The following is a 128,365-nucleotide window of genomic DNA, read 5'->3' as shown; positions in this document are numbered from 1 at the left end:
TTTTGTTCGGGTTTTAGGCAGATACCTCTTACTTGTTTTATTTAATGCAACTATTTGGTTTTTGGAATACGTCATTGTGTTTTTCCGTGAGTGCTTGCCATTTACTGGTGTGATAATCAACAGCCCTGAATAATCTCTTGCACTTAAAACCACACTCCACATCCATTCACTATACATCTTTGAACGGAGGGCGAAAAAGTGGAATACAAAAAAACAAAAGTGTTTTGAAATTGTGAAAGACACTGCATTTGACTCCTGTCCTCTGCAGTGCCAAATGGATTATGGATGTGTGTATGATAAAGACATATGTGCACCATAACCAATGCACTATACAGTATATGCAACTACCATTGGATTTTAGAGTATAATGCTATAATGTCTTAATTGCCAGCAACTGTTTCCTCAAAAGTGTTCTTCTGCTATTGTTTTAGTATTGTTCATTAGAGGGTGTCCTTTTTCCTGTTAAGTAACTGCTTTTTTAAATGTGTTCATTAGCAGGTGTGCTTTGTATGTAGAGAGTAAAAACATGCATCTTTATGTATAAGATAAGACAGTGTTGATTGTTTGTAGTTGTACTCTGTTCTTATCACTTTTGCAGTGGTAAATTAAATGATGTTTGTGTCTGTAGTATGCACCAGTTGTTTTGTAAACACTAATATATTTAATTTGTTATACAGCACATAAACATTAAACTATATTTTTTTTAATTTGGACTGTGTGTCTTTTTTTTTAAAAATGTTGTTTACATTTTCTTTTTTTAATCTAACAATTCAAATATGCACAGCTGTGTAAGTGTTTTGAAAACTAACAACGCTACTGGGAAACTTTCCCTTGTTCACCATTGCACAGAAGTCTACAGCATTCTCAGTTTTGAAATGAGACACCCACCAATAAACTGAAAGAATAGCCTCTTTATAGGATTACTCTTATACTAATAGGCTGGAAATGTGGTCAGACGATAGGGTCTCTCCTCCTGGATTAGCCTGCAGCAAGGTGGAAGCAGGTGGTGGGCTGATGTGTGACTGTGACAGCCAGTAAGTGTAACAGGAGTGTATTCTAGATGATTTTAAGACAATGTAGGTTCTCATTCCAGAAAACCCATTGGCATTTCTCATTAAAATCTGAAATGTTTGATAAAGAAAAAAACAAACAAAATATTACAGTATGCAGTAATCTGTAAAAAAAAAAAAAAAAAAAAGAGGAAGTTTGCCTCAAAACAAAGGCCTTTTTAAGGTAGCTTATAGTGTGCTATTAAATTGAATTACTACAGTACATTTTTAAAGAACCAGGTTTGGAATGATGTGTCAAACCTCTATTTGAAACTCTGCCAAGGCTACCCAGAAAACATGATTATTGTATGCATTCCCCAGCAGATTTATAATCCAAAGGTGATGCTTAGAAACAAAAGACAATTTCTTTAATAGCAACTAGAGCAGGCAGATGTAGTGAGTTTGTGCAGAATTAAGAACAGTTAATATTGTGACAGCAATTAGTAAATGACTTAATAGCCTAATTGTTAAGGAAAAATACATTACTGATAAAGGATTATAAAGGTTAAACAGCTGCATACAAATGCTCTTTTTAAAAGGGGCTATTATTAGGTAGACAGTTGCTCTTCAGTTTACTTGATGCAGAAAAAAATCCTGAGTGACGGAAATGGTAGCCCAAATACATTGCTACTCAGTGGTGAGAGATAAGTCTGTGTTTTTTGTATTTATTGTAAGTAAGAAGTTGACTGCTTGTGGGTATTTCCAACAAGTCAATGAGCAGGCAACCTGGTCTGCACATCTCAGCGTATCAGATGGAGTTGCTTTGTGGTATCAACGGTAACAAACAATTCAGCTTTAGAAGAACATATGATGTGATTTTAATAATGTAAAAATGTTCATAGGACAACCCACTGTTCAGCTGTTTGAAAGAGCCTAGAGCCTCCACTTCTAGATTCTCATGCCTTCATAAATTTTGCAAGATTAATATATATATATATATATATATATATATATATATATATATATATATATATATATATATATATTATATTAAATTTAAATGAAACGTAATATAGATGGTATTTCAAGATATTTAGGACTCTTTTTTTAGGCAGTACTGAGTCGTTGAGTCTGGGAATTCCCTATGTATTATTCTGATAATGTTTCAATGAAAATATGGAATGTTTAGGGTTTTTTTTTTCTCTCGCTGGTGATGACGCTACAGACCAGTTAACATGGGATTATGGACTATCTGCAGCGTGCAAGTTTTCCAGCCAGCTATACTGTGGCAACCCTTTTGCAAATGTATTTATTTAGTCATTCATTTTTTATTTGTACTGTACTTAATCAAACTGCAGCCACATTTCGCTGTCCACCCATACTCCGATCTCTGTAGGAAATGTCCAGTTTTCCATTTAAATATCACAAATGAAAGCCCTTCTTAACCACTGGTGTTGCAGTAAATTTGGATGTCATTTTGACAGAAGTGAGCAACAGCATGACATTCATTTGAGATTTTCTGAGAAGACAGTACGACTGGTGGGCAGTAAAACGACATTGCTGGTAATTACAAAGCTGATTAATGACCCAATGAAATGTTCAAAATTTAAAAATAAGTGTGTGTCTGTTCATTTTTTTTAATTGTTATGACTGGTAACAAAGTAAGAAAAAAAAGCATATCTTTCACCCTGATGTAATTAGGCTTATTTTCAGCCTGCTTTTACTGACTAAGATCTTAGAAAGCGTAGTGGCTACTCATTTCCGCTGTGACCTGCAGGTTTCACTCTGGTTTGCAAGCCACAGCAATAAGAAAGCTCATGTTGGAGTAGCTATTGATCTGCACATGGTTTCCATTTCTGTCTCTTTGTTCATAGCTTCCACCCTGGGTGCCTGCATGTCACATTGTTAACTACAGGATCTTTATTGTATTGATACCCTGGAGGGATGACACTGGCCTATCTAGTACTGCCCCCAGCAGACAGCACCTTTCATTTATATTGATCAAATGATCAAGATTTAATCGCATGTCATGCACTGAAGCATCACTAGATATGTGCAGCAACAGTCCTACAAACTCTATAGCCATGATTTATAATGTTTTTGCTATTTTGTATTTAAGTGTTATCTGTGAAGGTGGTTTTGTGATGCAGAGCGATATGGCTGTTTTTGAACAAGTCCACATGTTGCCTCAGCAGCCATTAATGTTGGTGGAGAAGGTTTTCATTTCTGTGCTTAAAAACAGTGTTACTGTGCAGCAGGGTGTCTGTAAGATATTCTTGGTCTTCCTGATATCACAATGTGGATGCGGCAAAACCAAAGGCACATGAATTCAGATAAGATGTAAGCTTATTTGATACAGTTCTAGTCTCACCCCAGGTCTAGTCATGCCTGATTACTGCAATGCTTCCTTCAATATTTACCACAGCAAGTAAACAGTCCAGGCTGGATGGCTTCACCTTGCTTTCACTGTATTTACTGCATATTTAATATTTTTTTTCTGCATTTTAAAGCAAGATAAGTCTCAAAACATTCACCAAATCTTTTGCAATACAGAAACACCTGTAAATATTTGACCCAATTTACATCTGTAAACTCAATACTTTCTTTATTTGAAAAAAAAAATGCATTTAAAGGCAGGGCAGCATCCTGGTACATCACCTCAGTAAATAAAAAAAGGTTACTTAACAACCACTGACTGGTAGGTCGGGAGATCAGCCAACACACAAACTTTTATTTTTGTCTTATAAAGATAAAAAACATGACAGTATATCAAAAGTTTTGGCAAATTTCTCAAACGACAAATTTAGCTGAACGAAGCAAACCGCCTGTGAACTGGCCTCCTGCGTCGCTGTTCGTTAGCATTTGAATCATATATACACATTCTGAAACTGATTAATGACTCATCCATACGCCATCACAAAAGAAAAAGGGCTCTCTACTGCTTTGTGCTAAACCGCCTGAAAAAGTACCACGGTGAACACCCACATGTACAGGTCCCATTCGAAGATGACTGTCTTCAGGACTGACAGATATGTCACAGTACTTGCGCATTGTGTAGGTTGCAGTTCACTGGTGGGAGAGTGACAGGAACCTTATTGTTGCACAGAGACATTAGCAATGGACAGTGTATGCAGTTCTGAATGAAGCAGCATGAATGCATGTAGGCATTTACATTCATATTGTTGGATAAAGAACTCCACCAAATTTTAATTTTTTAATATTAAATGCTTTTTACCGACTGCAAACTGGTACAATGATGCAGCTTTCCAGCAATGTGCTCATTAGGCTCCGAGTTTGCTGATGTTGCAGGTCCCATAGGGGAATTTTACTGCTTACCTCTTCTGGAAAAGCTTCATATCTATTTCCTGGCCCCTATTTATCAAAGTTTTCTGCTCTGCAATGTGAAAGGAAAAAATGTCATTGTGCAGAAAGTCCAACTGAGTTTGTTTCTTGGCATCACACTGACTTTGCTGTGGAAGCATGTCCTGTGTCCCCTTACAGTATGTAGGCCTATGAGGTTTATCTTCATAAAGTAGGACAACAAAGGGCTTGCTCTGGAAACTACAACAAAAATAACCCTTTTGGATGGAGTGCTTCAGCTGTGTGAAAGCTGTTAAAGCACACAAATTACTAAGAAAAAAATGAAAAAGGAACGGAGTTGTTCTAACAAAAAGTGTTTGTTTGATAAACTACAGTCACAATTGATTTAACCTGTCAACAAAGCGGCTCTTTAAGACAGGTGGCTGCTTTTCCAAGGTGCCTCTGTAACAAAATCTGCTCAGAGCATCAAATTTCTCAAGTGCTCCTTACCTTGCCTCCTGGAAATAATTCTGTATGAAGCGCCGATCTTCTGTCTAATAAAATGCATGCCTTATTGAAATTCTGCATTCCTAAGACATATTGGGTATGCTCACCATTTATTTGCCATAAAGCTCTTTTTTGGTTTGTATGCTTTTAATTACAACATTACATGATTACGTACTGTACAGTATATCCCCCATATACAATGCAGAAAAGGAGTTTCAACCAATTGCTATCTAATCAGACCCATTTTACTATGAAACGTAAAAAAAAAAAACAACAAAAGAAAAAAACATTCTGCTGGGAAAGACAGTGATAACAAAGCACAAAATAAATTGAATGAAGTAAGAAATCAGTTGTGGCATATTATATAAGGGTTCAAATCAATTACTTAATTAATTAATACTGTAGTACAGTGAGGTCCAATCACAGTCCTGGAGGACCATTCCACTCCAGGTTTAACAGGTGAAATTAGATAATGAACTATTTTAGGGTCTGGATCTAGGTTTAACTAAATTGTTTAGAACAGGGTTGGATCAATGACGAGGACTGCAGTAGTATTTTTAAAGTTTAATATTTCCCCCATACAAGTAGATGAAAAGCATTCTAGATTTGCGTGATACAGATTCCCAAAGAGCATGCATTGTCCTACCTGCTGTTGCATTAAAGACTGTTTCTTATAATGGTTGGGTTTGAGTCATACACCTCTTCTGTATTTTTGCATATTGTGTTATATAATCTCAGGGGGCTTTCATTTTAGTATACAAGAAAATGTGTAATGTGTTTCAAAGTTCATCTTCACTTTTTTTTTTTTTTTTTAAACAAATGTTCACTTTTAATAACCAGCACTGTGCTGTTTAAATCAGTGGATCTCAATCTGTGGTGCACTGGTGGTCCTCCAGCTCCTTTCAAGTGGTACCTGGAAATGTTACATAATTACAGAAAGGAAGCAGCAGCATAGTTTATAGATCCCATTGCAAATCCAAAATGTGAGACCTTAAAAACTCAGCTACAGATGCAGGAAGACAATGCATACACAAAAAATATCTCCAAGTTAAAAAAAAACTCTACAGTTATGGAGTGTCTAAAATGTAGGAAGTATTAGGGGGTTTTTGTGTATTGCGCTCACATGGAGCTTGTAAAGTAGCACATGACAGGGCGGCGTGCGGGGCGTGCGCTGCATGCATTGTGTTACATTAACATACATACGGCTGTAGTTGGGTTGGTGCATGAAGCAAAGTACAATATTAGTTGTAAACTGGAGGTTTACAGTGGCTCTCAAAAGTATTCACCCCCCTTGGACTTTTCCACATTTTATTGTGTTACAACATGGAATCAACATGGATTTAATTAGGAGTTTTTGTCACCGATCAACACAAAAAAAGTCCATAATGTCAAAGTGAAAAATAAAATCTACAAATTGTTCTAAATTAATTACAAATGTAAAACAGAAAATAATTGATTGCATAAGTATTCACCCCTTTGCTATGACTCACCTAAATAAGCTCTGGTGCAACCAATTGTCTTTAGAAATCACATAATTAGTTGAATGGAGTCCACCTGTGTGCAATTAAGGTGTTTCACATGATTTCAGGTTAAATACACCTGTCTCTGTGATGTCCCACAGTTGATTAGCACATTTCCTAACAAAAACTACAGCATGAAGACGAAGGAACATTCAAAGCAAATCCAGAATAAGGTTCTTCAAAAAGCACCAATGAGGGGTAGGATATAAGAACACTTCCAAGGCATTGAATATCCCCCTGAGCACAATAAAGTCAATTATTAAGAAATGGAGAGAACATGGCACAACTGTGAATCTGTCTAGAACAGGCCGTCCTGAAAAACTGAGTATCCGGGCGAGAAGAGCACTAGACAAGAAGGCCACCAAGAGGCCTATGGTAACTCTAAAGGAGTTACAGTCTTCCATGGCTGAGCTGGGAGACACTGTGCACACAGCAACAATAGCCCGGGTGCTTCACAAAACTCGCCTTTATGGGAGAGTGGCAAAAAAAAAGCCATTGTTGAAAAAAACTCACATCAAATCTCAGCTAGAGTTTGGCAGGAGGCATGTGGGATACTCTGAGACTAAGTGGAAGAAGAGTCTATGGTCTGATGAGACTAAAATAGAGCTTTTTGGCCTCAACACTAAGCACTATGTTTGGCACAAGCCTAATACTGCACATCATCCTGAGAACACCATCCCTACCGTGAAGCATGGTGGTCGCAGCACCATGCTATGGGGGTGCTTCTCTGCATCAGGGCCTGGAAAGCTTGTAAAGATAGAGGGCAAAATTGATTCAGCAAAGTACAGAGAAATCCTGGAGGAAAACCTGTTAACGTCTACAAGAGACCTGGGACTTGGGAGAAGATTCATCTTCCAGCAGGACAATGACCCCAAACATACAGCCAAAGCCACATTGGAGTGGCTTAAAAACAATGTCCTGGAGTGGCCCAGTCAAAGCCCGAACCTCAATCCAATTGAGAATATGTGGAAAAATTGCTGTTCACCAAAGGTCCCCATCCAACTTGATGGAGCTTGAACAATTTTGCAAAGAAGAATGGGCAAATATTGCAGTGTCCAGATGTGGAAAGTTGGTAGAGATTTATCCAAATAGACTCATGGCTGTAATTGTTGCCAAAGGTGCCTCTACCAAATTTTGACTCAAGGGGGTGAGTACTTATGCAATCAATCTATTTCTGTTTTGTATTTGTAATTAATTTAGTACAATTTGTAGATTTTATTTTTCACTTTGACATTATGGACTTTTTTTGTATTGATCAGTGGCAAAAACTCCTAATTAAATCCATTTTGATTCCATGTTGTAACACAATCAATTGTGGAAAATTCCAAGGGGGGTGAATACTTTTGAAAGCCACTGTATGTCAGCACTGCATACGGTGCGATTGAGACTAACACAGAGGCACATAACACAACTGAGTACTCTTGACCAGCCGAATTACACATTGAAACACATAATTATTGTAGCAGGCTGTTAGATTTTCAAGACAAACTGTTTTTAAGTCGATTACCATTTCTTTTTGTTTCATCAAATCAATAAAAACACCAGCTGCTCAAGCATTTTTGTTTTGTTTATAAAAATGTCACTCATTTTTATAAACAATGTTTATATTTATTGTGAGTTTTATATGTTGTGTATTGCTAATTTACTAATTGAACTGCGCTTTGGCAAAAACGAATTCTCCCAAGCATTGTACTATTTTGTATGGTAATAAAAAAACTCAACAGCCAATCAGCGTGCACCATCCAAACATTCCGTTTTAGATTATAGCTGGACATTTGTAGCTCCGACTGTGCTATTAAATTATGTCATGGATGTACTGTAACTTCACAGATTACTAATTCAAATAAATAAATTTCTGCTTCAATTTAAAAGATAAAACACTCAGTTTATCCCCCCTCTCGGTAAATTGGTGTTAATGAAAAGTAAACTAGAACCGTTCTTTAAACTCCAATTTTAAAATAACTGTTCACAGAAACAGGCCTGCCCATTGCATCGAGAGAGGTAAATCTACGGTTGTTCTTAGTATTATAGTGATTTTTTTTTATGTGCTTATTTTTCAGTCACCAATGCTGTTATTGTGTAGTCTGTATATAGTGATATAGTGAGTATATACTGATATAGTGAATATTCAGTAACCTAATCTTGTACAACAACCTAATTTTAAAATGCATGCACTTCTGTTTTGATGACATTCACCAGAATTATCACTAAGTTGTTTGCTTGTTTTTTATATACATTTTTTTACTTTAATATTCATATTTTCAACCGATTAAGAAGGTTAAACTGCTGCTTCCCTGTACCTTTACTTCATGTGCTTCACTTCCTTTTAGTTTATTTATTATTTTTAATTTAAAGTGCCCAGTTATGTTCTCTCGCAGCAGCAGTTCCCCACACAGCTCAGGAGAACTGATGGTTCAGTGGGCGTCCTCTGATCCCACGACCAAACCAATTTCCTCTTCTACTCAGGAATTCAAGAGAGGATGTCAGTGAACTACTGGCCTCTGGAGGACGTCCTGCAGATGTCAGTTTGCGCTTCCCTGACTATATGACTAATCCTGCACACCATGTTGCTGTGCCTTTACCAGATGAGCCACCAGGGAACCCTGTGTGCTTCACTTCTAAGCCCTGGCCTCTATGGTCTCATCAGTATATTCTAAATGTGAAAATGAGGAAAGATAATGGTTTGGCTATCCTTCTCTAACCTCGTGCATGTCATTTCTACCATGCTACAGCTGTATCTCCAAAGCAAGCCCAGAATGCAGACGCATCACACAGTAAAGCAAGCCACAAACACGAATCACCATTCAAGTGATCCTGCACACTGAACCCACCCTGACTGCCTCTCTACAGTCTTAATGCCAGCTTACATTTCAAGATAACAGGTTACAGGAATTGAAAAGGGGGGGGAATCAAAACACAGATACATTCCAACCATCTGTATTAGTAATTTAAATTATATTCAATCATTAATTTTCCCCACAGCAAGTCACTTAACCTCCTTTTGCTCCATCCTGCAGATGAGATCTTAAATCAATGTCCTATTGTAAGTGACTCTGCATGTAATGCACAGTTCACAGCCTACCTCTGTAAAGCACTTTGTGACGGTAGTCCACTATGAAAGGCGCTATATAAAAATACAGATATTATTATTATTATAAGATGATAAATACAAAATTGGGAGCATGACAAATATTAGACATAGTGGGAGGAAATAATATGAACATGTGCATTATACAATATTAAGTTACAGAGAACATCTCCATACAAAATGAGAGCTATCAGTATCAAGAAAAAGCAGATAACCACTCTATGAATTTGTAGACTGGTGAGTGTGGCATACAGACACATGCATGTACTGTACAGATTCCTTCATACTGTATATACCCAGATTTTGTCTTAACCATGTTCAAATGGAGTTAACCGGTATGTAAAGTGTGTGACATACACGCATACAGATATCTTGGCTCTTACTTCAAATTTTCATTATTTCAAAAAGGAAAATCCAACCAATCCAGTTACCAAACCAGAAACCAGAAAGTTTTTTTTTCTCCTGAACTTCCTACAAGTTGTGGTAAACAGCTTTGAGAATATAGCCCATCATACTTTAAAATGCTTTACCCATTCATTCTGCTAGGAAAAGGAAGCCATTACATTATGGGTTCTCAGTTATTTTTCCAAAACTTGAATATGTAATTGTGGTGTTCAAGAGTAGGCCAGCAGAGGGTGCTGTAACCCAAGAATACAGTCTTTTCAGAATTTTCTAAATTAAAAGTACCAGCAGCTGCTTTACTTTATAACTATGATTCAAAAGGAATTTTCAGATTTTTTTTCAAAGTGGATGCCTAAGTTATTCGTGCAGCAGAGATGGGATATGCAAAAGCAATTTAGCTGAATGAATTCTACTTTTACAGTGAACTCACAAAGACTGCAAAAATATCATATTATGAATTAAAAATATTAAACAGGGATGTATTGCCTAGGTTATATACCCTATATTTATATGAAATGTAACTGCTACAGCAAATTGTTGTGATGACTTTAAGGCGTATGTCTATTTTTTACACCTTAATTTTGTAGTTTTCTCATGCTTTCCACATGGGAATACTATGCATTTAGCATAGTTTATCATAATTTTCCATGTTTTTAACAGTGTCCTTCACCATACCTCTGCGTACCATGCTTTCCCTATGTGTTAACTATGGTTGTGAGACAATGATCCTTACAAAGCTATATAATTAAAAAGTATATTCCAGTTTTTTGTGACAGCTGTTTAATGAGGAGCCTGTGTGGTCCAGCGTTTAAAGAAACAGGCTTGTAACTAGGAGGTCCATGGTTCAAATCTCAGCTCAGCCACTGACTTATTGCGTGTCCGGGAGCAAATCACTCGTGCTCTGTCTTTCGGGTGAGACGTTGTTCGCATAGTTCCCACCCCTTAATCTCATATTTTATAAAGCTGTTTGTGATGGTGGTCCACTATGAAAGGTACTATACAAATTATTATTATTATATATTCTTGAGTCACATGTCCCAGTTCTTTGCTTAAGGCTGCATCTCTAGTTTTACAAATACTTGTTCACCGCTGTTGTTGTTGCCTTGATAGCACACTCACTGTAAATGAGCCCTGCGATGGGAAAAAAATATTTTTGAAAAAAAGAAAATAGGAAAGAGCAGCCGCAAGAGGCAGCAGCAGCAAGCTCTGCAACAGCCCGAATATCCAGCGGCCCTGAAGGAGGAGACAGACGCAGTAGGAGAGTTGGGAGCAACATCACCACACAGCGCCCGTCTCAGCCATGGTAGCCGTAGTAATGAATTGCTTGGCTGCTGAGATAGGGCTGCCACAACAGGCCCGCTTCCGGGCGAGAGGAGCCACGCCCATCTGCATCTTCCTGTGGCTGGAGGATGACTGCCTGCATCTCCCATCTTCACATCCATAAGAAAACTACTTGCAGCTCCCACCTCCCCTGCCAGAGGGAGACTAACTACAACTCCCTCCTCCATCACCAGGGGGAGAAGTGGAGCTCCCGCTGCCGCTTGCTTGGCTGGAGGCTCCCCTCTCGCCATCGCTTCCCGAGGGTCCGCTGCTGCCGTTGTCTGGGTTTGCCTGTCCCACCGAGCCTACAACTCCCAGGGCTGCTGAGCCGCCATCGCCCGGGGATGCCTTGCCTGGCGTCGCCTGCCTGGGGACGTCTGCATGCCACCGCCGGGGGCTGCCGCCTGCGTGCCACTGGCCCATGTTGCCACTGGTGTGCCAGAGGAAACCTCCGTTCCCACCCCAGAACTTTGAAAAAAACTTTTGGGATTTTAAGGGGGAGGTGACAGTGAAGGTCATGTGTGCTGTGAGTGTGATGGGGTGCCCGCCCCTTTTTATGTAGTTGCACTATTTGTATTGTATTAGTATTATTAATATATTATTATTCCCCATCCCTATAAACCTCGTGGACATGTGGCTGAAGCCTTAAAAAAGTAATATTTTGATTATGAGTAATTAAGGCTTCAGCCTCCAGGCTCATTGGGCGAGGAGAGAGAGTCGAGGAGTAGAGAACGGGAACGGAGAGGTAAACGCTAATAGTAGAAAACAAAACAAATGCTGTACGTGCTGGCTCAAAACCAGCATGATACTTCATTTTCTATTATAGTTATTATTTGTCTGTTTTGTTCCTTTTTCTTAGTTTTTGTTTAAATCTTCCATTTATTAAATAAAGGCACAAGCAGCGCGTTTCAATAAGCCAGTACTACTCTCGTGTCTGTATCTTCCGGGTCTGTGACAAGCCCCCAGTCTAATAAATAAATAATTGGTAACCCTTGAAAATAACTTCACTTAACAGCATACCCAGGTCTGGAAGACCACTTCAGCAAGCAGGTATTTCAGCCCTAGGCTTCTGTCAAGGTCAAATCCAAACAGTGCTGTGAATAGGACATTGAACTTTATATTTTAATAGGTTTGGGTACGGTCAGTAGAGTCGGAGTACAATGACTGAAGAGCAGATCACTGCTAGATAATCTTATCAGTACGTTTAAAAAGTTAAAACGGTATGACGGTTGAATTTCTGGATAGGGTTGGGGAAATAATAATGTTTTTTTTTTTTGGTTTGTTTATGTACAGTTACTTGGCAAAGTTTTTACTTTAAAAAAAATACTGAAACTCTTCTGTGCTTCCTGTGAAATATCTTTACTATTAGGCAAACACCATTTAAAAAAAAAAAAAAAAAACGCAATTTCTCGTTAAATTTCTGTTTTCCTTCCTGAGCTGCAGCAGAGTTTGCTTTACTAAACTGACACAATTCATTATTGTGTATTTTAGTGTTAAAGTGAACATGATGTTGGAGCACTGTGCACACCAGGGTACAGTAAGTGTCCATGTCTCATCAGAGGAAATGTTACCTGCCTTCATTTAATGCTTATATGGATGTTTTGGGATTCCAAGAATGCTCCACCACAAGTATTCAATTGTTTCGTTGACGTTCTCCAATCTCACATGGATTGTGCTTGCATTTCCACACGCAAAAACTGGGAAGTGACTCATGCTGAAAAAATCTGGAATTGGGCTTGGTCAGTGAGTACTGTGCTGGCGCTAACTATCCATCACTGTGCAAGGCTTGGAGGGAAACTACAGCTCTCATACATGCAGCAAGAGAACTGAACCAAACAGGCTGCACTTGAAATAAAACCACTTTTTTCAAAAGCACACTCCCTTGAGTGAGGTATGTTAAACAAGAAATAAAAAAATAAATATATATATATATATATATATATATATATATATATATATATATATATATAATATATATATATATATATTTTCGTTTTAAAAGCGCTCCACTGTTCTTTGCCTGTTACACACATTAGCAATGAGGATGTTTATGGCAAATCTCAAATAGACTGCATTACAACCAACATCTACCAGTGACAACATCAGTGATGCAGTATCTTGCATTATGCCATCAGTCCACTATTGATGTCATCAATTTCTCCTTTTACAGATCAAAAAGCTGCTGATGTAATAAAGAGGATCAGGCCATAAAAATAAATGATCTAATAACATATCTCTTGCAGTATTGAAGACACAAGCTGTGCTATACCCTGTTTAATAATAATGCCTAACTGTTGTATGTGCTGTGGAGGGAAAGGAACAGCAGGAGAGGAAAGTACTAGAGAGAGTGTTGGGAGAGGGAGAGAGAGGAAGAGAGGCAGAGGAAGTGGACTCACACTGAGCAACAAAGACAGGGAGAAAAACCAAGGAGATAGACAAAAGAAGGGAAAAGGAGCAACGGATGAAAGAAAAGATAATAGAAGGAAATGGAAGGATAGAACTCAGAAAGAGACGAGGAGAAACTAATACTAGAAGATATGAAGATGGAGGATCTGGAGATGGAAGAGGAGATAAAGAAGCCATCAGGAGGTCAGACCCTCTGTGCCCAGAGCCCATCTCTGCGTGTTTCTCTGACAGCTTTCCGGTCGGAACGTCATTACTGCTCGGCTAACCTGTCGCACAACTATGCAGCCTGATAGGACAGCCCAAGAAGGAAAAGCCTCTCAATTATTTATAAAGACAATGTGATTCCTTCATTAACATTAATATATCTGTTTGAGACTTAAAAACATCAGAAACACGTTGTTTTATTCTATTGCTATTGCCATTAACCTAATACTTGGTATCAAAAAGGTAATCTTCCCAATCACTGCAATACTTAATATTCATGATACTGAACTTGAACTTCCCAATCACTACAACACCTAAACAGTCACTGCAACGCTCAATATTCATGATACTGAATTTGAAAAACAGGTCTATGATGTTCTTTAGAAATGCATTGTTTGTCAAAACATTCCTGTGTTTTGGTCATGTGGCGCCAATTTTCAAAATCACCTGTCAAGACAGTGTATTAGTAAGAAGTTAAATGCAGAGTTATTTGAAAAACTTTCTTTTTTTTTTTTTTTTTTTTTTTTTTTTTTTACGTTCCCGAAGGTTTTTCAGACTCTGCATACTGTTTAAGATTTACAGAGGCCTAGTGAAGCTAAATTTGTTTTTAAGTGTAGTGTATAAGGAGGCCACATTCTGAATTTGAATAAACGACGAGGCCTACTGTTACTTTATAGAAAAACACCCTAAAATTTGTTCTTCTGTTTATTTTCTTCTTTCATGTGTACCTTAGTGCAGGACTCTGGGAGAGGAGGCAGGGTACAAGGGGGCGACCCACAGCTCTGGAGCCCTCTGGAGCAGCCCAAGAAGGAACAAGCTCTTTTAATTATTTGTAAAGACAAAAAACCAAACAAACAACATGATTCTTCCATTAATATTAATAAACCACTTTGAGAAAACATAATGAAGTGGTTATTCTTTTAGGTGTATTCTTTCTTTATGTTAATTCCCAAAACTTGCTTGTGTTTTGAAATGCAACTTACAGGTGCTATGATTTGATAGCTGTGTTACAATGCACACTGAGCTAAAAAAAAAAAATAAAGTGTTATGATATTGTGGTGTGCCAGGATTGTCCACTTCAAAAGATACACAAACCTAACTCATCTGTTCACCTTAAAATACAAGTGGGGATAAAATTTGATCTGGTAAACTCATCAACAAAGTGATGATGTTTGACACTCTTAAGTTAAAGCAGCTAAAGATATCCTGCCTTGTTTATAATGGAGATGTATTTATTAATGCCTGAGATTGCCTATTCATATTCCCACCGTAGCCCCATCATAGCAATTCAACTGATGTTGGTGGTTTCAACATGCTGCAGAACGTTCATTGATCTATTTTGTCTCTAACAGGAATGAATAAGCTAAAATGTAGGATCAAAACATATTAGTATTATGATGGTAAATCTGCCCCAAACAGTCTTAGACAAGATTTATCCATGCCATATTCATGACATGATATGATTAGATTGAATAGCAAGTGCTAGTAATTATGTATGAACTAACAACAGGTTCAACCAATGTGGTGGTACTGTGCACGTCATTCAATTTAGACTCCCAACAAAGTTAAGAAAATCGATATTCATTTCAATCTGCAACAAACCACTGTTTCACCTAATTAGTGAGTCATCATGATAAATCAATAGGTGTGTTTTAGTTTACTAGCCTCAAAGCTCACTCTCTGTGGATTATTAAAGCTGCAGTGTTCCATAATCGCCATTTCACAGTAAACTAAAATTAATTGGTTTCTGTTTACTATTTTACATTCTCCATTAGACTTCTGCACTCTGCTGTATCATGACAAGGGTATCTTTAGTTGAAGGCGCAAAAACCCATACTCTGTGACACAACAAGGAACACTTGCAACCGGCTTCTACTTCTGAAATGACACAGGTCTGTAAGACAGGAAGGTTTCCTACGACAGCCAAAAATGAAATGTTTTACTATGGAAGTTTTTTGACCTTAAATGGAATAACCATAGGGTGTATTTGTAGAAATTAACTTGTCAATTGCCACATTCCTATTGTTTTCATGTATAACAAATTTCATGTATAACAGTTCTATCTCTCTTATCCACCGCCTGGAAATCCCCGCTGGCAAATCGTGTGTGTAGGAAGTGATGCAGACATTAATTTGAGCGATATGTCACCGCCCTAATCAGAACACAGAAATGAGAGAGCCCTCAAATAAGACTACCAATAGGATTTAAATGGGCGTGCAGTCCAAGGATTGCAAGTGGATCGAGATGTTACGAATGAGTCATTTCACAGAAAATAGAACAGAGAGACTGTCGGGGTTGTTTCTTATTTATATTCATTTTAGAATTACAATTATTCAAATAACTGCCGCTCCGAGATTAAAACATGTTACAATTTAGGTCTTCGGCTGTGTTAAAGGAGTTGTTTCAGTTCAGCCTAAAGCGTCCTTTGCCGGTTATTGGTAAAAATAAAACGCTAGCGGTCTGCTACTGCTTTAGTACTGCCTGCCCTGATGTCAAAGTGCTGTCTAAATTCATGTACCACCACGCCGGGCGATACCGATCCTTGCTTCAGCCGTCAGCCTGGAGTAGATCCTTGGGAAACGGTTATGTGGGTTTCTGTACCAAATCGGAAGGTGTGATATCTGCTAATCAACAGCAAAAGCTTGATAATATTAGCAGCAAAGAGGCCGCTTCAGAAAAGTAAGTATTGTACGAGGTGAAATAAAATGTCTTTGCTTAGCACGGTAAAGGGGAATACTTTTTTATTTATTTATTTATTTATTTATTTCTTTTTTACAGTAAAATACGTATGCAATAGTGTAGATATATACAACCTAAAAAGTGGTTGATTCTTTTTCAAACATAAACCAACAAAAACCTGTAAAAATTAAATGGGCTGTAAAGACTTTTGGGTTAAATGTATCGGATTTTACATGTTGACTTCTTTGGTTGGGCGAAGATGTAAAGGTATGGGATATAGCAGGGCAACACCGAAAGCATCAGCTGAAGGTACGGTAAAACGTTATGAAAGGGTCAAGTGGCACAATTGTGAAGAAATATATGGTTGTGTTCAGTGTGTGAAGAAATACTGTATTTGCGTTGACGCACCTTCGCTGCGTAAGGTCAAGGGGTGTGGTGTAGGCCTATCTCTTACACAGCAGTCACACGATGACACTGAGGAATGTAAAACGCGTATCTCCCACCTGCAACATATACACTGTTCGGGTATTTGTGAAAATAATAATATGGAACGTTGAGGACACATTTTTGATCATTTAAAACTGTATTTTTAAAAACAGAATATTACAACGTAGGGTGTTAATAGGTTATCATTTGTAGGTGTGTGCATGTAAACAAAACCGTCCTGCCTCATCAGTCAGCCACGGTAGGGTTGCGGAGTGTAAAGTGAACTGCCATTGACAGCCCTGTAAATACTAGTCAATTTATTTGAATGATCTTACTGGTTATATCAATTATATGCGACTCCTGTACAACACGAAGACAAGGACATATTTACTAAGTTTGCAAACTTGGCCCTGAATGAAGAAAATGTCAAGCCATGCCTGATTAAAGGAGATTCAGAGCTGAATTTAAGTAATGCGTATACTGGCTTAAACCACTGTTCGAGGCATTCCTACAGTATATCTCGTTTTGAAAGTTGAATTTTGGCCAAAGAATACATAATCCGAGAAAGGCTAATGATTTTTACAGTCAGAGGTCGTTCAGAAATCAGATTTTATGGAGCTTTTACAAATTGAACATTCTAGAATAATCTAGAAGCCCATGTGTTCTTCCTGGCACACTGGAGACACACAAGCACATTGAAGAGATTTCTAGAGTAGCTACAACTCTACTGTTTTATATTTACAGGTGTAGGGGACTGATTCCCGAATGTATACTGCTACAGTACTACTGTGTCCCGTTTTGCATTCTGTGTATTGTCTTACAAAAGTAATATTGTAACACCTGCATGTATGAAAAAAGTTATCTCTAGCTCTTAGTCACAAGGCTGAAGCTAACACAGTGACTTTTAAGAGATCAGCTCAGTCAAATGCAGAAACTCTTTGTCCTGCAGTGTGTGTGCTACAATTTCTAATTGTTTAGAATTTTCACATGCTAAATGAAAGTTTGAAAATGGCAAGGTCACTTCTACCGCTGTATTATCTTTCCTTGCTGTAATATGCATAGCATTTCTTAATATTAATAACATGTTTTAGGAATTTTTAAATCAAACCCCTGTACTTATAAAATAGTTAATAAGATTTGGTGTGCCTAATATTTGGTTGTATAAATAGTGAGGTTTAGCTTTGTATTTTGTTTGTATCTTGTAGGTAATTTAGTATTTCCAGTACAGTTGATTTTAAGATTTAGGAAGGGCAAAAGTGTGAAAGAAAAGACACATGTAAACCATAAGAGACTGTGGTAAACTACTAACATATGTATACTGCATTCATGTTTTATAAATCAACTTAAAAAAAGAAGCATGTACTATATAGTCCTACATTCTGTTAAAATTTCACAATATTGCCTCTTATAAAATAGTAAGTGGTAGTCATGGATTTGTTTTCATCTGTTTTTTATGAACAAGATTGAGCTGTGTCAGAACATACTGCACTGTAATCTCTAGGTGCTGCACCGTGGTGTTTTGAGATCAACCAGCTTGACTTTGTTTTGAACCTATTTGTATTTATTTACAAAAAATGTTATCTGTAGTATGATTTAGTCTGATGCTCCACCGCTCCTGTTTGTGTGCTGTCTCCTGTGACTTAAAATCTGCATTATTCCTGTTGAAAAAGAACTGCTCCAATTAAAACTGGTGCAGGATCTATAGAAGTCGTCTGTACACATCAGCAGCAAAGTCAGAAGACACACTTTCTCTTTTGTTTCAGGAACGCATGGGTCTAACTTTAGAAAAAGTATGCATGCTGGCTGACTTAAGTTTCACAATTGCTAACGTTAGGCATACTGGTTACGGTGCTTTTTTCCCCCCATTGTTAAAGAAAGCTATATCTTGGGGAATTTGTTTGGTCAAACATTCAATGGGCACTTGTTACAACAAAAATTGTTTTGTTACAATGGTTATTACAGCCTTTGTGGGGGATACAGTATTGTACATGCATTTTCGTTTTTTTTTTTTTTTTTTTACATAGAAGTGATAAGCATTGGTTTAGCAAGATGTAAATCCCAACACAGTGGCTTATCACTGCTGCTACTGTAACCCATGTATGTCATGCAAGCATAACCGATATCAAGTAGCATCTTGTACCAAATTGATCAGGGGTTGTCAAATATCTTTTGGTACTCTGTTTTCACTTGATAATGTAGAGATACTGCTATCTCTGTATCTTTTGTACAAATATTAGAAACCTACAAAACAAAAAACTGAACAAAACCTTTAGCTTTAGCATAGTGGAATACAAAGTGTTTTTTATTTGAGCCGTGCCACTCGTGCGGTATGTGTTCCACTGAGTAGTGATATCTTACAGTACTAGGGTCAATCCAGAATAAGCCACTAGATATTGTACATGCTGTTATATTTTTAGTATCAGTGCAGTAGATTAAGTGCAGAGCAATTCAGGTACTCATCAGCGATGCAGCCTGTTCTTTTGTTTAAATTGCAGATGATTATTTATTTTTTGTGGTTTGAATTCTGTAATTGTAAGAATCAGCTTACCTAAAATAGGACTATATTGGTTCCAAGAAGTAACCAGTATTAGAATAGCCCATATCATCATTTGTAGGATTAATTTTATGCCTGAAAGTGATGTTTTCACATTCAACATGATATACAGTAAAATTAACTACAGTCGGACAGGTAGAACATTTAAATATTAGTCTACAGTACCATTTGATCAAATGTAACAGTTGTCGTGATGTGACTAATAAATTCCAGCATAAAAATAAATAAATAAAAAAAAAAGGTGCCTTACCTTAACTGTTAAATTTCTACTGGACTATAAGTAGACCAATTAACGTCTTTTTATTTTTTTTAAATTGTTACTGTATATAAAAATCAGTCATGCTTTTTCAAACAGGGAATATTTACTTTTCACTAAGGTTAACTGATACGAGATAAGGACTTACACAAATATTTTGGTTACAATTCATCAGAGAGTATGGATACATAGTATAATATAGTATAGGCCTATTAGAGACATAATGTACTACAGTATAAAGTCTCATGTTTCCCTCATGTCTTAGTTGACACTATAAAAGCAGTCTTAAGCCCCTTTCACAGTGGCACTTCTACCTCGGCTCTGGCTACCTGGGTCACAATCCTGAGTAGTGTGAAACCACTTACCTGGGTTACCGACACACTTTGACCCGTGCTGAGTGAGCCAAAATGCATGACGGCCATTCGTAAGCCATAAAAATAACAAACAGCTATGTCTGCATGAAGGTTTCACTTCCATAAGGAACGTTTCTGTTTAGCCATATTTTTGTTGATTGAAACACACCATGAGACAGATTGCATCAGGAATGAAGAAGCATTTACTCTAATCAAAATTTGGGCCTCAACGGTTTACTCCAGAGAAGCTTGGATGAAAGCGTAGCCGACCCGCATGACACCGGGTCCTGACCTGGGTAGGTTCTGACCCGGGTAGAGAATGCCAGTGTGAAAGGGGCTTAAGTGGGCCGGTAAGTATTGTATAGATAGGTTTTGAAGAAGTGGGTTTGATCGTTTTCTGCAGTTTGACTCTAAAATGAATGTCACATTATGTGTTCTCTACAAACTGCTCCCCTGTATGTAGTATTGGTACCATCCATTGCCATGGATACCATAGTCAGGAGTTGGTGCTATTGCTCCTGCAGAGGAATACACGCACACACGGAGCATCAAATGGAGCTGCAGTAAGCCACTAGCTGAATGGCAATAGATGTGCTGTTCTGTTGTCAGATGATGGATGCCCTTGACAACAATGCTAGATGCATTTCAAGATCACTGGTATATAATACTTATTATTAATATTACTTTTCTGCTTAACTACAGACAGGGGATGTAATAATTTATTTGTTCCCATAGATGTATTAGGTTTACCTTTCGGAGAGTTAGGCTTATATAATGGCATCAGTTAATTGCAACAGAGATCGATGTTCGTTTTGACCATATTCCTACGCCAGCTGGGGCCTGCCCTTTTTTTCTGTGTTAATCATTCTGGCGATTTTTGTCTTCTGTAAACAAATATATATAAACATCAATTAAATTTATTGATGACACACAGTGATATTATATGTTTGTCCTGCTCTACGAAACAATAACTGTGGGTTTAGAACTACCTTTGAATTTTTGCGAACAAACCTTTGAACACAGCCCTACTTGTAACACTTGAGTTCCACTGAGTTATAGGGCCCTTTGACATATAGTTAATTTCAAAACTTGGCACACATTCAAGTCTGCTCAGTTCGTTTACAGATATATGACTAACATCTAAAACAGCTAGATTTTGCCAAATTAGGAGATGGTCTCGGTTTGGTTACAAACGATCCTGGTGTCTACAAGTGGCATTTAGGAGTTTGATCCATTCCAGGCTTCACAAGGCCATTCAGTAACCCAAATGAAATATCTATTTTTTCATCTTGTTGGTAGTGCACCGTGCAATAGCATTCTTGCAATTCACTGGTTCTGTCTCTTGTGCACTAGTATGGTATGTATAGATTCACTGTAATTAAAATTTTTAATGGAATTAATGGGATTTTCTGAAATACTGCTTATTAGATAGGCTTATTAGATGGGGTGGGGGTTGAAAAAGAAACTCCAAGCAATTCAGAATTAATTTTAATGCAGTTGTTTGCATGGATTATTTGTGTTTTTTTTTGTATGTACATTGCTGTGCCAGCAAAAGATACAGTGCCTGGATGCTACGTTATGTTCCTGCGGTAAGGTTCAAGGACAAAGTCCCGCACAAAAGATTAATTCTCAAACTGAACGCAGTTGGGATTCAAGGAAACACATGTACATGGATTAGGGAGTGGTTAACATGTAGAAAACAGAAAGTACTGATTAGAGGAAAAACCTCAGAATGGAGTGTGGTAACCAGCGGTGTACCACAGGGATCAGTATTAGGTCCTCTGCTATTCCTAATCTACATTAATGATTTAGATTCTGGTATAGTAAGCAAACTTGTTAAATTTGCAGACGACACAAAAGTAGGAGGAGTGGCAAACACTGTTGCAGCAGCAAAGGTCATTCAAAATGATCTAGACAAGATTCAGAACTGGGCAGACACATGGCAAATGACATTTAATAGAGAAAAGTGTAAGGTACTGCACGCAGGAAATAAAAATGTACATTATAAATATCATATGGGAGATATTGAAATTGGAGAAGGAATCTATGAAAAAGACCTAGGAGTTTTTGTTGACTCAGAAATGTCTTCATCTAGGCAATGTGGGGAAGCTATAAAAAAGGCTAACAAGATACTCGGATACATTGTGAAAAGTGTTGAATTTAAATCAAGGGAAGTAATGTTAAAACTGTACAATGCACTTGTAAGACCTCATCTTGAATATTGTGTTCAGTTCTGGTCACCTCGCTATAAAAAAAGATATTGCTGCTCTAGAAAGAGTGCAAAGAAGAGCGACCAGAATTATTCCGGGCTTAAAAGGCATGTCATATGCAGACAGGCTAAAAGAATTGAATCTGTTCAGTCTTGAACAAAGAAGACTACGTGGCGACCTAATTCAAGCATTCAAAATTCTAAAAGGTATTGACAGTGTGGAGCAAGGGACTTTTTCAGCCTGAAAAAAGAAACAAGGACCAGGGGTCACAAATGGAGGTTTAGAAAAAGGGGCATTCAGAACAGAAAATAGGAGACACTTTTTTACACAGAGAATTGTGAGGGTCTGGAATCAACTCCCCAGTAATGTTGTTGAAGCTGACACCCTGGGATCCTTCAAGAAGCTGCTTGATGAGATTTTGGGATCAATAAGCTACTAACAACCAAACGAGCAAGATGGGCCGAATGGCCTCCTCTCGTTTGTAAACTTTCTTATGTTCTTCTTAAGGAAAGCACCACTTCACCTAAAGCAACAAAGCTTGATTTGTACTTTTTTCTTTCTTTCTAAAAGCTAATATAAATGCCCCTGTTTTTACATTTGGTCTATTTGCACTGGTTATAATCCGTGAATAATCTAAATATACACACACCTTACAAGCTGTTAATGTTCATCTGCTGGGATCAGATGTCAGTATAATAATTTACTTTTGTCTAAAAAAACAAAATGCTACAGCGGTTCTTCCTGTGTGACTATAGACGTATTTAAACATTGAAACTGCCATCCAGCAGACCTAATACATGGTCACTGTATTTGTGATTTAATTCTGCTAATTGGCCATATGGTATCTATTTAATGCTACATACTGTAGGCCTACTTCTTTGATATGATTGCGTGCCGTTAAATAAAAAAGGGAACGGATCTGTGAAAACTGAAGCGGGAGTTAACCTATAATCATCAGTACTACTAACATTTTCGTCTTTTGGATCATATACCCCATTCACACTTGTGATGTAAGGTGGACCAGGGCTGCTTCAGGGCTTTCTTTTCTCATGTGTGAATGTTCGAAAAAAGAAAAAGCAGCCCAGGGCGGGCCTCGATTTAGGCCGCTGTTTCGATGTAGTCCAGGTCCTGCAATCCCAGACCAGGGCCGGCTGTTACATGTATGAATGCAAAGCAGATTTCGGCTTCCATTTCATATCAGATTACCAGTTAGATTTTCTATGATAACACGGAAAAAGGTGACACTTAAAGTTAATAAAAACAAAAAGTAAACCCCGTCTCGTTTTTTTTGGTAAGTTCCGAAAAAACAAACAAACTATTATTATTGGTTTAGTTTAACCATATATAGGGTGGTGCCAGCAGTTAGATTTCCCATTTAACACTAATCTAATCTAAACTAATCTAATTATATATAATAATATATATATATATATATATATATATATATATATATATATATATATATATATATATATATATATATATATATATATATATATATAATATATAATATATATATATATATATATATTTATATGCTTGGGCCCCTATAGTATTTTTAGGATGCGAACAGTAATATATACTTACATTCTGCGCCCCTCAGTTTGAGAACCACTGTGTTAAACTACAGACCGGAAAGACTCGTCATTCTGCCACAGCTCCTTCGTGTGCTGACCTTCATAAACCCGCAGGAGCCTGAAAAGAGGAACAGTTGAGTCTCATGCCAGTAATTAAAGATGTCCTCTAGGTGTCACATGCAAGATGCATGACATTTCCTGCATTGATAAGCTGGGTTTTCTATTTTTATTTATTTAAGTCTAAGCTGAGAGAGGACTGCCATCTACATCCATCCAAAAAATGTGTAGACGAAATAAACTCATTATTTTAAATGACTACTTTTCAACATTATACACAAGAGTCAGTTTATGTATTTAACGTGTCAATTTGTGGACTCGGAGCATGACAAGCATGTACAAAATTGATGTTTTTGTTTCATTTATCACACATCCCATGGATATTGTGAATTTTTGCTTTTCAGTCTAACTTTTCTAGCCTATTATTATTATTATTATTAATAATAAATGACTATTAGTGTAGCAATCACTGTGTTTGACATGTTTATTCAAATAATCATTACACAGTACTAACAGATGCACGTGACACCATTTGATTTATGACATCTGTTTATGTAAACCTGTGGCACTCATGGGTTTGGGCCTGGTGAGTTTCAGATTAGCAGCACAAAAGGACACACTGTGAATCCACAATATTGTAATGGTATGTGTAAAATGTTTGGAGGTGCTGAGAGTGGGGATGTAGAAAATACATGAATCCCCCCCATTGACATTTTTATTGCCTCCTGTATAGGTTACTTGTGGATGGATTCAGTGACCTTGTAAACTGACCAATGCGCATAGGTTTTCCCAGCATTGTAGGTCTCAATAAATATGTTGTATCGGTGTAAAACAGCAATAACATGCAGTATTTGTTAAAAATCTGAATATAGATATATGTATAACAGCAGTGGACATGTCAGTGTTTGAATGCACTGTAATGTAAGTATGATCTTGTGCATATACAGTAGTTATTGATAGGGGTCTACTTAAATCATGGTAAATTTACTAATTTTTCGCTGGTAAGTTATGGAATAAAATTTACGATTTCGCAGACCTGTTTAAACATTTTATAAACCTAAGTAGACAGTATTTCAGAGCATTGTAAAAACCTAAAATTAGTGGTACTTGCTTCCATACTAAAGTTGAGTGCTGTTATTTGTTAAAGGCAAACATGCTTCATCCCCCCAGCCGTTGCTACCGACATTCTCTGTCAGGTGTGGACTTGCCCATACATTGAGACTGCACGTCTGCATCCACTGAATTGGTTGGAAGTTCCTAAATCAAAACAAGGCAGGTCACAGAAAAGCCAGTAAAGACTCACTGATAGGCTGATTAAATCATCATTGTCATTTAAACAGTAAACAAGAACGTTAACTGCTTTTGGAGAATTTTTTTTGTAATTGTTATTTGTCTAAGGACTTTTTTTTTGTTTGCCTAAGTGTAATGCACACCGGACGAGGAATTAATAAAACAATGCCTACCTACAGAAGGAAGATACGTAGTTTGCGTCGCTTGCATTGTGCAGTAGTTCATTTAAACAAGGCTTTTTTCCCCCTACTTGTCCGGTATGCATTGGCCCCTAAAAGAGATGAATTTCGCGGTGACCCCTCAATTAGCAGATTTCTTTGAAATCGCGATTTAGGTAGACCCCTAGTTATTGCTTAAAAAAAAAAACACCAAACTACTACCTTTGTATGTTAAATAGAAATTGGCTCTTTTTGTTGAGTTTTTTGTATGAAAAACTAAATGTGAAGATTTTTTTTTTGTTAACATTGAGATTTTTTTCATTTAAATTAAACTGTACATAGTGCATCAAGCCATTACACATTTAAAAACGATAGCTGCTATGATAGGCCTAATGGTAATCTTAAATACACATACAATCTGCCTGTGTTTATTTTGCATGTTTTCTCTCTCTCTCTCTTTATCTGCTTACTTTGTGTTTGTGTGTAAGTATATATTTTTATTAGCAAACCCTTATGATTCATGAATTACTGTGCTGCAGTTTATATTGCTGCAGTATCTGAATGTTATGAAATGTTTTATTATTTTTTTAGCTTGCACTCATATGTATGGTTTAGAGGCCTGCAGTATATTAATTATATTACTCTATATAATATTGTAATACATACATTATTTCCTGTATGAGTGAAATCATGTAGGTACAATACATGGTTTTAGATGCCAAAGAAAATGTAGCAAATTTAATTAGCATTGATCAAGTATTTTCAATCAAATTCTGTGCTTATTCAGTTATACTGTAGAGTGCTTCTGCTAAAACAGGCCAATCCAATGGTCTTTTGTTGCTGCTATATACAGCCTAAACTGGACTACCATTGCTTAGCATATTGATCCATGATCCATTCCAGGTTTTACCATAAATATGTTTAAAACAGTTCATAATAAAACCTAGAATTGACAGCTCTCTATGCAATTTAAGTCTCATTTCAGATCTGTTTATGTCCGCTTTGACCTGCCATTGAGCGGTTCTTGTAGCATGTTTGGATGAGTTTATGCTTCTGTACAGTAACTGCCTGTTTTGTTTTTCCCTGTGCTGTGCACTTTAGCAGCTAATTCCACTTGTCTTCAAGGTGGATTTCCGGGCAGCAATTAATGTGTGTTTCTTATTTTTCAGGAGAAGAAAAGCAGGTATTTTGCCCAGCCTAGAGGATCTCCTGTTCTATACAATTGCAGAAGGACAAGAAAGGATCCCTGTTCATAAGTTTATCACTGTGAGTGCTGCTGACAGCTCTAGGTCACTGTGGTTCTGTAGTAGCACCGAGGTAACAGATCAGTCTTGGCATGCATCAGGAAGTAGTCACTCCACTCGACACCAGCCCTGCCTGTCTTTCGGAAATTACTAGAATGATACTGTCAATTTCCATTTCACTCTTGGGCTGGATTGACTTTTTTCTGCCCTTACATAATTTTTGCAGGAAGTTTTAAAACAAAATAGAAAAGGAAGCATTGTTCACCATGTGGTCCTGTTACTACATGAACTGTGCTGCTCCAATTACTGTAGGCCTAATGTAGATTTATGAAACAATTCTTCAGTCAGCTTCAGTCAATGTAATCAGTCAGCTGTTGAGTATTATTAAAATATGTTTTTTAGCCTAACAGTTGATTTAATTAACACAAAAAAATGCTTTGTTTATTTTTGATAAAGGGACAGGGGTTCGTAGACTGAAAAAAATGCTTTGTACTCCTCCATCAACTGTGGCATCCACAGAGTTGACGTTACTTTAGCAAAAGTGACTACTTTTGATCTGTGTCACATTCAAAACACTTGGTAAACTGTTTTCTTTAAGGAAAGCTGCATGGCATGTGTTTCTTTGTTAACTGAGTGTCTAATTTATGTGTATGTCAGAGAACAAATTCTTAGTTAATTTTAGGACCCTTAATTGACAAAGGTTTTGACAAGAAGTATTTCACTGTCTTGGTTACAAGTTAGTACCTCTATGTAGTATGTCTTGCATAACTATAAACACTCAATTATAAATAAAATCTTATTGTATCCTTGGAAAAGTTTTAAAGGTACATAAGATTTTATGCGTCAACATTATGTAATACTATACATATACGTATGCACATATTACTAATATTTAAATATTTCGATCTATACAGGCATTAAAAGCTACAGGATTGAGAACTGGAGACCCAAGGCTGAAGGAATGCATGGATGTGCTGAGACTGACCCTTCAGAACACTTCTGATGGAGTGATGCTTGACAAAGAGCTCTTTAAAAAGTAAGACACAAGTCTACCACAGTGTGTGCTTGATTTGGTTAGTTATAAAGATTTATATATAATCAAGAAGTGAGCATCTGAAAATGTATTCAGCAATGCATAAAGTCGAATATATTATGCTTGCTTCATGCAACAGCATTTGAAGCGCATGAAGTGAAATTGATTTCACAGTGTACAGTACGTCAGGATGCAGGACCTTGTGTGTAAGGATAGGTGGAGAGGAAAAAATTATTTGAATAATGATTGATGTAAGCAGGTGTTACCATACTCTGAAATGTCAATCATCAAAAAACAAACATTAAGCAAGTCTTTTGACAGGTATTTAGCATTATTCTGTGTGGTTTTGAGCAAAGAAACAAAAAGGCTGTGAAACCAAAGGGGGAAAGACAAGCTTAATGCAAAATAAAAACAGACATATGAAATCACATTTAATTTTTATACATACAATACAATGATTAGATAGCGTAAATGTTTTGAAAACTCTTTAAATGAGGGCTAATACTAAATGCATTAAGGCCAGGGTTCGACATTAACCATGGCCCGGTGGCCCGGGGCCGGTAGAGATCGGTAACATTTTTTAACTGTATAATGTATATAGTATAGTGCACATGTTTTATGTTGCGTGTGATGAGTTAATGTTGGTGTACATGTATTGGTGCACGGGATATAATGGGGCTATAGGTGATGAAAGTGTATTTTTGTATTTAGGCACGGGGAAATGCACAATCACTCCACATGCAGATTAAAGTGGGTATTAGTATGAAAGCGCGGGGAACACAATTAGTTCACATGCAGCTGTGCTGAGATTCCAACTGATTAACAATCAAGTCTTGGTACACCTGCATCAAAGATGCAGAGTTTCACTCACTTGGAGGTTGGGTGTTTGAGTGGAGAATGGGAGAGAGAAGGAGAATTAAAATATAAATAACAATTGCTATTTCATACTGGAAGCACCAGCATGGTACTTGTTTGTTGGTGGCACCGTGTTTGTTAGTGTCTGTCTGTTTTGGCCACTGTGCCGGTTTATTTTGTTTAAACCCTTTATTTTTGTTTAATAAAGAAGTGGGCACAGTTGCATCATAGTGTTGGCTTGCAGCTGCTTGTCTATGTGCTTCTGGTCCAGGACTAACGTGGATGCCACAGATGGGTATTATAAAAGTGTATATTAGGGACGATGGCCAAGAAACACTGTCTAGTTACTCATATCACTGCTTTCTGGCTATTTCTAGTGGGAAGATGGCTATTACAAAAGTTTTTATGTTGGAAGATGGTTATTATGTACCAACCAACCTTGTTCATTTACAAACCTTAACTTTAAATGTGGCAATTTCTAATCACACATTTTTTTTTAGGATTTAACACCAACATTATTTTTTGTTTTAGGTAGCAGATGGCCGAAGGCTAAGTCAGGGTCGGGGCATGCAGGGTCATAACAGGAAGTCAGGAACCAGGAGTATCAATAGAATGGGCTAGGGAGAAGAGATGAGTTTTGAGGCAGGAGGGGAAACTACGTAGTGTAGGTGGCTGTTTTATGTCAAGTGGGAGTTTATTCCAATGAAGGGGAGCAAGAAGGGAAAAGGAATGAAAACAGGATTGGACACAGGGCGAGGGTGGGAAAGATCGGGACAATATGGATTGTGAGAGTAAAGAGCATGAGGGAACATAGTAGGTGATCAGTACAACTAGATAAGGTGGGACAAGACCATGGAGAGATTTGTACACAAAGCTAAGGAATTTGAACAGGCAACGACCAGTGTAGCTGGAGAGGAGATGAGGTATGGAAGGAGCTGGTGAAGGCGGGTGAAGATGAGAGAGTGGACCAGAAGATTAATAGCAAAGAAATGATGGGGGGAGTTAAATGAGGAATTAAGAGCTTCAAGGGGTGAGGTGTACAGGTAGACTTGTAGTCCTGGGGAGATCAAATTCAAGTAAGAGCAAAATAAAGAATACAGCAAGTAATTCGATTTAAGAGTGAGTTCGACTAAGAGCAGTTATCTTATAGTAAAAATATTTGCTTATACGAGTAAAGTCCATTAAGAGCACATAGTAAGTACAATAAACAGATAAGAACAATTTCAAATAAGAGCAGATACCAAAAATTTGAATATGGATGTTTCTTTAGGTAGACTCTGTACGCTTCGTTTTCCAAGCTGACTTTGTTATTCACACTTTACACCAAACATAATTATTGGGCCAGTTAAAATTGTATCCGGGCCAGAAAAACACTACCTCAGTGGCCCAAAGGGCCAGTAGTTAAAAATCTAAATGTAGAGCCCTGAAGGCCCTTGGTTGCTTTATGAAGAATGCTTGTCTCATCCCTTGTAGGTTTGTTCCTTTGGAATATATAACAACACTACACTCCACGTACACGGCTTTCAGATTAATGTACAAGCATGTGATGTTTATTTCCACTCTTGCTAAGACACCAGTCAGTGACTAAACAGATCTTGGAAGTGGGCCAAAATGAAGCATTCGGTATCAGCTTAAAGCAACAACAACTTGCAGTTAGCAGCTGTTCTTTATCCAGACCTTATCTAGTGCTTATAGTAGTGGGAATAAATGTTGGCATATTAAAAAAAAAAAAAAAAGATTAGGTTGGTTTCTGTTCTTGCTGCCATGGTATGTGTAATTTACTGCTAGTACTTCACATGCAGCAGAGTGGGAGTGCTTTGTTGCGCAGGAGTAAGCCTATACTTCTAAAACTGCCAACTCTGCTATCTCTCCAAACCTAATTGGTCGTTTTATGCTGCAGTTTAAACAGCGTGTTTCAGCCAGGCATCAAGTACTGCTTATGTAGTGGTGTGTGACTTGGATGACCTGTGTGGCACAGTAGTATAAATCAATAGATTCTGACATGTATTTTTTTGTTGTTGTTGTCATATGACCTTAAATAGAGTTCTCTGGCTGTCTAATGTTGGAAATTGCGGGACCTGGCTTGGTGTTCTGTAATAGCTGCATAGCAATATTGCCATCTGCTTCCTTGCCTTCAGTATATTTCCATATTCCTTGTGAAATTGATATGGTTACGTAATGATAGAGGGTTTAAACCACATTGCAGAAAAAAAAAAAGTATTTACAATTGACTTTTTAATATTTGATGTTGCTACATATAAAGGAATCTATAGTTATTTGACAAAAATAACTAACATCTAATTTAGTAGTAGCAGCAGTAGTCATTACAGTACTATCTGCTTAGAATTATATGTCGTTTTCCCCCAAGCGATAATGGTTGCTAGCAAGTGAAGTGGCACGAGAGGCAGCGCATTTTTACAGTTAAAATTACGGTTGTGTTTGGTGGCTGAGAGGTGCAATGACGTGTTTCTTGAAGCCTCTTGTCGTGCAAACACCGTGCTATTTCAATGTAATTTTTAAAATGTATACATACATATTTTCCGCGATTCCGTCCATATTCTCCACAGCGGCTATTATCATTCTAATATAGAATGTTATGTGGTTTCCAATTTCAGAAAATGTACCTTCAGGTAAGACCCAGTACTTAGTCGGACTTTGCAAAGTGTGTTAAGTGACAGCTCCTTTATTTAACAACAGCAGAACCCTTTTATTGCATGAACTTGCTAATTTTGTTTAGACAGTTTTTATTTCAACATAAAGGCAAGTATTTCTGTAGCAATCATTGGCAGGCTTGCACAAGGAAAACAAAGGGGCGTTACTGTTAAAGGAAATTAACACACACACCTATTGTGAAAATTCTATAAATTGTAGCTCATGTTAAGCTGCAATTGACAGAAGCATGAACTGCAAATTGAATATATTAGTGCCAGTGGTTTTGGTGCTTGGCTATGCGAAATGCCTCCAGCATATCCTTTTTTTATTTTCTCAAAGGACCAAGCTTGTATGTTTTCAAATATTTTGTAAGCCTTGCCCTTGCCCTTTGATTTCTGACCTGACACTATTTGTTTGGCTGCTAAACACATACCCACTGTCATTTTGAAAAGTTGCCAAAGTGGTAACTAGTGTGTTTTATTGCCAGTTTACTGCTGTTATTGGAAATGAGACAAAGTTGTTTGGTACTTGATAGCATAATCAGTAAAATATCTACATGTAAAATGCATGTTTTTTCATTATAGAAACCATTCTTTAGCGCTAAAGTAATATTTCAAGCAGTTTTTTTAAATAGTCACCAACTATTAAATGGTAACATAATACCCAGTACTGTTTTAAAAAAAATGCATTCCTTTACTTGAAGTTTGTGTTGTGTATATTGCAGGGATATATATTTTCAGCATAACCTCTGTATTGATATTTCTATTCACACAGGTCGTAAATCAGCTAGCTAATGCAACCGCCAGCATTTCTTGTGTACTTCAGGACTGAGGACAGTTTGGTGTGTTTGACAGATGCTGAAACAATAAAATAATTTCTCATAAAACTGTTCTACCGTTTTAACCTTGTTGCAGCTACTGAAGTGTATGTTTTGTGTTTTCACTTACAGTATTACCTTTGCTTGCAGGTGTGTACAGAGCAACATTGTGCTTCTGACTCAGGCTTTCAGGAAGAAGTTTGTCATTCCAGATTTCATGTCTTTTACTTCACACATTGATGAACTCTATGAGAGTGCCAAAAAACTGTCTGGAGGGCAGGTAGGTTTCAATGCCAATCACATTTATTTTGAAGTTAAGATGACTTGGAATAAGCACTGCATAGTATGTGATTCTGGGACAGAAGTTACGTGACATAGGCAGTGTCATTGTGACTTCGATAACAAACATCTTGACTGTTGGATAGGATGTGAAGTTGTCATCGAATGGCCACAAACAACCCAGGTTTTGCATCTGTAGACCGCACTGTCTGTGGGAAGTCTGCACTCCCCCCCCCTCCCCCAACAACCTAGTACTTTTGCCTTCTCGGAAGGCAAATATCAACAGTAAATGTGCTGCTCAATTACCTCAATGAGCTGACAAGCATTTGTAAACATAGCTGTGCCCAATTGGAGTGTCTTCTGCCTTGAACTGCATAATGTTTAGTTTTTTTTCTCAGGTGGTATTGCCCCATATGTTGTCCAGTTTAAGCTAGTAAAATGTTACAGATGAAGAACTTCAGTGGATAATAAAACTCTCTGCATTTGAAACTTTTTCTGTGAAAATTGGAAAAAAGCCATGGCTAAAGAAACCATGCATGCATTGGCTTTTGTAATGTGCTTTTGTTGTTATATGAAATGTTCCATTTATTCCTTATTTTGTAGTTTTTATGGCCATTTTAATAAAATACTTTTTCTGAAAATTGTTTTGCAGGTTGCTGATTATATTCCCCAGCTTGCCAAGTTCAGTCCAGATTTGTGGGCAGTTTCTCTTTGCACAGTGGATGGACAAAGGTAACTGACTTTTTTTATTAGGGCAAGCTTCTTACAAATGAAAATATATTCATGATGTGTTTAACCAGTTGAAATAAATACATGTTCCTGAAGCTTGCTCTTGTACCTTTTGTATGCACTCATTTTCTTTGCCAGTTTAGAATATTTTCAAGTAGAAGTGGCAGTAGTAAAGTGTATTTTAATGCCTGTACATTTTTTGTCTTTATGGTTTCAGCAGAAAAGCAGTCATTTATGTTTGCAGTCATGAGTGTTTCACAAACATTATATTAGTTATGTTTCTGGGTCACATTGCTGCAATGAATATCTTCAGTACTTTAAAAGCATTGCCTTGTGATTTGAAATTGGGGCAGATTTGTATGGATTTGTTTAATCCAGGAAATGCTAGTGGAAATGCTTTCCCTTTTTAGCAATGGTGTATTATATTTAATCAGTAATGACTGGGCTATGCTATTTCCAAAGGAGAAGTGTCTAATATTTTAAGAGTGATTTAGTTCCCCCATGAAATAGGATTTTGCACATGTATTTCTTATACATTGATGCATTTTTTTAAATGATTAGTCTGTGAAAACTCAATTCTGGTTGTTTATTTACAGTAGTACTATAGTATCCAGTTGTGCAGTTGACTAAAATGTTGTAATCTGTTGCAAAATAGGTTGTCATCCTTAACCTTCTGATCTTTTTTGAATTATTTACAACATGTTGTGTAAGAGAAGGAGATAAGATTGCTTTATTTGTACTCGCATGATTGTTTTACTACACTACAAGTTATCGTTAATAACAGATGTTGTAATATCTTCTATCATATGTACCGTTGTACAGTAATTGAGATTTTATTCAGATGTTTCGGGAATACTGTACATGTGTAAACAAATAGTGTTAAAATCCAGGATACTTGGGGAAAAGGACACCTTCATTAATGCAGGAGGCTTAATGATAAATTGCTCAGGTTTGGAGCTGTTCTGGTCAGTATGGCTAAGGGAATAGGGTTCCATTCAGTGACTGTGTGATTAAATCATTGAGCTACATGGCTACATTTATCATAGTATAATGGCTAACTTTAGTCTGGCCTTTCTTATGCATATCAGTTATTAACAGAAGCGGTAGTTGGGAAGATTACACTAATTGCAGTCTTGTAAAATGATGCATATTTAACTGAACGGTCAGTTGTATTAAATGTGACATGCGCTGTTCTAGACATTTGTGACAGAATTATCATGTATATCTTTTCCTAACAGGCATTCAGTTGGAGATACGAAGGTCCCATTTTGCCTGCAGTCCTGTGTGAAGCCTCTAAAGTATGCCATTGCTGTGAATGACCTTGGCACGGAGTATGTACACAGATATGTTGGTAAAGAGCCCAGCGGATTACGATTCAACAAACTGTTCCTGAATGAAGATGGTAGGGATCACAACCAGTAATGCAAATCTTTCATTTCCTGTTGGATTCTAATGGTGTACTATGTAGGCATTAGACTATCAACTGTAATGAACAAGAACCTCTTGCTTTTTGCAGATGTTTCATGATTTTGGTGAATTTAAATTGTCTGCATGTGTTTTAGGAATGTAACAAAGGGTACATTTTGACCTTCGGCGGTCCGGATCACATTACTGAAGGAAGGTTAGAACCTTCGATGGTACTAATTTGCATAATTTACTGCTGACGTTGCCATAGCTACTAGTTTTATATTTGATTGAAAATCCTATTTTACAGGTAATCCATATAAATGGAATAAAACATTCACATGTAGTTTAAAAGTAAGTTCTGTAGAACAGTAATCATGTTTTTATAATTGAACTTACATTTGTCAGGTGACCCCCGGAAACTGGTAGTGAATCCATGATGCATAAGAGTCGTTTGCACTGGCGTAATATACGCACGGCAGAGGTGCCATGTAGAGTTTCTACGTATAATGATCTGGTAATAGATTTTAATACAACAACTTATTTGCGCAATATGCATTGTACAAATCAAGACATCGAATGTTGCATGTTAGTGACATTTAATGTGTGATTTATAGTATTCACACATTGTCAATTGGTTTGTGTAAACAGAGAAAAAAAACATTCAGCATGTGAATGCCGCTTGACAAACCTTCAAAGGTTTGAACGCAGCCCAAATATATTTCTTTTATGAGTTAGACATCGTTCATACATTATTTTTTTTTTCCCCTCAAAGAATGGATTTGTTATCGTATTTTTTTTTATTAGTTTATGTACTGCTGATCTGTTTTTGATTCATTGTTCTTTTGAATAGACACATTTAGTTTAGTTCTTGAAATACTAACTACCTTATCATCACAGTGGCTATAAATAAGATGCGCTTTGCAAATTAAATTAGAAAACATACAAAGTTGAAATGCAGGGCTTTGGGTAGTAAAGTAGATTTTATTCGATTTAGGCCCTGACGCACATACAAATTCCCAGTAGATTTTGTCTGATATGATGATGGAAAGTAAGCTGAGATGGCCTTTCCAGACATTGTTGCCATGGTGTTTCAATGAAAATTTTATGAACAAGAACTACAAAAGGAAAGTGGGCAAAGAAAAAAAAAAAAGCTAGAATCAATGGTTTTAATACCAGCGTTGTGCTCCTTTTAAGCGTCAATGTTAAAAAAAAAAAAAAAAAAAAAAAAACCTGCTTAACTGAAAAATCTGGTTATGAGCTAGATCTCACAAGAGGAAAATTACTAAATACTAATTTAACAAAGAATGTTTTTGGTGTTATTTTTTCACTCTGAATCCTGTGATGTCTTCACTGAGCATCGCAATAACAGTTTGTTTCCTTGGGGGATTTGGAGATTAACAGATTGATTTATTTTAAAGGTTAGTCAGTACAAAGTCACTCACACCTTTAGAAAAATCTGTGCCTTGCTGTGGTTCTTTCAGTAATGAGGGTCATGTTTACATGGCTTTCGCAACAATCTTCTGGACTCCATGACATTATAATCTTTTGGATTCTGACTGTAAATCTTGCATAATAAGATTGGGAGAGGAATTGTGGCTATCCTTGAGGGGCCCGTCCCCCATTTTTATGGCCACTAGTTTCTCTAGTTCATCAGCTACTGGTTAAAAACCTTAAAAGATGGTTTCACTTTATTGTGTTATTAATGTAATGGTTTTGAGTGAGTTGGTGTGGCTCTGGTAGGAAAACAAAAGCTCTGACTGGCCTTTTAAGACTGGTAACCTGCTAACATTATACACAATGATACGTGTAGTTTAACAATAAATACAAATAAATGAAGGCATCATTAATCTTTGAGCGGATATTGTTAAAAGTAAAAAAAAAAAAAAAGCTGAAGGTTGCTCCCTGAAGGGCAAAAGGGAAGACACTCGTCTCAACACCCTTAAATCAAAAGCTGCCTGCCCTTTCATATCCAGTATTGAAGACTTCATATTATTGTGTATTATTATTTTATTATTAAAAAAAATGCTGGCATATTATAATTAATTGTATACTAGTAATATACTATAACAACATAGCACTATATTTGTACAGCATTTTTGTGTCTGCTTCTTTTCGTGTATTCATGTCAGCTATGGTAATTTGAAAGGTAGTTCCTTCCTATTTCCAGGAGCATACCTGTTCTGTCTGAACATGATTTAATCAAAACCAAGAACCACCAGCTAGGTACCAGGAAAAAAAAAGCAATTTTGTGTTAATGTAGTTTAATAAAGTATGCAAACGTTTTGCTTTACCTACAATTTTAGGATTGAGACATAATGATGATAATAAAAAAAAAAAAACTATATGAACATAATTTAGATCTTGTATTTAATCGAATGTAATCTTTCATTTAATCAAACATACTACAAAATGATATCGCAAAAGTCTACCTCAGCGTAACTATTCAGCAAGTTTCATTCGACTTCATGAAGCAAGATTTGTTAATTCTATAGGGTTATACAAAACTTTTGGCCATAGCTGTACAATGTTGATTTCATCAATGTGTGTTGAAATTGTGTTTTCTAGACAAGCCTCACAACCCCATGGTGAATGCTGGAGCGATCGTGATAACTTCCTTGATAAAGGTAAAGAAAGCCGTTTTCCTGCCTTTTCTCTTATGGAAATGTTAGCTGGACAGGGATTGTTCTGTAAGTGACAATAGATGCCTCACAGTTAAAGATGTAGGCAAAGACCTTCTTGAATAAACAAAGCTTATCCTCAAAAATGATAGTGCTGAATGATGAGAGTAATGAGGCTTTACTTAATACCAATATGCATGCAGCATGACGTGATGCCATGCATTCACAGTTACAGTACTGAATGTAGTATATATACTTTAATTTAGGTTCATAGAAATTTAAACTTGGAAGTGATTTGGTTGATCTATTAAAACAGAAATAACCCTAACAAGAATTAATGTGAGGTTCTAATTTTAATCTGTGTGGCTGGTAAAAGGCTTGTATTTTTACAAGGCACATCTATCAGCCTACTAGAATTTATACAACGTTATACGATATCTTTACCTTTCCAAAAAAAAAGATTGTTTTTATAAAGAGGGAACTGGATGGAACTCAAAAATAATGAATCTGGAATTTGCACCGCATTACATTTATTAATACACTGTGCTTTAGGCACAGTCCAAATGTAACACGCGAGTCCCATATTTTGAACCTGTCTGTATTTCGCCGTAAATGCCAGACTTACAATTACTCTTACAATAGAGCATGTGGAGTGCAGTACAGTCATCTGTTTACTACTTATGTCAGGTACTGTATATTTACAAAGCATTACCAAAAAATAAGTTTGTCAGTATAATATGTTTTTATTTAGGGCATAACTTCTATCTCGCTTGTACAGTTTTAGGACTGGGAAGTGCAACTGCATTCTATCTGTCTGTGTGTGTGTGTTTATATTATAAATATAATAAATAATATACATGCCCGCCCCTCGTTATATCGCCCCTCTCTATACTGCGGATTCGTATATATCGTGGTCCTGGAGTTGGCTCCCAATTTTTACAGGGTAACTGCGCATGCCTTAGCTGCAATATACATAGACAATTTCACTTAGAATTACTGTCCGTTTTATTTAGTACTGCACATCACAAACTGAAACATACAGGACTATTAAAAACAAAGCATTAATATTGTACTGTTATCACATACAGACGCATTGCACAATAACACAAAACAAATTTTAATATCTAAAGTACCAGGGCAGTAACGTCTGCTCCGTAGCAACAAATGCTGGGAATGTATTCTTTCAGTGCAGCGGTTTGTGCATTTGAGAAAGGCGAGGAAGATTCATGAAATTAATTGGAGACTTAAGTTGATGAGAAGCAATTACCCTCCGCAGTACGAATTAAAATGGTGTGCTGCTTTTTATGAGAAAAAACGGGTTGCGTAGAGGATTTATATTGGACCCTGACGCGCACGATAAAACAAGGGTGTGGTGTACAGTATTTCTTTGTTAGCCTATTAGTTTTTCTGTGGGACTCGCACAATATGGTGGCCCTTGATATATAGCAGATTTGTATTGGACCCCGACACCCGCAATATATCGAGTGGGTGGTGTGTGGGAGGTGCTGTTGGGTTTTATATTGGGTGCATGGGTACAGAGAATAACAAATCCTTGGGGCTTGACTTACAAAGCCTATTGCACCATAACTTACGACATCATTGCCTGGACTACCAGTTGACATTAACAACAGTTGTGCAACAGTGTAGCAGGTCTTTGACTGTGCCAGGCGTTCTTCTGTAATAAATTGAATTCAGTAACATACGGCAGTTTTTAAAAATATGTACATACAAAATAAATAACTGTATTGTATATTGTTCTTTGTCATATTACAGTATGCTAATGTGTTTATGAACATATTAAACATGAATATTTCTGCATGCCAGTTCCATGATGTTCCTTTTATTGGACATGTATTTGATGTCTACGATTGCAGGACCAGGACCAGAAATGGGTCCTCACAGTTTAAGATGTATAGGGAACACCCCTGGGTAAGCCTGCTAACCCTTCGGGGTCTTTGGAAGTCAAGCTCTTAATAGGTACAGTAGTTCCTAGATGACATTGCATCCAAGTAGTATTCTTGTAATCATTTAGCACATGTTAAAGGTTTCCTAATTAAACCTATATTTTCTTATTTTCACCTTTTCTGTATCTGTGTTGCTTAGGAATAGTAAAACTACTAATAATCTTGTTAAAAAGATGAGCTACAGTTTAAAAAAAAAAACAAAAAAACAATGAAAGTCTTCACATGCATGCATTGATTTTTATATATATATAATATTAACACATACAATTAGTGAGATATATACATACATACATACATACATACATACACACACACACACACACACACACACACACACACACACAAGCACCTCCAAAAATACAACCCCTCTAGCACATTTGTACTGTTAATACATTTTATTATTTTTGTGATTTGTAAATGTTGGGATCATCCACGTTTTAGTACAACTGTGCAATTTATGTGTCTCAAACCATCCTTGTATGCGATTACTTTATATTTTAGAGAAGTAGTAAAGGGAGTGAATTACCCAGATCACTCCTTGAGGGCCTATACTATACTGTACCCTAAAAAAATGTGTTCCCACCGTATAAATAGAGAGCCAGAACAATGCATTTAACACTGGACTAAGTTTATATCAAACTAGCAAGAAATGTATGTAAAGCGTATTATATTTATTTGTCTTCTGTTTAGTGTAGAAAATTAAATACAAACTGGTGTTAAATTGGCATGATGGCAAATGTTTTGAGAAAATTGTCTTGTATCAGAAATTGTGAAGAATCTAACCAGTTGCTACTGTGTACAGTTTAATGGCAACCCAGCAGCACATGTTGCTAGACGCATTGTGTTTTAAAGTAATCTGCTCCCTGCACTACAGTACAAGTATTTCAAAAAATAGCTTCCAGCAAAATGATCCTGTCGGAAGAGTTACGGATAAACAGGCACTTTGTCATGTTGTGTGTGGAACTTGATGGCCATATATTTTACATTTAAGATTTACCTTTGTATGACAGGATCATTTTATGATACCCTAACAAATTTGCCTTAGTTTATACTTTTTGTTACCCTTTAAAAATCTTTGTCTGCGTACTCCCCTTTTTTTTTTTCTGAAGCACAAAATGCAATAATAAAATCAAGAATTTAACTCCCTGTTACCCAGTTTATGGCAAAGTATTTTTTTCAAACAAAATGTTGACCTTTTGGATTGAAGACAGTTGGAGAGAAACGCATGATATATGCCGTTTTGTTGTCTGTTTTAAATCTGTAGCCACAGCAAGAGCTGCTGTCCCAGGTTCCCGGAAATTGAATTGCTTAATGTGTATTTGAAGACTTTTATGTGGTTTTAAATGTTGTTACATATTTTACAGCATTAGGATCTGTGGGATATTTTGACTACAGCAACAGTTCAATGACGTTGGTAATTGTTTCTTTCAATTATTTTTCATTCAACAAATTTTGGATTTATTTTCACAGCTCCCATTTAGCTGTATTTTAATTGTAGTTTTGATGGAATTTGGATTAATGTCATGTTAAAGTATACCTAATAAGCTGTTTGGGTTCCAAACCGGGCTTTATGGCACACCAAAAAAAATTTCCTGAATTATTTATTTATTTTTTTCTTTTGGCGGAACTGGCAAAGCTGGTTCTAATACTGTGATGATGCCTTAGCCCACTTCTGGTGCCACATTTTTGGTGCCACACAGAAATTAGATTTGCATCGCTGTCTCATTAAAAAGAAACAACAAAGAAAAAACTACAGGACATTTGATTGACAGAGAGAGTATATTATGTTCAAATCATAGTCCAGATGATCTTTTTTTCCCTTTCAGCCTCGGTGCTGGATGTGCGTGTGATTGCACAGTCTCTTCAGGATCAGGTTGTCAGTGCATAACATGCTAATGAATTTTTATGCGTGGAGCCCTGCAGATTAGTGCATTAACTGTAATCCACATGTAGAGTGTGATTCACTTTTTGTGCTTCTAATTAATTCAATGCTGACCTTCACCCGGTTTGCTTTCTTTTTCTTTTTCATCACTACTAAAATCACCAGATCTGAATGCCGTAACCATGTAAATGTATTAGAAAATATCTGGACTGTAATCAATGCCACATATACTTTGTATATTAAAACATTTGTGGTTTTGAGTGTTGATTTATAAGTAAGGTATAGTAGTATATTAAAAAAAAATTAACTGCAGTTAATAACAAACTGTAACAATGTATTCCTATGAGATTTAGCACCACGAATTCCAACCGTGTGTATATATATATATATATATATATATATATATATATATATATATATATATATATATATATATATATATATATATATATATATAATTTAATTATTAATTAATTAATTATTCAATTAAATTCTTGAAAAAATCCAGCATTTGAATATGCAATATGTGTTTTTTTTTTTATTTTTTTTTTGTATAACGGAAATAAACTAAATATTGTTTGCATACTTTTAATAGCTTTTTATTGTAATGATAGTTTTGTTAAATTAAGTAAATACATACAGTGGAATAGTAGTGTATAAAATATCTCCCTGCTGGCAGTGTATATTGTTGGATATTGAAGTTATAAAAATTTTGTAGACAGTGTTCTATTTTGGGTTTAATTTTCTTTCTTTTTTTTTTTTTTTTTTAAGCACATTCCATGAACAGTAATTGGTCAGAAAAAAAAAAAGTGTGTGTGTGTGTGTATATATATATATATATATATATATATATATATATATATATATATATATATATATATATATATATATATACACACACACACACACTATAGTCCTAACTAAAAGGGTGATGCTTATTTGAATATTTTTGTCTTTCAGCAAGGGGTGAGCAATGCAGAGAAGTTTGACTATGTAAGTAATATATAATATTGTACTTTTTTAAAACAAGTTGTAAAGACACCTTCCAACAGATTTACTCAATAGCATGTTGCTGTTTTACAGGTGATGGATTTTTTAAATAAAATGGCTGGTAATGAGTATGTTGGCTTCAGTAATGCAACGTAAGTAAACTATTTTGCAGTTTTTTTTATTATTATTATTTTAATGAATGAGAAACCAGATTTAGAATAATTCACAATGTGGTGATGCCAGTACACTCAAGTCACATATATAGCCTCTGCTCTTAACTACTGTATAGCACGAGCTATGGACAGTCATCCACATATCTTAAAACTTTGCCTGGGCATTTGCATTGTCAAGCTATTCCACATACTCAGTGTAGGTCACGCGCTCATCTTGAAACCACTTATCCTATTTTTTTAATGTAGCTATTTTTGCTTTGCGATTCTGTTCTATAGCACATGGTGTATGGAGTTTATAGTGACTTGCTGTACTCTCTCTGTACTGGCAGTGTAATATGCCATCTCAGGTGGGGGTTGTGAATGGTAGGGACATACCTTGTGATATGCATCACTGCCAATCCAAACACACCTTTGGGGTAAATGTAATATAAAAAAAATAGGTGCACATGTGTTATTGTAGCGGATATGCATGTGCTACTCAAGGCAGCAATGTCCAATCACAGTCCTGGAGGGCTGTTCCACTCCAGGTTTAACAGGTCAAAGTATATAATTAACTACTTCAGCGTCTGGGTGCAGGTTTAATTGGTTCAATTAAATTTAATTGGAACAAAGACCAGGAGTAGAAAGGCTAACATTGGCTACCCCTGATTTAAGGTAATGATGATTTAGTTTTTTATGTGCTGATCGATTTACCGTATTTTTATTTTCTTTTTAATTCTGATCCAGGTTTCAGTCTGAACGGGAAACTGGAGATAGGAATTTTGCTATAGGCTACTACCTAAAAGAGAAAAAGGTTTGTTTAACTAGTTACATGTATTTTTCTATTTAGCTTTATTAATCTCTCTGTTATTGTTTGTGTTTGCATTTTAAAATGCGTCAGGCTTTCGTGTGGCAGAGCAATTGTCACAGCTTTTAATCACTGGTTACTGTACAGATCTTAGCCGTCACTTATTGTGTTTTGTTAAATGCACATTTTGATTAAAGTGCATGTTAGGTCCTACTGCACAACAAGCAACAATGTGCTTTACATTATATTACTTATTCTAATTTATACCATTTAAAGACATAACCAGAGCACAGGCACAGGAAGAGCTTTATTTAACCTTGTTTCTTTTACAGTGTTTCCCAGAAGGCACAGACATGACTGGAGTGTTGGATTTTTACTTCCAGGTGATTTAAATTTTCAATAAATATTTGTTTACTCTCAAATATGCTAAAAATCAGTTTTTGCAGATTTTAATTTCCCAGGCCAAAATAGCATGTTGTTCCTTTAGCTCCCAAAGGTGCTGTATGCAATGTTTTGGCAGAGAGTAATAATGTGTCTGGGACTAAAATGTCGACAAAACAGATTTGAGAGCCAGAAGGGTCTAAATGAAATTCCAGTAGTTAATGCTGGATATTCTCTTCCCATGGACAAAACTGAAACAATCCTGATATTTTTAATAAGTTCCATGTAAAGCTGTAAATATTTGTGAGCCTTTTGTTATGCGTTTTTTGCAAACACTTTTGGCATGAATGTCAAATTCTACTAACAATACATACTTGTATATATTGCAACAGGTCAGCAACATTTCTGGAGCAAAATAGGTTTTATGGGTGTGATTCACCAAATATTTTGTTGCAGATATTCATGGCTTCACAGTATCGTCTCTCCTGTCCTAATGGAAAAATAAAATATATGTTAAAAAAAATAATAATTTGAAATGTAAATTTTGTGTCCTGTGTTTAAGGTTGTGAAGCAAGGTTATGAAAAGACAAGGCTTTTCTTTGTGCTTCATTTTATTTCTTTGAGCTGTTATTTGATTTTTATGTGATGGAGTGCAGAGTTAGTATAACAACAATACATAAACTGTTCACTTAAGATTTATTACAGTATAAATCAAAACGAAGTACTTTTTGAATTCCTGTTCTTCCATTGTATTTCTCCGTTCTAAGACATTTCCTTTTCCTGGATTCCTATAGCTGTGCTCCCTTGAAGTGACCTCTGAGTCAGCCAGTGTAATGGCAGCGACGTTGGCCAATGGTGGATTCTGTCCAATTACTGGAGAACGAGTGCTGAGCCCTGAGGCTGTCAGGAACACGCTAAGTTTGATGCACTCCTGTGGCATGTATGACTTTTCCGGGCAGTTTGCTTTCTACGTGAGTAGAATCCTTGATGTTAACTTTTAATGCTGAAGGCACAGTCAGAGAAAACTTCCAAAACAAATGGTGTGAATGGATTGACCTTTTATAAATCAAACAAATGTATGTCTGTGGATTTTACACTGGACTGAACTTGAAGAGTTTGTGAAGCTAGTTCAAATGTTATAGTTCATATTTCAGTAGACTGGGAATGATGTGAAAGAATGTATTTATAACAAGCTCCTGAAATATTATTGGCAGTTATTTGCAAATAAATTAAAGTGGCTAATGCTAAAGCAGCACTCAAAAATAAAATATGTTTTTTAATAAATAATAGATGGATACAGTGGTAATGTTTTTCAACGCTTTTGTTCACATAGGTGGGACTTCCAGCTAAGTCTGGTGTTGCTGGTGGTATTCTACTCGTTGTACCCAATGTGATGGGTGTCATGTGCTGGTCTCCTCCACTGGATAAACTTGGCAACAGTGTCAGGGGTATTCAGTTCTGCACAGTAAGTGAAAGTCCAGGCTTTTACACATAACATTTACATACAGTACTTTTGAATGTGAAACGCATTTATCATTAAAGCATTTCACATTATAAACTCTGTCACATGTTGGCAGCAAATGGTCCCGGTAAATTTGTATGAGAAAAAATACTTTTTGCAGCTGTGCTGTCTTCTGTAAAGTGATACTTACTCCAATACAAAAAAAAAAACAGGAAATGCTGATCTTCTAAAGTATTATCCAAATTAACCAAGCATTTGTTTTGTATGACACAAACAAACAAACAAAAAATAATACTATCAACTCCCAGCGCAAACCATTTTCAAATAACTTTTTTATAATAATCAAATTACTCCTGGTGTGATTTGGTTAGTAATTAAACTCATGAGGAATAAATTACTGTTATAAAATGCATCCTTTTGACCTTCTAGTCCAGTGTGAATTGTTTCCTGCATTAGCACAGTTTCCACAGCAAAAAATGTGGGAGTTTAGGTACTACATCATCTTTGGTTATCTCTGCCCGCTAGCTAGAAGCTTTCTTTGTAAGAGATACTTGATGAAGGATGTCCAGATAATAACTGAGCTTGTGATGCTAAGGTCCTCAGCATTTCCAAAAGTAGATCATACTTAGACTGAGGTCTTATGAGTAAACTAGATACCATGTATGGTTGGAATTGTAAAAATAATTGCATATGAATGAAATATTGGCTCTATTGCAAATACTTCTTCATTTATAATAATAATAATCCATTATACATGTATCATTTAGTCAGATAAAGCTGTATTTATGTAACAATAGATGTACAATAACCCTTGAGTCCTTGCGTGGGATGAAGTACATGTATGCACTCATGTTGTACTGTAATTCTGTTGCATTTTACTGTAGGTCACATAAGGAAAGGGAATACATTATTTCAAGGAACTGAACCATGTCTCCTTCGAACTGAAGTTTTATTGTAATGATACACATTTTAATTCAACACACTCAGGACACCGCAGGTCATCAATAGATATCACTGAACTTGATCTTATTTAATAAATTATAGAGGGACATGCCTGTACAAACTGCATTTAAAGATATATGCTAACACTCAGTTATCCAACCATCCTAAGCAACACACAGTCTTTTTGGGTTAGTGAAGTTGCTTTGAATATCCTTACATCATTGTTGTTGTTTTTTTGCTGGTTTGGTACACTTGTATTTCTCTGGAGATGTTCACTTCAAAACAGGGCCCTATTGGCTTTGAACAATATTAGTTACCAAATGACCTCTCTAAACTCGGAGATAAAATAGTGATTTTTAGTGCCTTATGACCAATCGAACAAAACCAAGCAGGTAGAAAAGCCTCATGATATAAACTAGTATTTATGCAGAGTTTGTAACAAGTTTAATCTACAGCAACTTGTTTTATGTTTCAGGATCTGGTGTCGTTGTGCAATTTCCACAATTACGACAATCTGAGGCACTTTGCAAAGAAACTTGACCCCCGCAGGGAGGGTGGGGACCAAAGGGTAAGTCAAACAGAAACTTCAAGTGCTTTCTTTTAGAACTACACTGTCTGTGAGGTCCACCAGGGACTAGTTACTGACATCATGCACATTATGTTAAGAAACCCATTTGGATGATCGATATTGTATCAAGATGTTTTAGTCTGGCCTGCTATACATTTCGGTCATTTGGAGTTACACTAAAGAGGCCAAGGATAAAGAACATGTTTACATTAATTGGGGGGAGTCCAGATGGCCTTTTCAATTGTATTGTTAGCTGGAAATTTGTTTTTTGTAAAATATGAATTCAAGCAACAGCGTGAATCCAGTGTGATTAAATGAACACTTCATTAGCGATTGTATTAATTACACTAACACACATGTATCTCAACAGTTGCACCATTATTGCAATAATTTTATATTTTTTAAAAATATATTTGTCCTTTGGGTAAAACCTTGCAGAATTAATTGACAGTGCTGCGTCAAGACAGTGTCAGGACACACTTACTGTGCTGTCAGGAGACAGGGCCAGACACAAGGTCATTGTGTCTCACATGTATCTCTCAACATCCAATGCACTGATCTTACTTTACTCATTATTTAAACTGTTAAATCGTTAACATTTTTATATACAAAACAAAATTGGTATTTTTGCAGAATATCAATGTCATGCCCATGCATTCAAGAAAACTAATTCACTATTCATGTTGCTTAAAACAGCAGCATCCGAAAGGACCAATGGACTATGAAAGTCTTCAGCAAGAGCTAGCTCTTACAGATACTCTGTGGGGAAAAAAGTGTCGCCTGAGTCCAGTGAGGACACATCTACAAGTGTAGTGTATAGAATGGAGAATGTGGCGACTGCAGTTAATGAGAGGCATATCGTTTCAAAATGCTCTCCGGTTTATCCTCTTCACATCTCTAGTTCATTTAAACCAGTTTTAAAAACTATTTATTCCATTCGGGACTTGGGTCATTGTAATTATTGTATTGCGCAACACTGTGTACACATCTCTTGCCTACTTGCATGTATTATATATGTTTTAATTGTGTAAGTTGTGTAAATACATCTGAATACCAAAGACCGGGAGGAAAGTTGGAGCTTAGAATGTGTGTTATCCCAATTGTACTTTAAGTTATTAAAGTGTGAAAATGGTGTAATTTGTTTACAATTATTTAAGAACACAACCAAAGGAAAGGAAAGCTATATGACGTAAGTGCATTATAGGATAATTCACATTAATCTGGAAACTAGTGTTATTATCTGTAATATTGCACATGTTTGTGGTTTTTTTATTGATTCCATATTTATTTATAAGTTATTTCATGGAGAATGTGGTTACAGCTTTTCAACTACTAGAAAATAGGTCTTAAAGCACAGGGGTGTGCAATTCGTATCGCCCGACACCTGGGATAACAGGTTTTGCAATTATAATTTGCTCGTTTTTATTTATTTTTTCAATGTTCGTTCTGTTGCGAGAAACACTCAGAGGATATTTCTAGAGAACCATGCAAGATTCTCAAAACTGAATTGCAGAGGTCTAGCACGTAAACACAAACGCATTTTTAAAAAAATGTTTGCGTCCCACCCCTATCAATTCTGATTGGCTAGCTGTGGAATAAGCTGATCGCTAGCCTGTGGAATAAGCTGAACCTATGTTACTTTTACAATCGAAACCCAGCAATGGCTGCCAAAGAGGGAGCACCGTTCCGTGCCTGATTAGAAAATTTGATTTAAATAATTAACGTAAATTAACATTATTGTAGTCATTATGACGACTGCTTTTATCTACTTGGTTTGTAAATTTACTTCGTTAATCACTTCAAATATATATTATTATATATAGAGCATCTATATATATATATATATATATATATATATATATATAATATATATATATATATATATATATATTTTATTTTAAGTATCATCGATTCTATACCACCTAATAGTAGCTACAGATATTGGTGGATTAGAAAAATGTATAAAGTTATTTCTGAGTCTCAAGACAAACCTTTCCCTGGCAAAAAATGCGATTTTTTTCGATTTTAGTGTTAATAACCTAGTTTGCCATTTACCATATTTACATGTTTTTTTGATTTAATGCTGTATTAAAAATGTACCTTTTTTTCTTAAGGTTTGAACAGAAGCGATATTAGCTATTTATTGGACATGCAAAATCGATCAATTTTGTGAAACTATTAAAGCATCAAGATTTACAAATATGTTTATAATGATAGAATGAAATGCTTGTACAGATAACCTCATATATAATACTTTATTTTAAAATAAAATAGACTGTAAATGCCATGGCAGTGTGTTTAGATATTAATTCATGTATTTATTTTTCTGTGAGAGTAGTGCAGGGAAAGAATGTTGCCCTCCAAAAAAAAAAAAAAAAAAAAAAAAAAAAGCAGCCATGAGGGTATGAAACCAGGATCACCCTGCTGCAGCAGTGCCACATAGCCATCATTGGACAGGATGTTAGATGAGGAAAAATAGCTGTAAAATCTTATACACGTTTAGAAAAGTAAGTGTATAATAGAAATAAACAAAAGAAATGTATCTTGAAGAATTTAGTGAATAGGTCAAGGTGCAAGCCTAGATCCACCCCTGTTAATCACTATTGATTGATTGACTGTGTTCACTGTTAAATCCTCCAAGTAGATTTTTAAGAAAGATAATGTTTTTCTAGCATTTTTTAAAATAAACAAAGTTTATTTGTTATGTTTATTTTTTTAAATTGCACACCTCCTGAAGCAATTTTCTACTCAAAGGGAAACTCATATTTGATTTGTATAGCATCAGTATTTATTATACCTACTTTAATCTTTTTTTTTTTTTAGTGTGTAAAAGAAGCACAACTAGATTTATTCTTTTTTCAAATGTAGTTGTTTTAATATAGTGGGTCTTTCTGTTACCAGTATAGGAACAGAAAAAAAAAAAAAAAAATTGAAGTCCAAATACCTTATGAATATTGTCTTGAGCTATCACCTTGAGACAAAAACTTGCCGTGAACTGGAAAGATAATGAAGGAATTAGGCCTATATTAAAAAATACAGCGCATAAATCATTTGCTACAGTAGGTTTTTTGCTTGCATTTTCACCAGAATACAGAGATAGCAAGGTTTCATAAGAAATGTTGTGAGTTTGTTTGCATGTTCTAATTACTATGTTGCATATGTAACTTTATTTTTTCATGTTTGAGACAATACTGTCATTTTCGCTTTTGCATATTTTTTTTTTGCACGATTGTTTTGCAGCATGCATATTTTGTATTGTTTTAATAAATTATTTTAAATCCCACTTTCATGTTTTAAATTTTTTTTTAATTCATGTTTTAAAAAATGAATGCTTAATTAGTCGAAGTGATGTGTTTAAGTCTGACTAATTCATGGATGTATTTATAAGCATATCTGTAATTTTGTCCCTTTTAAACTGACCAAAAACCTGGGTTTGAAAACATAAGTTTTGAGGGGGTGAACATGTTTCTCTTCACACTGCATGATGTCCTATGCATCCACAAATGCAACATCATTTAAAAATGGAAAATACTGGTAGAACTTGCATTTTGTCATTGAATATTTCTGACACCAAACAGTGCCAACACCCTATTCTAGGATTCAGTTGTTAGGTGCTACAATCTTATACTTGCCAACATGTGGAAACTGTTCAGCGGGACGCTCGTCTCCAGGTTGGGGGGGTTGGGGTCATACACATGGGAGCAGTCATACGGAAAAAACAGTCATTATCATATCATAGACGTATTCCCCCTCCCCCTGCAAAATCAACATGACACAACCATCATGACAGTAAAAATAGACATAATGAAGCGTTCTTAACTTTGTGTCAGTTAGTGATCAGCAGATGTGTCGGCTGCACGAAGAGCACAGCGTGTGGTTTTCACTAACTCTACTGTGCAGAGATTTTTTATTTTTTTTTTCTATGGGTAAATATTGGGACTTTCTTCCTATGCATCAGGACGCGGGACATTAGCTAGGAAATTGGGTTTTTATAAGCTTTTTAAACACTTAATGCACATCATTGTCACACATGTAAGTGTTTTAATGTGCATAGGTTATTCACGCTTCCTGTTCCTTAATTAATTAGACTGCTGTGCCAAAATGTTCTCAGTTTCCAAATAAATGGAGAGCTTTGAAGTGTAGATTGTTTCCTTTTTGATGTGTACTTTCACTTTGCAGCTCCACAGATTATTGATTCAAGTCAGAAATTGTTAGGATTATGAATTGTTTAACTCCTCAATTGAATATTTCTATATTACTAAGATTTTAAATTATTCAATCAGGTTCTCACAGGAATCAGACATTCAGTTTACCAGACAACAGATACCCGCTTTTATTACTGCCACAGCACAGTTAATATGTATTGAGTTATGTTTCAGCTCATACTGTCATAGATGGACAAAACACTAGAAATCATGAGCTATATTAGGAATGATGCCGAATCAGAACAAAAGTATAATAGCTACACTACTTAATTTTTTGAACATAATTTTCAAGTTGAACCAGGTTGAAAATCAGGTCGAACCCTAATTAAAAAAATAAATAAATAATCATTTTGGTGTTAGAAGTCAGGCCTTATTGTTTTAACCCCTAAATCAGAACATCTGACTAAATTTTAAAATAAAATAACTGGGGGGCTCACTGTAGAAAGAAGTCTTTTAATATAGGCTTAGCTGCATTTAATAATAATACAACTAGGTGAGTTTGGGAAATTGTGTGCTCTGCTTTGCTGAATCAAATGTCCTGTTCCATAAATACAAGCTTAAAAAAATGTTAGGCAAAAGTGATTTTAGTCAATTATTTCCTCTGACAACTATTAGTTTAAGGCATTTTATATTAAGGTGATGATCGCTTTAAATATTAAATAATATATATTAATTATTTTTAACTATTCCAGACTGTTGGTTTTATTTACCAATTTGAGAACATCTTTTGAATACAAAAGTATTTTAATAGCTTATAGTTGCATCTTTCAAATCAGTTATTTAGCTCTAAAGGTTTTAGAATTAACATTCAATTCGTTCATCGGCATTGACATTTGGAGACACTTCCAAGGCCATAGTCTATTTATAGTAAATCTAGTTGTAAATCGCATCTGCAGTTCTGAACCTAAACACTGTTTGACTAGCAGGGTAGTAGTGGTGGTATTATAATACTAAAGGGTGTTCTCTGTTTCCACTGTCATCAGGTTATTAATATTTGTTATGCATCTTCAGTATTGATTTTAAGATGTTTGTCATAAGGATATGTACTCTAAATAATACAGACCTGGATAACAATACTATACAGGGAAAGTACCAAAGTGGTAAAATGATTTGGTAAATATAGCAAATGAACATTGCAGATACCCAAACTTACAGATTGAGAGAGATTTGCTGTAACATCTTCCCCCACAACAACTGGTATCTTCCTAATTAAGAAAAGAAAATACATATCTTCAGAAAAATGGGCCCCCATCTAATGCATGTGCACGAGTCAAATAAACATGTCCCAGTTTACTGCATATTTGTGACCCGTGCAGCATAGTGTTTGTTTTCATGAGACTGTAGTTGTGGATCTCCATGTGACTGGCTCTCTAACAGATTCACATAGTACAAACTGATTTATTGCACTGCTTTTTGAAGCACCAGCAGTCTCTTGAAACCTCGTTCTGGTTTGATGTTATTGCACTGTGAACAGCTTAAACAAGGACACCTACTGCCACCCAGTGGTAGTTTGAAATAAGCACAGTGCAGAATAGAACTGCAACTTAAAATAAAGAAAACAAAGCTGTTTGAAATTTAAAACCAGTATCTCTCTCCTACTTTCACCATTTGTTTTATTTTTCCGTGTCACAAAACGCAAGGCGAGATGCATTCATCAGTATAGTTGTATTTTGTTTCAGCCTATTATTATTATTATTATTATTATTATTATTATTATTATTATTATTATTAATAATAGTAATAATAATATTTTAGTCATTTAGTAGATGCTTTTATCTAAAATGGTTTACAAAATTTTTGGAAATATTTGGAAACAACTGGCCCTGTTCATAGAGTACAGAGTTAAAAAATTAAGATAACTGGCAAACATAGAGCTAAGTTTAAGAGGGCCACACAAAGACAGACTCGAAGGTCAACTTTCCTCTTTTTTTTTTCCCCCTGCAGGTGAAATCAGTCATAAATCTTTTGTTTGCTGCATATACTGGTGACGTGTCTGCTCTCCGGAGGTATGTGACCTCTATGCCTGTGCATGTGTGAGTGGGTGTGTTTGCATATTAATAACATTTTGCAAGGTGTTCCCTTTCATATCCGGAGCCTTTTTTTCTTTATTACCTAATAAATTCATTGATTTGCTCAAACATTTTCAAACCTGTTTTGTTTTATAAAAGTAGAACAAAGTAAGAAATGTAGGAGCTCATTTAAAGAATTGAGTAAAGACTTTGAAAATGTGACCCTGTGTGTGTTTAAAGCAAGCTGTGATGTTTTGCCATTAAACTGTATTTTAATGTTCTGGACATGGCTGTTGAAATTAAATACCAGGATGACTGCCTTGTTAAGTTGACTAAATGCAAATTACACACACACACACACACACACACACACACACACACACACACACACAACACACACACACACACACACACACACACACACACACACACACACACACACACACACACACACACACACACACACACACACACACACACACACACACACACACACACACACGCTTTAAGATATGCTGCTGGTTAGTCCAGGTGTCAGGCATGAACAGATATGTAGCTGCTGTACTGACACCACATCCATGAAATCGTGTTTTTCAGGTTTGCTTTGTCTTCAATGGACATGGAGCAGAGAGACTATGACTCCCGGACTGCCCTACATGTTGCAGCAGCGGAAGGTAATGATGTTTCTTGTGGTCCTTTATTTGGTATTTTGTTGTTGAGAGAGATGGATTGTGATGAGATTTTGCACGATAGGGAATACTAGCATGTCTGGGCAACAGAATGATAAAACCTTAAAGACCACCATTATTTGTTGACTGTCTAAGGACTCTGTTTGTATTTGAACACTGCCCTCATGAACACTACAGAAAACAGAGAGAGGAACTCAACAGTAAATCTTAAGAAAAAAAGGATATAAAGAACAAATTGAGAGAATTGAGAAGAGCTGACAAACTCTATAGGAATGAACTACTTGATTATTAGAAAAGGAAAGAGAGGGTTAAGAGAGTACCATTAATAATTACATATTCTAAATTATTACCCGACTTTTGAAAAATAGCTTGGAAGTATTTCCGTATACTTCATAATTCAGAAAAAATGAAAAAACTATTTCCGAAAGTACCGATCTTTAAGAAGGGATGCAAATTTGGCTGACATTTTAGTCCACAGTAAACATAAAGGGATCATAGCTACATTAAGGGACATTGAAACCTGTACAAGCACATGTAAAGGGTAAACATATATTGGTAAAGATAAAGATGAAATCACAAATAAAGAAAAAAAATATTCAATCTTAAAAAATCTGTCATGCAAGGATAGCAACTACAATAAAATACGTAGGCGAGACAGGTACATCATTCTATAAGAGAATACAGAATCACCTATCAAATATAAGAAATAAAATATTAAATGACAAAAAAATTAAATGAACCAATAGTTCACAAATTTATCAAGTCGTGTTATGTACAGCATAGAAGAATAAAAGAAAATAAATGGATAAATAGACTAGATACCATGATGCCTGAAGGTTTAAATAAAAAGGAACAGTAGATCGTTACATCATTAGCTATATAGTGAATGACATCACAAAGACATTAGATTTAAAGAGAAATAAATGTGTGGTTACCATGGCATCAAAAAGCCTATAAATACCTCCAATGTTTGTTTTCAAATACACTTTACCTTGACCAAGGTATGTTAAACATACTGAAACGTTGGAAAGTTGGCTCAACATTTACTTATATACTTGGCAAAAAATATTATTATTATTATTATTTTTTATTATTATTTTTTTTTTTTAATCTTTAGGCCATTCAGAGGTTGTCCGTTTTTTGCTGGAAGCCTGTAAAGTAAACCCGATTCCAAAGGACAGGTAAGTCTCGTTTTACTTCTGTATTTTTCACACTGATGCAGCCTTTCCCAAAATCGTATTTACACAAACACTAAATAATTTGGTGTCTGGTTACTACATATTTCTGTGTTTCAGCCTTGTGTGTTCACTGCTTACAACCCCCAAAGGTAGATTTATAGCTTTAAGGATATGCTCTTCCCTCCCCATCTATATCGTCTTATCTCTGCACTACGTAATGTCAGCTGCCAAAGACATACTCGTGCTGCTATTAGTAGCAGCTGGACGTTATAAATGGTATCTTCAGAGTACAACCTCCTAGAATTCCAAAACTGTTTTTTAAAAACTTCTCTATTGTATTTTACATAGGTGGGGCAACACCCCCATGGATGAGGCCATCCATTTTGGACACCACGATGTAGTGACTATCCTTCAGGACTACCATAACAAATACAACCCCCAGGACAATCCCAACAATGGAAAGGAAATCCAAACTGCAGAGAAGAACCTGGATGGAATGCTGTAGTCCATGCCACATCATTATTAACAAAACTGCATTTGTACTTGTTGAGACCATGTTGTTGGGTAATGTGAGTGTATGATAGTGCTGTGTTGTGGGAGTGTGTTAAACTGTCACTGCTTTGCTTTTTTGTGTTTGCTGAAATTGCTCAACTGTCTTTGAAACGAACTTCCTTAAGCAGGGTGTTGAATGTAAAGCACTACGTCTTAATGTTTGGTGATTACGTTGTTATTTAAGTAGCATAGTGTTCAATCATATATAAAAAGTGTATATTTATTGTATGCATTATTTGTTTAGTGTAAATAGCACTTGGTAGATACAATTATGGTAAAACTTCTCTAATGTAACCTAACATTTCACAAAGAATGATCAATTAAAATGCTGCAGGCATGGCATGGCTGGTTATTCAATGTTAGGTAAACTGTAGGACCAATTGTGTTTTATCAAAGACAATTTGATTTTAGATTATTTAATATTAATACTGGTGCAGTATATGCTGTGTTTACAATTACTGGCTAGTAAGTCAACTTTACCCTGTCACAAAAAAAGCAGGTTTTAGAAACATCACATAAATGTTATCAAGAAGTTGAGCAGCAACTCAAATTTCTAGTTTTTTCAGCTTAATACATGAACAAAAGTTGATTACTATTACCTGTGTACAGTAAATGTGGCTCTAGATAGCAGATGTTTTCAAAAGTTTTGCATCACCCTACAGAAATAACCAGTTTTGCTTCATAAAGTCAAATGAAATCTGCTGAAAAATGAATGACATACTGCTTAGTAGTTTTCCATATAGAAAAAGAAAAACTGATAAATGAAAAAAAAATCAGTCTTACATGAAGTACTGTACTACTATTATGGCTTCCAGTAGTTTTGCGACACCATTATGTAATCAAAGAATAGTCTTTGCGTTCTTGCTAAAGGTTTTGTTTTATTGCTTCTTATTTGTATAATCTAAGATGCCCAAAGTTTCCAAGCAAAATCAGCCAAAGCTTCTGTGTGTGTATTTGTGTTTTTAATTAAATGAGAGTGAAAGAGAGAGAGAACTTGATTATATTGCAGCTTGTGTGCAACTTTACTTGATGCATCGAAAACTACAGTATTCAAAGTCTGGGAAACATGGTTTGCACTAGCAGGGTCAGTGGTTCTAACTTGAAGCACATATTTATCATGAGATAATATCTGTGGTTGTTATACTGGACATGGAAGACAGCAAATATATACGTATATATTCTGAGTATTACTTGTAACAGTATCCTTTGCTTTTTTTGTATTCCAAGAACAGATCCATTACATGTAAACACTGCACTCTTTCAAATGTATCAGTAATATATGGCAATTACAATAACCCAGCATTTCAATCTTCCCTTTTTTAACCCTTTAGTTCTGGAATTCTATTCCGTGGTATGCTCTTTTAGTTCATGATATTTAATGGATTTACATTTGATCTGACCTGAGGATACAGATGCATTGTTTCAGTTTTTATGTTGTTCAACAGCCTGTGTGCTTTTGGAGTAGGTAGAATTCTGACCATGCTGAATGCACTGAATTGCTGTTTTATATTCCTTTTAAGCATATTTTCAATCTGAACAGTGGAAGGTGTATTCAGTTTAAGTGTTGCAGGCAATGTTTACTTTGATGAACAATGTTAAATAAAGCACCGCTTTAAGGTACAATAAAGAAAAATAGCTTCTGGGTTTCTTTTACATGCATCACAAACATTGATTGTCAGATTTAATTGAAACAATGCAATACATTTTAAATTCCTGAAACAATAATTTATTTTTCTAAAACATTAACATGCACATAGATACAATAAGCCATTTCATAAAAAAGCAACGAGTTGACATTCACATTTAATTTACAACCAGTATGAAGTTGGGCATAAAAAAGCAACTCGTGGGTAAAGTGCTATACAAACAAACTTTGAATGTGTACTTAAATATGTTTTTCTTTTGGTGCCAATTTGGCTATACTTACACTGCATGCATATATGTATAATTTGACTTCAGACATTTTATTTGCCCTTGTATATAGAACACTGTTTCAAAGGGAAGGGGTACTGTTTCTTCAACAAAATATTTTATGAATAGACCTTTTCCTACAGCTCAGTCTACAGCCCAAGCAAAGTGATACTCAACAATTTCAAGGCAGTAATGCAGCGGCCATTTCAAACTTTATGGAATATATAACAAGTAACCCTTTCTAATATATTTAAGGCGAGCAATTTCGAATAGCAGTTTTTAGAAAACAGTATGCTATCACACGGAATATGGTGGTCATTTTGAGAATCCACTGGTAATACAGAGTTTGAACGCTTTGTGATCTTTTATCCAGGTGCACTTCCATACTTAGTTTGGATACGTTGAACACATCTATTAACAAAAAAAGAGATTAAGAATTAGTGTAACAAATCCAGAAAAGATAAACATCTGATTAAAACCTATAACCCACCCTGATACCCTTGTACTGCTTTGATTTACTGTTTTGAAATCCAGTGTATCGTCAGATCTTTTTGTAGATGGTCTACAGTTAACTCGGTGGCAGACAATTTATTAAAAGCTTACCGCTTATATGGAAAAGCATGCCAAAATTACAGTTTCCTGTAATGTATCAATTTTCTCTTTTTCTGTCAACTTACACAACAAAACAACTTAATATAGTTTTAGATATTGGAGTATTTGTTTGCATATGTAATAACAGGACAGTACTAATTTTTAATTTTCAATAGAAATATAAATTGTTAAACATCTGTAGTGACTTGTACTGTTAATAGAAGTGATCTTAACATCCCATTTGTTCATATGCTAATATACCAGTCGTCAATGTACTTTAGCTGACAATTTTCAGATATAACAACCCCTCTTGGGCGTTTTTTGAACCCTGTACTTGGCATACCACAGTGTTAATTTCTGCAGGGTTAATAATCCGCTCAAGTTCACCATATTCGTCTGGGGACATGGGACACAGGTTTTCTGGTGATTGAAGTCTGGAGGGGTGGCTAAAAGAAATAATAAAAAAAAAGTGTAATTCTGTTAAAAAAAAGAATATGTTTATATGTGTGTATGATGGTGACTTAAGAGTCCAAGCTTATAATAATAATAATAATAATAATCATAATAATTTAAAAATCTGCAAACAAAAGTTTAAAATTTTGTGATAATATTTCTGCATAATACTTTGTTGATAATTTTTTGCACTTTGTACATCCCTGGACTCAAAATTCAGAATTATAGTTTAATTATTACTAATATCAAATATGTTATTTGGTTTATCATTTAATGTCAACATACAGTACTGTATATAGTCCTTCAAGTGGCTTAATTCAAATTAGGTTTGTTTATAAACAATGTATGCTAGTGCTAGCCCCTTAAAGCTTTAAAGACCAAGCATTTTTTAGAGGGCTGCTCCCATTGGACCAGGTATTTTTGGCAGCATTTTACTCTCTTACTATAAAAAAAAATATTTTTTACAGTAGTATCTTGGAACTGGTGTCTTTTTTCAGAACACTGGAGAACAGTATAAAAGTACTCGGGGAAACCATTAAAGCATCTCTATTTCTATTCTCTAACACTTAACACTGTGTGTATATATATATATATATATATATATATATATATATATATATATATATATATATATATATAGTATTGTGCTAAGTGTTTTCCAAGAGAGAAATGTATAAAAACTGACCTGAGGGGCCTTACAATACTTCCTAAAAGTTTGGGAAAATTACAAGACGGTGACAGCGTTTACATGGACAAGTCATGACAGTTTTCCTCACAATGTTTTTGCCGTACTTTTCAGGAAATGCGTTGCTATGCTGTTCTGATTTAGGAAAAAAAGTCGGCTGCACCAATGCAGTAATTAGTAATTTAGGGGAGGGGATATTTTAATGTCCATGTCTGCCTAATAATTAGGAAAAGAACGACTCTGAATATCGTGAGGAGAGCTTCATGCGTTGCCATGAAAATTTAAAAAAATTAACAACAGAAAGTAAATCAATTTGTCGCGCACATTCCAAATTATCACACATTACTTGTTTGTGTCTCGTTGCCTTTCCAACACACACACACACAAGTATATAAAATAAAACTTCTACAAAGTACATAGTTTTACTACTTAAAAAAAAGATATGCGTAACATCTAAACGTTTTATTTAGTCTATACATGTACGTGGGAAATGTGGGAATACAGGGGGGAGGTTTACCCCACACTATATTGGTAATAAAAAATGGTATGATCCTTAATCCTATATGAATAGAAGATTGAGAACAGGGGGATATGTAAAATACATATGAGGTTCCTGAGCTACTCCACTACTACTAGTACTACTACTAATAATAATAATAATAATAATAATAATAATAATAATATTAATATGAGGGTAAAGGTTGTGTTAGTTGTTCTTAACAATATGCATTTATACAAACATTAATAAAAGGCTAGAGGTTTACATTTGCCGTGTCTTTTGTGCTCTCTCTCTCGCTTGGTACGGCTTTGCTGAGCAATAACATGAGATTCCGCCAGTTAAACGTCAAACCTAGTGAGCCACAAGCACGATTCCTGCTCCGGTTTACATGGGTTTTTACAGCTATTTTTGACCCTGCCCTTAAAGTCACACCAGAGTGATTTTGTGATAATTTTTTTTTTTTTTTTTTTTTTTTACAAATATTTAGCTCTTTGCCTTTTTATTTTTGAAATGCATCACAATTTTTTTTTTTTAATCGTAGACTTGGTTCAGGACACCAGCAAATAATATACAATAATGCATGAACTAAAACGTAATTTTACGATTTTCCACTCCAATAAAAATATATAAAATAAAAATATATTTTTCAAAAATGTATGTTTCTTTAATTCTTATTCAGTAGATTTTGAGGTTTCAAAGAGATAAAGGTACAAAAACATTGTATTCTATTACCTGAAGGCGCCAAAAACACTTGCTTTCTTCTTTTTTTTTTTAAATATGGACAAAATATAAGACATTCTTTCACCTGAGTGATTTAATGACTTTAAAGCATTTGATTACAAAAAAAACAAAACAAACAAAAAAAACAAAAAAACACAACGCATGGTTTAGAACTGAATGTTTATTTAAAAAATTAATAATACTGAGAACACCTATATTATATAAACGGAATCACTGTCAGAAAATTCTGATTCACCAGAATCAGACGACAGTATTTCTGCCTCTAATCGTCTTGCCATCTTGAAATGAAATTCTGTAGGGTGCAAAAGTCTATATTATTGTGTGCATGTCAATTTCTGTACATGAACAGTAAAAATATACACAGAATATCCTAAAAGTCAAAGCAGTCATTTACAAACCGCAAGAACAACACAATAAATAGTGCTATTATAAGAAACCATAGTAACAGTGAAATGCCATAACAGACCTTTACTCCCAGGATGTTTAGAAGCAGTAATAGACACTACTCTCAATTATTTTCTCAAAATATACATTTATAAATAAAATTCCATTCATTTCATTATTATCAGAAACAAGGGAAAAAATGTAACAGATCAATTTAGTTCCTGAAAAATTATCTTCTTATAACTGCTTGTTTGTTGTTGTTCATGTTGTAAAACATACATAAATGTTCTAATATAATGACGTCAAATGCATCAGATTTACAGCGTTTCCTTCTTATCTCTGAACAACTTCCTGTGATGTTATGTTTTGCGTGCTGCTGTAAACTGTCTCCTCCCTTTAAAAATGAAATGCCCATCTCGGTGACATCACATGAAAAACAAAACTAGCAGGGAGTGAAATTCAATCCCTTCCCTATCCAATGATGTGTGGCTCCACAGTCTTGAAAGGGTTACAATGTTTTCCACGCTATGTAGTACCATAGTAAACAACTAGGCCCCTATTTTATATTTTAGCAGCCAGCCTCAGGAGCGGGGCTCGTCATAATCTACCCACTGCATTATTAAAAAATGTACGAAGACATTCTCCTTCATTTCAATATTTAAAAAATCGGAATTCATTTGACCAGACAAAACCAAAAAAATAATAATCTGGCCCGTATATACAGTCCAATTAGGTCCAGGTTTAAATTGTGTGCAACACAACCAATTCTGCACTGAATTCTGCAAGCATGGAGTTCCCTAGGATGTACAAGATGCATTCCATAAACGCCTACAGCTTTCCAAAGCACTACAGTTTAAAAATGGTAACATTATTTATTTATTTTTTACTTTTGCCACAGTCGTTTAATTACAAAAACAGAAAAAAAATATATATATATATATATATATATATATACTTACACTTCTGATATAGAGATTAATTCAGTTGGTATGTAGCCATTACTTCTTTTATCATTATCCACATCCATAGGTTCTGAGGCTGAAATATCAAAATGTCAAAATATGTCACTCAAGATTCAGCATGCACTTCTCCTCAGTGAAATTCAGTCATTCCTGCTGTTTTTTTTTTTGTTTTTTTTCTAAACAAAGTCTATGCTTATTTGCCTTACACATTATTTGGGAAATCTGTTTCTATTTTATAATTTTCAGTACAAAGATTCTTCTGCAGCTCTTTAATAAGTATTAGGATATTCTGTGTCCCAAAAATTGTTGGAAGATTTTACATATCTTTAAAATGGTACATATGGTACTTTTAGGCCAGCTATTTTACCGTAGTCTGAAACACTTCCAAACAGTCCCATTGTCCCGGTGCTAACTAAGTGAACGCTCGACTTACGCTCTGTTGGTCTAGAGTAGTATTTTCCAAAAGCATTATCCTTGGGAATATTAGGATGAAGGAATCGGAGCGGGTTTTCAGGGATATTCTCAGCAGCCATCACTTTGTAATTTCGGATTATGTCTGGGAATGACACAGCCGACAGCTCCTTCTTGGTGTAGGGCTCCACTGCGTGGAACTGAGGTTCATCTACAAAGAAGCAGACATCTCAAAAGGTGAAACCAACCTTGAAGCGAAAGGTGTTTTCTTACATCCATTTACCTCCATACACATCAGTCTAAGGGGCACATTTTTTTTATTAAAGCATAGTGGTCACATGGGACTTCTCTGCATTACTTAGGCTAGTTCATGAATATGAATATGGTGGTCTAATCAATAGACCTTTACAGCTATGATGTCCTTATCACTCACCATTGTGTGACATTTCCACCCACGTGAAGGTTATGGCCCCCTCTCTGCTGCTTTCACTGAATCTCAGTAGGAACGTGCCAGGACTTTTGTTATTCAGCAAAGCACGTTCCCTCTCCTTACTAACAAACCCCATGATGCATCTAAAAAAGGAAACCACACCATTATATAAAGTTAGAAGACTCCAATTTTTTTTTTTTTTCAGGTCAAAATAGTATTGCTATAATAATATCAATCCTTGTACTGTGGTAGTTTCTCTAAAACTGCTTGTGGTTAAAATACCCCATCTCTGTAATGCTATAATGGTGGAGGTATAATTTTGATTCAATACAAGCCTTACTAAATGGGCTCCTTCTTGATTTAGTTCTGCCTCATATTGAGCCCCCTTCACACTGGCATGCTCTACCCGGTTGGGAACATACCCAGGTCAGGACCTGGTGTCATAATGGTTGGCTATGCAATTTCGCACTGCTTTTGATAACGCAGGGTTGACCTGGTTTACGGATACAAATGCACAACGCGCATATCAGTGCACCGGAAGCAGCTTGTTACTGACGCTTCCATCCAAGCTTCTCTGAATTGAACCGTCGGCCCAAATGTTGATTTGAGCAAATGTTTCTACATCCTTGCTGTAATCTGGCTCATGGTGTGCCTCAATCAACAAAAATATGGTGAAACAGAATAAACAGAATCGTTTCTTGCAGAAGTGAAAACGTCACGCAGGTGTAGCTGTTTGCTATTTTGTTGGCTTACGAATGGCCGTCATGCATTTTGTCTTGCTCAACCCGAGTCAAAGCGTGTCGACCCACATCCTGAGGTGGGTACGACCCAGGTAGATGGTTTCACACTACGCGGGATTGTACGAGTGCCAGTGAGAAAGAAGATTTAGATTCTTACCCATCATTCCACAGTGCTAGAAGGTGCCTTTTAATAAGCTCCAGGATCCCTTCAATCCATAACCAGAAGGATTTTTCATTTATATTCTCCTTAAAAGAAATGTAAAAAAAAAACACTAAAACATGTTCGGTGTTAAAACCCAAAACTGCCAACAAGTGACCTGCCAACAAATGAGTACATGTATTCAACGGTCCTCCTAAACCCCTTTTATAGACTTGGAAAGCAGCCACCTTAATTATTCTTTAACACTGATGTTTTTGTATGTGCAAGTTCACCACATTAGGGTCTGAAGTAACAAACACATAACCTTCAATGGCACAGAAAATCAGTGCTCACTGCCACCTGCATTGAGAGTATGTGCAATAAATTAAAAAAGCTAACATCAATGGAAATTTGAATGGGATTTGGACAAGCAGTTACCAAGATGTAAGCAGATCTATTGAATGTTACAGTAAGCCAGGCAGCTTAAACACAGCGTTGCTTAAACTTCTAAATCTGTGAATTTATTTACAGTCGACTCTTGTTATACTGTCTTGCCATTTTAGTTGATAATGTATTCATTACATAAAGGAAACATTCTCGTTATTTATAATTTACTTACTCCCACCTTGCAAAACTTTGTCCAGGGAATTAGGCCTTCGGGGTTACTAGCATTAGGACCTGTAATATGCACAAACACGTAAATGAGATGGGTCTTAACACGCCCTCCGTTTCCAGTAATATCACTACAAAGGTAGTTTTCTCTTAGTTGTTCTGTTTTAGGCAGTATTGCACCATACACTAAACATTAATATTGCTGTAAATAAGCTTTAGAACAGAATTCGTTCTTCGCGGTGTACATTGGCATTGCATCCGCAGAGGTGCTCTGTAGCTGTTGTATCTGTTTACCCAGCAGTTTCTCCCCCAGCATGGTGAGCTGCTCAGAATTGAGCCCTCGTTTGGTGACTGAAGAGAACTGCCAGCTCAGAACCTCGGACAGCTGGCTCCATCTGGCAGCAGGGGGTGTCAGGAAGAAGAACAGATTCTGAGAATGAACCAGTGGAATCAGTTAGTCTCGTTTAAGCTCTTTTGCTTAGCATGCTTTTCTCATTCACTTTTAGTACGTTTAAACTTCCACCACAGTTAGGACCCAATTCTATGCTTTGCAGTCACTGCACCTGTTTTTTTAGGCAAGGTCAAGTGGGGACCTACTACCTGCTGTACAAAGGTTTTACAACCAGGTGGAAGGAAAAATTGGCTCTGTATGAGTAAAAGGTAAAGTAAAATAAAACCATCTACACTAAAATGATGCTAATGAGATGGGATATATTTTTGGATATAACCTCTTGAAACACCTTTAGAAAACATAATAGACAGTCAATATTATTCCCAGATGTCAGTTAACACAGAGTAGTACAACTGTCTTGGAGCAACATACTATATCATATATGAATACAGATACAAATAAAGACATTATAAAAGGCATGTTCCTGCCATAAAGCATTATAGTACTTAATACATGAACAAGTTTAGAGTGCTGGAGTCCTACCTTGGGCTCATTAGTCAACATGTTGTACCACAAAATGGAGGCCCAGCCACTGGGAAGCTGGCTCACATTAGAGATAACCACCAGAGGAAGAGAGGAGGTCTGACAAGTTAAAGAAAACAAGTTTAACAACATGCAGTCACTCTTATCAACAGCAACCTTTAAAATAACAAGAGCACGTTCTTACTGAGATTCAGTGGAGTGAAGCAACTCCATAAAAAACATAAATTTGTATTAACTAAAACATTTGTATATATAGTTGACCAAGAATCATGGTTACTTTAAATTACTAGAGGTATGCAGCAGCACTAAATAAAGTACTAGGCAGTACTGAAAACAAAATTGATAAAGGTAATCTACAAAGTGTACTGGTGAAAGAGAACAGAAAGAAAGCTTACCTCTAAATCTATTACCAGTCCGGGCTGGCAGAGCTGTGTTTCAAAGCTGATGGAGTGGAGCTCCTCAGTCACAATGAGAGGACCCTGAAAGAACACAGGCTTTCAAAATAGTATACAAATTGCTCACAGGAGTCGTGTCACACTCTGAAATCACCTGCACTGAAACGTGTGTAGAAAGTCACTGTACCTCGTTGGTTCTGCTTCCTGTGTTTTTCTGCTCTTTCAGTTGCTGCAAAGTCAAAGTTGCATTTTTTAGTAAATCACGATACACAAGAGAGAGAGATTTACTTTCTAGGAGAGATCTATATTAACTGTTAGACTTCCTAAAAGAAAGAAGACACACATCAATTCAGTAGGAAGGACATATCCCACTCTATTCCACTAAACTCTTTTATATTCCACTGCATGATTTTTTTATTCATCCAAACTTTTGTCTTCAACAGGAATTCTGCCTGAATTGGAAGTAACATTTGTATCCACAAGCTGACAATTGCATACAGTGCATAGTAATGGAGAGATACAGTAAAGTGTGGAGCTACTGTATTTTTAATTATCTTTTAAATAACACTTACCAGATGTCTGAACTCAGCAGCTAAACTTCCATTTGTTGACTCCTCCATGTTCATTACTTTTGTACTGGTCCCCAGAATGTTAAACTTTCTGAATCTGCAGTGGACAAACGTACATTATAATAAAATCAAACATATAAACCTTTCCCAAATCTTGAATATTTCTAGTATGTTTTAATACGCACCCTTTCACAGTATTCTTCTCATTCACATCTCTGAAAACAAGGCCAAGATTGAAAGTTTCTTATAAATGTTAACACTGCACATTTCATATAAATATGTCAGCATTTCTTATATATGTTATAGATAGAGCACACGCTAGCTAAGCCTATGATACAGCAGTCACTTATTATAATAACCCAAATGAAATATAGCAGGATATATATATTTTTTAAAGTACCTAATTTTACATTTTACTGTCAATACACTAAAACATCGACAACAATCTCCAAAAACATGTGCTTATGTGACAACATACTGTAAACTTAAACTATACAGGGTAATTGTACACAATTGATTATGTCCAACCAAATCCAAATTCGTTTTTATATATATATATATATATATATATATATATATATATATATATATATATATATATATATATATATATATAGAGAGAGAGAGAGAGAGAGAGAGAGAGAGAGAGAGAGAGAGAGAGAGAGAGAGAGAGAGAGAGAGAGAGAGAGAGAGATATCAAGCAGCAAACTCTGATATTTTACCCAAAGTCATGCTTTTTATAAGAAAAATATTGAGTAAGCTATTTGTTTGAATCGTGTCTAAACTATGCGCGTCTGCAGTCACAGAAATGGCTAGAATGTTTGTTACATACTTATCAAATGATCCTTTAACACGAAGCTGATAATTCAGTTCCTGCAGTTTAACCAGGAGCCTAAAAAAAAAAAAAAAATTAGTCAAAAAGGAAATATTACTAAAAACTAATAACAACAACATATAATGTTGCCTGCTTCACTCATCTCATTCAGTCAGTAATGAAGGCTTACGCATTTTAGGACACCAATTTGTGGAGAAATACTCCATCTTGGCTAACTTGCCACATTGTGATGAAGTAATTGTATTTACCATATTTGATTAATTTTAATTACAATGCAAAGTGTCTTGTGCTATCACGTTGGTTAGTGCCCATGTATGCGAGCCAGTTCACCAAGGTACAGTAATTATTCATCTAAAGCACCATGTTCACATGGATAGATGCAGGGCTGTGATATTCAGAAACGCTTTTACAAACCTTAGCTTCACAGTGAACTGCACCCCGGTCTTCAAGACCAGGGGTCTCTGAGGGTGAGTTGGCATGCAGGGTTGCCTCTCCACCACAAAAGAACTGAAACAGGCAAGAGTACATTGACCACAGTTAAGTACTTTCTTTGCACTTCTACCACAAACAAACTGAAAACAATGTGAAGCAATGACCACTTTAGCCATGTACACCATTTTACAGAACAGTTACTGCCATTTTTTAGTGCAGTTATCAAAAAAAGTTCTGACTTATCAAATCTAGTATCAGTTTAAATGAAAATTATTCCAGATTGTGAAATTAAAAGTTATTTGTTTCTTATTTTGTAGCATATCCTATTAAAAAATAAAAAACATAGTTTTTTCCCCAAATAGGGAGACGGCAACAAAAAGGCATTCATTGTTTCCATCTTAGACTAAATATTGGATTCCAATACTCAAAACAGGAACTCGATTATACAGCCATTATACAGACAGCAAGACAAGACTTCATCTATCACCATTCACAATAATGTGACAGCAGGTTGCAGCATTTTTGTCATAAACTTACAGGCATGGCACGATACAAACATGTGATTTCAAACATCTGAAAAGGCTTTTACCTCTGAATTAGACTGCGGAGTAGCAGCTGTGCTCTGTCCTCCAGGAAATGCTTCTTCTGTGTGATTGGGTCATTCTCGTATGTGTATTTCTGCTCCAGCTCCTCCAGCTTCTTTAACTGCTGTCGGACCTGCTGCAGACTCTCGGCCACTATTGTAAACCTGAAGTGCATAATGTTTAGTGGTTATATGGTGTGTAAAAGAACGAATACACAGAGGAGACACTGAAATGATTAATACCAGTCCACTGCATGTTCAATTTTAACCTTATCACAAAATAGCTCATCATTATTACACATTACATTGCTACATATTGCACAGCATCTATGGTAGTCAATCTCTTGTTACCTGAGACTGATATTACAGTATTGTGACCCATGTGTCAAGAAATATATCATTTTAGCCATGCAAGTACTGTATATCTGTATATTTAGATTACTGTCTCAACTAACATGTCACTGGTAGTTATTCATAGTCCCTGTATTATCTTGGCAAGTATATTCTTAATATTGTAGCATAACTGTATAAATTTACAAGGGTATTTTTAAAGATATTCTGTGCTTCCCCAGTTACCTCTTACTGAAATCTAGTCTTAGACCCACATTGGCTAGAAATATACTTTAAAGTTGAAGAAAATACAAATACAGGTATTATAATATTTATATAATATTTATAACCTGGTATTGAAATATTTTGGAAGGTGGTATACAACCATAAAGCTTTCCTAAAGTCATTTAAAATGTATCATTCAGAGTTTTAGCAGGAGACCAGTAATATGCAGCATAGCCTGGGTGCCACACTGATGGATTATATAGGGTCACAAAGGATGTACACACAAGGGCTGTGGCTCACCAAGTCTGCAGTTGGTCCAGACATGCGTTTGGAGGCCCTCCAATGCAAGCTATCTGCTGGCGACGTTTCCACTCCACAAGCTCGTCTGTTATCAGGGCAGTCTGAATCTGTTCTGTGAGATTCAAGGCTTCTGCTATTTTACACACTACATCCTAGAGGTCAAATGAGAAAGCAGCTTGCTGTTAAACATGACAGAGTCTATTTTAGCAATCTAAACAATGGCAGATCTAATATTGACTTCGCCGTTTAAACTACAATTAAGAAATAGAGAACAAGAGGCCTGCTTTATTAAGATCCACATTAGATCTGTCTCACTAAAATAAAACCCCAAAGCATTGGATGAACCTGCTGAAACTTTGTTGAGTATAGGACTCTATTTTCTTTAGCTTTATTTAGAAGTGTTCATTGGCTGCTTTATATTGTCAAAATGCATCTTTTAAAATCAAAGGAAATACTATTCTTAAATGTACTCATTGTAGCAGGGCGAGGTCTGTGCTGGCTATCTGACGCATGCATGCCCCTGCAGGGGGAAGTCTGGAACCCTGTAGGATCTGCCTGTCAACCATATCAGTGTCACAGAGAGGTTGGGTTGTCTCTCCCTCTCTTTGAGTGGTCGGGAGACAGACCTTGGGGAGTAGTCTGACCTATAAAATGCTCCGCTATTCATGCTGTCTTGCCCTTATAGATAAAACACGGTGAAGCTGGGCTTAGCAAGCTGGTGTAAAAACAAGCTGAAGTTAAAAACACCAGTGTGCAGCCGGAGAGTGAAAAGGCAAGCACGGCTGAGGACGGCAGCCTTCAGGAAATATACTTCTTTTATAAATGTATTAGATTAGCTTGGGCAACCCTGACAGTATATAGAGTGAGTAGCAGAGCTAGGCTGAAGATCCAAACTGTACGGTTAGCGGAGGTGGGGGATGCTGCACAACTCGGCACCTTTATTTTGTAGTTTTAGTACAGTGTTTTATTTTCCCTTTTTTTTCTTTGTGCATTCTGTTTTCATTATTTTGAGCACCTGCAAGTGCGCTGGATCTGTGTACTTAGATGAGAAGGAACGTTCCTAACCAGTGCCACGGCACCATCTGGCGGAAATAAAATAAAACTGCACCTGAGTGGTTTGTCAAATAAAAACTTCTGACTCTTGTCCAGTGAATTCCTACATCCTCCCACACTCAATAAAATAATTTAAAAAAAAACTATCAATCCACTGTGCTACGCACCCATTAAACACTCCCAAGTCAACCAGAGAACTTTCCAAAAGACTTGAACTGATCAGCTAGATAGAACTACAAAAACTACTAAAAGCATACCTCTCTTTTCATGTTCAGTTCTATAAACATGTTTCTGATGATCATTTCTTCACGTTTGATTTCAATTGGGGTTGTGCCACTTGATTCGTGCTCTATCAAGACAAAACATGTTGTTATAAAAATACCAAATACTATACAGTACAACAGTATCCAGTTGTGTCATGTACCGTTCATTGTACTGCTTGAGCCATCTAACAGTATTTCCAAGCAGAGAAGCAAACTGAAAATAACTATTTTAGTGCTACAGTATAGTTACTGTACCCTGAATGCTGTAACAGCATTACCAACTAAAGGAGGTCATTTCCTTCTAAGCCCTTGCTGACAATAAGTGTTTCCTGTGAGATGTTATCAGGAAAACAAAAAAAAAAAAACACCTCTTCTTTCAGTGTTTTGCTATCTGAGCTATAACAAAGCATGGAAACTGGATTGGACTCTTACTGCTTCAAGTCCTGAAGTAGCAGAAGCACATCCATTTAGTGATAAACTGACATAATGAAAAGCATGCTTTGAGGGATGAGGAAGCTTGCAGCCTACATCTTTGGGGACATAAACAAACTGGGCAATCTGTTTTACGGTGAATGAAAGTGCATACAGTGATCACTATACATAATGAATTTGTTTTGCTGTATAAAGGAATAGTATTGTTGCACACAAGCAGCCGTGAAGCTGTAATGATTTTACCTCTGCTCTGCAGAGTTTTGTATTTGAAGTCATGTTCGTCTTGCAGGTCCTCAAGTGACTTAATCCTCTGTTCTGTTTCCTAAAAAGCACATTAATCACAAATGACAAAGAATTCGAGTCAAATGACAGCTATATATTCCACTGACAAAGAATTCCAGAATCAAGCTATATATTCCCTAAAACTAATTAAAGTCCATCCATAACCCTTCCTAACTGTAATCGAATTTCAAATGTCTCAGATCTAAATGTTTTCTGAAGAGTAGAATAAAGAAATTACCTGAACTCTGTTCTTTATATCTCTCACTTTGTAATCCAGTTCCTTCTGTTTCTCCACCATTGCAGTATTCTGTGTGCTCCCAATGTTGTCCTACAATGAAAGAACATTTTCAGTAAATGTTTTTAAAACTACAGCATATTGTAATGCTTTACAGACATATTTAAAATTCAGTTTTCACCACTTCTCTAATCTTATTGGACTGATGAATCTCAGTATGTTATTTACCCCATCCACAGAGCCAGGCTGCCAGTACACACAGAGATATGCTATACATATCACCCTCTCAGCACTAGTTATACAGTATCTCTGTGCGTGCAGCTGCAGCCTGGGGTTGCAATTTAATAGCTTCTGTATGTATTTTCTGTGTGTATGTGTGTGTGGGGTGGGGGGTGTGTGTGTATTACTATCAACGTGCGGACAAAACTTGAGAAAATGTCACCACAAAGACAGTAACTCCTGGAAAAACAACGTTGTGGAGACGTCCCCATTTTGTAAAACACGTTTTTAAGAACTTAATATGTCTTAACACTAGAACCGCCATGCGGGTCAGTTACCCATTTTGCATTTAAAATGTTATTTACTCTTCCTTTGCAAACCTTACGTGTATTTTGTTAATGCAACATGCCTACTTGTGTTTCTTCTTGCTTTCTGAAGGGCATTAAATCAAGAGAAACTACGGGAAAATGTGCACCAAATTGTCCCTTTCATAGTAATTGGATTATTTGCCCACAGTGGAAAACCGGCCTCCATCTGTACAAGGTCAACATTCAAAAAGTACCTGGTCAGCTTTCTTGGCGATGGCTAATATCTTCTCTTCTTCTTTCAGACAGTTGCAAATGATCATTGCCATCTGGACCGGATCTTCCTGAAAGTGAACCTATTCAAACACATTAAATAAAAAGAGCAAAAACAGGGGAAAAAACAAGTTCATAAATCATCTTAAGTATTGTTATATAATACCAGTAACGAACTATTTATCTTTAAATAGAAACAGTGCATTATGTGACATAAATATCAAATGACCAATCTGGATTGATTATTGTTTTGTTTTTTTTCTTTTTGTTTTTTTTAAGAGTGACCAATTACTATTTTTTCCCCCCAATTTGAAATGTCCAATTACGTTTTTTCTCCCCACTGCAGCGGGTCCCCACACAGCACAGATGTTCTGAGGGTGTGTGAGCATCCCCCGATCTCATAAGCCTGAAGCAAGAATCGCTTTTATACCGAGCAATCCAGAGCAGAGGGCAGGCTACCGATCCCGGAGAACAGAGACCAGCCCTGCTTTTATCCACTCTGAATGTGCTCAGTGTCTGGCCTGTAGGGTTTGCTGTTGTGCGATGAGGAGAACTAGTCCCTGCTGGTTTCCCATCCCCCACCCCGGGAGCGTCATACCCAATGTGACACCCCCTTCAGAGCCCCCAGCAAAGTTCAGCCTCTTTGCACAGCCCAGACACAAACTGGTGCTGTCCAAGCTGTATGACTCACCCTGCGTTCCTGGCGGCAGCGCTTTAAGTGGATGAGACACTTGAGGACTCAAGCTTTGTTTGACTATTTTAATGAAAACTGTAACACAATATGTATTATAATTGTACTGGACTAAAGATATCTAAACAGACAAGTGAAAAGCCTGTTTCTTAGCCCACCTATATGTTTTATCCATGTTATTAATTTACCATGATATTCCATAGTATACGTTGATATATTGAACTTGTTTGAATGTGAATACCTGAAGATTGCGTTTTATTTTCCGGATATTGTGCTGCATCAGGAAGTTGTTCTCCAGTGTAAAGCGACTGTATTGGTCATCTAATTGTGAAAGCAGGTCATGAAACCGCAAGGTGGCCAGGGAGTCATTTGTGGCTGCAAGTTCCCTAAAAGTATTAAATTACAGGTGTATTCATTTCAGTATCAGATTGGTTACAGCAAGGTGTGGGAAAATTAGAAACATATCACAATATCAGATTGCCATCTGCTACACAGATCAAGGTGCTGATGTCTTTAGAATAGATTTTGTTATATGCAAAACTAAAATTGATTGTCATACACAACTGATTTAGCAAAGGTAACTCTGTATGGACATCAGACTTACCTTAATTAATGCATTCTTCTTGTTTAGATTCATTTTGTATACATTTTCTGTTTCAGTCACCACAGTCTGGTAACGTTTTCAAACAGAATGGTTTTAGGCCCCTGTGACCTCATTAGAATTCTCAGTATAAATCTACACTCTAAGTGCATCAGGTACCAGAGTGTAACCATTAATCACCTCCTTGCAAAGCAAAATGGCAGTTTAATTTCTGTAATACAATTAATGTGATGATTGAAATAGAAAACGATACAAAGTGAATCTAAATCTCATCAATACTTTGGTAAAGATATATTTCACATCAGTACCAAGTTTACTTTCTTTGGCATAATATTTATGCTTAAAAGTAAACTTTTCTTAAAACATGCTCTTACCAGTCTTGGCTCTCAATCCATTGGCTTAGGTACTGTCTAATTTCCATTGGAAAGCTGTCATCGTAGAGTTGATCAACTTGCTCCAGATATTTCGACTCCAACTGCTGTAGCTGATACCACTGAGTCATTTTGCTGTAAAATATATAAATAATACATAAATCAATATTGGAGATCGATTAAACCAGTAACAAATGTTGGATCTTATGGACACATTTTATACAGTATAACTTCTTGTGAGAGCAAAAAAAATATATATATATATATATATATATATATATATATATATATATATATATATATATATATACACACACACACACACACACACACACACACACACACACACTCCAACGTAATTGCGTTGTAAATTTCGCATCCTATACGCAAAATAAATCCATTGGATGGAAAAAATATTTTTGTCTTGCGTTCACTGGAAAGGGACGCAGCCAGCCATATTCGAGGTAATCTATTACACTGCAGCAATGACCATAAAATACTTGTTTAAAAAAAAAAAAAAAAACTGTTCTGCAACCTAATTGCTTAAGGTAAACTCCAGTACTGTAGGTGGCAGCAATAAGCCTCATATTGGGCTTTGCCAGCAATATAGGCCCTGTCCACACTACATTACCGATCTCGAGAGCCGTACTCAAAAATGTTTTAATTAATCCAACTTTAGCGTCCACTCTGAATTACAGTTTCATGTTTAGTTGGGCGTAATGCGTACACACACCAATGCTATTAGAATAGTTCTGTTACAGTTCCTAGCAACGCAATGAACAGTGGAAATTAATACGATAATATCCCACCATGCACTGTATTTTATTTTAAAATAATGTGTTATGACCCATATTAACAGAGGTCCATATTGCCAAGAAATAAAACAAGTATTTTGAAAAAAGTAAATGCGAACACACACACACACGCACAAGTAGGGATTGAAGTTTTCGGGTTTTGTTTTTAATCAGGTGACAACTTTAGCTGATCCTGTTTCATAATTAAACTCAGAAAAAGCTGTTAATTGAAAAACAATCTTTGCTTTTACCGTCATATCTTGCCTGTGCTTAATTCTGGTCCCTTTAATTTTTATTTCAAACAGAGCTGACAAATTACGTGAATTGTTCATCCCTGATCCTGCTTTTAAATCGCATTTCATTTTTGCAGTTGCCTAATTTAACCTTGTGCTTTTGTAATTTTACGCACTAGTTTAACAGGGTTGGCCTTACAGATTTTTTTAAGCATACAAATTAATACCTAGTGAGAGTGTACACTTACAGCAAGTCAGTTGTCAATCGGAAGTTTTTTTTGCTAAGCAGTCAGCATTTTCCGGGGATTCTCACGAAGAGCTTCTCAGCCATCTACTTCTGACTACGTACGAGTACTAGTGACCGAAGCAGCTGCAAGCACCAGTAATGCACAAAAACGCAAACGAAAAATACGTTCTTATAATTTTGAATGGGAGATGAAGTATTGGTGGCTTGCTTATCAAGACAGCAAGATGTTCTGTGTCTGGAAGAGCTGCTGGGCATATATATATATATATATATATATATATATATATATATATATATATATATATATATATACACACGCACGGATGTAGTTTTTCAAGAATCTTAGCTTAAGACATGCCAATGCTCTTGATGTTATTGGCAACAGTGCTTAGAATCCCGTCTCGTTGTCAACGGTCTACTGTTAGTATACATAGCAAAGAAAAAAATATGTCTGTGTTTATATGTATATCTATACTCAAACATATATTGTTTAAACAACTACATGCCATAGAGTTTAAATGTTCATAAAAAATGACCAACGTTTTAGGAACGCATGAACAGAAAAGCTAGCGCGACCTCTGTAAATAACTTACCCTCAACCCATCTAGTTTAACTAATCGTTGCATGGTCCAAATAGCCAGACAACGGCCCTTAAATCAAGTAGTTGTTACTGTCTTGAACTAATGCAACTGAACCTTCTGATGCACTTTTGGCAGAGATAAACTGTACTTGAAGACTGAAGGACAGAATATTAGGGTACGCAATTTAAATGCGTTGACTTGAATGGGTCAATGCACTCAAGATTTAATATTTTGCAGTTTGCATACTGTGCAGCTGAAGCACTAGTATAGCACTTAAAAAAAATCAAATAAACTGTAAAATTACACACACTTTGAAAGCCAGATTGGAGCTTTCATTCTCAATGTCACAAGACCTTTCAATCTGAGCATCCTGCCTATGCAATTATTAATTGCGCACATTCACTCTCCACCCAAACAGAGAGAAACAACACTGTAAAAAAATGATTTTTTATATAAAAAATGTGATAACTGATAAAAACAAAACATTGCTAATATCAGTAACAGAATTGCTGATATCCAAAACTGCGCATTATATGTTAAAACGGCTTGCTGTAACCAGTGCAAGATTTTACCAGACAGTTCGCGAAAATGTACATAGTGTGCAATTTTTTTTAGAACACCCCATTGCTTCTGTAGTTTTGATTTGTTGTCAATAAATTACAGCGCATGATGAGGTGTTCTAATAAATGTGCACACTACTGTATATAGAGAACCCGGGACCTCTTGCACTAAAGCATAGCGCCGATACTCCGTATATTGGAGCGTATATCGAGCTTACGTCTTTGTACGTGATTACGTCACCTACCAGCCCTGCTGCTGCCTTCCCACGTGCACGCTACACACTCTCTCTCTCTCTCTATATATATAGGTATAGGTATAGGTAGTTTCTGTCTAAAGTTGTTCCATCTGTTTCAAAGAGTCCAACTGGATATAGAAACCTAATTTAAACAGGCCCCGTGCTAAAATAAAAAGCGTCTGATGTGGGTGGAGTGACTCTTTGACTATAATAGCTATGGAGCCCAATGTGCTGCTAGGGATTGCTGAGATTTTAGAAGACTAAAGGAATAAACCTTCTATTGTATCTATGTGATGGTTGAAGAGGATTTAGTCAAGCGCCCTGAGGGGTCCTGCACTGCCAGTATCACTCACAGCCCTGTCACTCTTTGCCATGGTTGTTTGTATGATATCCTATTATATACCCAAGTGTTATTCATTTTCGTAAAGTGCAACCGGGTACATGAAACTATAATTTAATTAATACAGGACATACATTTACAAAATGACTAACGTTTGTTCTCTAACTGCTTTATCTCTCTGTCCTGATGCACTTGCTGTATTATGTTCTATTAAATGTATCCTCTGTGCCGTTTTCTCCGTCTTTACTACCTTTGAACCCTACCTGTCCATTGACCGAAATCCTGAAATGCCGTAAAAACTGTAATTTGCGTTGTTATCATATAGGTTTCTGATTTTAATACTGAACAGTTATTCCGCCACCTATTGCATCCATTCCACCTGTCAGATAACAGCTTTTCATTTTATGATCGAAACAACGTTCGGGATAGGTCGGGTTAAAACGGGCTGAGATAGCTAATATCCAACTGTCATAAGACCCTTTTGATATTCAGGTCCAGTATCTCTAGTTCTTAGCATGTAACTAAATGAAAACATGAGTGACCCTTTTATAAACAACGGGAGACATGTATCAAGGGTTTGTGACGGCACTAAGGCCATAGCGCCGAGTTTACGCCGGTGTTACAGACTAATTCTCACCCAGGGTGAGTTCCGTCCTAGGTTAATCCTCATCCTGTCAGGCCAATTCTCACCCCAGTACTCGGCACATAGCATAATCGTTTTCATTGTACGACAACTAATCTAAGCTAATCAGCAGTAGGGCATAGATTTGTAAATGTACTGTAAAAGATAAGGGAACAAAGACTGTGATGTAGACAAAATGAGCAACGTTTATTGAACAATAATAGTGAGAACAATAATAGAACAAAAATGTTTCATACACAACAAACCAATAATCTTGTTTAGAGCAAGCCTGGAGAACACGTAGATTTTATATATCAGGTGTCTATCACGACAAGGTTTTTGATATAATATAAACAGCAATGTTTTAAATAAGAAAGATAATAACTTTTTATTCTAAATGAAATATGGAGTGGATCTCTTTCATTCCTTATACGATGTCCATATAAAAAAGAAGTTTCTGACGAGTGTGCACCTCAGTTTAAAGAACTTGTATATAATTAGCTGTACACGAATGACACAGAACATAAAAGGGATACCATATTCCAATGGAAATACGCAATAAAAGTTTAATACTGTCCATATATTTATATTAAATGTACTACTTATTAAAATATAACAACTGAAACGTATCTGTCAATACAAAAAATGACACACATGCATACAAACGTGAATTTCACTCCGTGACTAAAATTAAGGATAGGCCTATGGACTATATTAAAATAATAAAAATAATACATTGAATTAACGTAACAAAAAAAAGTTTAAATCACACTAAGGCTACGTATCCGCTTGTTTTTTCTGCTTGCTAAAATCTCAAAGAAAACTTCACAGCTCTGGTGGTAAGAATTGGCTTGACAGGGTGAGGATTAGCCTAGGACAGAACTCATTCTGGGAGAGAATTATTAATCTCACAGGGTGAGTTTTAGCCTAGGTTAATTCTCATGTGGGTGGGTTTTAGCCTCTCACGGGAGAATTAGCTAACTCCTGCCTTAACATTGGTCGCGCTTGATATCCCCCAATATGCGCAGGAGGTCACTATAAAATAAAATAATGTGGTTAGGAACTAAAAAAAGAAAAGACTTACAGGAACTTCCAGCACATCTGAAATTTCAAGGTAAACACGTGTAAACTTGCACGTCACTAGTATTCAAACGACAGCAACTTGAATCAAACAAACGCTAAACCTTTTCTTGCATTACAAAAAGTATAACCGGCATTTTGCGTTGCAATTTTTTAAAGGATGACGAACCGTACTCGCACGACACGCCTCTCATCTCGACCTAAATCCATCAAAAAAATACTATGTAACTTAGTAGCAGGCATGAGACAAAAATGATTCTGTACTACATAGCCATACCTAAATATTATATGGCTTTTATTTAAAAAAAAAACAAACAAAAAAAAACCAAAAAAAAAAAAACAGGTGTCTTCACTATACATAAATATGTATCATTTAATAATAACTTTAGACACTTCACAAATGCAAGAGAAACGAAACAGGATGTTCGTTGCGATAGCCAAACCCATGCACGGTAACTCACGAAAGCAAATAAATAAATAACTCAATTTACCTTTTTTTTTTTTTTTTTTTTTTTTTTTTTTAAATCTCAGAAAACGTTAAAAAAGCAGAAACAGCTTCTCTAGTTCTCGTGCCTCCCTTCGTCAAAAGCTCGATAAACTTAAAATAATTCAGAAATGTTTGTCCGCTGCAAAAATGAAAATAAATATGGAGAACTTTGACTAAATGAAAGACAACCTGTACTGTACATAAAAATACAAGAGTCACTCCGGTCTCAGCCAACCAAGTATCCCGTTTTGCTTTATAAAATCCTCCCTGCCCTTTAACGACCAATTGTAACAAACAGAAGGCTGGCTTTCCTGGTTCGGGTGATTGGCTGAAGCTGTTCTTATTAGCGTCCTTCCTCCCTCACCTGCCGACTACTGACACAGCAAGCAGCATGGAAAATAGAAACTGTTAGATTTAGTTTAAGTTTCGTAGCGCATGTAAACATGAGTGTTGATTTAAAGATATTTGTCATGGTATAATAGTAGGCTGTTTCGTTAGCCAGACACCATCCACATTTAAACAGAATTATTGCTAATCTTATTCATACATGCATCTCATCAGAATTAAATGCATTAACATCGTTTTCACACAGGTACTGCAGCAAACTTGTGTTGAGAGACGTTGCATGTATCCAGTAAAACATATTGTTTCATCCTAAACTTCTCATTAAAAAGTGCTGACTAATTAGTTCCACAATTAAAAGCACACACACTAATATAACAAATCACTGTATGTTGATATCTGCCTGGTTAAAAATAACATTTCTTGATTCCAGTTTAAATTTCATGCCTGTAGTTTCTGTACACGTTCCCCAAAAGGTGTTTTTTTTCTCAAAGGTGTCAAGTTTCATATTGTATTGGACATCTTTTGATTAGAAAATATTTTGGCAGGGATTAATTCTTAAATATTTAAATATACATATTAGCACCACCATAACTTTGCTGTAATTATATTTTTACAGCAAGCCATTATTAAACCTGGTTATGTATTTGGGCTGTGCACTCAATTTGTATATATATATAAGGTACTGGGCTGGTACTCAATACAATGTGTTACTGTCAGTAGAACACCAGAATTTGGATCTGTAGTTTATTACTGATAACCTCCATAGCCACTGCATTTTAATGTATTTAGTGATGTGATGTTCACAAGTGGGCAGTGGGCAGTAACGTGCAGAGACTTTTTTAGCGAGGCATGCTTAAATGACAGACACAAGCATTTTCTTATAATGTAGGCTAATAACAGGGATTCAATAAACCAAATGTAGCTGAAATTTCTGAAATACCGTTTCAACTCTTTTCCTGCTTTTTGTAAGTACTTACTACTTGCAATTTAGTTTTTGGCCTTCTGTTTTTGTTGCCAAGTCTCTTGCAGAGTTGTCAACACACTTTTCACAAAGTTTTCCATTTTGATTTAGATGACAAGAGTTCACGCCACTCAATGTTCAGTCAAAGATGCCTTGCCTGTGTTTTCCAACACATAGCCACCCTAGGCAACCCTATGCAACTTGGAGCGTTGCATGCCTTGACCAAGAAAACAAAAAGACTTCTGAGGTGAACAGATTACTTGCATACAGGGATATCATATACTTCAAAATGTTGTCGAATAAACATTTTTCTATCATATTCTTCAAAATGTTGTGAAATAAAATATATTGCCTTGGAGGACAAACCCTAATGTAGGGTTACCATATGACCCAATGTACATTAGGACAGTTCATGTTTTTCACCTCACACCCCAATGCATTCTGGTTAGTGTAGTCCTGCTGTGAAAGGTATCTGAGGCTAATCAGAATGTATTGCAATGTGAGTTGAAAAGCCTGAACTGTCTGTATCTGTCCTAGTGCACATGGAGTCAAAAGGGAGCCCTACCTAACGAGATTACTGTAAAAAGGGATCTGTACAGATCCCATGGATTTTGAGAATTCAGTGCATAATGTTACTTCCTGTAGATCTGCCTGCAGGAGAGTTTCTTTTCGCTCACCTAATTCACATCTTCATTACTTGAGGGAAGTAGATATAAAGGTAGAAGTTAAAGCTGTGCAAACATTGAACAAAACACCTGCACGATGCAGCACATCCATTTGTTTGTAATAATTTCAATATAACAACATAACAACAGTAATACAATATGTGGACAGGTAGTCAATGGGGATTATAATGGTGAGCATAATAATAACTAGTTTAAAGTAGACAATAATAAAAACATATCTTCACAAAGCAACAATTGTTTGCTACATACTGTTCCTCATGCATCAAAACTGTTTTCTACAAGGGAAGACGCGAAGCAACAAAAGCATACCATATATTATACATTCATTTTTGCCTTTCAGAGAAACAATTAAAGACCAAAAAACAGTAACAACCCGAGCAGTTTGTCTAAATAAAAAAGCGTGCGTCTCTAAAGGCAGTAGCTGCCAGTGGGAGTGAGGTAAACTGAAGTAAGAGCTGCAATATAACCACGAGGTTTCCGAGAAAGCGAGAAAATCTAGGAGTTAGTAGCTTTGAGAGGAAACCGAGAAACGAAAGTTGGATCAAAGCCAAAAATGGTATGTTTCGATTTAGAAAGCTCGAACCATATTGCCCTCTGTACTGCCGTAACAAAATACTTTCATGCACGGTTAGTAAAAAACAAATAATAAAAGTGGATTAAATATATTTGATACGTTTGTCTTTTGTAATGCTATATGTGCATGTGCATTTCTCAAGGTCATATTATTTGTATTGTTACAGCCAATGTGAACATTTTGTTTTCATATGCAGTCGCTTATTTTATATTTCAGTAGAAGAATTACCTTGCAAAGATTTGTGAAAATGTTTCGTAAAGCACATTCATTTTTGTGATAATTATTTTTTTTTTTATTAAGGTTTACTTTGCAATAAAACTTATTGTAATAATATATATATATATATATATATATATATATATATATATATATACACACACACACACACACACGCACCTTATTTCCAATGTTAATTTCTTTATATTGTAATGTTCCAAATCTATAAATCTGCTATTTTAGATTTGTCTACTGTAATCTATCAGCTAGCACCAACATGTTGAGTTTTGCAGCAGCGTCGGGCATAACTCAGTATTCTGTGTTTTATATTACATCAATGTTAATATGACAACATCAGGAAGGTGTATCATTAAAATTGAAATAACTATTCAGTGTTATGGCCTAACAGCATTTTATGGACAGGGTTGCCCCAGGGGGTTGTTACACTGCAAATACGCTGCAGCAAAACCAAAAATCAAAAGGCTTTTCAAGTCTTACCTCGGGACTGCCCTGAAAATAAGTAGAATACTGTCTATCCCTTCTAATGATCTACTTCTTTCTCTCATGTACTAGTTACCCCATAGTCATGCAAATCAAAACAGATCCTCATACTTGATTGTGTGAGTTGATGGCTGGTTAACTTCATGCTCTACAGCTGTGGCCAAAAGTTTTGCATCCCCGTATAGAATTCTGTAATTTTGCTTCATAAAGTCAAATGAACCCTGCTGAATAATGTTACGTTAACATATTGAATTACATACCGCTTTGTAGTTTTCCATATACTTAACGAACAACTGACAAATAGAAAAAGTGATATTTCAAGATCAAACATGAAATACTAACCCTTTTCCTGGGGGTTCAACCCTCAATGCCAATTGGTTTGCAACACGTAATGCATTCCATCAACTTGTTCATGAGTTATTTCTTTGATGTTAGAGAATGAGAAGAATACAGCATTGACTGAGCATACATGATTCATAATACCAGTAGTACAGGAGTATTTACATCCCTTTCATGGTCTTCATTTAGTTAAGGGAGATTAAATTGTTAGGAACAAACAACTTCGGTAAACACTGAAGTCCTTAAAATAACCATTGTTTATAGTGACTATATTCTCTCCATTTTGAAAGTTAGTGGTGCATATTTTGAGTTTCACATTAATAGTAGTTTCCGATGTAAGAGATTCACCAATAAATGAATGACATTTTCAACATTGTAATATTAATGGAAGCAAGATACAGCTTTTTAAAGAAACCACTTAGCAGAAAGGATGTGGGAGGAAAGATAAACTTATTTCACATACTTTAACAAAAATGTTCACACACTTGTACAGAAGTCCTAAGTACTGTAGTTAGTGCTATTTGTAAAAGATGTTAAAGAGCAACTTGATATGGTGTGACAGGCTAGCGAGTGGATTGAGGCTCAGAGACAGATTAAAGGCAAAAATACAATTCTTTATTAAACAAAAAATAATCAAATAAATAGGCACAAGGGCCAACAGAACGAGGTTCAAACAGAAATAATCAAAAATGAACTTACAAGTAAACGGTCAGGTTCCAGGTCTTTAAAAGATACTCCTTTAATTCTAAACACAAACTCTGCAACACAAAAACAAACTCCCAAACAAAGGAACACACTCCAAACAGAAAAACACACACTGCCAGCCAGGTCCTCTCCCTTGGCTTTTATCCCCTGTGGCTGGAGCCCAGTTAATCAATAATTATTCAATTAGGGCTCCAGCCACATTCTCACTTTTTTCTGGCAGGGAGAAATTTAACCCCCTCCCTGCCAGTTCCAGACATATTCATATAGACAGGGAGTTCCCCATCACATATGGGTATAAAAGATTACAGTTCTGCTGTTTTAAAAAGTCACCGGGGTGTGTACTCTGAAACAGATACAAAGTGAATCTAGACAAGAAGAATACAGTAGTTAAGAATATTGGATATGTCATACCTGTATCAAGTTGCTGTTTAACATGCAAGGTTGAAACCAGGCTGAGGCTAACATTTTTAGATTAATACAGTCCATGGCTGTCTTTCGTTTTGGATTCTGGAAACATGTACATAGAGAGGCCATGTAAGGGGTCATAATTGAGCAGAAGAATAATAATGTCCAAGTGAGATTTACTTGTAGTCCACAGTTTTGAATCCAAGGCCTTTCTGGGATAAGAAAATCTGGCAGTTGTACCCAGTATTCCACGAATTAGGGGAGTTTATGTCCAGTATTGGTTCTTATCAAAGAAGCTACCTTCTTTGGAAGAAAAATGACTTTATGCTGTGAATTCGGAGACGTGCTTACAGTGGTGTTTCTTATTAATCAAAAGAATAGTCTTGGCAAGAAAACAGGGCAGTGTTCTTCATTGCAAGGACTGCGGGCCACTGGCAGCCGTTGGTGGACTTTAGTACGGCCTGACCTGACGTGCGGCCCCTGACAATACACAAATGTGAAAAAGGCGGCATGGCGGCCCTCACACTGATGTCTTATCGTTGAACGCTGAAAATTTGTGAAGAACACTGAAACAGGGTGTCTGAATCCTGCTTGAGCAGGCAACTTTTAGAAACAGAGAGGTCAGGTACAGTCCGAGAATGTCACTGTTAAATAAGGCTATTATACTTAACATGTTTATTATAGTATAAAATTTAAATGAAAATAACTGAACTGACCACTGTATGCTTATTCAAAGGCTTGTGATAAACCCCTACAGTCTTTGTCCCATACTTTGTTAACACACATTTGTATATGAAGATAAACTGGCCCATTGACAACAGACTGGAAAGATCTGTTGTTAGATATTAAAAACATATCTCATATGTACACATATACTTGTATTATATTATAGCGAGAATTCTGTGAACTTCGGTCCACCTGACTTTTTAGAAAAAGGAGGAATTGGAAAAAGAGCAATGAAATCAGGTTCCAGTTTTTTTTGGCAAGAAGTTAGATCCAATCAGTTTTGAAAAAGGAGTTGACCAGATCCTTCTAGAATGTATAATTAACTTAAAGATAAAAAAATGTTAAGGTTGAGTGATGATTAGATTTACTTGGGACTTCTGATATATTCAGTGGAGGGAAATTCCTATATAAGCCCAGAGAGTTCTAGAATTTAGCGTTGGGCGTTTTTAGCTTTTTGCATTTTATAGCCTAAGAACTAAATATATGATAACCGTATTTGTATTACTGTAGTGCATGCTGTTAACCCGGTAAAGGCAATGGAAACGCCCAGGCTGCCTATTAGCAGGGATCCAAAGTAGCTTGTAACTACTCGATCCATTTAAAGCATTTAATAAACTGAAGATACTGCTGTGAATTGTTAAAATGTCAAATCGAATGAGTCTGTGTGAGCTTCTTGATTATTAAAAGTTATCTGGATACGTTGCAAGCCCAGTGCACGAACGATCCACTTACAGGAGTCTGAAACATCTTTGTGTCCTCCTGAACATCTCCCTTGAGTTTAAGAATGTGCTCAGAGCATATATATAAATAAAAAGATTATGTGCGATTTCTGACACAAATCTCTACTGTACAATACAAAGAATTAGAAATGTGTTGATCCTGTCATAAAGACTAACAGGTCATTCCAGCTCAAGTGGACCAAATTCTGGCAGGGGGTTTCCTGTTTGTGACTGATAAAATATAAACCAAATGTGATGGAGAAAAGGGTTCCACGGAAAATTAGTACATGACCTAGATAAATAATGTAGCGTTCTGTGCTATGGAGGTGAAACAGATTCAGGGAGACCAGATTCGAAATAGATTTTTAATCATTAAAATGAAATAAACAAAGTGCTAATCCCTGCTTGGGCCAGGATTCACGCCAAAATAAATATAAAACTAACAAATTCTCTCTCACTACACTTTCTTCTCATACACTTCTTCAGACTCTGGGTCTGGGTTATCTCACTGTTTCCCAGTTAGGCGGTCTTTTCACCTTTCCCTCTGTCCATCACAGTTCCTTCTCCATTCGAGTCCACACATGCTCTCTCTCTCTCTCTCTCTCTCTCTCTCTCTCTCTCTCTCATGGCTATCCCCCCCTCCTACTTATAGCCTCTGGGAGACTGAAAGTTGCTCCCCTTGTCGGAATGCAGCTCCTGAGGGACCCCAAACACGCCGAAGAACCCCTCCAGCAGTGATTCAGCGACCGTCTCGGCCTCCTGGTATGGCAAAGGGTACGCCTCTGGCCACTTAGTGAAGTAATTGAGAGCCACCAGAACAAACCGGTTCCCCCTCTCGGAGCATGGGAAGGGGCCTAGTATGTCCACGGCAACTCTCTCCATAGGCCCACCGACCAGGTACTGCTGGAGCGGGGTGTGCGACTGGCCCTGAGGTCCCTTCTGGGCAGTGCAGATGTCGCAGCGTCGGCAGTGGTCCTCCATATCTCACCTGCACTGCCCCCAGTAGAATGATTGGCGGAGCCACCTCAGGGTCTTCATCACTCCAAAATGGCCAGTGCCTGGGGTCCCATGATGGGCCTTTAGAACCTCCTTGCGCATCGCCTCAGGGATAACCACCTGCCATCTCACCTCCCTCGTTGCAGACACCTTCCACTGCCACTGAAGGACTCCATCATGCAGGGCCAGCCCGGTCCACTGGGCCCACAGCCCTCGAGTGGCGGATGCCTTCACTTCTCCTCTAACCATTGAAGTACGGGTCTCGGTCTTGGTGAGCCCTCCATTCCAGTGATCTTGTCCATCTCTGTCTGAATCCCCTCTGCTCCCACTCGGTGCCCAAGGAAGGAGACCTCCTGGCGCATGAGTTGGCACTTTTCGGGGTGCTTTTTCCGCCCCGCTCTTCTCACTCGCTGGAGCACCTTGTGCAGGGAGGCCAGGGCGTCCTTGAAGGTCCCTCTGTAGACCAGTAGGTCATCCAGGTAGACCAGGAACTCCGAGGGGGGTACTCCAGAGAGACCTGCCCGTAGCGCAGAAAACCATCTAGAGCCGGACATTAGTTCTAGGGATTTGATTGCGGGCAAGGGGGTAGGAGTCCTTCTCCGTCACAACGTTCACTCGCTGTTATTCGACGTAGAAGCACCACTTGACATCCTTCTTCTGCACCATGTCTACCAGCGAGGTCCAGGGGCTGTCGGACTGCTCAGTGATCCCTGCTGCCTTCCTCTCTTCCAGCACCTGCTCTGTGGCTTTCTGGTGGGCGAGTGGTTGGCAGCGAGCCCAGGGGAGGGCTGAGGTCTCCTATTTCGCTACAGCGGTTCGTGGTGCCCTCGGCAAAGCCTGAAGCTGTCGAGCAGAGGGGTCCTGACTCTGACCCAGCGGTCCAAAAGGGGAGGCTGGTGCCCTCAGGTTGGCTAAAGCCAAAGCTGGGCCCCACTGTATGTGCTATGCCCAGATCCTGAGGTCTATCTGTCTGCCTTTGTAGCGCAGAAAGTCCAGGCCCAGTATGCAGGGGTCCTCCGGGCCAGGTACTGGATATCAGCCTCCAGTACGCCCATTTTCTCTCCTGGACCTTTAGTGCAGTTAGCCAGCTGCAGACGCAGGCTGACTGTGGGCTGCACTCTTCCGAAATGGCGCTCGAGAGCTGTGGTTAGCACCTCGTACAGGGCCACCTTGTCTGGGCCTAGCAGAAACTGCAGAACTTCTCCCTCTAACGCAGCTGCCAACTGTCTGGCCTTCTCAGTTGGCCCCCAGCCATTATTGAGCGCTGCCATTCTGAATTTGACATGGTACGCCTCCTATAGGGCTCTACCGTCATACCAGCCTGCTTTCACTGCCGGCCAGCTTGTCTTGGGCATTATGTCCCCCCCCACACCTCGCATTCTCTCTCCCGTGATCGGCACGGGGCCCATGTCTGGGTTTAACGTCACGCTCCCTCGTCAGACACACTCAGTTCAGCCTTTTCTTGTAAACAGGCAATTAAGTTGCTGACTTTCTCTCTCTCTCTGTCCAATCGTTTACCATTGCCATTTTACCATTGACCCATTTAAAAAATTGCTCACCAGTTATTATATAATTATAATCTGTCAGTTAGTTCCACGAAATTTGAGAATTATTATTATAATTATTATTATTATTATTATTATCATTTAGTCATTTAGCAGATGCAGTTATCCAAAGCGGCTTACAGATAGGATGTCTCTTCTGAAATTCTTCCAAGGTAAAATATGGGTACAGTAGCGAGTCAATTAATTGGGACTGATACTTGTTTGCATAATCGATTTGTATGGATAATCAAACAGGTATTAATAACAATTACTGTATCTTTCATAATGTATACAATAAAGTTAACATACACAAGTACTTAGTACACAAGTACATACTGATGATGATATATAGCTAGTATCCTATTCTATCAGATTAAGCATACAAAATTACAAAGCTTTACAAATTATTAAATGAATGCAATTCTATTCTATTCAGTAAAACTTTAACACTTACAGTTAAGGTAATGAAATACTGTAATTAAACATACCATATACCAAACTTTGAAAATCAAAAAATACAATTCAGTACAACTATGACACATTACAGAACTAGTAATCATTAAACTTCAAAAATTCAGTAAAATGTTTCTATACTTTGGTACTTGCTGTTAAATCATTGTAATAATGTCTAATTGAAAAGAATAAAAATAAAAGTTCTTAGCTGCTCGGTAGCATAGACAAGATCTCCAGCCCTTACTGACGAAATAGATGAAAAGTCAAGAACAAGGTGACTGGTTTAATTTGCTTAACTAACAATTTAAAGCACACAATGCTCCATCTAAGGTTTTGGTGGTCTGAATAATTTGGTAACTTTCATTTGCCTGAGTTTGCTGGTCCTTTCTCGTAGCCGTTTTAGCACCAGAAGCTGTGTGCGTAATACACCGCTCGTAATTCATCATGTGATTACAGGTGCGTTTGGTTGATTACACAGTACGGTTGATCAAAGATTGGTTAATTGACTCTCTACTGTAATAATTTCAGTTTACTTTGCACACAAGAGTTTAAAACCTTCAGATTTAGATTGCATTGTCAAAGCTACAATACACTATTTTTATACACAAAATCCCTTTTAATCATCTTTATTTAAAATTTGCTTATACCTTAAGTGTATAAAAACATGAACAAGAAAATTCAAATACACATTGCTACAATACAACACAGTACAACAAGTGAATCTGTAAATGTTGGAAATGACAGTGCTGGATCACATGTTATTGAAAGACCCCAGCTCTACAGAAGCAACTTTCCTGCTTTGTAAAACTTAAAGTAATTGAGCAAGACTTTGAATTGAAGGACACCTTATGGATATCGAGATAAGACCAACAGCAATACAAAAATGTGTCCCCTATTACATCTCACACAAACTCCTAATATAAAAATTGCCAATTTCCCCTTACATTTGAAATTTAAAATAGAAAACCACTAAAAACAAATGAAAAAAGCATACATGTACATTTGAATAAATGTAGAAATTGTGTTACTATATATAAACAACTAATATACCGTAAAATATTACACTATTTGGTGATATTTTAACAATTTGCTTAAAATTTTTGAATGCATAAACACAATACAATGCATCTACCTGCCGTACATGAAGGCAGCTTTTTAATATTCATATACCTAAATATACAATATCTGTACAGTGACGACATTTAAAAACACTGGGATTTAATCATTTAGACATTTCAGATAGGTTCATATCCTGTTTCAATATTATAGTTTGGAACATCTGCATCACCCGTTCACTGCGCACTGCAAACCACATGTTCGCACTTCTTTAAGAACTACCAACCAAGTGTTTTCCCTAACGACACATGCTGTCAAATGAGGCAAAATGACCTAGGAAGTGTAAAGTGCAAACTGAGAACGTTCTGTAGACCTGTATGGCACCACGCTTCTTTCAAAACGGCAAACATGATGAGATCCGCAATGGACAGTAAATGGAAATGAAAACTAGCTATCATCGTTTGAATTATTTTAATTAGCTCAAAGAAAAAAAAACTATTAAGTAATTTCAAGCATGAAATGAGATGTTAGATTTGTTTTAATCTTTTGTTTTCAGAGCTTGTAACAGAAAAGGTTTAAGTGCATATGGTTGAAGAGATTGTCTTTACTTCCTCAGATAGTCCAAATTACTCTGAATAGGGAGAACTCATCTGAAAAAAAAAAAAAAAAAAAAAAAAAAATATATATATATATGAAGATATATAGTATAATCTAGCGTTACCTGTATACTATAGTATATATATATATATAGATATATAGATATAATTTATTTAGCATTAAACACCACCTAGTGGCAGACAGACGAATTTTTCAAAAGTTTGTAAAAATTCTGCATTTCTGAACAGGTTGTGTAACATTACTACTTGGCCCGCCAGATCTAATTTACCGTACATGGCGTCCAAGTTCAAGTATTTAATAAAAACTACTAATGTTGATAGGATGTTAATACTTTGATTATGAAGCTTAAACTAAGAGAATTCACACTTGGCAAGCACAGTGGGTTCTTTATTAGAAATAATTAAGCGCTATAAACAAGTGATCATACTAATATATATAGCCTATATACAAAAATATATATCTAATGAGTAGATATATATAATACAATCACGATGGCATAACGATATATAGAATTCGATATAGTAGTAGGGATCTTAGATATATAATATATATAATATATATATATATATATATATATATATATATATATTATATACACAGTATCTCAAATAGAATATGGTTATATTAACTGTTAAACTGTTAACATTTTATTTGTATTTATTTTTTTAACCATAAATACATAAGCTCCCTTTACAGGATGCTTAGAAATGTACTTGTGGTTACTCTAAATATGTTGTAGTTAGACCTAGGCCACAGTGTAATTATTTGGCATATGTGTAACTTATTGTTTGTTAAAACTGAAGGACATACAGCGGTCTCAATTTCCACAGGACTGAGTTTCTGTGTGAGTTCATCAAACATCCCGGGAGACATGGGCAGAAGGTCGAGTGAGGAGAATGAGGCAGTTGAAGGATTTGTACTGAAACAATACAAGAAGCACAATGTTATGTTAAAAGGACCTTACGGTTTTTTGTTAATAAAATAGTTGATAAAATGTTTTAGTTACTTACAACTGGGAGACAGGGATGAAAACTGATGGAATATACTGTGATTCTGTAAAGAACAAATAGAAGTACAAAAATATAATTCATCAGTTTTTGGTAGCTGTCTTTGAGAATTAACGTTGGTGTTAAAATCATCACATACTGTATGCCTAGTATTTACCACAGTATATTTTGATTCAACAGGTTGTGGGTTGTGGCTCATTGGGAAGTGGCTACCAAAGTACATGGTAGACAATAATAATAATAATAATAATAATAATAATAATAATAATAATAATAATAATAATAATAATAATAACAACCTACCTGTACTTGGCTGACTGTTGTAATGTTTTCCAAAAGCATCATCTTTTGGGATGCCTGGGTAGAGTAACTTTAGCGGGTTCTCTGGAACATTTCTATCAACTATCACTTTGTAGTCTCTGATAATGTCAGCGAAAGGCAGTGCAGTCAGACGACTCTTGGTGTAAGGCTCCACTGAGTTAAACTTCACTTCTCCTACAACACAGAACAAGCCAGCGGTCAATGTCACGCACATGTAGAATGGTGTGTTACCCGGTAAATATGAAGCCACTCCCTCTCTGAACTACCTATAACAGAACCAGGCCTAGAGAATCGTACAATCACAGGTGTACCTATTCTGGAAACAAAAGTAATAGTTTAAACATAATTCCATTTCATTGTCAAGACATTTTTCGTTGGTTGCTTTGGTCATCTAACTTGCACTGCACCGATAACGCAGAATTAAGGAACAGCAACAATTATTACAGGAATGCAAATACCCGTCTTCAGCATAAAATGAACTGTATCCCCTTCTCATAACACAAAAACCGTGCTTACCGCTCTCCGACTGATCCACCCACGTGAAGGTGATTCCTCCTAAGTGGCTCTCGCTGAATCTCAACAGGAAGGTCCCAGGCTCCTTCTCTTTCAGCAAGGCACGCTCAGTCTCCTTGCTCACAAACCCCATGATATATCTGAAGAGGCAGTTATCAAATTCATTCACACTGGGCTTTGATTTACAAAAACAACTAAAAGTTCTTGGATGTTATGAAACTATGTATCTGATCAAAAAGATCTGCAGTGTCATATATATATATATATATATATATATATATATATATATATATATATATATATATATATATATATATATATATATATATATATATGGGGGGGGGACTCTGATGATGGACATTGTAAGAGAAAAACATTTATCTACCTAAAATGTTGATAAAAACAATATTTAAACCAATACTTACCCATCTACCCAAAGAGGCAGGAGGTACTTCTTTATTAGTTCTAGTATTGAATCTAACCAGTGCCAGAAACTGAAAGGCTTCCCAGGTATGTTTTCCTGCATTGGAAAAGGTGTGGCAGTTAAACTTCAACAAATATAGCTGTCTTTCACTGCTTTTTATTGCAGCTTATTTTTAAAGGCCAAAAACAGTATAGCCTGAGTTCATATTCAGGGTTTACCTTTACCTGTTATGAGTGTCTGCACATATTTAAGCACATTTTACACGACAACAAGTAGCCTTCTTAGGGAGGAACAAACATACTTTGAGACGGCCGGAGTGGGGGACGTCAAACCAGAAACAAGAACCAGGAAATAAACGACAGAGAGGTGGAGTTTGGTGGAGCTGAACGAATGGTCTCGCTCAGCATTTAATAGTGCACAGACAGATAGAAAATGAACGGTTGTAATACAAACAAAAACACAGGACACGGCACTGGTAGCCAAAATAAACAGACAAACAAAACGGACTAACACTAAACAAACACAGTGAGCTGATATTTTACTTATTATTACTGTTATTATTATTATTATCAATCCCCTTCTCCACTCACCGAACACACAAAACCGAGGCTTGATTGCTAATCAATCATTCAATTGGAGTCGCAGTACAACTGCACGTGAATTAATAAAGTGCAATTCCCCGTGCTCACATATTATTACATTTTACTTGCACGTGAAGTGCTATGCAATCCTCGTGCCTAAATACAAATATACATTTTAAACACTCATGTTACACAGACCCGTTTATATCCCATGTACCAATGACTATACACCAACATTAACACACAACACAAAATACACACAGGGGTGGGCACTTTGGCACAGTCCTATTTTTTTAAAAGCAGTTCAAAACAACTAATAATGCCAAATATGGAGTGTCTTATTAATATTATACACTGCACGTTTAACATTTCAAATTAAAAAAAAAAAAATAGCTGATTACTAGTTCTCCTTTACATAATAGTTCAATGATTATATAATCAAATATATAATAATAAATAAATATTATGCATTTTTATAGCTTACCTTACAGAACTTTGACCAGTGAACCTGGCACTCATTGCGGGAAATGTGTTGACCTAAAAAATATACAGTCAACATATCCATTCGAAATATATTTCTGTACCCTATGATATTGCGATGACCTCCAGTCTAGTATTCTCTTACAGAAACAGCACTTAAACATCTTACATTATAATTGTTAAGAAAATAACTTAAGTCTAAAAAATATATAAAAAGTCATACATAAGCAGTAATAAAATATGGATTTTATGTTTAATAAAGAGAGGACAGAGGGCTATGGTGAGAAATGTAAAAAGTGACCATCAATGGCTATAGTTGTCTTTGCTTGGTTTTACATTCTTCTGTTTTTACAGAATGTAACTTATTGTCATTACTACCTCCATGAATTTAACTGGGGTTTATGTATTTTTGGATATAAAAACAATACAAAATATTAGCTAACAACAAAACAAATATCACATGCATATAAGGCCACTATATGTAACAACATCACTCTACTTGTTCCTACCCAGGAGTTTCTCTCCTAGCATGCTGAGTTGTTCGTTATTGAGACCTCGTCCAACAAATGATGAAAACTGCCAGCTCAGCACTTCAGACAGCTGGCTCCAGGTGGCAGGGGGAGGGCTGGTGAAGAAAGACAGGTTCTGTGGGGAAAGAAATGTATACATGTGAAGACTTGAAAAGATGTGGTTTCTCTTACTCATGGTTGTACTGAATTTCAAAGGCAAGATTCCAGATATTGATGCATCTCTGCATGGTGTAGATGAAAGACGAATTGAAGTCTGTTACCCTTCTAATATTTAGAAGTGCAACTTTAAACCACCTGAGCTGCCTAGAACTCCGGCTTTACAGACGGCAGAGTTATGTGTTAAATGAAAAATATTTAAAAGAAGACTTCAGTAGTGAGTGGGAGATCACAGACAAGCAAGTATGTGCTGAATATGCAGTACACACACACACACACACACACACACACACACACACACCTCACACGCACACGCACACGCACACACAATCACACACACACACACACCCACACCCACACCTCACACCATTGAACTGAATCATTAGACTACCTACCATGCTGTGTTATTTTGCTTTTCTATGAGAATGTGCTGTGCTGTAGCTTTTCTATGTGCTTAACAATAAGTTATTTTACTATACAGCATGTCCAAAATTTTATTTTCACTTCAATTAAACTCTTCCATTTTAGCTTAGCCCAACCTCAATTAAAATATACTGACACCCACTTCAGGCCAAACTGTGCCCTTTTTTCCGCTGTTGTAAACAAATCCAGTTACTATGTATATCTAGTTTGAATTGCTAAAGTAGAGCCCTACATTGTAGTTTTTAAGGTGGGAAATGGTTTGCATTTTACTGTAGTAAAAATCCTACCTTAGGTTCGTCTGTCAATAGGTTGTACCATATAACAGAAGCCCAACCACCAGGAAGCTGACTCACATTGGAAATAACAACAACAGGCAAAGAGCTTGTCTGTAAAAGTACAAGATTACAGTTTAACATTTACTGGACGACACCTAGAAATGCATTTCATAAAAGTACAGATCAATCGACTTTGAGCCGTTAATGAAAGGTAGATAAAGAGCACATTGGGCTGGATTCTCAAAGCTGTTTACTCCAAATCGTCATCAGCGCAATTCTGTTTCTGAATGGAACCCCTACCCCCACCCCACCCCACAAATTAAACATCTAAAACAAACAGAAAACAACCTCAAACTTAATCGTAGTCTTTTTATTTCTGGTTTGGTAACTGTATTGGGTGCGTCTCTCCTTTCTGAAATACGATTGTGCTAATGATGAATTGGAGTGTATTGGGAATTTAGCCCACTATCTTTTTTATGAATTTAGTTACAAATACATATATATCAGATACTAGTCCATACCTCTAAGTCTATTGTTAATCCCTGTATAGAGAACTGAGCCTCAAAACTTATGGAATGAAGCTCTTCTGTGACGAATAGAGGGCCCTGTGAGGATATTGAAATGAATTAGTCACACTCAATTACAGTATCTAATAATGCCTTCAAATGCATAATGTTATCCTTATGTGTGTGAACCTAACAGTGGTAGATGTAGTATGATTTACAACTTCTTGACTATAACCAGATTGTAATGGTTTCGCCTTCAGCCCAATGTTACTGCAATTTATTTTTGCGACATAACCTCCAGTTGGAATAATCTACATCAAAAGCATTGATATGTGTATTAATTAAACATGGACTTTGAATTATACACATATTGCACACACCCATGTTGTTGTAAATGTTTAAAAAGTGAAATATGAACACAGTAAACCTACATTATAGAGAGTGCCTTAGTTAAAACATGATGCAGTTGAAAATGAATGGTATATATATATATATATACATACATTATATATATATATATATATATATATATATATATATATACACTAATAAAGATAAAGTGATAAACTCACTGCTTTTTCTCACCTCATTTCCCTTTGACCCATTCACGTATTTGCGTTCCTTGAGTTGCTAAATAAATATAATTTTAAAAAAGTACATTTAAATTCATTAATTTACTGAACAAGCATAGCAAAATTTCATAAAACAAACATCATGTTACCAGGTGCCGGAACTCCACAGACAAACATCCGTTGGAAAATTCTTCTACGTCCATCAGTTTTGTGGCTGTTCCTAATATGAAAAACTGACGACTCCTAAAAAAATATATTTTAAGAAGGAAAAAAACTCAAAAAAGGCTCTGAAACATTTAGAACGGAAGCTGAACAGAAAAACAACATTGCAGTGAAACGTAATGGAACTGTATGGAAGAAAAATAAGAAAAAATGTACAGTCTGTCATGCATAAACCTACAAAGTCACACAACCATAATACGGCACAGTGGCCATATTATAATGGCTCCCAAATTAGCACTTTTAATTCGGGAGCACTCCAAATGTATCATTTGAGAACACGAAGAAAAGGACAATTTCAGAGCTTTAATTTAGAAAGGAGTAAGACTAATTTAAACACAAATAACCCATGCACAGAAGACCGGGTAACAAGCAATTTACATTTTCTAAACTACATGTTGTACTCTTGAGTCTTCATTTGGAATTACCCAACCCAACTGAAATTACCCCACCCTCTCAGTTTTTCTGCATATTTTGCATCTAAAACAGATTAACACAAAGACAATCCCATCACAAAGAAAAGGCTGTTTAATTTTAAATTCTCAAGTAGTTCCTTTTTAGTTTTAATGAGGAAACATGAATAATTTGTGCAAAAGAATAATACTGTACTTGGAATATGGGCTTGACACTTGTTTTTATGGTGTTTTGTCTACCAGAAATAACATTCTAAGAAAAGAAAAATATAGTGGTACTTAAATATTAAATATATTATTTTGTCTTTTGTCACTAAAGGTTTAAAAAAGTAAGCTTATTTTAAAAGAATACTTACACTCTGCCTGCCTGAAGATCCCTAAAAAAATTAAAAATTATAAAATTAACTAGTAATTTACCTAGATACAACAGTAAAAATACCATCCAAAATTCATATATCTGACTAAAGATTGGATGTTGTTTTCAAAGACATGCCATTTTCAATGTAAGTGTTACATCATCTAGTCCGTGTGGTGCATATATTTGTATTTGCATTTATTTACAGTGGTAATGTTTATGTTGTTTCCTTCAGTTGAATGTTGTTATGTCAGTATAATCCATCCATCCATCCATTATCATAAACTGCTACTTTACAGTGTCACGGTGAGCCAGAGCCTAACCCGGCAGTATAATCCAAAAGGAAAGTTATAGTTCATGTCACAACTTGTATTTTAACAGGATAAAAACAACAGCCTGTTTATGAAGCATTTCTCAACCACCAGTTAGGGTTCATCTTGGACTACCTTAGCTAAGGGAACATTAGCTAGTGCAAGATTAGTGCCAATCAGGGTCTATGAAACCAGCTATTTGTCTTTATGCATGATAATTTGATTATGTATCGTTAACTTTTAATTCTTTAACGTACTTGTCAAATGTTGTCTTGACCTTCAGCTGATAGTTTACTTCTGGTAGTTTAACCAGCAACCTGTGCAGAAACAAAATAACAATTGTTTTGTATTTCAAACTGCTGTCTTGCTTGTGTTTCTTCATTCTGAAAAAAACACCCTAAGATTACAGGCATGATGTATTGCATTGTTCCCAATTCTGATGACCTTCTCCTAATTTACTTTAATCATTCATTGAAACTGAATTACCACATAGGTGTAAGGAGTTGTAAGTTGTACTAGAAGGCTTAAAACAAGGTATATCAATAACACATGTAGTGTAAATAGCATAAAAATGTAAGAATACCATGACCTACTTTGACAGCATACAGAATAGCAAATCATATCAAATGTCCATGCATACAGTAGGTTAATCAAAACTGAACACGTTATTCCCAAGATATAGCCTTTAAGGCATTTGCATGCCAAGTGTCATCATAATTGGATGAACATGGTGATACACATATTATTGGAATTCTTGGTCAAAAACTTGGACTGTTAACAATGCTTGACTCAAGAACCACAGCTGATTTTCACAAATTATCCTAACATATGCACATCAAGCAACTATTTGCCTAAACACAATCGGAAACTGCTCATTGTACCTGAGCTTGGTGGTGAACAGCACTCCAGTTTTAATCACAAGCGGCCTCTGAAGATGGGTTGGCATGCAGGGCTGCCTTTCGACCACAAATGAGCTAGTGTTGGAAAAAAAAATCAACTGTTAAACACTTCACTTACAAGACAACTAGGACATTATTAGATTTCATGGTTAATAGTAACAGTTAGGATTATTTATATAGATGTTGATTTTCAGTACACTTTTTACTCAATTGCTTATTTTATGGTTGCCACCTTTTGAAAGAGGTACATTTTTTAAAATATCCAAAAGACATCTCAGGATTGACAATTAATATTAAAATGGTCAAACAGCGTTCCCTCATTTTTTCACTTTCATTCACAGTTAGGCCAGTTTGGACATACGCTATACTATACTATAATGTGTAGCGTTGAACCCATTACAAATTCACTGCCATTCATATTTCACACATTTAAACCTATGCTACTATACCTTTTAATGAGGTGGTAGATCAATAATTTGACCCTTTCTTCCAGGTGAGGTTTTTCTAAGGGAATAGGGTCTCCATCATATGTTACTTTCATCACAAGCTCTTCCAACTTATCCAGCTGCCTTCTGACTTGAAATAAGCTCTGTGCTGTCAATGTAAACCTATTGGCAAGATGGAAAAAAATAAACTACGGTCTGTTCGTAATATGCAATGCTGTTACATGCCTTAATTAACACAGCTTTACGGTGTTCATTGTTCTTACACATATTATTTTAAATACAAATTATTAGGGATAAGGGGGCTTGTAAAGGTCAACAATGATTACTTCATATGCAACATACATGGGTTCCACAAAACCTCTGTACAATTTGTGAGGCCTGGGGCTAGTTCAGTGAGAGACCGAGTTCACTGAGTTGTTGCTTGAGGCAGTTCTTTGTTGGGAAGCTCACAGTGCCTTAGCCCTGGCTGTCTGGTTAAAGCCAGTGTCATTGTTTATCTAGAAATGATTTGTACAAACAAGACATTATTATTAAAACCCATTGGTAAAAGAATAAAAAGCCAGTCACGTACCAGTTCTGCAGCTGGTCGAGCCCTGTTAGAAGAGGCCCTCCAATGCAGGTGATCTGCTGCCGTCTCTTCCAGTCCATTAGCTCCTCATTCAGCGGCGTGTTCATTAGTGATTCAATTTCCTTTATGAGGTCTGTCATCTTACCAAGTGTTTCCTGAGGTGAGAAATTGGACACATTGGCTAAAATACTGGATAAGGACATCTGACATCTATTCTTTTTTTTTTCTTTTTTTAATTTAGTGTGTCCAATTATAATTTTTCCTCTGATTTTCTCTCAATTTAGAATGCCCAATTTCTCCTCACTGCAGCAATTGGCTCAGGAGACCTGACGGTCGGCATCCTCCGATCCCACGACCAAGCCAGCTTCCTTCGGTGTTATCCCTTCAAACATTTTCCATGGCAGGTTTGCACAGTGATTTTGCAGTTTACAATGCTCTCTTCACATGCCTTTAACCTGCTTTATCACAGTTAACCAAGTTTTTTTTTTAGAAGACACGCTTCATCATACTCCTGCGTGTTAGTGTGTTTTACCAAGCTTTCAATTTGCCATGTTTTTACAATCGTAATCTGCTGGAAACCTTTACAGGTCGTATTATTGCTGAGCACAAAATGTAGTTCTGTTGGAAAAAAAAAAGAAAAGCAAAAACGTGCTTCCTGTGTTCCATTCTAACCTTCCTCTTGTAGTCCAGTGTGTTCAGCATGTCCTGCAGTCTGACAACCTCCTGCCTCACATGGTCATTGTTCCTTTCAGCTGGGTCTGACAAAGGCAATACAATGACAAAACACAACAGTCCCAATGTTTAACTGAAGTGAAACTTTTAATATACAGAATACAGAATGACTGCATTATTAAAGCGTACGATCAGTAGCAGTAATGTAATAACCCAATAAAACCCACCTCTGGATTGTAGTGTTTTGAATCTGAAATCAAACTCGTCCTGCATGTCTTCCAAATATTTCACACCTTGTTCGATTATCTGTTTTATAGGTGAGGAGAAAAGGGCTCAGACTGATTATAAGATCTTTTATGTGTTACTTTGAATGCTAAATAGCTTCTTAACCTAAGAAACAGTGTACATCCAACAGTACATATAATAAGGATGCAATTCTGGTAAACACACAAGAAGGAAGCACAAACCTTAAAGCTTTATAGTCTATGTACAGCTTTGGCCAAAAGTTTTGCATCACCTACAATTTTAGGATTGAGACATAATAAAAAAAATGTAATCATGTAATAGAATAAATTACAAAATCATATCGCAAAAGTCTACCGGAAGCCGTAATAGTAGTATAGCTTACCAGCACACTGCTCCTTATCACAGCTACCCTGTTTTCCAAATTTCTTTGTCTTTCGAAAACAACCGAGTTCTGCATGGATGTCTCCAGTGGTCCCTGAAACAGAGTCAAGTAAAGAATGTGCGGTTGTTTTTTTTAATTTTTTTTTTCACACCTGTGAAATGTTTCATCATAATGCAATTCGTGTTTCTCCTACTAGGCATGGACACAGAGTGGGGTCTATCAAATGCAATGCACAAACGTAACTATGTGATGCCTCTGTGTGGCGTTTTGTGAAAACCCTAACTACAAGGTAGTGATCTGAGTGTGGTTGTGGGTCGATGCATTGCAGAATGTTTCTGTCATGTTTTACTTGTCATTTTAAAAGTAGACACACAAACTGAAACACACAGCAGCTTCACTTGTAAAGGTAAATATAACATTTAACCTGGCACAGGTTTTGCTCTAAAAGGTGAAGGTGGAACCTCCATAGTCCCTGTGGCAGGGTGATTGTCCTGCACAGGTGGGAATTAGTGTTGGTGTAATTTTACATGTGGAAATGGGTTTATTGTGTATCGTTTGAGAGTTGATTTGTGTGATTAAATTATTGTTTACAGACAGGCGCTCAATTGAGACTTGCTGCCTGCTAGGCTTAGTTGAGAGGAAGGGCAGCAAGTGGTTGGCTGTGCTGGTCCTCAATCAGCAGGTGGGCGGGTCTTGACCCAGTGTCTATCAGTTTAAAAACATCCGCTAGAGATGGATCTGGGCGACTGCAACGCCATGCTCCAGAGAGGAGCTGCGTATACTCAGAAGGAGAGGGTCTGCTCTGCAGGAATGACAGCTACGTAACCCTGAAACTGCAGGCCTTGCTTGTGAAGGCAATGCCCAGCCAAGGCTGTATGAAACAGCAGGAGTCATTGTATAAATACTGGCTCATCAGTAGGTTAGTTTAGGGGATAGTGATCCCAAGTAATGTCCAGCAAGGGTTATGTTGTGTAGCAGGTTCCTGGAGCAGGACACCTTGTTTATAAGGCCCTCGCTTGCCCTGTGTGGCATCTTTTGGTTGTAATTTTTGTACTGTGCTTTATTTTGCCTTTTGTACTGCTTGCTGTATGTTTCCTCTGGTCGTTACCATCGCTGGTAACGTCACATGATGCCTTTGCTTATTTACTTTTGTATTAACAAATCCTGCGTGCCTGTGCTGGCGTTTCAACTGCACCTCCCATGCCTCTCTGTATTGCCTAAGCAGCGGTTACCCACACACGTGACATGAGCACCCTGTCACAGTCCCCTGTAGCAACATGTCCTTTTGTTAATTCTGTAAATAGTGATGTCAATACAGTACCTGTTCCAACATACATGAAGTAGCAATTATCCTCCTCTCCTCTCTAAGGCAGTTCGATATAACTCCTGCCATGTGCAAAGGATTTGCTCTATATTTCACCTGGAAAACAAATAACACAAGTTTTCATAGCAAAACACCTGACAAGTCAATAAAACATTCCCTTATTTGCAGGGTTTTTAGTCTTACAGTAAAATATTAAGTTTTATGCGATGTGTAGACAGGTTGTTCCAACAGAAAGAGATGTATCTCTTTAACTATTAAAGTTGTATCTAAGATTAACTGTTTATGTTATTTATTTTAGCTGTTAGTAAGACAGTATTGAGCAGAGGACATTCATCTTTGAGTGATAAGATGGTTTAGACGGAGCCAAAGATGTGGCTGCCTACAGGCAGAGATGAAGAATGCACAGATATGTGGCTGCTGCAGAACCTGAGAGGATGAAGAATGCATTGTTCTGAGGCTGCTGCAAAATCTACTGATTTGCAGAGTCTGCAGGCATTGGCTCGCAAACCGCTGAGAATGTGGTTAAAGAGGACTGAATCAGGGGATGACCGATCGACAAAATGGTTATCTGCTGCTGAGATGGTGGCGGCTTTAGCTTTATCTAACTGAGAGCTAGACAATGTAGAATAAATATTGATCTGGGTCGTGACGGCGGTGTTAAACTTAATGTCGCGTTACTTCAGTGTGACATTGATATCATTACCGTTGAGTATTTATTTGGTAAAAGACCTGGATGTTATTGTTTAAACTATGTTTCCAGTTGGTGGTAACGGATATCGTCTAGTATTTGCTTGAATGTTTGGAGAGTTTGGTGCCTAATGGTAGAGGCTGAATGAGAACCGTTTTCATTTGCTGATGCTAAATTGTACTCAGGCTATGCTTGATGATTCCTTGCAGTGTGAGGCAGATTAGTGGGATAGACAGCAAGACAGGGGAAAAACTGCCAATAAACGATAGTGATATTGGATCCCACTAATGTATAATTTAATTGTGGATTGATGGGGAGAGTCTCTTGCATGTGCGATGAAAGTGAGGATTCAGTCTTGACTGAACGGATAGGAAGAATCCAGCTTTGAGCACAGATGACTGATAGCAGTTAAAACCTGTGGTGCAAGACAACCTTGTAGATCGAACACCTGCAATGGGACTGGGGCTGCTGCTGCGATGAGCTTGTGGAATCCGCTGATTCATGAAATCTCTGAATCGTAGAAATGAGGCATCTGTGAAAAGGGACGAGTCGTGGGGTGCTGAGATGTAGTCTTTGTAGAATAGTGAAAGCCCGTTCCAGTTTTGAATTAATAATGCACACATTTTTATGTTCTTCCTGGATTCTGCGGATATGCTTTTCCGGGCTTCCTGGCTTGATGCTGTAGAAAAGGAGTGAGGAGATGCAAAATGAAGGTTCTACCCTTGGGGATGATGTGAATTGCTTATCTGAAATGGCCCACTAAGGATAGCAGGTCCCGTTTTTCTGATAGAAATTAAGGATCCAAGGTTGCTGAGTGTAAGTTATGGATGATACATTATGAAAATATATTTAGTTCAAGAAAACTAGAAGTGTACAGGGTGGGAAAGTCCAGTACAAATAGCAATGTGAAGTCTGTTTCCGAAAATAAACTTGACAGAAACAAATTAGAGCTGTACTTGAAAATGTTCCCTTTCAGAAAAATATGGAAAATAGCTTTGAGAATCTAGCCCTTAATGTTGCAAAAGTATTAAAAGTTGAAGCCATATGTGGTCGCTGGACTTGATTTCTAACTACAGGCACGTGCTATGGGCCATTGAGGACGGCTGATGCCAGGTTGTAGGTAGGAACGCAGCTGTGTGGACCGGAAGTGTTGAACCGAGATGGCTGTGTATTAATTGAAGCAATTGAGATGGTGATGGGGTGAATGAGGGACTTCATGTCCTCGAAAATGTTGTTTATGAAGCTGAAGGGTGGGATCTGTTTCGGCTGTGTCTCCTGGTTGCTGTGCTGGTGTAGCAGGTACAATAAATATTGAACAACACCATACTATTGCTTCCAGTCGGGATGTTGTATTGTTTTCGTGCAGGGTTTTTAAAAGTTAGGCAAGTGGCCAATCCTTATAAAATAGCTGTTCTGACAGCAGAGCCTGCTGGCAGGGCATTTTGATCTACGCAATGCCAGGGCAGCGGGTCTGGTTGCTGGGTGAAGTCTGCATTAGAAGTAGACTGTAGTTTCTATCTGAGAAATGAATGAGATATTGTTGAGGATAATCCGGCACAGAGGTTTCCTGATCTGAATTGGAGTTGGTTCATGCTGAAAATTTTGCGCAGACAACGGTTCGCAGCATGTGCAAGAAAGCAAAACACTAGAGAAGGAGTGTGAGATTGGGGTTTAAATAGGAGGTTAATGATGACAGGCATTATTTAATTAAGCTGCCCAGCTACAACCCACCGAATTCTACCCTAAGGCTAACATAAAAACACATAATAGCACAACAGTTTACTAGCAATTGCAGTTTGAAAACTTCAGACCTCACATCAAAGCAAGTCATCAAGCTAGTCATTTCAATTTTGTTGTTAGAGAAGCATTAAAAATATAGCTTAAGTCACTCAATATAGGAAATTCAGTATTAAACGCCACATGTTGTAAAGCAGTTTAAAATCAGCTTGTAATGACACTTGTTTTGGAAAACATAATTTGTATATTAAGTTGTGACAAAATGGAATTTTGTAATGGTACATCTGACGTCTCATATGCAAATGTACCCACGGAAAATGGGAGCAGTAACATAAACCTTAAAATGTCAGTGTTTAGAAATTGTCAGGGATGGGGTTAAATTCCCCTACCTGCCTGGGTTCATTGTGTTCAGGTGGCTGGGGTTGATTAGATGATTAGTTTAATTAACGATCAATCAGCGCCCAGCCACCTGACATAAAAGGAGGCCTCTGCTTCTCATTTGGAAGGAGGGAGCTGAGGAAGCAAGCTGGTTTTTTGGTTGTTTTGAAAGTTTGAATCCAGTGAAGGCGTTGCCCAGCCTGGAAATTGTTATTTTTGTAAGTTTTGCTTTTTGTCTTTGTGTTTTAAATTGCTTTGTTTTGGCCCTTGTGCCCTTTCATTTTTGTGTTTATTTATAATAAAATAGTTATTTTTTTGAACTACAGACTGTCTCTGGGCCTCTATCCACTCGACAGCCTGCCACATTTGGTGTCAGAGTGGGATAGCGCCACCTAGAGGCTCAGACCAGTATTTATTTATTTATTTATTTGGAATTTTTGGGATCTTTTTTCTTTAACATGGGAAAGAAGAGCAGACAGCGGCAAAGGCAGGACAAGCAGCAGCTGAAGAAATGTAAGCTGCTGCAGCCACTGCCGGAGGACCCGGCCAGCCTACCTTCCCCTGGTGTTCCTGGTGCGGGAAGGAGGACCATCGTTGGCGGTTCTGCCCAGATGTGCCACCGGCAAACTGGTGTGGCCGGCGTGAGGAGGACGGCCACAACTGGGCAGGATGCCCCTACAACCAGGCCCAGGAGGAGGTGCAGTGTTCACCCCGGGCATCAGGGGCCACCCCACTACCTCCAGCATCACCACCTTCACCACCGTCCCAGGAGATCTGGGACTGGTTGATGCACCCTGAGGCAGACCTCGTCCATGATCTCCCCATAGTTATCAACACACTGTGGCGTCGAGATGGGGAGAGGTGGGAACAATGGAAGGAACAACACCACCCGGCGTCCTTCCCAGAGGTTGCCCTCATGGTGGTTAATTACTTGGCGGTAGACATGAGAGATGCCCTGGTCACTCCAATAAAGAGGGGTGAGCCGTCGCTCCCAGAGCCAGAGAGGGGTGAGGAGCCGCCGTCGCTCCCAGAGCCAGAGAGGGGTGAGGAGCCACCGTCGCTCCCAGAGCCAGAGAGGGAGGAGGAGGAGCCGCCGTCGTCCCGAGAGCCAGAGAGGGAGGAGGAGCCGCCGTCGCTCCCAGCCTTCGCTCCCAGAGGTAGCCTCTCCCAGTCCCCAGCCGCTCCCAGGGCCAGAGAGGGAGAGGGAGGAAGAGGAGGAGCCGCCGCTCCCAGAGCCCGAGAGGGAGGAGGAGGAGGAGTTGCCGCCGCTCCCAGAGCCCGAGAGGGAGGAGGAGGAGGAGTTGCCGCCGCTCCCAGAGGCCAGAGAGGGAGGAGGAGCCGCCGCTCCCAGAGCCGAGAAGGGAGGAGGAGGAGGAGCTGCCGCTCCCAGAGCCCAGAGGGGAGGAGCTATGGCCCAAGGATGCCTGCCTTGCACCGCTCAGGGATGACGCATCCGCATCGGCTGTGGTCGCCTGCTGCTCCGCATCGGCTGTGGTCGCCTGCTGCTCCGCATCGGCTGGGGCTGCTGGTGTCTCCTTTTTGTTTTTTAGGCCTCCCGAGGGTCCGCTGCCGCCGTCGCCGCCTCTGCCACGAGAGGGAGCCGGGCCGCCGTCGTCGCCATGCTACCTTGGAGATTCGGGGCCCCCTCAACCAAAGAAGTCTTGGGGGCTCCGACATCAACCCCGCCCACCACCACCCACCAAAACAGCCCACCCAAGGGACATAATTGGACTCTTGGGGGGGGAGGGGGGGAGTTGGCTGATTGCGGCTGGTGTACGTTGTACATGGGGGGAGGTATGTGGCAGAGCATAGCTCTGCTGTTTAGAAATTGGCAGGGATGGGGTTAAATTCCCCTACCTGCCTGGGTTCATTGTGTTCAGTTGGCTGGGGTTGATAAGATGATTAGTTTAACGATCAATCAGCGCCCAGCCACCTGACAAAAGGAGGCCTCTGCTTCTTATTTGGAAGGAGGGAGCTTTGGAAGCAAGTTGGTTTTTTGGTTGTTTTGAAAGTTTGAATCCAGTGAAGGCGTTGCCCAGCCTGGAAATTGTTATTTTTGTAAGTTTTGCTTTTTGTCTTTGTGTTTAAATTGCTTTGTTTTGGCCCTTGTGCCCTTTCATTTTTGTGTTTATAATAAAATAGTTATTTTTTTGAACTACAGACTGTCTCTGGGCCTCTATCCACTCACCAGCCTGCCACAGTCAGATAATGGTCTTAAAATTGGGATTTAAGTAGGAGGTTAAAACCCAGCCATAATTTAAATAATGCTGATCAAATCACACACACCACAGTTCAAAATGCATTTGTAGTTTCAAGATGTAAATGTTCTGTTGATGTTGTTCATTATGCAGATTTGCTAAATCAAGTACAATAAGCATTAGTTTGAATTAACAAGAAGAGGCTGTTTGGATTGCAGGACAAATACAAAACAAAAAACTAAAAGTGTAAAAGAAACTCCAGCTACGACCCACATAATGGAAGGGATTTCCCCACAGATTCAGGTCAATGTGTTCCTGGTTAACATGTGGGAGAACGTTCCTTCTTTAATAGAAATAAATACACAAACAGCTTTCACCAGAAAATGTCAGGTGACTCGTATTAACCACATGAACGTGGGTGGGGGGGGGTGGGTGTATAAACAACCATATCAAGGGAGCTCAGAAGGTTCTGCGCCTTTCAGCTTTCTATAGTAACAACACAAACACACTGGGCTAATGCCTTATCACTTTTTCATTATAAAGATATGTCTACAAGGGCTTTCATGTTTCATATCAAGTTCTACTCCCAAATGCCATTGTCTTTGCTTGTAGTATGCTGAACCTATGGTGACCAATAGGTTACATTTCCCCAAACTTTTCAATATGCATCCAGTAAAAGCAGATTTTTTTTCTCATTTCAGACAAATGGCTTGACCATTCCACTTCCTATACTTCTGTGAGGTTTCATTGGCTATCACTGATGCCAAAGTGGATTCCAGTGTACAAATCTGATAAAGGTCATGTCTGACAAACAACGCCCTCATATAAAGCAACAAAATAGCTCAACCTTTCTCCATGAAACAAAAGTGCTGGGGTAAATATAGAGATCTGTACCCAAAAGGTAACAGCAGTTACAAAGTACACAGAACAGGTAAACAATCTTAAAATGACTTTCTGCAGTGTTTTTTTTCTTCTTTTACACAATTTTCCCTTTTTTCAGTGAAATAAATGGAAACCATGTATTAAACTACAGTGATGGCAAATATTTTAACATAATGACCCCAATCACTAAGGTGTTAGCTATTGACGATATTTTAACATGAACTGAACAATAGCATCTTGTTATCTTGGTTTGAGAAGTGACCTGTTCAAATTCATAGGGGTTGGAGAATTAGACGGGCATGTGAATTAGTCAGGATAGAGGTGGAAGTTGGCCAATACTGGAAATTGAAAAAAAAAAAAGTTTATCCCAAACATCAAACCAGGGTTCTAGTTGAGTGCTCACCCAACTAAGCCACACCCACTTCCTGTTGCACATGAGGCTGCTTTTTTTGTTTTTGCTTTGTTGAAAATGAACACAAAAAATACAGCCATTCTTTCTTAATTCATCTCCCATACCTTGTACCAGGAACATGTTTTATTTAACTCCCAGTAACATTTAAAATGTTTTACATACATTATGAGGTCTATTTTAATGATCTAAACATTGACAAGTCTAAATAGTGCTGCTCTTTAACTTAAAGAGTTTCAATAAAGTGATCAGCAGTCAGAGCTGCCAAGTGCCTGTGCCCTGTTGGAAAACAACACACTCAATGCCCCTCCCATCCTCCCCATGCAAAACCTCTATATTCATACATGAATAAACAATAACAATAACATAACAAGTGAACTGTGAGAGTGTCACATGATTTCTTTTAGCTGGGGCCACCAATTCTTGTGTTTTTATAAACGACTTCACTTGTATAATGAAGAGGGCCTTGCTTAAATGTAAGCATTGTGTGGTAGGTTTTCATTCACATGGATAATTCTTTAGAATTCAGAAGTGGTAAATAGCAATGCGACAGAATCAGAATGATTCTTGGTGGTAAGTCTCCCTCACGACCAGTGAGGTCGCTAAGTACAGGGAACACAGTGCCCTGGACTGGACAAACTGACAATTCATTCCCAGGGTTAAAAGGAAGTTAGTCATCTAGAAAGGGGGCGGAGCTCCAGTGCACAAACTCTTCGAACCGGAAGGGAAACGATGCGGCAGCCACGGATTGGAGGAGCAGCTGCAATCATTTACCAAGGAGTCACAAGTGACGGTACAAATAGGGGACGGAGCGATGTGATCTGTTCCTTTGTTTATGGTTAAGGAAGCGACCCAGAAGGTCATGTGTTAAAAATATCGTACATGAGTGTTTTGTTTGTTTTGTCTTGTCTCTAATTGTTACTTGTTGTTATTAGTAGATGCTAATGTGTTCCAGAGCTGTTGTCAGAGGCCAGCACAAACCCCAACATCACGACACCTGTGTCACAATAATAATTGTATTAGCACCACGAGCACTGCAGCACGCACCCAGGATTGGTGACCATGTTTGTCTATTGTGTGTGTAACTGGACTGTGTTTATTATTTGGGGCTGCAAACCCTTTATTTTAAACAGTGCAATACACATTGCTGTGTACTGTCTGGGATTATTGTTTGAGGTCACCAGACCTGAATTACAACATTAACGCCTTTCTAATTTGATTACTGTCTTGTCTCCTGATTAAGCACCACATCAGTTCTACACCTGTACACTGTTAACCACTTTGTCACAACCATTTAGTTGCTGAAGGAACTTTATTATCTCCAAGTGGGAATACACAGTGCATCTGATCTAAATGTATAGTATAACCTATATAAATGTTTCACATAGTAAAAGCTCAGTGAAGTATAATAAAGCATAATGACAACATAGTAAAGTATAGGTTAGCACTGTAAAGCCCGTATCATTAGATTGGTTTCACGGAAAACAAAGAAGAAAAACACAGGCCTGTACCCCCTGTTGTGCAAAAACATTTCTGCACACTTTGTACTTTTTGTTTGAACAGGATGTTTGAAACCACATTTTTCCATCCTCTCAAACAGTTTGGTTCTACAGAATTCTTTAAAAAACAAAACATGATTCTCAAAGGTCAAATTAATCCATCAACTTTCAAGAGGGGAACTTTTTAAAGCCTTTAATCAATAAGCCCTAGTCACAAAGCTTTAACTTGTGAGAACCAATTCTAGGATTTGTATTTATAAAAACTCAAAAATGCATAGAGGTTTTAAAAGAGATCTGTTCTATCTGCTTTTTGTTGTTTTGATGTATCTGATGTAATTATATTTACAATTGCTATGAACAGTGCTTTGAGATGTTCTACAGGAAAAGCACAAAATAAACATAAAATTGATTGATTGATTGATTGATTGATTGATATCAATGGTGGCAATGTTAAAATGAGAACACAAATCCTTAAAGTACAAAAATATTCACTGTTAATATTTTAAAACTAGAAATAAACTAAGAACTAATAACTGCCTCTATCTACACTGCCCTGCAAGTATTCAGAAGCAAACTTTTGGAAAATAACTGAAAAAGATGTTGTTTAAGTCAGTATTTATTGATCTCTCAGGTACGTAAATATTTTTTAAGAATATGTCTAGGATAAATGTGTGTCACACAGCAATTTGCTTAAACAGGTTTGTTCTTTCTTCAACAAATTAATGAGTCACAGACACCTTATAAAGTGAAAGATCAAAAAGGTGGTTTTGGCTATTACAGTGAGGCAGATTTCTTAGAAGACTCTTTCTCTAGCATTCTAGAGGCATATGTAACAAAATGTGGGGCAATAAAAGTAAAACTGTAAGTCACATAACTGGAAACACAAATTCAGAGTCTCATAATCACTGTTGTTTAAGTTTGTTTATCATTTGACAACATTTGCCCTATTGCTGTAAAAGTAAAACAACATTCATCAAACATAATCAGAATTTAGTAAAACCTCTGAAGAAGCACTGTAATTCTCAGGCCAGGGAATTTTTAAAACTGCAGATGTTAGATAAATTAGATTGACTGGGTTTAAACAAAGTATTTCCACAATCTGCTAAATGTTGTTATCATTTTGTAAAATATGTGACATTTTAGCCTGGTATTACCTTCACGCTGAGTTGCTAAGTGTACAGCATGGGCTTTTTAATTGTTTATAGGAAGCTCAGAAATAAGTGTCTTCTTGCATTGCATTGTCGCATAACACTGTGTTTGTAAAATGGAATAAAAACAGTCTGCTGAAAATACCAGCCCGTTGTTTCAGCTCTAATCTTGAACTTGCTTTACTTAAGGAAACACTTCAGCTGCAACTTTTAGAAGCTGAGAACAATTAAAAAGGTTAAGTATAGTATTAGTTCAATTGAGGGTCTAGTTAAGTAACTGAGAGCTCAGTTGGAATGAAAACCAGAAGACACATGCAGTCCCAGGAACAGGGTTGTGAAGCCCTACTTTAGCCACTATCACAAGCCCATTCAACCTTCAACCCTTCCTTATGTATTTTTCTATATATGTTTTCTATTTTTCATTAAATGGAATTGTGTGACGTATACTCTGCATTTCCCTTATAAATAAACAATACAATTTAATCTGAAGACACTGAATAAAACTTTTTGAAACACGTGTCTGCTGTATGTCATTTTGGAGGAAAGCATTTTGTTTGAAATTGTATTCTGCTTGTAGCAGTTGTGATTCCACACTCACAACTACAGGGTTGATAACTAGAGTGTATATAATAAAGGAGTGACTGGCCTGCCCTTACTTTAGATTATCCTATTTGATAGTCAGAAATGGACAGTACAGTACGTTGTTTAATAAGGCAGGATGGAGAGACTTACTTCAATCTGCTGTTTGATTCTTTTCAGGTTGTGTCTCTGGAGAAACATCTTCTGCTGGGAACACTGCTCTTCCAGCTGTGACAATAGATTGTGAAAGAGGACAGTGGCCATTGACTCACTGTTTGAAGCAGCATCCCTGTTTAAAAATACATATATTCCCATGTGCACATGAAAAAAATACATATGTTCATTTAACATATCAGATGTCACCCCCCCACCCCCCACTATAAAACAAAAGTCTTTATCTAAGTCTAAGTCTTCAGCAAGGATTTTACTAATTTCTTTTTCGTATTTCTACACAGAGGTTTTATTTATTAGCATAATTTTACTGCCTTCAGAGTGTCATGTGAAAGAAAGCTGTAATACAGCAAGGGCACTTAAATGAATTTCTGGAATTCCTTGTGGTGGGTATTACTGTTGTCCTCCCACTGTTTACATTTGTATTCATGGATATGTGAGGGTAACTTACGGTTATATTTGACTCTGCCTGTCTGCTTTTTCTGTTTCACTATTAGAGTTTTTTTTTTTCCCTGTATTTTAAAAAAAAAAAAAATTAAGTGGGAGATGTATTTAGCATTTTAGATTTGCTTCTGTTTTGGGTGTTGGCTTTGCTGATGATTCTGGTGTGGGTGATCAATTCCCAGCAGTCTCCGCCTAACGTGTCAGGAAAAGCAGAGGTAAGATCCCTGTGACGACGCAAACGTAAGCTTAACTTGATTTAAACCAGGAAGAAGCCCATTGAGATGGATCATCCCATTTTCAAGGGAGTTCAGGGAAGATCACAGAAAGAGATGGGAGCATATTCATATGTTGCTTACATATTATTACAAACACATAAACAGGTACAAAACAAAACATTTTGCTTAAAAAAATGTGCCTGGGTATCCAAATATAAAGAAAGAAAGAAACGAAAGAACGAAAGAAAGAAAGAAAGAAAGAAAGAAAGAAAGAAAAAAAGAAAGAAAGAAAGGGATGAAAGAAAGAAGAAAACCACTGTGACACTTGTGAACACCTCGATCTATTAAAAGACTTTCCATAACTAGTGTACCTTTTTTGACTTGTAATCACATTGAAATATTGCTTTGATATGTACATATATATATATATATATATATATATATATATATATATATATATATATATAATATATATATATATATATATATATATATATATATATATATATACACATACAATATATCTGTATATACACATATATACTACCTTTTGAAATATCGTGTGTGTACATATATTACACATATATACTGTCTCCTTTTGAAATATATACAAATTATGAAGCTGCCTCATCAGTAAGGTGGTCCTCCAAATATTATTGCCAATAAATTTCATGGAGGAACACCATGTTCTCACAGTGACAATGTGTATGACTTAGGCTGCCTGTACAAGTTATTATAGGAACCAGATAAAGCATGGTTTTCCACAGTGCAAACCTTAAATGTCAATCTAAAAATGCAAAAAGAACTACTCATACCAGTCCTGATTTTCAATCCAGTCTGCCAGAAACTGTCGAATTTCCATGGGGAAGTTGTCATCATAAAAATGGTCCACCTGCTCCAAAAACTTAATTTCTAAGTGCTGGACTTCCTTCCATTGAGCCATGCTGCGGAAAAAGAAAAAAACAAACAAACTGTTACACCAAAGAAAATTGATTGAGACTTAGGAAATTAAGCTTCAAACATACTACAGCTGACATCTTTGAAATAAAATGTTGACCCTTTATCTTTCAACTACAGTGTTCATCTGCAGTTTACAATGATCTACTGCATTGCCAAAATAATCTACACTGTGCTGTCTGTTATTTACTCATAGAAAATACATTTTCCAAACTACAACAAAATAAATCCTATATATATAACCAACTAAACTTGTGCTGCTTTTCTTGTAACTGATTATAATTTGAATATAGACTTTTAAGGTGTAACTCCAGGAGTTGACAACTTTCTATATTTTAATTTCTCAAAGCCCAGTGCCTGAAATGGACATCATTCCATAGTGAAAATGTAAATCACCAGAAGGACATTTTGAACTGGACTAAATTAATGTAAACTTTAAGATGAAATGCTACAGTATAAATTTACCAGTTTAAGAGTTTAGTTAATAAGTGGCAGGCAAATTTGTTCACAATGAAAAGATTCAAAGGGCCAGCTGGCAGGAAGCAAAACTCTTAAGACTGACAACTTTACCAAAACAGGGAGAGGTTCAGACTGCACTAAAACTTTTTTCTTGATAGTCATGTGTTTTGCTAGAAATACTTATTAAAAACTGATTATGGATTATGAAGAATCATGGCATACATAAGCAAATATTAACAAACACAAACAGTTCATTACAGGCATATGATATGGCTGCATACTAATGATATATTTTACATACTGTAGGATTCTAAGGTAACAAGTATCTTCAATATGTAAACACCATTTTTATAACTCTAGGAATATATCTTTATGGATCTAGCTGGGTTCTAATAAACATTAATCTGCAAAGGAGTTAATTTAGCAATTTTACATGGAGAGTTTTTCAAATCCCCTGCACAATCTGTAAAGCCATATACAATATTTTTGTAAACCTTACAATGACCCTGAGAATGAAAATGCATCATGTCAGGTTAAACAACGTCTTGTAATTTGCCCAAACATCAACATTTTTTTAACAAAACTTTCAAGAAGCACTGTAACGTCCTTCGGGTCTAGAATAACACGTTTTTATCCATGTGTTTAAAAAAAGCAAAATGTCTGTATGTTTCTGAAGTACTTTATAGTGTTCCACAGAGTGTACTGAATAAAGGGACACCACTTCCAAGATGCTACTGTAAAAAAAAAAAAAAAAAAAAGATTTTTAGTGAATGTTTATAGGAAGAGTCCTAAACAAATTGATTGCACATGTACCGAAATATGACAAAGTACCACCTGCTGACATTACACCACACCGTGCTTGGTAGGTACGTGTGGTCTGACCACTTAGCACAAGTTACCAAAATACAATTTACTGATGATTAGCGACAAATACAACATATTTTATTATGTTTGGAAATCTACAGATCACTATAGATTGCATTATTGTTTTCAAACACGCAAGATATAATGATTTTTTTCAGAAAGAAAGGGAAACATTTGCATGGGTGCAAAAGCTTAGACAAATCGGTGAGACTAACTCATTATTATCGGTATTGACTGCTGGTATACTCTGGTTATCATCACTTATCATCAGTAGACTATTTTTTATGCTTTTGCGAAGTGCAATAATTCATTTCGACAGTAATATTCATACTATTAAATAGTACTGTACCAAAATGAATACCCACAGCGTCTTAAATAATAATAATAATAATAATAATAATAATAATAATAATAATAATAAATAATAATAATAACCACAAGGCTATAGTGTAAAATCTGCACTTACCTGGTGTTCTTTTAGTTACCCTTGGATTCGGGAAGTCGCGTGTATTAAATTCTTTCCTATATCTAAGTAAACCTGTTTCTACTTTTTCTCCTGTACAGCTCATTCGTTTTCGTCACTGCCTGCATTTACGTTTTTATACTTGGAAAGAGCACGCCCCCTCGCAGACATAATGTAACAGTTCTTTAGACTACCTACCCCCGCTGAAAAAAAAAAAAAAAAAAAAAAAAAAAAAAGAAAAAAGAAGACATGACGACTTTGAAAGGCAAATTTCACTGATGTCAGTATCATCCACCCTAGAATTGAGGTACACTTGAAGAACATTGTTCTGCTTTTACATCACGTGTAGTTAATACATTTCTTCTGTGCAATTCGAGGACTAATATAAAATCTTACAGTCAACCAAAAAACATTTTTTAATTGAAAAATGACTACATGTATTTTACTAAGATTTTTTTACATTACTATAACATATTTTTTCTTTTAATATAGAATTCCCCAAACCAGTGTTTCTATACACTTTTAAAATATCGAGGAATCGTTTAATACAAATGATACAATAGTCACAATAAATATTTTAGTATATTTAGTATATTTCCATGTTGACAAAAAGTCATTCAAAATGCCTGTGATCTGTAAAAATATGCAAAAAAAATAAATAAAAAAAAATAAAAAAAATAATAAAAAAAAAAACACTTGGAAGAAAAAGGAGAAGAACATTTTTACCTTACTTTGGTGAATTATTTCTCTTACTGTATGACAGGTACTGACTTTTATTTTCTACATTTCACCTAAGAGTGTTGGGAACTACACATGAAAAGTGAAATGGTGCTTTTGGCTGATTTACTTTTGCTGCGCCAATACCTGAAAACACGTAAATTGTCCTTGCTGTGTAGTCTGGCAGTTCTCTCTCTGATAACTTGGAGCGCCGAACTACCGTTCATCTCAATACCAGGAATTATACTTCAGGTTCACCAGAACATACAGCGGTCCGTACAAAGGTACCGCCAAATGTACCTGTCAGGACACTGCACTCTGATTGGTTATCATATTATCGTTAATAAAACAATTAATTATCCTCTCCCAACACCGAAACCCTAAGGTCAGTATCCTATATTGCAGCCATTACACATCTAAAGTAGTTCATGTTTGGCAGTGAATAGGAGTTTTTGTTACTTTAAAAAAAGTGACCGGAGGTGCTGACTTCCTCAGTTGTCCTGACGGGAACATTTCGTGGTACCTTTGTAGGCACTGCGAACATACATATTGGTTTCATATTTACTCTATTATTATTATTATATATTATTATTATTATTATTATTATTATTATTGTATATTCCTTGAAGGCAAACGACTTCCCATAAACCACCGAGACATGAGAGACTTCTGGACAGTATGTTTATGTTTATTTATTTTTTTTTTTTTTATATGATTCTAATGCATCATATATGTATGCTTAATGTGTAAAAAATGCGATACTGCCCCTCCGGTTAGCATTTGTGTGCGATACTGTAACCTTCTGTTGGTTGGCTGCCCGTAATTAACCGAGGTGGAACTTCCTCAAGTTCCCAGCATGCTTTGTGAAGCGTATCAACCAGTACAGCATAATATGAAAACCACGTGGGTAGGGGACAGGCAGAGGCAGAGGCAGCTATTGTAATCATTGCTGGTGGCGGTAAAACAAATAAGAACACCATGAATACAACTGAAATAGGTAATGCGTGCTACCAGTTTCAATTTAAGTAGGTAATACGTTACAGTGTCATTGGGCTAGATACAATTGCCGTCATAGTGAAGTTATTCTCTGTTAGTTATAGTAAAGACATACTGCTAAATAACGAATGATATGATATAGAAATGAATATCAGCTGATTTTGTATTCTGCTTCCGAGGGTAGTAACTGGTCAAATGTCAAAGCTTAAGTTATATGTGCGTCTGCTTTGCGTTCGTTTGTGCACGAAGTTGCTGAGGTACCGACGTGTGCTTGTTGCAGAGGATTGCAGTGCTGCAGTTGTCGTACTGTGCATTGCCACTTTTCATCGTGACTGAAATAAGAACGCCAAGGTCGAGATTACAGGCTGAGGGTGTTGCAATGAGGTCCAGAAGTTTAGGTTAAATGTTATGGGCAGACTTTTAGTATATTAAGGGGGTTTGTAACAGGCTGTATATGTTTTGTATTTGGATCATAAATTCAGATGCATACAACATGAACAACAAATAAACATTACATTGAACGGTGTGTCTGGTTCAGTTGTTGTGCGTGGTTTTAAAAGTTCTGTAAAATAACAACAGCAAAGCTTTGTTTTTGTCGTTAGTGTTAATACTATGTTCTAATTTGTGATGCTTAAACAGTGCACTGTTTGCTGCTTCTGTTTTTCAGCCTTGTTCAGTGTCTCTGATAAGACTGGTCTGGTAGACTTTGCTAAGCGCTTGTCTGCCACCGGTCTGTCCCTAGTTGCCTCTGGAGGGACAGCCAAAGTTCTGCGAGAAGCTGGGCTCCCTGTCAGGTAGGTTTGTATGATTCCTGGGGACCTCTCCCCTCATCCCTTCCTCCTTGAAGGTGTGTTATCTGGTAGGATCTTTACAGATATGTTTGATTTTGATGCTTAAGATGACAAAGTTCTAACCTGTTGCTGCATGCATTTGCAGGGGCATGTATGTTTGGTTCATAGACAGATGTTGTAAGAATATTTGAGGGGTCTTGTTGGAAACTAGAGCTGAAACTGGTGAACAGCCAGTACTGTCTAGTGTCTGCTTTAAAAAAAAAAAAAATAATGTAATTATGGGGTGTATCAATGGACTAATTAGGTCATGTGTTGATGTATTAATGGTGTGCGCTTTGACTGTTGATCTGCAGTCTCAGGAACTTTTCATGGTGTTTTTCACTTGTTGTGAAGTGTGTAGATCCGTTTTGTATTGATTTATTCCACTGCAGGGATGTTTCTGATCTCACTGGGTTTCCTGAGATGCTGGGGGGGAGAGTGAAAACGTTACACCCAGCAGTTCATGGAGGTAAATGTTCCAGGTGTCTTTTTAACTGATCTAAACAGTAATCTAAACCTGGAGGTTGCCAATATATTGCTGCCTTAAAATAATAATTCTCTCCACAGGGATTCTGGCGAGGAAGACCCCATCAGATAAAGCTGATATGGACAACCTAGGTTTCAGTTTTGTGAGGTACATTATGTGTAATGTACTTGCAGTGCATTTTTTTCACCTCCCTTTTTAATAAGGAGAAACTATTGCATTTCCTTCTTCTTTTGGTGATCTTCAAATGATTGCCTCCCTGTGTTATTAATGAAGCTCATGTGATGTACTCCAGAGAATGTGGGGAAATTTGTGAATGTGTTTACACTGGTATTGCTGGTCATGCGTGAACAATTTGAGTACAGCTAATTAAAGGACTGCCGCCTCCTGTTAGATGTGAATGTATGTCATGTGTCGTTGGAATATTATAAATATCTCATGCAAACATATGTAATCTTTTGAGACTGTCAACTAGACAAGTATTGGAAAGCTGGCTTGTATATAAAGTATTAGTCTTAACACAAGCACCAATTTGGACCACCTCATGTAGCAATAGGAGCGTGAACACACCTGGGCGTCTACATAGTTTTTTGAGCGCATCCTGTCTGTCTGTGCAGTGTTTTGAATGAAGATATTAGCCAAAGCACAGTGAGATGTATGATCCTCACAGAACGTGTGATTTCTGAACTACAGTTTGTGGTTGATGAAAATAGGGTAAAGTTACCATTATCCATGCTGATGCCTTGTTAAAAGCCCTTACAGAATTTCCTCAGTCATAATCGGCTGTAAAGGGTTCAGCTATCTGTTTCACTCTGGTGTTATAGAACGCCTCAATTCCATTATTTGTTGTATTTTATTAATTCATTTAATTTGTTTTCATTGATTGTAATGTGATCTCTTTTTAGGGTTGTGGTGTGTAACCTGTATCCATTTGTGAAGACAGTCTCCTCTGGTGATGTCACAGTCGAGCAGGCTGTCGAACAGATTGATATTGGTAAGCTTTAAAGATATGGAAGCAGAGCGTGGTGCTTGCTCTCCCCCACAATCGTTTGTGTTCCACAGTAGAGATGTTCAGTTTCTTTGGCTATCCCAAAAAAACTCTGAAAAGGTGATATGATTTGCAACTGTCTTGTGTAGGTGGCGTGACACTGCTGCGTGCTGCGGCTAAGAACCACACCCGGGTGACCATTGTGTGTGACCCTGATGACTACGACAGGATTGCCAAGGAGATAGAAGATTCTGAGGCCAAGGACACTTCTCTGGAGATGCGGAAAGTTCTGGCTTTGAAGGTATTTTAGGATAATTACATTCACCTCCAAAGAACATTTCTAATATGGGATAGGATATGAAAACTGCATTTCATTATAATTGGTGTACAGCTATTGCATGGTATACCTGCATAGATGCTACAAACTTTAGAAAGTAGTGTTGTAAATCGAACCCTGACATCGATTTATCGAGTTAATGCTTTTTAAAAAGGAAATAAACTTCTCTCACAGTAACAGTTTAAAGCAGTGGTACTCCACTCTGGCCCTCGATCTAATCCAGTCCAGGTTTAAAAAATTGAGTGTCTCCCCACGTCAGACTATAAGATAAACACAAAATAGTATTTGTATTAGTTTATCTCGAGTTAGTCTTTGTCACCTGGATAGCTATTGCCAAAACTCATTGACCAAATCTTTAGGGGTGATTTTTATAATTTTCAGCATCTTTAAACACTTGTAGTAAAAGAGCACTAAAGTAAACTGTAGCTATGTTTCAGCATGAATGTGACGTGTGTCTTGTTCACCAGAAGCAATTTTATTGAACAAGTATGTTTAACTAAATTTAAAGTAAAATTGGCTGTGGTGATGATTATATAAAAGTGTATTTATTTGTTAATAAACAACCAAAAAAAGCCTTGCTTGCTTTTTGCAAATGTAAAACTAGAAATTCTCTGCATATTCCGCAGCAAACGGATCCCTTTGATCTCGGCTGATTTGTTCAAAACAGTCGTCGGTAAAGTGCGCAGAGCACAGTGTAGAGGACTCTGTTATTGCGCCATGCTAATTTGCTCTTAAGTTTCATACGTTTTTCCCATACATTTTTTTGTTTTGTTTCAGTTGGGAATTGAAACGGAGACCCTTTAAGTGTGTTTCCACATCTGGCAGCAATACACCTTTTTGGCATTTTCCAAATCTGACTGCCATGCACTAAGTGTTATGAGGCAGTTGCGTTCCCCTTCTCGTGTCACTTCCGCCAGCATCTCCCAGTAGGAGTTTTCTAAACCAGGAAGTGGCTGAAGGTACAGAAATCGGCTGAACGGAGCGTAATAAAAAAAAAAAAAAAAAAAACAGTTAAAATTTTCCAAAAAAAATATTAAATATACAGTGCCTATAGGAAGTATTCACCCCCTTGGACATTTTCAGTTTCTTGTGTTACAGCCTGAAATCTTGATGCATTTAAATGGGATTTTTTTTTCCTTAGATTCTGATGGCAGTCAAGCAAAGGTACAAAAAAAAAATTTAAACTGCGCCACGTGGGAACGTAATAATGTTAAATATTAGTTTCGCTCAAGACGGACTGCTGCAGCTGGGACTGATTTAAAAACAAAATTTGTTTGTACATTAACAAAGCAGGTTACTTTAGATCTCTGCATCATCCTCATCCAGTATTTGTTCACAGACGCATATTCTCATTTACTTTTAGAAGCAACAACACAGGTTATGTAGTTGACAGTAAGTTATTATATACAAGACACGTTTTTTAATTTAATGGAATATTCAATTTCATTAAAATATTATCTGTTTATCGTGGTGTCCCAATCGATAGATCATATGATTACACCTTGTAACAAATTATTATTATTTTCTTTTTGTTCCTGGGTAGTAAGTGTTATTTCCTAATTGCTTATGCCTCAAAAGTATAGAAAATGGCTATTATTCCCCACAAACTTTGCTTACAGTATAATCGTAAATCTCGAAAAACTACTCACTTCTAAATCTTTTGTAGTCATTTTTGTATTACTTAGGTAGAAATACATGTTAATTTGGATCCATATGTTGTTTTTTTTCTGACTATGTGAACAAAAAGACACACATTTGCCCGTTTTCCCACTGGAAATAGTGATATTTTGAAATATCACTGTCTTGGTCACAAAAGCAAAGTTTGTGGGGAATAACAGCCATTTTCTATACTTTTGAGGCATAAGCAATTAGGAAATAACACTTACTACCCAGGAAAAAAAATTGTGTTACATAGTGTTATTATCGTTACCTTCCTTGTAAATGCGTTACAACCTCATCAAATTGATGCTTCCACTTTTAATAATTGATTCCTAGCAAATTAAGATAAAATATAGCTACACATGTGAGGACTATTAATTCAAATTATACTAGTTAAAAGGGTTTGAAAAGCTTGTGATAAAATATTTAATTAAGATCCTGATTTAGACTGCAGATGGGGTTAGGGGTTATCAGATTGGTGCAGATCCACATGGTTCAAGGGGTTTGTTTTTCATGAAAACCTTTTAATGATTAACCATACAAATATGCATGTCAAATATATACCAGATGTTCGAGTAGATAGTATGTAAACTCTGCCCTTGTTTCCCATTTCTTTGACCGGACACACTATAAACACAATGAAGCACTTAAACTGTGTATCCTGTGTAAATATCTTATTAAAAATGGAGACAGTCTTTATTACAAACATTTATTCTCTGACCCTTGCGTGGCAGAATTAGAGGGATTTCACTGTACATCTTATCTTGTAAAACGTATTATCCATTTGCCAGCACACCAGTGTTTTACAAATGTAGTGAAGTAAAATGTATATATATATTTTTTAAAATTTCCTTTCTATCTTCAGGCTTTTACTCACACAGCCCAATATGATGAAGCCATTTCGGATTATTTCAGAAAGGAGTACAGCAAGGGGGTCTCCCAGCTCCCCCTGCGCTATGGGACAAACCCCCACCAGGCACCTGCTCAGCTCTACACTCTCTGCCCCAAGCTCCCCATCACAGGTATTACCCTTCACACCCTCAACACTGGCTATTACTGTTTTGTTTAGTGGTTCTGATCTTAAAAATAACTAAATGTTTCATCAGGGTTTCCCTGCCCAGACAAGATAGGGTGAAATCGGGTTCTATTTTAACATACCTGTTTTTGGAAGAAATAAAATTAGATAATGTACAAAAAAGGAAAAATAAATTAACTAAATACCATGATGCCTGAAGGTTTAAATAGAAGGAATAGTAGATTGTTACATCAGTAGTTACCATGGCATCAAAAGATAAGTGTCTTCACTGCTGGTTTTTAAACACACTTTACTTTGACAAAGGTATGTCAAATACTGGAGTTGTCTTTTGAGATCTATCGATTTATAATCTCACACACAGTATTTTAAAGGTATTAGGATTTCTGGTTCACAGTTAGGAGGGCAGAACCACTTATCTGTGCTTTATACTCATCTCATATCTCTCCCAGAATGACAGCATTGTAATTTAGAGCATCTATTGTTTCATTCTTTAAATACAATGCAATAATGCACTGTCAAGGTATTATTATTTTTTTTTTAAGTGACTGGATCATTTTTCTGTGTCTTCAGTGGTGAATGGCTCCCCTGGCTTCATCAATCTGTGTGATGCACTGAACGCCTGGCAGCTAGTGAGAGACCTGAAGAAAGCACTGGGCCTACCTGCAGCTACTTCCTTCAAACACGTGAGCCCTGCCGGTAAGGATAGAAGAGGGTTCTTAACCCCTCCTTGAGACGACAGTCTTTAGCTCTGCAACTGGAAAATCATATAATGTACATTGTCATCAAACCCTTAAAGCTTTGCCTAGTTTAGGAGTCTTACCTGCACTCTACTAATTGCGTTGTTTGCTTATATACACTGCAGGAGTCACCCTTGCAAATGTGTGGTTTGATTCAAGTAATTTCATTTAGTGGGGGTTATTTGCTAGATACATTTTCAGTAATTGTGAATTTTAGAATACATGGATAGATAGATAGATTTTAAATTTCACCGTTAAACCTGTCTTGATCTTAAAATTGGTCGGTTTACTTTGTTCTCATGATAGTTGTTAATTAATTAAAGGTCTACAATTGTGTTCTGAATGAATTGACATGAAATACCCTGTATCAATTTGTCCACTAGGTGCTGCTGTTGGTGTGCTATTGAGTGAAGAGGAGGCTAAAGTTTGTATGGTGTACGACATGTACAAGGATCTTACACCACTGGCAACTGCTTACGCAAGAGCTAGAGGTAATGGCAGCCTCACTGTTAATATGTAAAAAAGAGCAATATGTACAAATTATACATGTGTACTGAAACCTAAAATGTTAGAAAGTGTGATGTACACTAGCCATTTTAATAAAAATGGTGACTTGGAGATTCTGTGTTTTCATGTATTTATTTTATTTCACAAGTCTGTTCTTGTTTGTTTCCAGGTTCCGACCGGATGTCCTCATTTGGGGACTTTGTTGCTGTGTCAGATATCTGTGATGTTCCTACTGCCAAAATCATCTCCAGAGAGGCAAGTTCAAGCAGCATGGCTTGAAACGACAAGTGAATGAAGAAATAAACAAATGTTGTGGAGACACTGTTGAAGTCAGTTATAATGTATTTTCAGATGGATATGTTAACAGTAACTTATTCTGGACATAGGAACAAAATGGGCAAAGCAGATTGTCAGGAAACACTGTCAGATGCAAAAGAATTTTGCTTCAGTTTTATTACTGTCTAGTTATTTACAAACACAGTATGGAGTATACAATGTTCAGGTTGTGGTCTTTATCTAGCCCCCACTGATAAAAGTCTTTTGGTTGGAGTTAGGCCTGAAAGGCAAGCTTTTCCTTCTTAGAAAGTGCATTATTTTATTTCACAAAATCCAGCACGATCATTTTGATTAAATGCCAAAGTGTAATCTGTTCATTGACAGGTATCTGATGGAATAATTGCTCCTGGTTATGAAGCAGAGGCGTTAAAAATTCTGTCCAAGAAGAAAAATGGAAACTATTGTGTCTTGCAGGTGAGATGATCTAATTTTAAAATGCTTCCTCTGTCTGCTATGATGATCTTGGTCAAGTAAGATTATCAGTGTCCAATAAAACCTGTCTGTTTAGCGGTCCTGTTAGTTTCAGGTTGGATGTTGAACATACAGATGTCGCAAACTGTGTTGAGAGCCATTTTATGCTGTGCAAAGGGCTACTTTGTTTCTGTTTGCATAAAAACAACGATGACCTTGTTTTTCCCCTGCTATGTTTGAATTAGATGGACCCTGAGTATGAGCCAGATGAGACTGAAGTGCGTGTTCTCTTTGGGTTACATTTGATGCAGAAGAGGAACAGTGCAGTTATTGACCGGTCGCTGTTCAGCAAAGTCGTCACCAAAGGAGAAGTAGGTGGACCAAAACAACAGATTGTGTTAACCATAACTGACGTTTATTACTCGGTGAACCTTGTAATTTCAACGTGCCATCATGAACTATGATTATTCAATCGCCAGGGGCTACCATAAGCACCAGCATATTAAATACAAGATATGAAGAGAATACAATACTTTTAAGTAGCCGTCACGTCTCCTTCAATCCATGACTGACACATCGCGTACCACATTAGGGCTGTTACTTTGGGCATTGTGACTTTGCCCCCTTCCTGGATGACTGGCTTCCGACTGACCCTGGAATTAACTTTGACAGACCATCCAGTCCAAAGCACACTGTTCCTTTTACACAGCGCCCTCACAGGTCGGGAGGGAGATTGACTAGGATTAATTTGCTATCTGTTACACTCCACCAAATTGGAACTTGACTAATCAAATGCACGGATTACACATGTACATTAAAAAAACAAACAAACCTAAGACTTGAGTGGTTCATGAATATACCATCTGTACAGCAGTTGCTCAGTGTGACCGGTATAGCAAGGTGCTACCTGCCAATTCTCATTGCTTACTTGCACACGTTTTCCGTGGATATTTCTGTGAACCAGTAACGCCATTATTTGTACACTAATGTTAAAGGAGTTGTACTGACATTTGTCTGTTTTCCTTGCTTTTCCCCATAAAACAAAACCCATTTGTTTCCCAGGAAAAGTTTTAAAACAAAAAAAAAAAAAAACTTACAAGCCTTCAACGATTGCTGTCCAGAAAAATTATTTTGGATAGACTTTAAACTAGATATTCCAAGCTGGTTGCAATTCTTCATTGTTATTTCAGCTCCCCGAGCACGCAGTCCGGGACCTCATTGTAGCCAGCATTGCTGTCAAGTACACCCAGTCTAACTCTGTGTGCTACGCCAAGGATGGACAGGTAATTTGACTAGGAGAGAAAGCCGAGGAGACTGTGTTTCAGCCAGACTCTTCTTTTTGTAGGTCTGGCTTCACTCGGATACATTAGCTAGAACGTGTGCATGATGATTACTTATGAACAAGTAGACAGACCACTGCCTTTATGCTCATTAGGATGTAGGGGTAGATGTGGTACACAGAACAAGCAAGACGGTGATCTCATTGAACCTGGCCCCAGAACACAAAGTGACTGAAAGCCAGTAGACGTGAATGTCTGGCCAAAAAAGACAGGATGACTTTAATTGAGGACTGGGGGTGCAGAGGAAAAAGTTCTCACTATTAGAATGGCTTGTGAATAGCAGGAGATCTGCTGTACATAAGGTGGGCTTAGTAATTTAAACTAGCAAGTTTAAAATTATGAATAGCTAAGGATTCCATGGTACTGTTACTCTAAATTGAGGCTTATGAATGTTTTAGCATAAAACAGTAATGAACTCTAGTGTATAAATAATTGCAGCAGTAAACTAGCAAGTATAATAAATAGCTTTAAACCGTGTTTTAGAATTTTTTTTTTGGGGGGGGGGGGGGTTGAGGCAATGCCAGAGTCAGATTAGAAATGTGTTTTTGTATCTGGTAGCCATCTTGGCTTAGGTTGTGAGAACTGCATGGAGCCAAGATGGCCACCCTTACACAGCCACATAGTTGTAAAAGTTTTTTTAAGTTGGTACTAGATATGGCAAGGCTGAGAAATAAGTGTAGAATATGGTGAGGTGTTAATTGATGGTCAAACAACCCCTGGCCACATGCTTTAAAATAATCAAGAAATGTTTGTTTTGAGAAGGAGAGTAGAGAAGACTGGGAGTAGCCAGTTGTGTTCCCCGTTTATGCACTGAGATAGCCGTAGCTTGCGTGCTGTTTGTTTGTTTAAACCTTTTGTTTTGCTAAAGAATAAGTGTTTGAAAGCGCTCAACTGCAGCTTCCTTATTTTGACCATTGACTAAGCTTTATTTTTTTTTAGATAGATAGATATAGTGCTGGGACAAACCAAGAGATTTTCATGTTTGGATGTTAATTTGTTTTTCAAAAAGTAATAAAAGCCATTATATTGCTCTGAACACAGGCAGAGACAGCATAGGGGCAGGGGGCGTAACCGTGGCCCCTGTGTGGTGCTTCTATTTTACACCAAGACTTTGCAATTTGTAACACGTTAAAATAGAAAAATATTGCAGGAGTAAAGAATAAGTTGGACTTGCTTTACCCCAGAGAATTAACAAAACAAAGTTAAAAGTTTTGTTTATTCCCAAAACAAATAGCACATAAAGCTGACAATTATTTTTTTTCATTCCTTGCCATTGCTGTTTCTTCACAGCAAACCGTGGCCATGTACACTAAAGTACAGTAATAAAATGAAGGTTACAATTCCTTTTGTAGCTGAACAAGCAAACAAACTGAAATGTAACTTTTAAACACTTCAAATAAAACAAACGTGGAAATGGCATTGTGAAGGGGAGAATTGTTTTGATTCTTATGTATTGCATTCCTCAGGTCTTTTTTAAATAAGACAGCAGCACAAAGCATTTTTCTCCCAGTGCATGTGCGCATAATCTGGATTGTTTACTTTTTGCTGTCCTAAAACTTTTAAATAGAGGCTCTTTTTTTTTTTTTTATGTATTACTCACACAGAGCTCTTTTAAATTTGCAATTTTTTTGGTCGCACAAATTCTGGTGTGGCGGCAAATAAGAGCAAGGTGTTTCTGTAATTTTTGTAGAGAATATGAACATCCTGATTTCTATATCCAAAATACATATTTGTTTGTCTCAGCATGAATATATATTGTAAATATTGCTGGGTCATGGGGATACTTCAAAAGCTGTATGAAAATATATAGTCCCTGGAGAATGCCAATATAATCCATGCCATCTTGTCTTTGTTTAGTGTAATAAAGTAAACCGATTTTGTGCCCGAGGTTGATTGATGCAGTTTACAATTTGATTTTGAAGATGGCAATTTTTTTTTTTTTTTTTCATTTTATTTTAAAATGCTTTGAACATCTATTGTGGAGACCAGAGTTGGAAGGAATACCAATTTTGTTAAGACTTGTTGGTTGGAGTGCAGCTCCTCTTACTATGTACAGCATTGGTCTGGAACTAGATTGGCAGACATTTGCTACCCCTTGGTTTAGAATTGACGGAACCTAATTTAATTATTTTATTTGTATTAAGAATTGTAAACTATTTCTATAAATTTGGACTATATCATGTGCAAGCTTTACAATAGGTAACCAAAGCATTGTTTTTCTGTTATGTTAAAGAAGTAGCTTCAAGTGGCATTAAGTTAGGGTTGTCTTGTTTGTTTTATATTAAAGTAATATTAGAGCAACATAATCCAGAACCACTCAGTATGATGGTAAACAACAAACATTTAATTGACAAAGTAAAACAAAAACAAAAACAAAAAACTAATGACATTTGAAGCTATTTCCTCCTTCATGATAAATTGAGGGTCTTCAGATATTCCATGCATATGCAGAAATGTATGAAATGCCATTTACTCCTTAATCATATGTCCCTAGACTGGGCATAATGAGCGTACCCTGGCTAGAAGCATAACCAGTGCTTCTGAACTCCAGACCAACATGTGTGGTTAAACATTGTACTGGTAGTCACTGCAGGGAATGATGAGAAGCTTTTCCATGCAGCCTGCTCCGGTCTTTCTGATGACATTCCTGTATTTGTGTTGAAGGTGATTGGTATTGGTGCCGGACAGCAGTCCCGTATCCACTGCACACGCCTGGCTGGTGACAAGGCGAACAACTGGTGGCTAAGGCATCACCCCACTGTATTATCTATGCGGTTCAAGACCGGAGTGAAGAGAGCGGAAATTGCCAATGCTATTGACCAGTATGTTAGCGGCACCATTGGTGAGGTAAGGAAACTCAAAGCTGAATCTTCATCAGCGTTCTAAGGAGGAGCAGACTTTAATAATAATAATCTTTGTTTTTATAGAGCGCCTTTCATAGTGGGCCACCAACACAAAGCGCTTTACAAGATCTGAGACTATAGTGTGCGAACTATGTATCAGTTGCAGAGTCACTTACAATGACGTCTCACCCGAAAAACTTTGGGGATTTTAAAGGAATTGAATGGGTAGATGCCTTGATTACCAAGGCATGGTAATCTACAAAACACCCCTTTTTTATTTTTTATTGTTTTTGCTGATTTAAGTGAAAGCATCATTTTAGTGCCTGCTATTTCAGTAATGTTTTGTGCAATTACACCCCAGGCTTAAACAGTCCTCTCCCCTTCTTCCAGGATGCAGATCTGGAGGCGTGGAAGGGGTTATTTGAGGAGGTCCCTGTGCTGCTTTCTGAGAATGAGAAAAACAACTGGGTCAGTGCACTGAAGGGGGTGGCTCTGAGCTCTGATGCCTTTTTCCCTTTCAGAGACAATGTGGATAGAGCTAAAAAGGTACCTGTCGTCTGCTTTCATTCCTTGATTGCCAATACGAGTGTGTTCCTGTCAAATTTAATATATCTGTATATTAAAGAATGTCATTTTGCCTCAATTCACTATACTGCCCACTTGAAATATACATTCAAAAGGCCACATCTTTGAGTTTTTGTAACCAAAATATAGATGATGCTTCAAAGTGGTGATTAACCCCCTATATTTCTCTATCGGTAAGCTTTATTATGCATGCTGTATTGTTTAAAAGTGGAGCTGAGTTTTGGTTTTACCCTTTTGTTTCCAGAGCGGAGTGGAGTTCATAGCAGCCCCATCTGGATCTGCAGCTGACCAGGTTGTGATCGATGCCTGTAATGAGCTGGGCATTGTTCTGGCACACACCAGCCTGCGTCTCTTCCATCACTGATAATCTCCATCCATCTGCTACATTCCACTTGCATGTTTACCTCTTTTTCATCTGAAATACTCCCACCTTTATTTGTAATACTAGTGAGTACTAGAACAATAAAACCTTTTCTTCTGTATTAACTTAGCCTGTTGTCATTTTAGGACTGGATTAGGTGTTAGATTTTCAGAAATCTACCCATACCCAAACAAATACCCTTTCACTTAATTGTAAAAATGTGGTGATTGTGTGCATTATTTAGGTGCTGTATAATCATTGTACTCTACTTTTGATTTCTCAGAAAACTGTACCAAAGTAGTCCTGCATGCAAGCTAAAGTTGCATACAGCTGTACTTCCATTACAGTACATAAGCACATGCACGTATTTGTGTGATTTTTATATAATACTGTAAATATGGCATGCTGCTGAGTGGGGATCAAATATATGGGTCGCTACGATTTCCAATAAAACCCATTTTGGAATCTGTGTAGTACCATTATAAATGGTTTATTTACATGTTTAATCTGTGTCATTACTGTAACAATAGTTATTTTAGTGAATAAAACTGCAACAGCATTGGTAGGAGTCAGTTATATTAGCAATGGGTTAAGGGGTTCATATTTAAAAAAATATATATATAAATATATAAAAGATTCTTTTGAAAAATGAAATGCATATTTTCACTGTATAATTTAATAAATTCCTAATCTATTTTGATGTATATCTCTTATACAACAGTTTTTAGTTGTTACAGTAATGACAGTTATGTGCTAAAACATTTTTGAACAAAAATGTTAAATACATTAATTTAGTTTTGGTTTCACTAAAAAAATCGCATCAATTTCTCATTTTTTTTGGAACCCCAATTTGTCCCCTTTC

At 36.8% G+C, this 128,365-nt stretch overlaps 4 protein-coding genes across 16 annotated transcripts; 2 read left to right on the top strand and 2 right to left on the bottom strand.

Annotated features, from left to right (window-relative positions):
- Nucleotides 1-15,971: 15,971 nt before the first annotated feature.
- On the top strand, nt 15,972-55,515 carry LOC121322146 (glutaminase kidney isoform, mitochondrial-like). Of its 5 annotated transcripts, none has more exons than XM_041261698.1 (18): nt 15,985-16,415; nt 26,472-26,562; nt 27,455-27,576; nt 32,048-32,177; nt 32,829-32,908; nt 34,144-34,307; nt 36,878-36,936; nt 41,737-41,769; nt 41,860-41,918; nt 42,666-42,732; nt 43,059-43,109; nt 43,902-44,078; nt 44,441-44,572; nt 45,987-46,079; nt 52,229-52,290; nt 52,891-52,967; nt 54,100-54,163; nt 54,509-55,515. In XM_041261698.1, the coding sequence occupies exons 1-18, from the start codon at nt 16,099-16,101 to the stop codon at nt 54,663-54,665; spliced, it is 1,935 nt and encodes a 644-aa protein (XP_041117632.1). In that variant the 5' UTR covers nt 15,985-16,098; the 3' UTR covers nt 54,666-55,515. The 5 variants fall into 5 exon arrangements, with proteins under 5 accessions (XP_041117634.1, XP_041117633.1, XP_041117632.1 ...); XM_041261697.1 differs by having other exon boundaries at nt 15,986-16,415; nt 26,466-26,562; XM_041261700.1 differs by lacking the exons at nt 52,229-52,290; nt 52,891-52,967; nt 54,100-54,163; nt 54,509-55,515 and adding an exon at nt 46,779-46,979 and having other exon boundaries at nt 15,972-16,415; nt 26,466-26,562.
- Nucleotides 55,516-56,422: 907 nt separating this feature from the next.
- LOC121322145 (signal transducer and activator of transcription 1-alpha/beta-like) lies at nt 56,423-78,027 on the bottom strand. Of its 7 annotated transcripts, none has more exons than XM_041261692.1 (24): nt 77,783-78,027; nt 72,602-72,733; nt 71,868-72,012; nt 70,920-71,018; nt 70,142-70,231; nt 69,865-69,943; nt 69,184-69,275; nt 67,874-68,025; nt 67,025-67,183; nt 66,418-66,510; nt 66,001-66,060; nt 65,354-65,383; nt 65,172-65,265; nt 64,787-64,828; nt 64,600-64,683; nt 64,205-64,303; nt 63,565-63,700; nt 63,278-63,336; nt 62,677-62,765; nt 61,783-61,922; nt 61,372-61,560; nt 60,936-61,014; nt 57,558-57,660; nt 56,423-57,034 (listed from the first exon to the last, which is right to left on the bottom strand). In XM_041261692.1, the coding sequence occupies exons 2-24, from the start codon at nt 72,727-72,729 to the stop codon at nt 57,011-57,013; spliced, it is 2,265 nt and encodes a 754-aa protein (XP_041117626.1). In that variant the 5' UTR covers nt 72,730-72,733; nt 77,783-78,027; the 3' UTR covers nt 56,423-57,010. The 7 variants fall into 7 exon arrangements, with proteins under 7 accessions (XP_041117626.1, XP_041117628.1, XP_041117627.1 ...); XM_041261694.1 differs by having other exon boundaries at nt 72,602-72,735; nt 77,786-78,027; XM_041261693.1 differs by having other exon boundaries at nt 72,602-72,735; nt 77,789-78,027.
- Nucleotides 78,028-88,524: 10,497 nt separating this feature from the next.
- On the bottom strand, nt 88,525-113,458 carry LOC121322144 (signal transducer and activator of transcription 4-like). 3 transcript variants are annotated; one of them, XM_041261685.1, is made up of 25 exons: nt 113,340-113,458; nt 112,689-112,743; nt 111,409-111,537; nt 109,917-110,052; nt 100,243-100,341; nt 98,922-99,014; nt 98,521-98,599; nt 98,294-98,379; nt 97,625-97,776; nt 97,057-97,215; nt 96,590-96,682; nt 95,966-96,025; nt 95,399-95,419; nt 94,560-94,653; nt 94,424-94,468; nt 93,854-93,937; nt 93,345-93,443; nt 92,458-92,593; nt 91,953-92,005; nt 90,889-90,983; nt 90,467-90,603; nt 89,933-90,124; nt 89,633-89,675; nt 89,433-89,541; nt 88,525-88,654 (listed from the first exon to the last, which is right to left on the bottom strand). In XM_041261685.1, the coding sequence occupies exons 1-25, from the start codon at nt 113,440-113,442 to the stop codon at nt 88,631-88,633; spliced, it is 2,376 nt and encodes a 791-aa protein (XP_041117619.1). In that variant the 5' UTR covers nt 113,443-113,458; the 3' UTR covers nt 88,525-88,630. The 3 variants fall into 3 exon arrangements, with proteins under 3 accessions (XP_041117619.1, XP_041117621.1, XP_041117622.1); XM_041261687.1 differs by lacking the exon at nt 112,689-112,743 and having other exon boundaries at nt 113,340-113,428; XM_041261688.1 differs by lacking the exons at nt 112,689-112,743; nt 113,340-113,458 and having other exon boundaries at nt 109,917-109,991; nt 111,409-111,496.
- A 1,488-nt stretch (nt 113,459-114,946) lies between these two features.
- LOC121322332 (bifunctional purine biosynthesis protein ATIC-like) lies at nt 114,947-127,624 on the top strand. The gene is made up of 16 exons (XM_041262155.1): nt 114,947-115,050; nt 115,717-115,843; nt 116,272-116,348; nt 116,447-116,513; nt 117,269-117,357; nt 117,501-117,652; nt 120,213-120,369; nt 120,954-121,079; nt 121,504-121,611; nt 121,797-121,882; nt 122,288-122,377; nt 122,620-122,745; nt 123,565-123,657; nt 126,379-126,561; nt 126,948-127,103; nt 127,387-127,624. The coding sequence occupies exons 1-16, from the start codon at nt 115,032-115,034 to the stop codon at nt 127,504-127,506; spliced, it is 1,776 nt and encodes a 591-aa protein (XP_041118089.1). The 5' UTR covers nt 114,947-115,031; the 3' UTR covers nt 127,507-127,624.
- The last annotated feature ends 741 nt before the right edge of the window (nt 127,625-128,365 follow it).

The sequence above is a fragment of the Polyodon spathula genome, chromosome 10 (genome assembly GCF_017654505.1).
Source record: "Polyodon spathula isolate WHYD16114869_AA chromosome 10, ASM1765450v1, whole genome shotgun sequence".
Classification (NCBI taxonomy): domain Eukaryota; kingdom Metazoa; phylum Chordata; class Actinopteri; order Acipenseriformes; family Polyodontidae; genus Polyodon; species Polyodon spathula.
The sequence above is the reverse complement of the archived record's forward strand: the minus strand, read 5'-3'. Positions and strand labels throughout refer to the sequence as shown.

Bases quoted from the DNA above. Each gene is read 5' to 3' on its own strand.
- LOC121322146 (XM_041261697.1), top strand. From the start codon at position 16,099: ATGTTACAATTTAGGTCTTCGGCTGTGTTAAAGGAGTTGTTTCAGTTC. The intron at 16,416-26,465 runs GTAAGTATTGTA...CTTATTTTTCAG, and splicing joins AAAGAGGCCGCTTCAGAAAA to GAGAAGAAAAGCAGGTATTT. The intron at 46,080-52,228 runs GTAAGTCAAACA...TTCCCCCTGCAG, and splicing joins GGGAGGGTGGGGACCAAAGG to GTGAAATCAGTCATAAATCT.
- LOC121322145 (XM_041261692.1), bottom strand. From the start codon at position 72,729: ATGACTCAGTGGTATCAGCTACAGCAGTTGGAGTCGAAATATCTGGAG. The intron at 64,304-64,599 runs GTAAGCTTTCTT...TTAACTTGTCAG, and splicing joins GACTGGTAATAGATTTAGAG to ACCTCCTCTCTTCCTCTGGT. The intron at 61,015-61,371 runs GTAAGTCGAGCG...TTGATATTTCAG, and splicing joins CTACTCTAGACCAACAGAGC to CCTCAGAACCTATGGATGTG.
- LOC121322144 (XM_041261685.1), bottom strand. From the start codon at position 113,442: ATGAGCTGTACAGGAGAAAAAGTAGAAACAGGTTTACTTAGATATAGG. The intron at 92,594-93,344 runs GTAGGATTTTTA...CTTTCCCCACAG, and splicing joins TATTGACAGACGAACCTAAG to AACCTGTCTTTCTTCACCAG. The intron at 90,604-90,888 runs GTAAGTATTGGT...CTGCCTCTTCAG, and splicing joins CTGCCTCTTTGGGTAGATGG to ATATATCATGGGGTTTGTGA.
- LOC121322332 (XM_041262155.1), top strand. The intron at 120,370-120,953 runs GTATTACCCTTC...CTGTGTCTTCAG, and splicing joins CCCCAAGCTCCCCATCACAG to TGGTGAATGGCTCCCCTGGC. The intron at 121,883-122,287 runs GCAAGTTCAAGC...GTTCATTGACAG, and splicing joins CCAAAATCATCTCCAGAGAG to GTATCTGATGGAATAATTGC.